The 116,463-nt window shown below is 35.3% G+C and overlaps 3 protein-coding genes across 6 annotated transcripts in view; 1 reads left to right on the top strand and 2 right to left on the bottom strand.

Moving 5' to 3' along the window:
• Positions 1-230: 230 nt before the first annotated feature.
• CCT3 (chaperonin containing TCP1 subunit 3) lies at positions 231-69,248 on the bottom strand. The gene is made up of 10 exons (XM_089100955.1): positions 69,131-69,248; positions 40,627-40,688; positions 35,095-35,271; positions 27,270-27,424; positions 23,407-23,593; positions 18,414-18,563; positions 14,415-14,717; positions 8,893-9,090; positions 6,284-6,553; positions 231-445 (listed from the first exon to the last, which is right to left on the bottom strand). The coding sequence occupies exons 1-10, from the start codon at positions 69,165-69,167 to the stop codon at positions 320-322; spliced, it is 1,665 nt and encodes a 554-aa protein (XP_088957081.1). The 5' UTR covers positions 69,168-69,248; the 3' UTR covers positions 231-319.
• A 19,336-nt stretch (positions 69,249-88,584) lies between these two features.
• Positions 88,585-116,463, bottom strand: part of Fnta (farnesyl transferase alpha) — a 31,966-nt gene continuing 4,087 nt past the window's right edge. For 3 of the 4 annotated variants that reach the window (XM_089101419.1, XM_089101421.1, XM_089101420.1), the window contains exon 2: positions 88,585-92,255. In XM_089101419.1, coding sequence (XP_088957545.1) covers positions 91,158-92,120 — 963 coding nt within the window. In that variant the 5' untranslated portion in view covers positions 92,121-92,255 and the 3' untranslated portion in view covers positions 88,585-91,157. Of the gene's footprint in view, positions 92,256-94,047; positions 94,067-116,463 lie in introns of those variants that run through there. The other variant, XM_089101422.1, reaches the window with a different exon arrangement.
• LOC148943438 (uncharacterized) overlaps positions 115,509-116,463 on the top strand; it is a 12,432-nt gene continuing 11,477 nt past the window's right edge. Inside the window, exon 1 of the mRNA XM_089101136.1 lies at positions 115,509-115,567. Coding sequence (XP_088957262.1) covers positions 115,509-115,567 — 59 coding nt within the window. The remainder of the gene's footprint in view (positions 115,568-116,463) is intronic.

Raw genomic sequence — 116,463 nt, 5'->3', positions numbered from 1 at the left:
GAATATTTTCTAAACACTACTAAAGTACATAAAATAGAGCAGAAGTGATCACTATTTGTGTAAGCTCAAAGACCAGATAGAAACCTAACAACGTATGCAAAAAAAAAAAAAAAAAAAAAAAAAAAAAAAAAAAAAACGCCGCAAAAAGAATAATAATAAAAACCAAGCTATTAATATATATTGCAAACCCCAACCTAACAAAAATGGTAGGTACTAGACCTACATTTAACAAAAGAGATACTTCTTTATTGGAAAGCAAGATGTTTTAATTAGTGTGTGTTGACATAAGAGACAGCAATGTGTATAAAAATTTTCAAAATTACTCTCTCATAGATTCTTCGGTAGGTTCAGCAGGGGCAGACTGGGTTTGGTTCGGTCGGTCAATATCAGACATCTTCTTTGTTCCTGAGACTATATCATCAATCCTTAGAAGAAGAATTGCAGTCTGAAAATAATTACAAAATATTTGATTTATACTTATACATACATGAAGGGGGGGGGGGGGGGTCGGGAATCCCTTCACGCAAAAAGTCAGCCTTTATTATAATTTTTAAAAATGAATCTGGACTGTGGGAATGAACTTTTTTTTGTCATAGCAGTACTATTCTTGTATTATAGCACATATTGTAGCTCTTGGAACATATCATGGCAACTGCTGGCTATTTTGTTATACGAAATAAAGTTGATAGTTCATAGATTTTTGTTCGGGAGGGGGGGGGTTCTTTTTTCTCAACCCCCTCCCCCCAAAAAATCTTCCGAACACATCGAAAATTTTTTTATAAGCATATTTGTGACGTTTTTATGATAACAAAATTTGGGGGGGGGGGGTTAAAACCCAGCAATCTTCCCTTTGATACGACCGTGGTCATCAATACACTTTATTTACTATCATTACTTTTCACCAAGCCTTTTGATTTGGTATTTACATAATAGATATAAAAACAAGATAAAGCTTTCCACTTTTCTTTTAGAACTATCACTCCTTCTTAGTATTTTTTCTGCATCATTGTGAATAATAGCTCTGCTGCCAAAGATGTAGTTTTTGTGAAAAATTGCATCCTAGTTTAATTCCATCATGTTTGACTCTTAAAAAGGCACTAAAATTTTCAATTTCGAACCGAATGAGCCTTCTCCCAAGTTTTTACGATCTGGCCGAGAACCAATTTTCTACATGTAGTACCTAAGCATAATTCTGCGGAAAAGACAGAAAGTATTTGCAGAAAGCTTCAATTCTATTTTACGTAGTAAAGTAACGCTTAGTTAGGTTGCATATGGTTGCTTAAAATGCTTTTGAAATGCTAAGAAAGACTTAAAAAAAAGGCTGTATCTAGTATCTTTTCTCAAGAAGGGAGAGAGAGAGAGAGAAAGAAAGTAAGAGAGAGAGAGAGAGAGAGAGAGAGAGAGAGAGAGAGAAAAGAAAGAAAACTTTTTTACCTTTAGTTTTACGACCAATTTACTAGTTGGAGAAATATTCCCAGTATAGGAGTGGGTTCAAAACCAATAGTTCCACTCATATTCCCCTGCCTATGGCCCTCCTTTTTAACACCGTGCGTGCACTCCATTATAATTATACCAGTCAAGAAGTTTTTTTTAATTAATAAATAAAACGCCCTATGATCCGAAGGCAGTTTTTCAGATAATTCAAGTTTTTCCTTGTCTTCCCCTTTGGACCAAGAATACTTACATCGGTAAGAAATACAAAGCATTTCATGTAACACAGAAAATAAATTCCCTTTTGATAATTTTCAGAACGTAGAGAACGTTTTTTCGAAACGTAGAGAACGTATCGTAGATTTTCTCCTCAACTGCATTCATACTTAAATAGAGCTGGTTTTGTTCAGATATTTTCCCATTTTGTAATATCCATGTAACATTTTGTTTTCATTATATAATCTTTCAGTTTTCCCTTAACTGAATTTTTTTTTAGTTAAGTTCACAAAATTATCAACGTTTTGTCATCACATTTGTAATGTTGTATTTTTGTTCGTGGACTTGTATGCACTTTGTTTTCTTGGCAAGAGGATATGAATAAATACAAAAAAAAGTTTTCCAATGTTAATAGATTGATCTCGCATTATTGAATAGTACCATTGGACCGAGCTTTGCTCGGTGAAAAGAAAGACAGTTGTTGTATTAGATTAACGATATATATCAGAAAGAATTGATCGTTGATCTTACACTTATAACATCAAACCTGATATTTGCTCAGTTTTGAGATAACTGTCATAAAAGCGGGCAGTATAATACGTTTGAATTGAATTAAAAAAAAAATTACCAACAAAGAAGTAAAAAAAAAAAAAAAAAAAAAAAATACCGCTTGGTAGAGAAAAAACAACAACAGAAACAAACATGAAAAATCACGTCTCTATCTGAGGGTAAAATTCGACTTTAAAAAATTTTTCGTGACTTGTTCATAGAAAGAAATTTGAAGATACTTTTTTTTCTTTGGCAAGTGGCAAACAAACAATGATCCAAACAAACACCAACTCCTTGAAAAATGTCTAAGAGGGGAGGAAATTTCCTTATTACCTTCAGAAAGTACCAAGAAAGTACAAAGGTTTGAAAATGGTGTTTTTTTTTCAGAAAACAATAATTTTCTCCAGATTTTACAAATTTATTTAATGCATTTAATTTTTCTTAAATAGTATATGAAAGGTATATAATTTACTAGCGTTGGGCGATAATTTGATTACACGATGTATCGATATATCGATTTCAATATTTCTGATCAATTTTTTGCTCATATTAACTTTAGGTTTTGACAAAATTCGTTGACAAAATTTGTAATTAAAGAGAATTTTGCACAACTTTTTCCCAAATTTTGAATAAATACAAAAAAAAATTCTATTACATGAACAAATATTACAAAAACCAACCATGATTTGGAATTACTTGGGCACAGGGTAAAGAAAAATAAGCTGCTGTCTATTTTGGGTTATTCAAATGAGCATTATGTCAATATTTTCCCCTGAAAATTGGTTCAGGGTTTCAGTGGTTAAATTAAAAATCGTTTTTTTTTTCAACTGAAAGTAACGAGCAACACTAAAACATAAAAGAACAGAAATTGTTCTGTATATAAGGGGAACATCCCATCCTCAATACCTTACTCTTCACGCCAAAGTTTCTTTTTGTATTTTAACAATGCCCTTACTATAATTAGATAGCTCTTGCATGGGCGGATCTAGAGCAAAATCTTGGGGAGGGCCAATGTGACAAAGGTGTCAATAAATGACCAAATTGACAAATTTATTCTAAAAAAGAGTAAAAAAAAAACAGGATACGAGGGCACCAGAAAAAAAACTTCCGAGGGGGGGTCCACCCGCCCCCCCATGGATCCGCCAGTGAGCTCTTGCATTTCAGGATTAGTTCTTAAATATTTCGGACAAAGTTACAATTAGCGTAAACAGCGGGATGTGGAGGAGAGAGATATGCTCTTATATACGGGATAATTTCTGTTCATGTCGTGTTTTAATATTGCTCCTGACTTTTAGTTGAAAAAATGCTTTTTTTTTATTTAATTTTTGATTGTTTCTAAACTAATGCCAGAAAATCCGCCTTTTCGGTCCCTGGGAAATCCACCCCCCCCAAAAAAAAAATTCCTCCTTGGAAAGTTTCTTCCTTGTAAGGTCTCCCATCCCCAGACAATTCCATCCATAATGAAAATTCCCCCAAAAAAACCTTCTTGCGGACAATTTCACCAGGAAAATTATTTTTAAACATACTTTTGTTTAAAAAAAATTGTTTTTCCTTTTAATTTCTAATTGTTTTTCACGCGAAATTCCCCCATGGAGAATCTCTCCCACAGACCCCCCCCCCCCCACCCTCCCCCGAAAAAATCCCCTAGACAATTTCAACTCCTTTGGAAATTTCCCCGCAATATCTCTACGTGTAAAATTGATTTGGAAAGAGAAAGTAAATAAAAAAAAAAGAATTTTGTACAAGAATTCTGCCAAAATACCCCGTTCCCTTGTTTACTGTCCCTTTGAAAGTTCTTCCCCAGAAGCTTCCCTCACCACGGAAAATTACTCCCTTGGAAAATCCCCCTCCCCAGAAAATTCCCCCGCATACAATTCACTCTCCCCCAAAAATGTCTGTTTACTTCCCAATACCAAATACTATATGCAAACACTAGACAAATTTCATAACATACAACCCTTTTCTCCAGGGACTTTCAGGGTCGTGTCATTCCCAGAGTCATGATACTAGATCTTCGAACTATGATGATCAAAATATTTATCTCAAAATTTGATCGGATGACTTTGGGAAAGAAGGAACATGGGAGGGAAGGGGGAATCTAGTTGCCCCTCCAATCGTTTAAGTCACGAAATGGGGAACTAGAACTGTAATTTTCGTTATAACGAGCCCTCTCTCGATCCTATATGACCGTTGGTTCAATACTATCACCCTGGCAAAAAAAAAAAAAAAAAATACCCATCCGTGGTCTTTTTTCTGGCAAAAATTATAAAATTTCACATTTTTGCAGACGGAAACTAGAAAACCTTACGATATGGTTTTCTGATATGCCGAATCTGAAGGCGTGATTTTTATTAAAATGCATTAACTTTTTAGGGGTGTTCCTGCCCTTTCTAAAAAACATCATACAAATTTTTTCAGGCTCGTAGCTTTTGATGATTACATGAAATTTAATGAATTTTATATATCTGGAGTCGGCATAAAACGCCCATTCATTTGATGTATCTATTATTATAAAAATTCTGGGTTATAGAATCTCGGTTGCTATTTGGCCAAGCTAATCCTTAATTATTTTGTTACCACAAACTATTTGATTAACACACAAACAGGCTTGGAATCCACTCTCAGAAAGGTGACAGGCATATATATTAATTTCATGACAACCTCGTATACGTATTTCTTAGACATATATTTACTATTTCTTAGACCTATATTACAACACTTTCATGACTTGAGTGGATCAGTTTTTCTTGGAGCTAAAGACTCTCCACTGAAAATCTAGAGAGCGTGACAAAAACAGCTGCTGATGAAGCTTGCCTGACATTGACTACTGAAACTCCGATTGTGATCCCCACAAACTGGCTTGATTCTGTAGTGGCTGTATCACAGGGACTGTCATGGCACTTGCATCTACTCATAAAGATTTCAGAAGGGCCAATTGCATGTCTCTTGCTATTTTACTCTTAAATTGGAAAAAATCGCCAGGGGTAATATAAAATTTCTAGAAACGCGGATTGAGGTGTGGCAATTTTGACGAGTGTGATCTGAACAAGGCCTATAAGCTAGGAGGTATTTAATCTATCCAAGCCTTTTGGCGGTTCTCAGCAATATTTGAAAGGCCAACCTTACTAAACGTAGTTTGAGAATGGGCTATGCCATCTTGTGGATACAGCTATGCATGCTGTGTATCAGCATTTATGAGTCAGTATATTGAATTGATTATTCTTCTTCTCTGCCATTTGCGAAACAATTTTCTATGTTGGATTTTTTCTGCTGGACGTTCACCGGTATATAGAAGAAAAAGCCGAAATAATATCGTTTTCGATATCAATATTTACGTTTCGGTATTCGATATCGATATTTTGTGCGATACATTGATATTAAATGTCGCCCAACACTATAATTTACTAATATACAAATGGTACATAATTACAGGCAATTTAGTTGCGTTTAAGTCTTATAAATATAACTTGTGACACTCAAACTCAATTTCGGCCCCGATAAAAGAATAAGAAATGTGATATATTTGTCCCTAATTTTTGGAAAAAATTTGAGAAAAATACAACCAAAACATTGGTTGCAAACTGACAATTTGATTATAAATTGATTTTATTAAATTTATATAATCCACAATATTGATTATTCACGATCTAAATAGATAAAAAAAAAGATTATTTTTGCCATGTGAATCTACGCTGCTTTCGTAATAGAAATAAAAAAGGTCTAACATGGCGAAATTGATTTCAATTTTTTTTTTCTTATCCAGTCAGATCTTAAAAATCAATTCCTGTGGATTACATAACTTTAAAACATATTCGTAATCAAATAGTAAATTTATAACCAATATATAACCCTATTGTATAGCTATAAATAAATATAGAAAAATATATATAATCTTACAAGGAGGGCTTAGATTGAAATTCCGAGTAAAGCGATTATTACATTCAGAAAGAACATAAAAAGAAGCATGAAGTGGTGTGTTCACCTAATTCGTAGGTCAGTAATGGAAAGATCTTCACCTTTATCGGCCCAAATCAAAGGATTTGCACTGAAGTAAATTCTTTTTTCGTAAAAGGGATAACAAACTTACTTCAACAGCTGTTTTGAAAACTTGAAGCTTGACAGCAAGAGGATCCCAAATTTTCAACTCATTCATATTAACGATTTCACCCGTATCGCCGTTGATACCCATCGATGTTTCGCCATTGGCATGGCGAGCTCTCAGAGCTGTGAGCACCCGAATTACCTGAGCACCACAATTTTGAGCCAATGTACAAGGAATGATCTCCAAGGCCTGAGCTACAGCACGATAAGGCCATTGCATAACACCTGCTACACTCTTGGACTTTTCTGTCAAAGCCTAAAATAAAACAACGAAAGTAATTAAAGTAACACGGAAACAAAATAGAACTTTTTTTCTTCCTGGGCATACTTTACGTCAATTCACGCCTGAAAACGGTGTCTTTTCAACTTTTCTTTTGATTGTTTCAAAACTAAGAAGTTTTTAGGACAGTAACACATTTCCATCAGTGTTGTCACATTAAGCAGTAAATATAATATAAAATTCTTTTATTTATTCCAAGTAAATTTTACATTCAAATTGAGTAAACTGTCTCTCATTTACATTGAATCAAATAAATGTACATTTGACGCCATATTTCTCGCCAAATTCAAATTAAACATATCACGAGTTAAAATGATATTAAGGAATTTGGCTAAGTATGTTGATGAAGGGCTGATATATCGTGAAAGATGTATTTCTACATAAATATTTTAGTGAAGATTCATATACAAGTACGTTTTTTCTTTTTTATTTTATTTGTTGGTTTTGTTATGTTTATGTTCTGTTTTTTTTTCTATGCCCCGATGGCTTTTTTTTGGAAATACATACATACATACATACACAGAAAACAATTTACAAAAACAATATCAATTTTTAATTGGCTAATTAGGCCAATCACACTGGTATACTCAAGGTGCTAGAATTCAAATTTGACCAAGATAGGTGGATTAGTTTTAGTTGATCAGTCACTGGCCGTTACTATCTTACGTCTATTGCGTTACAGAATGGCATTGTAAAACAGTTTTTAAATATTGCCCAAGATCTAAAACATATACTCACCTTCATCTTTCACCTTGAATATATGCAAAGAAATAAGTTAACAGTTTATGTACAGAATTTAAAATATATTTGGTAACATTTTGCCAAAGGTTTATTTGTCTTTCTACGATCTATCGGAAAGGGCACCAACTAGAGGGGGGGGGGGCAATTGCCCCCAGGTTTTGAAGAAAATCTCCCTAGGTATCTTAATTAAAAATATTGAAAATTTTGAAAAATACGCTTTCGTTTCTTCATAAAGAAAAACAAAGCATCCTTGTCCCTCCTACAGTCGCCCCCCACCCTGTCATTGCAAAATCAAACTGTGTGATCTACAATTTTACGAAAAGTTATAAATACACAAGGCCAGCAAACCTAACTTGTATATTAATCAAAGCCAACCTGAAAGGTTTGTGGACCCAAATTTGACCTGTTTAAAAATAATAATAATACTATCGTTCAAGTGGATCATATTCTAGCTACACTGTGGTCACACATGGCAATGAAAAAGTCAAGATCCTTAGATGTTCTTCGTTTACATCGATGCTCATTTCTAGTAAGCATCATCTTGACAGACATCATTCATCCTGCCAGCAGCATTGTTTGTAGGTGGATCATTTTTGGACAGCCGGCTATGATTGGACAGCCTTTACAGCCTTGCCAGTAGCTCTACAGAAATGAAAAAACTGAAAGAAATATTTATTCCTGAACACTTTTCAATAATACTGTTTTCTTCGTACCTGTTATCACAACAGCAGTAAGAATTAAATAAGGCACATTGCATCAAGGTTTTCATAAGATTTTTAAACATACTTGACATATGTATCGTCACTGCTACTCCGAAGGGTTGTATCTTACCTGTTCACTTTTTCCTTAGTAATTTCCAATAATCATTTGCAAATCTGTTCTCATAGGGTTGAACAGCAGGATAAGGTAGATCGTGAGAACCAAAGTATTATTGAACTTGCGTTGCCCTGCTGATCCTCCCTTACAATACAGCTGGGCAAATGAGCTTTGGGAGTTATTTCAGAAGTTTGAAAATGCCACACACAAATTTTTAGGCGTAACAATGAGAATATGCGAAAAAATAAAAAAAACTCTAGCTTGAAGCCTACCATACATTACTTTGACTAAAAAAACACACATTGAAACCGTATTCTCCAGCTGTATACTATGGGTTTACAAGTTATGTCGATTTTTTTTTTTAATTCTCAAATACCAAATTCTTGCCAAACTTCAATAAAACCAGATTTTCGGTCTTTGGTGAAATCGTGAAAATACGAGAAACCATCTTTCATTTTGAACACGATACAGTCACTTTTGCTTCGGAATCCATAGCAGCACACAATTTGAACCTTTAGTGGCAGAGGTCACATGATTTCTTTTTAACCAGAGACGTTCCAATATTCGAATGAGGTACATGTACACAATTTTTCTTCTTCTTTTTCTTTGGGGAAGGGGAGGAGGGGGGAGGTCTAATAACCAAATATGTTCTGCATTGTTACGACTTAAATTTTGGAAATTTTATTGGGAAAATATTTAAAGCCTTCTCAGATTCCAATCTTTACATTTAAAGCTATTAGAACATGGACACAACTCACCTGCGACAACGCCATCTCTGTTGCTCCTCCTCCAGGGCAAAGTCTTGGCTCCAGTAGAACATTTCTAGCTGAATTCATAGCATCTTGTAGATTCCTTTCAACTTCATTAATCAGATCTTTAGTAGGGCCTCGGAGCAGCACAGTACATGCTTTAGGATCCCTGCATTCAGTAATGTAAGCCCAATACTCATCGCCTATCTGCAAGCAGAAGAAAAGAAGCATAAATATCACATATACCCTTCTAAAGTAAAAAAGACTACTAAAGACGCTAACAAAGAAAATACAGGAAACTTCATATCGACACTGTTAAGCATAAAAATGACACCTGACATTTTCACACCTCAGAAAATTGCCAAAAATGTTTTGCTAAGTTCCGTCGAAAAGACGATTAGTAGGGTAATCCAAATCAGAAGGATCATGACGACCAAGATCTTCTTAACGACCAAGAAATCCACGAGGGGCAGGCCCAAAATAACCAATCTATGTCTATGAAGTATTATTTCCAACCCATAAAGTGTCGGGGGAGGTCTTTTTCAAATTTGAGTTCAATAGTGAGGATTTATAGAATTTGTTGTTGACCATTGGGAATAGTTTGGATTTAGGAGGGAAGGTATTCTTTTGGGGGAAAGTTTAAGTTGGCGGCCAGCCCCTAGTTTTGCCGTATGTGTGGATGTGCGAATGAGAATCTGGTGTGGATGTGCGAGTGTCGGTTAATTGACCGGATGTCAGAGAGGAACGCGTGCGCTACTAAGCAGTTGCATAAGTTTCTTCGTATAGGGATTAAACACAGGGAATTATGTTTGAGGGGATAATTTGTTAAGACTGCTTTAGAAGTTGATTTTTAGAAGTTTAGAAGTTGAAGTTTAGAAGAGCTTCTTTAGAAGTTGGTGCTTATCGCTTAAAAATTTTGACTTCTTTTTTTGGTTTGTACTATTTGTAGTTGTATTTTGTTCTTCAGACTCTGTTTGCAGTTATATCTTGTGTGTTGCTATGGCCCATGGGCTGATGCGACAAAATTTTATCTTATCATACATTGCTCCGGTGATCCTCCCTTTGAGAGGATCCAAAGGGATCCATGACAAACCGTTTTGTATCAGAATTACGAAGAATACCAGATACAACGTATGGCGGTGCCGAAATGATATGATGAAAAATACCCCACTTCAGCATCTCTTGTTGTTTCTGGGTGGAACAAATGAACAAAAAGAGAAGTTGTATCCAGAATATACAAAGTATATACAAAAAAAAATACACTGAAAATATGCATACCCTCAAAATTTTTTTTTCTGGAAAATTTAAATTTTTTAAAGATAAACTGAATGAGAGGTGCCCAGAGATTCGGAAAATTTTGTATTTTGAAATGGTGGAATGCCTTTTTCCGTACGTTCTTCATTAAAGACACTTATGTACCAACTGAAATAGAATCGAAGTAGAATTTATCTATTCACTATAATGGCTTTGAACTAAAATGAACATTAAAAAAAAAAAAAAAAAAAAAAAAAAAAAAAAATTACAAGGAGGTCTAAAAATAACAGAAAAACTAAAATCAAAGGTAGCAGCTACTATTTAAAGGTCAACACAAACAAGCACCAATGAGCTTTACAGCCGAAAAAAGTAAAAAAGACAATTTTTGTTGTAATAAGAATTAAGTTTCTTGTTAAATATAAACACAGTGTTTTCTCAAGGCCAAATTTACTATTGCCAATTTATCATAGCATTCTCAAACCTTTCGTTAACGCCATGAAAACTAAAGAAGGGAAAACTGAACACTTTTGGTGAAGCTAAGAACTAGTGTTGGCCGATAACTTGATTAAACGATGTATTGATATTTTTACTTTGGATAATCGATATGTCGATTTCGATATTTCTGATACAGTTTTTATCGTTTAGGCTTTCCAAAAGTTCAATAAAAATTGTAATAAAAGCTTATTTTGCACAATTTTTGTAAAACTTTGAGTAATATGAAATCAAACAATAAAAACAAACTTCTATTACTTAAACGAATATCATAGAAATCCGGATTTGAAATTACTCGGGCTTAGGATAAAGAAAGATAATCAACTTACTAATTGCGGCTATTCAAAATCAGCAACATGTCAATGTTTTCCCCTGATAATTGGTTCTGTCTTTCAGTAATTAAATAAAAAAAGCTATTTTTCTAATGCAAGTAAGTCAGCATTAAGACTTAAAACGAACAGAAATTATTGCATATATGAGAGAGATGCCCCTCATATATGTTTTTTTTTAGTATTTTAAAAAGCTTCTTATTCTAATTAAACGGCCCTTGTATTTCAGGAGTTGTTCTTAAAGAATCTGTACGAAAAGTCAAACTTTAGCGTAAAGAGCGAGGCATTGAGTAGGGTGTACCCCCTCATATGCGGTTTGATTTGTTTTCGCTTTAAGTTTCAATATTGCTCCCTAGTTTCAGTATATAAAAACTTGTTTTATTATATTTAATTTCTGATCGTTTTCCAATAATGCCGGGAAATCTACCTCTCTCTTCTTTGGAAAGTTCCCCCTCGAAGATTTCCCCAAGGAAAATTCAGCCTGCTTAAAATTTCCAGTCCCCACAATAAATCCATCCCTGCAAAAAATTTGGCCCAGAAATTTTCTTCTGGAAAATTTCGCCAAGAAAATTCTCTTTAGTCTACTTTCATTTGAAAGACTTGTTTTTCATTTTATTTCTAATCTCTTACCGGATCATACCGGAAAAACCCCTCAGTGGGAAATTTTTCTTAGAAATTCCGTCCTCCCAATGGGAAAGTTTCTCTCGCAGAAAATTCTCCCATGAAGAATTTCTCCAACAACGAATTCCCCCATGGAGAATTTCTCCTGCGGAATATCTCTCCCTCTCACGAAAATATCCGCCAGATAGTTTACTTTTCGGAAAATTTCCCTCGGACGATTTGCAAAGAAATATCCCTAGATATACAATTGAATCAGAAAAGACAAAGTAAGATAATTTTCGTCGAGGAGTTCTGGAAAACTTTCCCGGAAACTTTCTGGGAAAAAAAACAACTTTTTTATGCATATATTGTTATCAAAATTCCCTTTTTAGAGTTCGGTTACTATTGGGCTACTAAACCTTACTTACAGGTCATTACCCCCAACTGTTTGATTAACTAACCAGCCTTGGAACTGATCACCTCGTACACATATTTCTGAGACTCATATTACGAGACTTCCACGACATGAATGGATAAGTTTTTCTTGGAACTAAAGCTTCCCTATTGAAAATCTGCAGAACCTTTATAGATTCGGCTGCTGACGTAGCATGCATTGCATTGACTACCGAAACTTCGCCATACACTCCCGAAAAAATAGCTCGATTCTATCGTGGCTGAATCACAGGAACTGTCACGGCACTTCCATCTATTGATACAGATTTAGTAGCCAGAAAGGCCAAATGCATATCTCTCTCTATTGTATTCTCAACTTGGAGAAGATCGTCAGTGGAAATATACATTTTCATGTAACGCAGATCAAGAAATGTGGCAATCATGACGGGTGTTATCTGAGCAAGGCCAATAAGCCTAGAAGGCATTTTATGCAGCCAAGTCCTTTGGAGGTCCTCAGCAATATTCGAAAGTCTACCTTCACTATACGTATATTGAATTTTAGAACAAGCTATGCCAACTTATGGATATACGTATGTATGCTGTGTATCAGCATGTACGAGTCAATAGATTAAATTCATCATTGTTCTTCTTTTCGGCCATTTCCGAAAAAAATTTCTATGTTGGATCTTTTCTGCAGGACGTTCACCGGTAAATAGCAGAGAAAGCTGAAAATAGTCAAGAATTTTTGAATATCGTTTTTGAGATCGATATTCGATATTTGCTCAGATATATCGATTTTTAATATCGTCCAAAACTACTAAACACGACCGTATTAATTCCAAACAATAATATTCTAGGCCAGCTTTTGAACTGGAATTTTTCTAGATCAGCACTCCTTTCGAATATTTTACCCTGACTTATTTCAGCTTGTGAGTTTGACTTAGTAACACCAAATACTTTTTATTATACAATTATTGAAAAATTTACCTTAAAAGTTGAAGAGGTTCTCAGAACTTCCCTAGATATTGGGGTTTTAGTCCTGAGCATAGAAAGTTCAGAATAGTATATACCCTCAAAACTATGTTAGGAACATAAACTATTATTTGTATACTTACTCTTGATGTGGCCTACTAGATTTCCTCCTTCGAGTACCACTTACAGATTTTTTTTAGATATTTCCCTAATTTTTTATTAGGTAATTTAATTTTATTAGGTTCATTAGGTAAACTTAATATTATTATACCTAAATAACTCTACCTTTTCGGTTGACATAGCCATCATGTCCTTGAAACATCTACGCTTTTGAATCACAGGAACAAAAGGAAACCTAAGATGGAGGGTCATCCTTTAAGAAAAAGTTTTTATTTTTCAAGTATTTGATGTATACATCATAGTCATTTCCGAAAAAGTTTTTTTTTCACACAAATAGTAGATTAGGATGGTTTTGCTAAGTTTATAACTAACTAAAAACTAAATTGATTTTGTGAAGTTAAAAGCCAATTTATGTTTGGGAAAGGGATCCAAATCGTGAAAATCTTAGTTGTCTCCGAAAAAACCTTAGCTCTGACCAAAGACAATAATTTCTCTCAAGCAAGACGATCGAGCGAAATTGCCGTCAATTCCGAGCCACCTGCTTGATTGGAAGCAAAATTCTCTAAAGTCTGCCCTAGAAAATTCCTAATAAAAACTTTTGATTTCTATCTATCCAAAATTGTCCACATTTTGTTTCAATTCTGATCCATAACGGAAGCGAAACCGAATATTCATCCAAATGAGCACCATTTTTTCGTCAAACGACGAATGTCTTTTTTTGTCCAATTGCCAGGCGACAAAACTCCGATTCCTGTTAGAGCCACAACTTTATTTCAAGACACACACGCATACAATAGGAAAGATTAATTAAATAAATACGCTTTAGATACCTTAAGATAAAATAAATAAAATTATTTAACAAAAAGATTATTAAATCTTTTAATAAATATAATTTTGTTTTTACCTCCACTTCCCATAAGAATCTCTTCTTATTTTTTTTCACTCAAACATCGTCCATTGCCTCCAAAATTGTTTATGACGTTAGATGACAAAAACATCCTTTTGAAAGCATTAACGAATATTACTTCCGCCAGAAATTTCCTAGAATCAAGTGAGTGATTCCATGTATATTTTCCCTGGCCCACTTCGCATAGAAAGGGTGGTCGTGCAAACTTAGGTGGGGGTTCAATTTATTGGAAACTGAAAGTTCTAGTTCCCACTTAAAGAGTTGAAAGTGATTGGATTAAAGTAAAATGAAGTTTTCAAAAAAAAAAAAAAAAAAAAAAAAAAAAAAAAAAAAAAAAAAAATTTTGGGTCAGTTACCCATATATATGATGTAATTACGTGTATATGAAGTAATCACATCCTGCTAATTCTTCGTAGAAATAGCGATTTACTCTTTGCTAGATTGCAGCTATATAAAGAAATTACCTTTTTGACTTCAAAGAGGCCGCAACCAGTTCCAATATCTGACTCCTTTATTTCATCCGGTCTATTAACAATAGTTGCACCACAAGCCCTAGCTAGACGGTTATTATCCGACTTTTTGACACGTCGCATAGCAGTGATACCAGCCTTGAGGAGGTAATGAGAGGCCAAATCTGAGATACCTTTTTCTGTGATGATAAGATCGGGTTTTATTCTAATTATATCGTCACATATTTTCTTGATATATTCTTCTTCGAGTTCAAGAATACGAGTAAAATCCATATCTTGACTAATTTCAATGTTTGTCTAAAAAAAACCAAAAAAACAAAACAAAAAAACAAACAAAAAACTAACAAACAAGTCATCGAAACAGCACAAAAATAACCATAAATGATTCTTCCTAATATTGTTGTTAGTACTTTCCTATTTACTATTTTCTCAGTGACTGTAGCTAACCTAACAGGTACATAATATGAAAACATAACAAAAATTAAAATTTTTCTATATTTGTTTGGAGGGATCTCCATGACCAAATTGATAGCAACAATCACATAATCTTGCAATCCATTGAATCATTGCAATCTTGCAATTAGCGAAATTTGCATGGAGGGTTTCTCCATGACCAAATTGATAGCAACAATCACAGAATCTTGCAATCCCTGGAGGTGGCAGGACTTGACCCAAATCCACATATGTAATAGTACGTTCATCGCTGAGTTCCAGAATCCCTGTAAATTCTATGCATTTACCAATTTCAACATTTTTTTCACAGTCACACTTAAACGTTGTTTCTAACATTTGTTATAGTTCTTATATTATTGGCAAAAACTATTTGAAAAACTAGAGACAGGGTAAGTAGGACAGTTCGTATTCAGTCACACATTGATACTCCTTATCTACTCATACCATATCTTAGCAGCAGTAAGAAAGACGTCTCTAGGCTTTTCCTTGATGCTCTGAGTACTTCCTGAGGGCCTAACTGTTACGGGAGCACCACCCTACCTAAGACCAACACACTTCTACCCGCTCTTACTACATCCTAATCTATTCAAAGCCTCCTTCGTGATACCCCCTCCCCCTCAAGAAGTTCCAGCTTCCTTTGAATCCTTTCTTGCGACTTCTTGCCACCCCATTCGGGGACAACTTAATTTTCGTTTGGCCCTATATGGATGACCAAAAAGGATAATCTTTGGTAATCTCTCATCCTTCATTTGCAAAACATATCCAAGCAATCTCAACCTTTCTGTCATTAAAGCCCTAGAAAGCGGGATATGGCCACATTTTTCGTAAAGATTACGGTTTGTAATACGGTCAGTCATACGGGTACCCAAAACAATCCATCAACAATTCCTTGTCACCCATGTTACCCTGTCAACTTTTTTTCAACTGTGAAAAACATCTTGAGCCTCAGCTATGCCACTTTTTACAACCTCACTTCATCCTCCATCTTTACTAATAATACTACATAGGTAAGTGAAGCGGCCAACTTCAACAATCTTTTCGTTGCCCTACGTCACCTTTTCACCTTCATGTGTTCCCAGTTTAAGCAACTTGATCTTCTTAACATTTAACAATCTTTTCGTTGCCCAACGTGACCTTTTCATCTTCATTTGTTCACAGTTTAAGGAACATGATCTTATTAATATTAATTTTCAAACACATTTTTGCAACCTTAACACTCAAAACCATCAAAAAGTCATCCACTTTGCAAACGTTTTCATCTAGGTTGCTCAAATCATCATTACAAGATAAGTATAAGGTGATATAAGTATAGGGTGAGTTTTACATCCCCAATTGATTCCATAATCTCCCGTAGCCTTTGCAGTGTTCCTTAGGACAAAGTCCATCAGAGCAATTGATATAAATGGGGATAGAATACAACCCTGCTTAATTTCTGGTTCAATACGAAACCAGCTACTTGAGGGCCTAACCAGCATTTGGACTAACAATACTCATAAACTTTGTAATCAACAAATTCTACCACAATTAACTAATTTTCGTTTAAAACAATTATTATTTTCAGTAAAGCAGAGCAATATAAGATTACTTGACCTTGAATGATTGCTTTATTCCGCCCTAATTTTTACATAAAAGCTTTGATCTAGCAATCTATTATATAACCTTGGATTAAAGCATTTTATAGACCAAAGAACTTAAACACATGTATATATATATATATATATATATATATATATATCGTCATTTCTCAGTTTTTTATTATTTCTATTTTAAATTTTATTTCTATAATTTTTTTGTTTTTATTATATTCCATTATTTCTTATATATTATTTTTAATATTTATATTTTTTACATTGCTTTTTACAGAGTCAATTTTATTATATCTTATATTCTATTTAATTTTTTATTCTTTTTTAAGGCCGGCGCCTTGCTCCTTGGTCACAATGGTGAGATTACGCTTCATATTATTGGTTAGCGAAATAGAGGAATTTCTATAAACATTTCTAGGCAAATTTTGCACAGGTGGGTACCGTTTTCAGACTAGCAAAAGGCGGATATTTGTTCAGCCTAATTAGGCTACCAATCAGTATGTTTTTTTCATGTTTTAACTTAATATAATAGTTTTTAGTAATACAGATTTACCTTTATATGCTGGGCAGAATCACGACTTTTATAGCAGCGAAAAAAAGGACACTTCAGTGCAACCCAGACAAAAAATTGATTTTCCTTGTTGTTTAAGCCAGGGGGCTGTAAGTTTCCTGAAAAGGGTTTTCAGCCATTGTGATTTCAATGGTGTATTTTTTGTTTCCATCCGAGAGACCATTTTTTAGATATTTCAGAATGTTTTTCGAAATCTCTGTTAATTTGTTTTCAAAATAACAAATGGGCAAAAAAAAATGGCAAAATATATTAAATCGGGAATGGTCCATAGAGAGAGATTTATGCAAAGGGGAGGGAGAAGGTGGGTTTAAATAATTTAGTATCGATCATACATGTGTGAGACATTTTGTATAATTACGTGAATTAATTTTGTGGTATTATGTACTTTATTATGTTTGTTTTTGTCCTTCAATCGTTATGTTTTTTTATTGTTAATTGTAATGTACCATGTTTTGTTATGTGTGTTATTATCACATATATTTTTTTATCCTTGGCCCAAAGCGACTTTTAGTTGCAATAAATCTATATCTAAAATACATCTTTCTATGGATCAAGGGTCGCTCTAACACTAGATTGTGGCAATCACTGCAACCATGATTTTCATAGTGTCGGAGGCTTTGAGTTTCAATCTATGTCTAATTCCTACTTTTTAGACTGCTACGAAAAAACTCAAACAATCCAGATGGTAGAAAAAAAATCCGCACTTTTTTAGTGGCTCTAAACCACATATGAAACTAACATCCTGTTACTGGGAGCTTAAGTCACTTAAATTAGTATAGAGAAAGGACGTATAAGTCCCTAAACCCTTTCATTTCAGGACCTGTATGCAGACAAAGACCTCAAAAAAGTCCTCTACTCTTTCACTGTTTTTGGCCAAAGGAGTAAATACCGTATTACTGGAAGCCAGGGTCCTTCAAATCAAGTTATTAATGAAGAGGGAGGGTAGGGAGGAGAAATTTAGCCTATATTCTCCCATCATTTGAATAATATATTTGGACTAAGCATGCAATACGGGTGTTGAGGGGGTGAAGGCTAGTTGTATGTCAAATACTTTGACATACGAGGTTACATTCATGTGTTTGCTTGCAAGGAGGTGTGATGTGTGGGTGTATTCTTTAAGAACAAAATTTATCCCAAGAGCTCACCTGCCAATCAAAGGTCTATAGAGAGAACAAAAAATTAGGATCTGAAAAAAAGATTTTTCTTTTGCCTTAAAAAAAAAAGCCTAGAATGAGTTAAAAACAGACGGATCTTGGTAACCTCCCTGAGTTAAATGTAGTCTATAATACATTTTAATATAAAATTGAATAATAAAACACCTATAACAGAACTGAGATCTATAAAATTTTTAAGTTAAAATCGTAGCTCATAAAAAAGAATTACCTGGCTTTCTCCTTTTTTATATTCAAGATTGCAGTCAAGGAGAAGTATTCTAGGGTTTTCAATTCTTCGTTTCATTTTATGATGGAGGACATCTTTGTTCAGCATAACTCCGCGCAAAACACGGCTCTCTTCTATTGCTCCACCTGGGACCTGAATTCAAAACAAAGCTAAATTTATGTTTTATAATCACAATGAAATAGCTGAAGAGCCGCCGGAAAACAGAAATCAAAAAGAAAAGAAAAAAGGTACTCTCTTTTGGAAGGACCTCTTGTGAAAGTAATTCACCCCTCTCCCGAAAACAAAAAAACAAGTCACCCCCCCCCCCCAACAAAAAACTATCACAAATTCAGCCAGATTCACAAGCCATGAGATAAAACAGGGTACACTTATAAAATTCGTCCCATTTTAATGAGAGGTACTGACTGTGTATAATCTCTTTAAGAATAGGGGTATGCAATACTTCCTTGCCTTCAGGCATGCAGAAAAGAAAAAAAGGAACGTACTCCCACGTATTATTCAAAAAAGAAAAATGGTTCTGATTACAAAAGTGCTCGAGCAAACTTGCGCTTCACGTAATGCCATCATGGGATTCGATAAACAGATAGACAAGGTGCCGTGGTGGCGCAGTGGGTTTGATCTCTGGTTACTCATACAGAACCCCGAGATCGATCTCAGCTGAGCAATTCACCGCAGGACAAAAAATTTGATTCCAGTGATGAAATTATAAGAAAGAGTCTCCATAATAATCCATTGAAGAAGAGGAAGATATATAGATGGATAGATTTATTCAACAATTCAACAACCGATTTTAAAAATAAAAGCAAATACGTCATCGTAGGCTATGAGCAAGGCCGTGCCCAGGATTTTTTTTTCGGAGGAGGTTTTACTCAAAGATATTTTTTCGAGGTGTGGGGGGGGGGGGTTACACAAAAAAAAACTCAAAAAACGCATACAAAATTTGTTTATATCCATTTTTGTTACGTTTTTACGAGTCAAACAAACATTTCGAAGGGGGGGGGGGGGTTCAAACACCCCCAGCCCCCCTTCTGGGTACGGCCTTGGCTATGAGTAGCGGATAGTTACAAATTATAGAATGATGATATTTTATTAAATGTTATACAGCTTGTGAAAGCACACTTGATATAGTGATGCCTGAGAATTCTGTGGAATAAGGTTCTAACCCGGCTTTCAAAAGGCTTTAACTTCTGCAAACAAAATGTATTGTGAGCCAACTGTTATTGAAAAGCAATTACAAATTACTTGAAACCAACAAAATCACAGAACTTATGTTTATGACCTAAGGCTATAAACAGTCATTAGGGGAGGGGGGAGGTCTAGAGCATGGATAGACTGAAAGCTACTCTGAAAATAAAGTGGCCGCGTTGTCTGTATTTAATAAAGTAAAAATTTTAATTTTTTAGCGTTTTGTTCAGAAGAGGGTGTTAATAAGCATTCTCCCCCCCCCCTCCCAGTACTTTCTTTGCCAAATTGTTGCGTTTCTTGTTTCTATACTTTTAAGCATGGTCCTTTCTTTCTTTTTAGTTCTTTAGATTTTAAAATAAAATCGTCAATTATGATTTGGGGGAGAAAGCGATTTATGATTCCCGGATACTTTCCAGTAGTATTTTAAAATATAAATAAACTGTAAGTTTAACAAAAAATTATTTTCTTAAAAGCCCTGCATAAAATCATTCCCTTCCACTGAACTTTTAGTTAGCAAAATTCGTCAGATCATTCAACCAATAATCTTTGTCCCAATTAAAAATCCTACGAAAATCCAACAGCCTATCCAGGATAAAACAAGTCAATGAGGCACCTAATACTATCTGTAGACAATTCCTCTGGAAAGCATTTAACAAATTTTCATCTGCATTTCGATGCAACCATGTTTTCAGAACCGTACTTGACCATTGTCATTACTATATTTTCGACCACTATATTAATGACCATTGTCATTACCATATTTTCGAATATTCCAGTGGTTCACAGACTCATGTTCCTATTCTTCCGAACTTTTTTCATATCATGTCCTGAAAAAAACACCTTGAACCATGGCTATTCTACCCTACACTCCCCCTCTTTACTAATAATACTATTCAGCTAATTCCTGATTAAGTGATTCTTGATGCAGTTGTTGATGGTTTAGACTATTTTTTTTCTTATTTGAAATATTGATTTTCTCATGACTTGTTATTTTGAATAAATTACTAAGAATAAAAATCTGATAATAAAACTCTTACTAAGCATTCCCATATATTTTCATAGTGAAAAAGACTGTTATCAAGTGGGATTCAAACAATGACCCTTATCTTAAGGTGTATTTAAGGTTTTGTTACCGTATAAGCAAATGAAGAGGAAATGAAATGATTCGCACATTTAATTTTCCCGACTATACAGCTAGGAAAAAAATGTAGACCAAAATCAAGTTTTAATTTTTTTTTTCACCCACGAAGAGGATACAAGGCCAATGCATTTTGTCAATCTTCTCATGACCCAACATCACCTCTCAACTTCATTTATTTCTTACCAAAGCGAATTAATTAGCATTAATTTTAAAAGCTATATTCATGGGGCCTAAGCTCTTAAAACCACAAAAATTGTTGTTCATTTTGTCAACATTTTTATTTAGAAAAAGTCAAATCATCTGCCTGATGATTTCATTAGCATACCTGATTCTCTTAAGCCTCACAAACAATGATGAAATATAATACTGAATATGAAAAACCTATGAATAAAAAAATCAATGAAACCTATGAAAATATTCTCCAACGACTTTTAGACTTGATATGGTTATCATTTTGTCGAGTCGGTGATTTCGATTCCGGAGGAGAGAAGGGGGTCTATGCAATCAATAGGAGTCGGGGGTTGATCTTTATGCTTGATGAAAAACTCCGGCGAATTTATTACCGGTAAAATATCTTCTCGTTCTCCTGTCGGACGGGCACTTCTTCCGTCCAACAAGCAATTCTTGGGCCACTAATAGATACAGTCCTAATGCTGCCGTCAGCAGATTCAGTGAAGCACAAATTAATATAGAATATAGACGCCCACCAGGGCCGCCACGTATGGAGGGAGGGGGAAGCCCCCCCCCCCAATTTTTTTGGTCACTCGGTAAAAAGAAATAAGTCAACTCGGTAAAATTGGTCAACTCGGAAATTGGTCACTCGGTAAAAACATGGCGCGAAGCTCCACGATTTTTCCGACGCCGCTAAAATTCTTTGTTCAGTTCAATAAAGACCACGAGAATACTGACATGTCATCTACAAGAAATTTTGAACTTGGTCGGTAAACGCAGCAGTTTTACCAACTCCTGCCATGATTTTACGGATGATGCCACAATTTTCCATTTGGTTAAATAAACAGCATTAAAATAGTGACATGATATGTACCGAAATCTAAATCTCGGTTGGTAAATGTAGCAGTTTTACCGACTTGTCCAGTGATTTTACATATTGTATTTGAAACGGCCATTATGCTAATTATTGGCAAAAAACAGTCGGTAAAAATGACCAGTCACTCGATAAAATCTCTAGCCCCCCCCCCCCCAAACATTTTGGCTAGTAACGACACTGACACCCATGGTGTTTCTTCTTAAAACAGTATATGCATTCTTTTATTTGGGTTATATGCCGTAGTTTGTTATGAATTTCGTTTAATTTGCCATTTCCTGCATTATGCTATTCTCATGATGCGTCATGTATTCTTAATAATGTAAACTTATTAAAATAAGTTTGCTGGATCCTTGACCAGTAAAACCGCTCTGTTTAAGTGATTTCAATGAAATTGTTGGATAGAATAATATTTGAAAATGTTGATAATAATGGAAGAACACATAATAATGTGATTGAATTTGTTATTAAAATTAATTTTCAAAGAGTAGCGTTTTCCCGATAGAAGTAAAGCGCAAAAACGAGCACAGATCATTGAGTTCGTAGTTTATATATCTACAAAACTAGCTCATTTTTTATTCCGTTTTGATTTTTTTTTTCCCCTATATTTATTTATCCTATTTTAAGGATTCTGAAAAACTAGTGTTTTTACTTAAAAGTGAGCTTCCTTTACTTTGTTAAAAAATTTAAATTGTCTAATAAAAGTTTTCAATAATCTTAAGTCTTTTAAATTAAACTAGCCTACATTTTTTCAAGACTAGTTAAGGACTTTCTTACTCCTGGGAGAGCATTCTGTTTTTTGGGTGGTTTTGATGTTTTCAACAAGCTTTATTTCTGGGAATTTTAAAAATAGGAAAATATTTTATCAGATACACTACTTTTTTTTTATCACTCCACTCAAGAAATAACACAAAACTGCGATTTTTGGAGCCATTTTGAACTTTATGGTGGCATCATCAAGATGAATTTATAAAAAGCACATATGTATATATTATATTTTATATATGCTCTTAAAAAAGCTCTCTACAATTTTCTAGGCCCTCCAAAAAAACGGCAAATTTGTCTAGCGAAAGTGACCAACTAATGTTACTTATAAGGCAATTTATAGGGTAATATATAGGACATTTATAGGACAATTTACAGGGTAATTTATAGGTCTTATAAGGCAATTTACAGGGTAATTTATAGGTCTTATAAGGCAATTTAAGCCAATTATTTTATTTAATCCACTTAAAGTAACAAAAGACATTACCCCCAACGGAAAACATGATTGGCAAAGTTGGGTATATTAATAACTGAACATATACCAGTACATCTCGTCATAATAATAATTAACCAGATTAAATAATAATAATAATAATAAAAAAAAAAAAAAAAAAAAAAAAAAAAAATATTGGGCAAGTGGAGCTACCCTATCATGGATGCCCACATAAAAAAAAAAACAAAAAACTATATGATATGCTGAAATATTCCATTATCATAGGTCAATGAATAAAAGAGATATGTTCGAAGGTAACTAGGAAATTTGCTTATTCAAAAGGTAGGTATTTCATTTTGAATACTGAATCAAAAGCGACCTTTTAGAGGATAATATAATTAATTACCTTTTCAATACGAGCATAGCGCTTGAAATCTATCACTTTTTTTCCACCTTCTTCAGTGATAACAGTTCGTACAGCCTCCAACGCAATTTGTGGCAACAAATCTCCGTATTTTTTGGTCATTTTAGTTGCCAAACAGGATCGAAGAATGCTCAACAGCTCATTTTCATTGCTCATGTCAACAGGAATACTGAAAAGAATAGAAATGATTAGCTGATGGAATTCCTATGAGCCAGGGAAAAGGAACGACGAGGATGATTCTCCCCTCTACGGACTGTTTGGGGTCACTCTGGAAAACTTTTTCGGTACTGGTGCGTTATATGGTTACTTTTATCTATTTTACAAGGAAACCAGTCACGAAAAACCCACCAGACGGGTTAATTGCAAGAGACCGCTATAGAGTAATGAAATGCAAAGCGTGGTTTTCATTGCGTTTACGATATTTAAACTGTTGTTTTTGGGGTTTAGGGCATGGGGGGAAGGTACCCCTGTTAGGTTACGCATTTAATATATGCTATGCTTTACCCCCCCCCCCCCCTAATGTCAAATATATAGCCCAAATTTGTTTATAAACTATTATATATTCATCCTATTTTATTTTATTTCATTAACATTAATCAAAGTCGACTTTTTAGAAATGACCATATAATGCACCAGTACCACTTTTCAAAATGAGCATTAAGGATTGTTGAATTAAAGCACTTTCTTTCGTATCAGTCCCATAAAAAACTTTAATCCCTTCCTTTGAATCTGGGCTGAGTGTATCTTTGCCTACCTGGCCATGATAATTAACCCCCATCCTTCAAAAGTAATTGGAAAAATTGAACTCTTCATCTAATAGATGAATTTACGTACCCATACACAAAATGAAGAAATTCCCTTGAATCGGAAAATTTTTATTTAATTGAAGCTTAGATCTTCCTCTTTTCTGAAAAAAAGAAACTTAATTTTTTTTTTCATGCAACCTATATTTTTACATTTAAAGTTGCTGTCTGCTAAACAAAATCTATTCTTGAACGCCTAAGAGGGGGAAGGGGGCAATTCTATTTTGTGTTGTTTTTCTTCAATGAAAATACGAAAGAAATGGTATTTTCAATGAAAAAACAAAAAAAATGGCACATTTCTCAAAACCTAGAAGGGAGAGGCAAACAAATATATGGGAAAAATGCCCCCCCCCCTCCCATTAATACTCCTGGCAGGGAGATTATACAGGAGACCCTTTGTTGTTATCTAAGTAGCTGCCTCCGGTGCAGGAAGACATGGTAAAATGAAATACTACGAAGCTTCGACAGTCAAACTGAACCAAAATCAATTTCCGGTTAAACCGTCAAAAAATCGCACGGTTCGTCCTTTCAGTGCTTTTTGGCAATACAACCAGGCTATGGGTATTGATTGCGCAGTTTACTCGTAACGCCACTTTAGCTAAGCCAAGCAAGCCCAACTGGATTTTATAGCTGAAACCTCTTTACTTTGGATAGTCAACGCCCCTGAAGATCTGCAATTCCTTGTGATCAGTACTTTTACTATCATTAAACTTTGGGGGATTTTCCGGAATTTCCCAAAATGCTAATTAGTTTCCCCAAATCTTATCGGGGATTGAAGTCCGTAATTACACGGTTATCTGAAGTGTAAATCGTTCATTTTAATTTTCAGGTGGTTTCGGAGAACCGTGTTCTCTCTCGGGGGGGGGGGGAGCATTGCATCCCCCAGAGGCATAGTTACAAAACATTTTGATCATTTTGAAGAAAAAAAACGGTTTTTCGAAATTTTGATCTATGATGAGGGAAGGGAGCATCTAAAATGGGCAGGGGGGGGGGGGGTTGCCCTCCAATAGCTCTTCAACATCCTCTGAAATTTTCAAATTAACGCTCTCACCTGTTCTTTAGATATTGGTGATACGTCCTTCTAACAATCAGCACGCGCACAGTGTGTTTTATTGTACTCAGCACCTCTCTCCAAAGCTGCATGGGGGTTATATCATCCCCACAGGCACAGTTACTTGAGATTTCGACTATTTTGAACAAGATTTCTATTCCATTTTTTTTTTTTTTTTTTTTAGAGAGGGCAACTAAAAAGAGAATGAGAGGGAGCTGGCCTTTCAACCACTTCTCAATATCCCCTCAACATGTTCTGAAAGTTTCAACTGAATATCCTCAGCCGTTCTTAGAATATTACAGATCTTCCGTTTTGATAAACTAGATGCAGTATAACCTACCACAATCAGTCCGCCCTTTTGATTCAGTATAACATACCCCTTGACATTTCTAAGAACTTACACTTTGATGCCCTTAGCCTTTTGTATTCACTCAGAACCAAATGTTTCCCCATTTATAATGATAAATCCTGCATGTAAACAATGAGTAAACTGTGTAATGTACAATCCTTGCCATGGATTATGGGGACATGGCATTCCCGGAAGTACAGCTATAAGAAATTTTGAGTAGTTTGACCGAAATGACAATTCCAAAATTTCAGTCCGTGTTGAGCGGAGGGAGCAACTAAAAAGAGCAAGGGAGGTTGATCGTCCTTAAATCTCTCTTCAACATCTCCTCAACATACCATAAGATTTTCAACTTAATACCCTAAGTAGTTCTGTAGATATTGCTGATATTTCCTTCTCACAATCAGCAAACATATAGTGTGTTTTGATTGTATTCAGTATTTCTCTCACCACTTCCTTAAAGCTTCACCTTAATACCCTGAGCCTTTTCGGGACCTAGCATCAAGCATGCCCTCTTTTCCCACAAAAATCCTAATATTTTAACAATGGGCAAAATGCACAACTTGCAGCCCCTGCCTCGGAGGCTGAAGGAGAGGAGGAGGTGGGTCAAACCTGGAGCCATTGTTATTTGAATCATTTGAACTCTTTTGAGCCAAATCGTTAACCAAAAAAATTATATGATTCATTTGGGGGAAATACATCAAACCCCCAAAGCCCCTTGCTCCAGAGGCTCCGATGGTTGCCCTCCGATCACTTTGGTTTTTCAGAGGGAACTAGAAATTTCCATTTCCAATCAAATTGAACCTCCTCAAAAAATCATACGACCACCCCTTCCATAAAAACAATATTTGTAACAATCGGTAAGTTGCATAACTTACAGCCCTTGCTCCCGGGCTGTGGAGTTTTTGTCAACCACAGAGACATAGGTATTTGAACTTTGGAGTATTTTGATCAAAAAGATTATCTGAAAAATTTTGATCGGACACATTTGGCGAAAAAACTGAGTAGGGGGGAGGGGGGGGGGTATGGCAGCTAGTTGTCCTCCGTTCACTTTTGACTCTTAAAAAGGGCACTAGAACTTCCGATTTCCAATCAAATAAAGCTTCTATGATGTTTATACGACCATCCCTTCCATACGAAGTGCCTCTGGGAAAAGCTCTTTACTATAGGCAACGCTATAGCACTGCCTCTGGTTTTCACTGAAACAACTAAACAAAATATTTCAATATTTCAAATCATCACTTTCAATGTAAGTGCATGAGTTTCAATATTGAGAAAATTGGTTGAAAATCTGACAACCAAAGGTATTTCTCTGAAAGTATTTTATGCTCTGTGTTTATATTTAGACTACTACTCAGTTTCTGAGCTAGTTTTAAATATCAGCTTTACTAAACTAGTGTTTTGACTGCGTATTTTAACTACAAATATCGAAAAAGTTAAATTTTTTTATTAATTAATCAGTTGTAATTAATTCACAAATATTTACTAGATTTATTTTACCTTCACTAGGTTTATTTCCTTTATATTGGTACACTTTTTACAATTATACCCAGTTATTATTGATGTGTGCCGCTAGATAACATCTTGTTTTTCCTTTTTTCATTGCATTTATTTGCTTACTATGCATAATCTTTGCTAATAGTACCTGATTTTCTCTTTCAGAATTTCAACTGCATCTTCAAGAGCTTGGCGGTATGCATTAATGATAACAGTTGGATGAATTTTGTCGTCAATAAAACGTTCTGAGCCAACAAGTATTTCTCCCGCTAAAATAATTACAGATGTAGTACCATCTCCAACCTAAAAGAACAGGCAATGGATAAATATGGTAATTGAATATGGTAATATAGCAATAAAAAGTATGGTAAATTTAGAAGATCGGAAACGGGTGCTAATGTCGAATGAAAAATCGCAAATTTATTTGACACAAACTGGGGCATATTTTTCTTTTTAGGCAAATCAAAATAAAACAGGGGAGGGGAGGTCAAGAAATCAGAATTTTGTCCTTACTAGAACTACCATCTAAAAGTTAACCAGCTCACTTTCTGCAGTCTTAAAATTGACAAAGTAATTCACAAAAATAGAAAATGTTGAATTATTATCACTTAAGAAGAAAGTCCGGCCATGATCCTATTGCATTTTAGATTATTCAAATCATATACCCGATTTTCTATATAGAGTCTATATAGAGTTTCTATATAGAGTCTATATATTTTCTTTATAGAGTTTCCATATAAAGTCACCAGACTCTAGTCCATAAATGGGACTAGTTATTTTTTTTAGCTCTTATCGTCCCATACTAAATCCCTGCAGAACCAACGCTTATAAGTTTTATATTCTCTTTAGTGCCTCCCATAGTTGTAGGGGGTACTGTGTAGGTACTGTGTACTCACAAGTAGGGGTACTGTGTCAGTGTCCTAAATAAAACAAAATAAATTGATATTTTTCTACATTGAACAGTCAACTTCGCTCAACAATCGCGAATGGTATGTCCAGTGTACCGTAGAGAATATCTCTATATATATATATATATTTATATCTCTCTACAGTGGTCAAGTGATTGTTGTTGTTTTGTCAAAATTAAGTTGCACAAAAGAATTTCTTTGGTATAAATAAACTTATCAATAGAATTTAAAAGAGTGGGTGGGGGGGGGGGGGGTCATCATCACTTTTTAGGGCAATTAAGTATTATCAGCTATGAGATTTCTGAATATTCCCTATTTAAGCATTCTTTAATAAAGGCGGTAATCATATTTTGAATGCTTCTTCTGCTCATAACATACGCTGTTAAATTGAAACAGGACTGTCGTATTTTACTAAGTGCTGCATTTGAAAATATCTTTTATTCTGCTGCATACATCTCTAATGCTCCTATTCATCTTTAAGGAATCAAAAAACTAAACATAAAAATAATAAAATTTACGGTTTGGCAAAAAAAAGAAAACAAAAATTTAATTTAGGTGGTCTTGTCTTTAATTTTTTTCATTGTGTAAGTCATTCCAGTCATTTAAACTTCAATACACTTGACTTTCCCGGTAGTTGGTTTCATCGGACACGCAACGAGGGAGAGAGGGCTTAGAAACCGTGCTCTTCAAGCATTCTAGGAGATCCTTGCCGAAAACAATTATTTTTGAGTAACCACGAGACAAATTTCTTGGGACAATAAGTTCAAGTTCAAGCTTAGTAACCATAGCACTATTTTAATTTTATAGTGTAGATTATATACAGATGGGCCCCACTTTAAATTACACTATTTAAGTTTCTCGAAAATTACCTTAAAAAGGAAACAGAAAACAACATAATTAGTTTATTTTTAGATTACAATGCAATAACTTGGGTATAGCTACTGTGACTATGCGTACTGGGAAACCTAGTACAGTTATGAATTCAAGGATAAAGTTCTGGTGTCCTGAAAGAAACGTTCCAGATTTCCATGATCCAAAGAAGAAAAACGTTACGACTGCTAAAACACTTAAAGCATTCAATTCAACTATTCAATTTCTTTCTTTTCTTCTACTAAACTTTTTCTTAGAGCAGGCGTATGTGAAGTATTGTTTTAATTAACCTCGATTCCGAAGATCACCTCGATTTTCTTAGCTCATGGTTTATTTTTATGAATCAACTCAATTTTATGAAATAGGCAGCAGTTATGACTTTCTCTTTGATAGCCTTTCAAAACTAAACGTATTTAAGCCAACAGTTACATTACCTTGTATGGCAAATTAGCTTTTGATAACACTTTTTTGTAGTAATCATTTATTGTCGGAAAATATATTGAAAAAATCAGTGTGTAGCACACCAAAAGTGTTGCTTGTGAACGTGCGCAACTAACAACAAATAACAATAAATATTTAAGTAAAATGTGTTTGATAGTGAAAGCGTGTACCAAGGAATACTTATACAAATATTTTAGACACAATAAAACTACATAATATCCGAAGCAAAAATATTCTTAATTCAAATGATAATTACTAACATTTAATGAGTTTCTAATTAGAATTATTATGAAGAGAGGAAAATATTACTGGATGGATATGACTTGTCACATTTCTTATGCGTCGACATTTTCAGATGCAGCGGCATGATAATCTTTTCTTTCTTTATCTTTTTCGACAGTTCTTTTAAATACTACTACTACTAACTCACTTCAAACCCAAGCCACCCAAAACCAACACAGCTGAGCACCTTCCTCCTCCATCCTATAGATATATTCTAAGCTTCACTCTTCAACCCACCCATGAAGCTCCGATTTCCGTTAAATCCGTCCTTAAGACCTATTTCCACCCCATTGAGGGACAACCTACATCAAATGGCTCCTCCATTTCTACAGCTTACTTTTTATTTTCCTATCATTTTCAAATAATTTATTTGTTTGTACTTTTTCAACAAATCTGCCCTCCTCAAATACACATTAATGCACAAGTTCGTGTTTCTATTCATACCAACACATAAGAATTTAAGCATTCCTTAGTTTAATAAATGCATATAATATCTTTTACATGCATATCGTAAGTAGATATGCATTGCTGTAAATGTATTTTAATGTATTATCAAGTATTTTGGGCAATAGGTTGCATCAAGACTGGGCTGGGTAATTGTAGACAGAGAAAAGCCAAGACAGATAGTCCAAGTAATTGAGAGGCAAATGTTTAAATGGCCTAATAAAATTTAAAGCATGGAACGATTCTGAATGCAACATGAATTTTTGCAGCTCTGAATATTAGCTGCTAGAAATGATACGATTGTCAGTCACTCACTGACCAAGAGACTTGGTTCCTCTGAGACCCTCTGTGTACTGTATTCACTCTTCAACAGAGAGGATTCATTGGCGAGCTGAATCTCGTCTTCAGTTTCGTCTTCACTGAGCTTCCGTCCTCCGCCCTCGTCATCATTGTGTAAGATTTGTCCTAAGTACCACTCCCAGAAAATTGGCGGCACACCATAGCCCAGAGGCATCTCTGATGAGCCGTATTTGTCATAGTACCAACTTTGTATAGTGCATCTTCTTTGATTAAATAGATTAACGGAATTCAATATTGCAAACATTTCAGAAGTTTTTTGCCACCTTAGATACCTTTTGCTTTGGAATACCACAAAACAATTCATCACATATTACCGTGGCCAAAATGAAAGGGCATGGTTCCCTGTTTATTACAAGTTTGATACAAGTAAGAAGTAATATAGCTAGATCTGACCATATCATATCTGGCATTCCCGCCTCCTTTGATGTAAATACGCCTTTACAAATGTGGCCAGTCGAATAACTACGCCTAATGAGCACTTCAAATATTTTCATACTTCTATTGCCAAAACCGACTTCCAAAGCTGTTCTGAAAGAGAAGATCAGAAGGGCAATGAATGTTCCATCAAACTCTAACCCCTCCCGGTCCAATCTACACTCTTCTACAAATCTCCCCTTTGAGAAAAGCTATGTAAGTGGTATTTGACAATTACCACAGAAGATCAAAAATGTCAGATAGAACCTTTGGACATGACACAATGACAAGTTTGTGGCATGAAAACACGCTACCATCAAGGGATTCCCCAGATGAGATGTAACCTTCAATGAAAAATATTAGAGACGACCTTTAGGCGTGACGACGTCGAATGATAACATTCACAAGAAAAATATGCCTCCTTCTCTAAAAAGGGGGGGGGGGTAATTTCATTTTGAACATGAAGGCCTATGCTCTTACAAAAATGGAAGAATGTAATGGTTGTTAATTAGGAATATATTGGTTTTAATTTATTCCCATCAATAAATCGTTATAAACCAAAAAAGACGGTGATGTACCAGCTACATCACCTAAAATAAAATTTTGACTTAAAATAAAATCAATTGGACCTTTGTAAAGTACAATAATGAAAATTATTTTATTTCAGTCTCTATTTAAACAGTACTGTCACAAATGTTTAAATACCCCAAAGACAATATTTTCGCTTAACCACCAGCTGAAAACAACTAAAAACTTAAACTGTCAATAAATTATAGAGAAGTGATACTAGTAAACGCCGATAGGGTGGTGCTATTGAAATGATAGCTAGCCAGTAAAAGGTAACTTTACCTCCAATAATTTTGCAAAAAGAAAATCAGAATAGCTATATCATCAGCCCAAATTAGATGTTCTCACTGAATCGCCTACACGCCACCACTAAAAACCCAAAATATTTCCGGTAATTGATGGCAATAAGCACAGATTAATGGTAATACCGGTGAAAAAGAAGCTACCCAGTAATAGCTACCTTACCTCATCTTCCAGAATTTTGTGCCAAAGTCAGATGAGAGTCACATTATTCATTCAGGACCTGCCATTTTTATGGATTTTTCTTATTTATGCGAAAAACTGCTATCATAAAAGTTTTTCTTCAATTTTCCTTTACTGTAAAGCTATAGAGGAAGAATAATAAAAACACGAGAAACGAGGTAAAAACTACCTCGTTTTTGAGGTAATGCTAATAACTTTTTACAAATAGTATTAATGTTAATCTTTTCAGATAATATATAATTCTCCTAGCTAAGAATTGATATACAAATTTGCAACATTTTATGTAGCCAATTCTTAAGCCTATTAAATTCTTCTCCTGTGTAGATTCCAGCAAAAAATTAGAAACTAAGCGCAATGTTATCCTAAGGGTGGATATTCCCCTTCCAGTCAATGAAGAATATGACAGAGTTTTGACTGTCTATATGATTCTGATAGACCACATTCTGATTTAATGCCAACGGTATTACCGATAGGGCATGTAAATGTTACTTTCGTTAAAATTCCGTGGTAATTTGCTCCAACGTTTTAATGAATTTTGATAGGCGCAATTTTATGATTGAATGAATGATATAAAGGTAGTAGTCTTTTATGGGGTTTTATCAAGGGTAAAATTTTATACCATCATCGTCTGCAATTATTTAAATTGAAATAATATTGGACTGGACGCTTGTTTGCCTGCGATTCCAGGCGACTTAACGGTCATGTGTCCATTCTAAAATTTGGTCAACCTGCCTGAGACTCTAGGCGGGTGTGCCCCTCCAAAAGCTAACACACAAGTATTTGTCCAATTTGAGAATCATAGCTACTCCTGCCGTTTACCAAAACACTCGGAAAACTATAGGTCTCCTCATTCACCTCTGAGTCCAGGGGACTTGTAGGCCATGTTGTCAATCCTAAAACACGGTAGTCCACCTGAGACTCTAAGCGGGCAAGTTTATTCAGCTTAGGTCACTTGTTTGCCCGTGAGTCCAAGCAAATTCAGCCCCCCTTTTGCACACAAGTACAGTCGATATTGTCCGCAATGAGTCAAACCAAGAATCTCGATAATCCCTTTGTTCTATGGCTATCTACCTTAGTTCTGCCCTAGGATGGATGAGTGGATGATAGACTATCTATCAGCAAGTGAAAATGACATAATTTTTATACAATCCTGAAAAAGGCTTACGTCAGCTTTGCCTCTCACTCAGACTATCTGTCTTGGCTTTGTCTCACACAGCAAACAACAAATGTGGAATTTTCCTAACTTTGATGTTAAGTACATGAAACTCTTGGCGACCCAAATCAGGGTCCTGGACGAGCTTTGAAAATGGAGCGCCTTTCTGCATTTTCTGGGTAGTCTGGCTGTTTGCTGAACTGGTCCAATTTACTGTTTATCGAAAACCATGCAGGCACACAGTATCCTATTTATCGGGGAGAGGTAAATTCGTGCAAATAATATACAAACAACAAAACCTAAAGGTAATTAGGAGAAAATCGTAAAAACTTAACATTGAAGGGGAAGAACATTAAATCCATTGGATTATAGCAAATATTGGTTCTATTTTAAAGTTATTAGTATTATTTGCCTTATTCACAATACTACCAGAAGATGAAAGATTTTTATTACCATTATTCGCCAATAAAAACTTCTGTAAGAACAACTATTCATTCTATACTATAGCAAATATTCGTTCTATTTTTACGTTATTAGCAGTATTCGCCTTATTCACAATACTACCAGAAGATGAAAGATTTTTATTACCGTTATTCGCCAATAAAAACTTACCTGTAAGAACAACTATTCATTCTATACTATAGCAAATATTCGTTCTATTTTTACGTTATTAGCAGTATTCGCCTTATTCACAATACTACCAGAAGATGAAAGATTTTTATTACCGTTATTCGCCAATAAAAACTTACCTGTAAGAACAACTATTAATTCTATACTATAGCAAATATTCGTTCTATTTTTACGTTATTAGCAGTATTCGCCTTATTCACAATACTAACAGAAGATGAATGATTCTTATTACCGTTAATCGCCAATAAAAAAACAAACTTACCTGTAAGAACAACTATTCATTCTACTTTAACGTTATTGGTATTCTTTGCCTTATTCACTATAATGCCCAAAGATGAAGATGATTGGATAATAGATGATCGAAGAAGACGAGGTCGTCCAAAAATGCCTTACGGCAAACTTATGGAAAAACTTCCCCCACTGCAGCACAGCTTCAGAACGATTGGGAAGGCTTCGTTGACACCCTACGCGCCATCAACGGCTCAGGAGGGTCTAATGTCTAAGGTAAATACCACTTTTGTCACCAAAAATAAAAGGACAATCGTCCTACCAAATAAAGAATCTGCTGCCGATTGGAGGAAGATGTGAAAAGAATGCGGAGATAGTAAGTAGCGACTTTGCCCCTGGAGCGATCGGTTTGAAAATATTTACTTATCTTTCATATGATATAACCAGAAAGAAGGGAAGTAAGACCTTTAGAAGAGATGGTTAGGGCACTTTTTAAAGGTGCTGACAATACTTAGAGAATAGGCGGCAGATAATTTTGTCAGAAATACGAGAAGGCACTGAGCATAATAACAGAGATGTAGCAATGGTGACAGTGCTGTGTAAATATTATCATTGGAAGTAAAAAAGGGTCAGATCTGCAAGGTAATGTTTTAGCAAAAATGTCGATAGTGTAAATTTCGTAAGGTAAATTTATCTTACTGATTTCTGTAAGTAGAAAGGAAGGTCTTCTACAGTATTTTCCCAAAAAAACAATTTTGGGGATCAATCCACAAAATTCCATTTTGAAGTGCAATAATTACTCTGTCTTTTTTTTTTTATCAATATTAACCTTTACATTTAATTTTCTAAGTTACTGGCTAGAACTTTTACTACTTTCTTTTTAGGGAAATCAGTTAAAAATGGCTGTAACGAAACATTATTCATTCACTAGCCATGGCCTCTTACTGCTTAATTTCCCAGGCTAGAAGAAATCTATCTAAAAAATAAAAATCAAACCATATATTTTCTTTAGCAGACACCTTCTGATCTGAGCATATAAGAACCAGCACCCAAAGCTTGATTTGACTCTTTTCAGATTTACCCTTAAAAACATTTTTTTAAAAGTCTTTCTCAAACTGATCTGTTATAGCACTGTCCTGTTATAGCACTGTCCTGTTATATCCATCACCCAATTAAGAAAAAATTAAAGGAACCTCTTCGTCTTGCGTCCTTGACGTCTCGATCATGAGTTTGGCAGAAGGGTGTTCTACAGTAATTTCTCGCAATATTGCATTGCCATCATTTGTCAAAACAATTCCTCCCATGGGGTCCATAAGCATCTTTAACATAGAGCGAGGTCCCAACGTTGTTCTGATTACATCAGCAACTGCCTGCAAAAGAGACTTATTCAAAAGCAGAAACAAACATTATTATACAATAGGCATATACCCATGTTCATGCAAAAATTATCTCCTAAAATATTGGTTTAGAACACCCCGACTCCCAAATGTATTCTTGAAGAAAAAAGATAAATTTTGCAAAGATCAATGTATCTGAAACTGGAAATGAACTTTGAAGGTGCTGAACACCTTCTGTCAGAGTTGCCTCCTGATATCAGTCTAAATGAATATTGATGGCCCAGAAATTCCCTTTGTTGCTGGCTTTACTCTTCCCAGCACAAATCTCACTTATATCAATGCCCTCTTCGCAACAATCAAAGGTTTGGACCTAGATGCACCTATGATGAAAGTGCATCCAATGGTGTTTCATTGCAATTTTCCCAAAAGATTGATATTTTTTTAAATCACATAAATTTTAAACCCAAATAGCTACTACTAGAATTGGCCTAAGTTCATTTACGTGGGCTGAATCAGGTTCTTTCAGCACAAAACATTCTTACCAGTGTACCTAAACAACAGGGAAGACTTTATCTGACCTTATCCAAAGGATCCCTTACAAATTCCAAAATTATATTATCTCTACCTCCCTTATCACAACAAATCTTATCTTGTGATGAGCCTCTTTGTCTCTGAAGTACAGATTTTGCCAGCAACTCAAAATTTGTCGAAAGTAACCAAATCAAGAAAATTGGTGGCCCAGAAATATGCTTTTCCAAGACTTAAATCCCCCCTCCCAACGAAAAAAAAATATCCTCATTGATCAGACAAGTGTACATTTATGAAAACAAGTAGCTGCGTTTTTGATCACCGTTCAGTGAGGGAATGTCCCCCCTCATTTGATGCCAATGGTACACTCTAGATCTAAACCTAAAGTTTCATTCAGCAAACTTAACTATTTTCTAAGATAGTAAAAAGACCATCATCCAGCATTCAAACCAGCCTAGTCTAAATTCCTACCTTAATAATTAAGCTGAAGGCCAGGAGTAATAGTCCAACAAGTTATAGAATCAAGTTTAATCTATATTAGCTCAGAAATGAAAGCCCTAAAACTGATGAGGATAAAGGCAAGTTTAAACTAATGCTTGCAAATTTAATTGATTGCAAAGTTAGTGCATTCTGAATCTTTTATTAGGCTAATTATGCAATGTCCCACTTTCATTTTTGAGCAGAAACTAAAGTCATTTTATGCAACAGGTTAATTTAAAATTAGCCTATAGGCTAATCAACCAGTTAACCATAATTCTCCCTAAAAGTCAAGGGCCAATCCTTTTTTGTCTTGTACCTAACACTTTCCATGCTGAAAAGCATCTTCAAACCTTCACCTTTTACTTGAAAGTAGCTATTTTCATAGAGTTCTTCTCATGCTCATGTTTCTTCCACTTCTAGCTCATGTTTGTCCACTTTATTGCCTAAATTTTATCCAGACTGATTCCAACGTGAACTTCCTACGTCCTTCTAATCAAAGTTCGACGTTCTATTGCTTTTCGTCGTGAACGTTTGACATCACCGGTCGCCGTTTAGAGTTTTACTCGAGCAAAAACGGAAATAAGCACAACGGTGAACTTGCCGGCCATCAAAAATAGGTTTTAAGGAAAACGGCGATCAAAACGGTGATCAAAAGCGCAGCTACTGCAATTAGAAACTAAATCTATAAATAGATTTATAATAAAATGATCACCACGGTTAACTTGCCGGCCATCAAAAAAAGGTTTTAAGGAAAACGGCGATCAAAACGGTGATCAAAAGCGCAGCTAGTGCAATTAGAAACTAAATCTATAAATAGATTTATAATAAAATGAGCACAATGGTGAACTTGCCGGCCATCAAAAATAGATTTTAAGGAAAACAGCGATCAAAACGGTGATCAAAAGCGCAGCTAGTGCAATTAGAAACTAAATCTATAAATAGATTTATAATAAAATGAGCACAATGGTGAACTTGCCGGCCATCAAAAACAGATTTTAAGAAAAACGGCGATTAAAACGGTGATCAAAAGCGCAGCTAGTGCAATTAGAAACTAAATCTATAAATAGATTTATAATAAAATGAACACAACAGTGAACTTGCCGGCCATCAAAAACAGATTTTAAGCAAAACAGTGATCAAAACGGTGATCAAAAGCGCAGCTAGTGCAATTAGAAACTAAATCTATAAATAGATTTATAATAAAATGAGCACAATGGTGAACTTGCCGGCCATCAAAAACAGATTTTAAGGAAAACGGTGATCAAAACGGTGATCAAAAGCGCAGCTAGTGCAATTAGAAACTAAATCTATAAATAGATTTATAATAAAATGACGACAACGGTGAACTTGCCGGCCATCAAAAATAGATTTTAAGGAAAACGGCGATCAAAACGGTGATCAAAAGCGCAGCTACTGCAATTAGAAACTAAATCTATAAATAGATGTATAATAAAATGAGCACAATGGTGAACTTGCCGGCCATCAAAAACAGATTTTAAGGAAAACGGTGATCAAAACGGTGATCAAAAGCGCAGCTAGTGCAATTAGAAACTAAATCTATAAATAGATTTATAATAAAATAAGGACAACGGTGAACGTGCCGGCCATCGAAAACAGGTTTTAAGAAAAACGGTGATCAAAACGGTGATCAAAAGCGCAGCTAGTTCAATTAGAAACTAAATCTATAAATAGATTTATAATAAAATGAACACAATGATGAACTTGCCGGCCATCAAAAATAGATTTTAAGGAAAACGGCGATCAAAACGGTGATCAAAAGCGCAGCTAGTGCAATTATAAACTAAATCTATAAATAGATTTATAATAAAATGAGCACCATGGTTAACTTGCCGGCCATCAAAAAGAGAATTTAAGGAAAACGGCGATCAAAACGGTGATCAAAAGCGCAGCTAGTGCAATTAGAAACTAAATCTATAAATAGATTTATAATAAAATGAGCACAACGGTGAACTTGCCGGCCATCAAAAACAGATTTTAAGGAAAACAGCGATCAAAACGGTGATCAAAAGCGCAGCTAGTGCAATTAGAAACTAAATCTATAAATAGATTTATAATAAAATGAGCACAAGGGTGAACTTGCCGGCCATCAAAAATAGATTTTAAGGAAAACGGCGATCAAAAACGGTGATCAAAAGCGCAGCTACTGCAATTAGAAACTAATCTATAAATGCATTTATAATAAAATGTGCTTAATTTGGTAAAATAGCATAAAGCTATTATAATAATATCACAAACAATTACAGGTAAAAATCATTTAAAGAAAGGTAAAAGCACAGAAGTCTGTATACTAAATAAAAAGTTCAATCTGTAACAAAAGTAATAAGTGAGTAAAACGAGGAATTAAAAAAATTGGGATGAAAGATTATTTTCTAAGTAAAAAATAAAAGACCCACTGAATACTATCTCTCTGCATAATATCAACATTGCTTGCCTTTACTAAGCTTAATCCATAAAACAATCCTTTACTTCCAAGGCCAAAATCAAATCCTTTGAGTACAGTAGCTTATACAAGAAAATATAATATTCCTAATGAAACCATTTTCAGCAGATGTCCACTGAGAGAAAAAAGTGGTGCTGTGGCAATGCTCAATCCACCTAGCAAAGATATCGCGAGGGCTCTTAACAACCCACTCTTAGACAATAGGACACAAAAAGGAGGGATAATCATCACTAAAGCCCACATCCAACACAAAATAGAAACAGCACAAAAAAAAAATCATATGTTACATGGAAAAAGAAGAAGCAGACATGTTTCAGTCATTATTTAAGTACATTTTTTACCTTTTGTTCTATTTATATCTGAAAATCACAGTTTCTAAAGCTTGTTCTTTTGGTATTTTCAAAGCTATGAAGTTTTTAGTGCAGTACAGATTTCCGTCAACGTTGCAACACTGAACAACAAAAATAAATAAGCAAAACTAATTATTCAAATTTCAACTATAAACTATTCAAACATCAACCATATGTTTATTTCCAAAGACAACAATAACTTGAAAGGAAAGCTATAATTTCCTTAAGCTGTTTGACGTCACATATTTTTAACTCATTTTTTCTCATCAATATTTCCATTGATTAGGTTAGAATCTGCTACTACAAAAACTGCAAATGGAAGTCTCTTTCATTCAAAACTATATTTCCCATTTTTCCTAATTTTTAAAGATATTTATGGTTGTGTAAGTTCCTACTTATCAATTCAACATTCAAATTTCACTTCCACTTTTCTTGGTACTTTAAAATGACTATACAATGGTGAACAGGAATAATTTTCCTTACCTCAGTCCACATAGCTGGGTAAGACTAAAGATTGAGTCTCTCTTTGCTTGCTAAGCCTTGCAGAGGGCTGGGTTAAAAGATTAAAAGAATGGGGAACAGGTTGATGAAGATCTTGGGAAAGGGACTTGGAAAGTCCAAACTTTATTTTGTCAGAAGATTTTTCATTTCAAGTGAAATAAAGCTTGACAAAGACTTACAAATAGAGTAAGCAGATTTAATTATAATTATACCAGCTATTTTATTCATATTTAAAAATTTTAAAATGATCTTTGATGAGCCTCAGATGCCACTTCATATTAAAATCTTTCAAGTTGGAAATGATCAGTTTTGAGGTATGAGCTTTCTGCTTGAGAGCATTACCATGCATAAGCAGTAAGTTTAAACATATTTAATTTTCCTGAAACTAAGTTCATCTTGGAAAAGGAGGGGAGCTCAAAAGGAACAAGGACAAAATTACTTTTTTGTATGCCTCAAATAAACATTACCACTTTAATACTGTTTTTCAGATTTTCCATGAATGAATTTATAGTGTAGTCAGGAAATACAGGGACTTGGGAAAGATTAGCCCACGTTTGATAGAAATATGGTACTAAACTTCAAGTAATAGTCAACCTCTAATAAAAACTTTAGTAAACAGGATTACAAAAATCAACAAGCCCTAGTACTCTGGTTGTACCAAAAAAATTATACATCCTTGTTAGAGAGCTAAACATTGGTCATCTCTAGACAGAAACCAAGCAAGTAAACTCATGAAAAAATTTGGGGCAACTAATGTTTTTGCTTCATTTACAACTGCTTAGTCATCTAAATTACGAAATGTTTTACTATAAAACCAGCATGTCAGTAAAAGCAGCTTGTATGCTAGAATTTTTTACCTTTTAAAACTACCCTATATTTAATCTATATACCAGACACTGGGTTGTACTAATGAACTCTTCTAAAATCAAACTAGTTGGGATTTGCTATCAGCAGAAGAAAAATTTAATATGAAACTTTAAAAAATCTTGCATAGTTTAAATATTAGTTTTTTAAATATCTGTTTGTTTTTACAAAAAAAAAACGTAAGTGAGTAAAACAGAAGATTACCTTTGCAGCAGAAATATTGTCCTGCTGGACTTTCCTTCCACTCTCTCGCTTTGTATTCTGATCTAAAAATATCAATTCAATTCAAACTTTTTATTTCCTCCAAATACGAAGAGTAAAATTTAAAATAACCACAAAACAACTGGCCATAAAAATCTTTTAAACCATATAACAACAAGTAGAACAGAATTGAACAGAATCTTGGAAAACGTTCTCAACAGAAGTTGAACTTAAACATGCTTCCAGTTATAAATCTTCTTTCTAAACCTATTCATTTATCAGGTTTATCGGTTTTTAAGTATTTATAAGGACAGTTTCTCAATTTTTCCCTATCCCAGCTCTGCTTTGCTTTTGACAATGATGCAAGGTCAGCTCTTGGCTTCTCCTACTTTCCCCATTGCTCCCATGCCAACTTTTTGGCAGAAAGGTAGGCATTTTGCACATCCTTGGAATAGGAAAAGCACCAACATAAGCTTTCACCCCTCTAAAACTGCTACCATCACCGGTAGAGCGGTTAAAACAAGAGTAAATAAAGGTATTATACTAGCTTTTATCTTGAATTTTACCAAAACTAACATTATGATTAAATTCCGGTCTCAAACACCAATTAAAACCCAAAAAACAAATACATAAAAGGACTAAATAGAATTTTCAACCTTTGTCCATAAAGAGCTTTTTACTTAAAACTGAGAATATTCAATTTTCCCTAAGAAATTAAGAATATTGCACTAAAAAACAATATATCTTGTTTTACCCACCCCCTCCCCCCCCCATACAGGTACAGTAAATGAAATTAAAAATCCTCTTTGCAGCCCCAAGCTTGAAATAGCAAATCTTATTTTTCAGTTTCTTGATTGAGAGGGCCCTTACTGAAACCCAAATTAATATTTTACCAAATCAGAGAGTGGATCTTTTTGATCAGACCACATAGTTTTCTAAGGGAAAAAAAACTACAAAATTGTTGACACATATAACTCTTAACACAAGCATGGGGTATGCAAGAAGGGGGGAGTAGCCTTCCAAGTTTTTACGTACAGCCTACAGCTGTATCAGAACTATTGGAGATGTTGCAAAATCTTTCAATGGCTAATCACTACAGCCTCCAGGGAATAGAGAAACCCAGGCTTAAAAATGCAATTCGGTCACATCTACCAAATCTGAGGCAGTTGAGGATCAGTGGAGACTGGTATAATGGATTATGTAGAAACTCAACTATCTGGCCCTCAATTATACGGATTTGCATTTGAATCTATAAAAAAAACAAACAAACAAAAAACAGGCATGTCTGAGCATTACCTGCCTCTCCCTTACCACCATCTCCACTCTACACATTTTTCCGCTGTATTAGTTGACTTATCAACTGTTATTATACTTGGCAGTTACATGCCACCATACAATTTTGATCCCATATTTTTTATTATTATTTAATACATTATAAGTTCAATATGTCTTATCCCATCTGTATTTGAAAATGTTGAAACATAAAAATGTGGCATTATCACATAAAGATATTAGCTGATAATAAATATAGCATAGGAATATCTACAATAAGCAATATTAAGAAGACATCTAATTCAATTCTAAAGTACACTTGCAAATTAGATAGTAAAAACAGGAGTAAGCATCGCAAATTTATGGAAAATATATCAATAAATAAAGTTTTAGAAGAACCTTTGTATAGTAGCCTACCATATTTAATATTTAAAACTATTTGTTTCATGTTTTGAAATTTATTCAATAACAATAATTTTGTTATAAATTTATTTTGGTTATTTTTAATAATCAGCAAACATAATGAATTATGCTATCACATGTAAAAAAAAAGAAAAAAAGAAGAAAAAAAAAATCCTATACATTTGATTACCTGGATTTTCATCATTCATATGCATGGCAATAACAATTAATTCAAATCATCGAATTTCTACTCTATTCTTAAATTTAAAGCTGTCAAAGTCAGGAGCATCCCGAGCCTCTTTTCACTGGGGTAACTTTGTAAATTTTACCAAATCGCTGCCTGATGTCTGCCAAATTTTCTTCAAAAATCAGGAATTTTGTAAAATTTCTGTTGAATGTTTTGCCTCCATCAAAATTTTTACCAAATACCAGAAAAGTTGGAGGGGGGGAAGGGTTTGGCACAAAAAATGGTAAACCATAGATGACAAACTTTTTAGTAGTTTATCTAAAAAAGTGGTTTGTAATGAAATATTCAGGAATGAATAAACAGCCTAAAGTGCACAAAAAAGGCATTTTTATGTTCTTTTCACTACTCCTTTCTGATTTCTAACAGAATTATTTGAAAAAAACTACGTTTTCTAAAGAGTTAAAGAGGCTGAGTTACAAGGTCGAACCTTAAAACGTACAGGGATTAGGAGACACAGTTGGGGGGCTGCCGCCCCCAAACCCCCGCTTTCGCAGCCTTTAAATAAAAAAAAAGTTTTTTAAACTGAAAGTAAGGAGCGACATTAAATCTTAAAACGAACAGAAATTATTCCGTATATGAAAGAGGCTGTGCCCTCCTCAACGCCTCGCTCTTTACGCTCAAGTTTTTATTGTTTAAAAAAATAGTTGTGAGACACTCAAACTTTAGCGTAAAGAGCGAGGCGTTGAGGAGGGCACAGCCTCTTTCAGATACGGAATAATTTCTGTTCGTTTTAAGTTTTAATGTCGCTCCTTACTTTCAGTTTAAAAAACTTTTTTTTATTTAAAGGCTGCGAAAGCGGGGGTTTGGGGGCGGCAGCCCCCCAACTGTGCCTCCTAATCCCTGTACGTTTTAAGGTTCGACCTTGTAACTCAGCCTCTTTAACTCTTTAGAAAACGTAGTTTTTTTCAAATAATTTCTGCACGTTTTTGTACAGTTTATTACTTATTATTGCTTGACTAACTGTTAGATGATTGTGTATTATTCTTTTCTTTCTCGACAGGGTGTTTTAAGGGTCGACCTTGTAACTCAGCCTCTTTAACTCTTTAGAAAACATAATTTTTTTCAAATAATTTAAAAAAGAAACTGAATTTTTTTTTTAATTTGAATTCAGTATATAAAAATTTGATCTAACGGTGAATCGAACTCTGGTTTTCCGCCTGACAGCCAGAAGTCTCACCGCTACACTAAACAGACGTAATTGATATTGTTTTTTAGTAACGTGATGAATCTTTTTGACGCAAGCAAAACTTGATATTTGGTTTTTGGAAAACAGGGACGGAGTGATCAGATTGAGTTGAAATTTCGAGGATAAGCTCCCAGGCCCCAGGAAAGCTTATCCTCTAAATTTCAGCCCGATCAGACAACGTTAAAGGGGGGTTGTGGTGGGAAAAATTAACATGGGATAATATAGGAAAACAAGGTTTTTCGTAAATGTAAATTCGGGGGATAATTTTTTCGGTCTGAAAATATCAAAAGGCCCTAACAGGTCGAATTCTGCTTCGAATGAGTCCTCATTCAACCGGATCCGGTGCCAACTGTGGCCTGTAGGCGTGGCTAAGGAAAAAAAAGAAATGATGAATTTTAAGTGGCTATATTTGGTTTTTTGAAAACAGGGAAGGAGTGATCGGATTGAGCTGAAATTTCGAGGATAACCTCCCGGGCCCTAGGAAAGCTTAACTTCTAAATTTCAGCCCAATCGGACAACGTTAAAGGGGGCTGTGGTGGGAGGGTCCAAACTTCCGGCCCAGTTTACCCCATGAAGATAAAGTCGGAGGAGGATGAAATTTTGCAAGTTTCTTAGTTTGAGCTTGGGCTACAAAATGCGATTACCGCCGTCTCTCTGCGACCTATAGGACCTGAAATCGCTTAACATTGTGGTGGGTCGCCTCTTTATAGAGGCACAAGTGTGCCTCCTTGAAAGAGACCTATAGTCTACCTATCTTCATTCTGAAAAAAAATTTCTTAATTTTGGCTGAAACATATGAACTGTGACTTGGGGTTTGAAAAATACAATTTCTAATCATTTGGCTAGGATTTAAAGTCACAATAGCCTAGCTTTTCCAATGCAAGACTTTTTTTTCATATTTTAGGACACAAATTGCCCATTCACGACCTTGTATATTATAGTGTGATCCACTCGTTACCAATAGAAAAGGATTTCTCATTTAATTCTCAGTTTGGTTCATCTTCCATCAATCAATGCATCTGTCCCTACAGTAGTTTCATACCCTATAACCAATCTAATATCTGAATTATTGATGAATGAACTAAAGGTTCTTGCTAGTCTTGATAAACTTTGTCAACATGGCTAAAAGACCAGATGGGATACATTCCAGGCTTCTCAGAGAATGCCAAAATGTCCTCAGCTATCTCCTGTGAAACCTCTCAATAGGGACAACTACCTTTAGATTCAAAAGTGTCATACATAAATCTGGTCTAAAAAAAAAGACGCCTACACCAAAACCATTCCACCATATGTGACATAACCATACCATTCCATCAGTAAAATTTTTGCTGTTGTCAAAGTTCTTGAAAAGTTTGTGAATAAGCTTTAATGCAGCACTTTGAGGCCAACAACAACCTTGCTCCTTGCAACCTCGCAACCTTGCAACATGGTTTCAGATCTGACATATCCATTGACACCAACCTTCTACTGACATTATGTCACAACATTGCTTTAGAAAAGTTTTCCTTTAAACAATCCTCCAAGACCCTACAAAACTTTTGATAAAGTTTGCCATAAGTTTCTTATCACAAAGTTGAAAGCTGCAGCTATAGACCTTTCTGTTTTACAATGGATACAGGACATTCTATCACATAGAACTCAAGTCTTCAGGATTTTTAGTTCTGGTGGTATTCCTCAGTCTTCCTCCTTTACAAGTTTTAATTGGTGTTCCTCAGAGTACTATTCTAAGCTCAAACCTCTTCAACTTCTATATAAATGATGCACTAAATCAATGAACCCTCCTCACTCTTTATGAGATGATTCTCTGTTAGTAGGTAAGGCTGCCACAGCTTCTGATTTACAATCTATCCAGATTCATCTTTACAGTCTTGGAAATTATTCTGATACTTGGCTTCTTGCCTTCAATATAGGTAAATACCATGTGATCCTTTTGGCAAACATAATCAACACCAGCACTATTTCCTCCAAGGAATTCTCCTTTCTTCAATTTCTGAAGAAATACATTTAGAGGCATTTATGATGACATATTGAACTTCAGTAGCAATAACAGGACTGTTTCATCATCTGCCTTTCAATTCCTTGCCATTGTATAAGACACTGGTTCAACTGTGACTTGAATTGAGAATGTCTTACCTTAAAACCTTAAATCGCACTTGCCAGTGATAAGGAAAATTCCTGTGAACGCCGGTCACTAATGATGATAATTCAACTCGTTAGGTGCATCCCATATTGTGAGCCAAGGTTTCTTGCACCAGCCTTTGTCAACTGCAGACTTGAAGGCTTCAATACGGGGCATTATAATAGCATTCTGGCTAAGGGAGTCCCATAGGCTGACTATTCAGTTAGAATAGAATTTATTTTGCAGCCTTGTGCTAGCACGTTTTTGATAAAGCTTCAAGGGGTGGCCTTTGGTACTTGGTGAACTGACTATCTGGAACAGCTTGGGGATCACACTCTGGTCACATACTAACTTGTATGTCATTATTACATCTCCTTGCCTATGTCTACATGTGAGAGATGGTAGTTTGAGCTTATGTAATTGGGTAGGATATGTAAGATGTTGAAATCCCTTTATGCATTTAGTTACACATTGCTGCACTGATTCTAGAACTGAGATATCACACTTATTTACTGGATTAGTTTTTGACATCCCAAATTTCAATTTTGGTCTGATTAGCCCCTTTAAGAGCTTGGTGATCACAGATGGAGATCTATTGCAGAATGTTCTTTTTATTAAACCAAGATTTTGGTTGGCACTGGCTACTACAGACTGTGCATGAAAATTAAACTTGAGCTTATCATCAACCAAGACTCGCAGATCTTTTTCACCATGACTACATATGAGTGGCTGCTTTGAACCATTACTGGATTCCAGAAAATACTGGCACAAGGGGTTATTTGCTCCAAGATAAATGACTGCATTTCTCGATATACAATTCAAGCCACAAGGATTTTACCCACTTTGACAATGCATCAAGGTCAACCTAGATGGCTCTGGCACTTTGAGGGTCATGAACAGGACCAATTATTTTGGAATTGTCTGCATACAATAGAATTTTATTCTCTATGATTGAAGCTGTGTTGTTGATAAAGATATTAAATAAAGCTGGACCCAAAACAGTTTCTTGGGGTACTCCACTTTTTACATCTGCTGATTCCAAGAAGAAGGTTGATCTATTATCTCCAAATACCTTTACCACCTGCTTTCTATTGGTAAGAATTTGCATTATCCAGTTGACAATATCATCATGGATGCCGATTGCATAGAGTTTAGGCTCCTGTGGCAAACTTTATCAGATGCTTTGGATGGATCCAGTAGTAACATATCAACAGGAGATCCCTCATAAATTAGTTTTGAGACATGCTTGTATGTATCAGTGAGGTTAGTGTTAACTGATTGATTGGGATAAAATCCACATTGATTAGGTGATAGTAGATTATTACCATTTAAATGGACAATAATGGCTGAATTGACTATAGCTCTGAGTAGTTTCCCAATTTCTGAGGTAAGACTAATGGGTCAGTAATTGTTAGCTTCATTTCTATTGCCCCCTTTGTGTACAGGCGTGATGTAAGCATCCTTCCAATGTTGCAGAATATATTTAGTACTAAGGGACTTTTGGAAAAGTAGAGTGAGAGGATGCAACAGATACATCTCGTGTAGTAGCCGGGGGGGGGGGAGTACTCCATCTGGTCCTGTAGATATATTTGGGATAATCTTCTTCAATTGGGTTTCTACTTCAGATTTGGTTATATTAATGGGCGCCATACCATTTCAAATTTCATACCTTGGGGGATCTGGAATTGGAGTATTATCAAGGACAGTAAATACCCAGATGAACTGCTTATTTAATGCATAGGCAATCTCCTGGGTCACAGATTTTACTGCCATCTAGTAGATGTTGTGTAACAGAATGCCTACCAGGGTTACCAGATTATGTGTACCTCCAGAACGTCATATAGGGGGGAGTTTTTGGTTTCCTTTTCCAATTTACAGAATAGTGATTTTCAATAGCCCCTAGTAATATTCTTTTCTGTTTACCCTGACTCTTCTAAATGCATACATTCAATAAAAGACCAATTACATTGGTCTGTTTTACATGTTTCTTAAATTCTAATCTTTGTGGGTACAGACTAAAGCTGCAACCTATGGCAATGTGATCACTTGCTCTGTATGGTGATAGGGGGTCAATACTCAGTATACATTCTTGGTCCTTTACTAGCAGAAGATCAAGTAATGAGGGGTTTTAACTTTCTCTATATCTAGTCAGGGAGCTAAATACCTTATACAGCGAGTGATTAAACAGACATTACAGAAATGGTTTAATTTTAGTCTTTGCCATTTCTTTTCATTTATAAGGCAAAGAAGTCCTCAAAAAAGTACATCACAGAGTAACTAAGATGACCAGTAGATTGTAGCACCTTTTGCATCACATGACAAAGATATTAAAAAAAAAACTTTCAAAGAAACATTATAACACAAGAGAAAGAAGTCACGGATTATCCCCCATTAATACCCCCATCGAGGAAAGAATATAGCCAAGAAGTGTCAACCCAATCCCCTAATAGGGAAAACCTCCTATCTGATATGTGTCTCCAAATTATGAATAAATACCAACCATCCTGTTCAGCTCGGATAAAAAAACTGGCCACTGACAGGGGGCTGTCTGCCCGACCAACTGTTCCCCTGTGTTCGTCTATTGTTTTTCCCAATAATTTATCAAATTCAATCAACATGTTTTCCAGCTCAAATAATTCAGAACACAACGTAAGTAAGGATAAAGTATTGCCGAGTATTCATAGCAGAGAACCATTGGGTAGTTCCACTTTTGAATCTTGCAAGTTGGAACTTAGCAATATTGGTGATGCCCATATTTAAGATGAAGACGGACTATTTGTGCTTTACAGTAACTTGGATTGCATCACCACAAAAATGGATGAAATAAAAGTTGTAGGGTCAGCAAGGCCTGAAGTGAGTGTGTTTGCCTTCACTGAAGTTAAACCAAAGTATACTTCAGTGCCACTGACTGATGTACAAATCCAGATCACCGGATTCAGAATAATTTCAAACCTGTTGAAAGTGGAAGAAGGAGGAATTGTCCTGTATATCAAATCATCACTGACGGTAGGAGACCTTAATTTTGGTTCTCAGTATGAGCTGTGGGTGGAGCAGGTCTGGATAAAAATTGATCTAAAGGGTCACCCCTTAACTATATGTTGTATTTATAGAAGCCAAAACTCTCCTTGTCAGAAAGATTCCCACCTTGTGATTGTGAATTCTATAAGTTCGGTGATGAGTCGTCATCGCCATAATATAGTTATTGTTGGAGACTTCAACCTGCCTCATATTCAATGCAATAGTGGTTATTCTGCTACAAGAGATACCAATAACCAGATTGGCCCACTTCTTGAATGTCTACAAGAACATTCAGTGAGTTAGACAATCGATTTCCCGACTAGGTACACAGAGGGCCAGAACCCATCTCTCCTGGATCTCCTACTTGTCAAAGATGAGGAGGCAATCCAAAGTATAGAACCACCTTTTGGCGCAAGCAACCATATAGCCATAACTTGTTGACTAAAGATGTATCTGCAGACAAACAATTTTAGAAAGCATGAGTATACAAACTATAACAATGTTAGGCAAGATTTAGCTAACCAAGATTGGTCTTTTGTTGAAAAGAATAATGTAGAGGGAGCTTGGCTTGAGATGAAGGGATCCTCAGTGAGACAACTGCAAAACACACAACAACTACTTGGAAACAAAGGCCAAGAACGCTCCCTTTCATCACGTGAGAAATCAAGCTAGCAGTCCAAAAGAAAAAGAACTTCTGGAGAAGGTACAAGGCCATCCCAACACAAGCAAACCATGACAAAATTCAAACAAATACAAAACAAAAGTTACTAGAAAGTATGAAGAGTCTTTAGCTTCAGCATTGAAAACAAATCTAAAAAAATTTGGAAGCATGCCTCCACTCAAAAGCCCAGAAGACATTCAGTAACCAAACTCTCAGTTAATGGGAATACCATAAGCAACCCTAGAGATATAGCAGAAGCTCTGAACCAGCAGTTCAAGTCCGTTTTTACACCTCCAGAATATATCCCCTTGCCACAGATGCCGGAATATGATATTCAGAAACCAATGCAAATTATTACTGTCAGAACTTTGGATGTAGAATCACGGCTCAAAAGATTGAGCCTAAATAAGTCAGTTAATCCTGATGGGGTTCGCCCTTGGATTTCGAAAGAAGATCATGCGGAACTTGCCCTCCCCCTAGGAAAACTGTTCCACAAATCTCTTGATATCAAACAATTCCCTCAAGACTGGTAAAATGCAAATATTACACCTGTCCACAAGGGTGAAAGCTGGATCTGTACTGCCAATTACCGACCCAGTAGCACCACTTAAAGAGTCAGCAAAATCCTCGAAGAAATTGTGAATACTGCTGTTATGAAACACCTTATTGACAACAAACTACTTACTGATAGCCAACATTGATTCAGATCTGGACGCTTTGTTGAGATAAATCTTATTGATGAATACAAATGTCACAAACTGCTAGACCTGGGAATCCCTGCTGATATGATCCTATTAGACTTTGCAAAGGCTTTAGACAAAGTTTGCAACCACTGTTTGAAGGCAAAACTCTTAGCTACTGGGATACATGTGGAGGTTGTTGAATGGGTGATGCAGTTCCTCTCAGGAAAAAAACAGAGAGTTAAAGTGTATGGGGATAAGGGGGCAAGAATTCCTCTCAGAAGTTGCTGGAGTTGATAGCAGTGTGCCCCAGGGAACAATCTTGGGCCCAACACTTTTCAATATTTTCATTAATGATGCTCCACAGGCTGTAAGAAATAAGATGAGCATTTATGCTGACAATTTAAAGCTTATTGGGCCTGCATAGTCAACAGCAACAAGAGCCACTATACAGGAAGACCTGGATTCACTTTACCTTTGGGCCTGCCAATGGAAGCTTGAGTTTAACATTCAGAAATGCAAGACAGTGCATTCGGGAAAAAGAATGAAAAGTGGCAGTACCACATGAGTGGAGGGGATGGCTCTAGGCAATTGATTGGTTCTATGACAGCTGAAAGAGATTTGGAAATAGTTGTCAATGAAGATTTAAAATTCCACAAACACACAAAAGCAGCAGTTGCCAAAGCATCTCAGATTCTTGGAATAATTAAGCATACAGCACATAGCAGATCATCCAAAGTCATAACATAGCTGTACAAGGGTCTTGTGTAATCATTGCTGGAATTTGGGATGTGTGTTGCCTTGTCCCTGAATAAGGGTGACCAACAGAAAATAGAGTCCGTTCAAAGGTGTGAAAACATAGCTGTTGATGGATGCAAGAACCTTGACTATCCATCTTGCCTGAACAAACTACACCTCTCAACACTTGTCTACAGACAATGGAGGGGTGGTGTCATCATGACTTAAAAGCTACTGCATGCTGATTCCTCTTCTCAGAAGCCTTTCCAACTTGAAAAATCATCCAGGACAAGAGGGCATAGTAAAAAGCTGCTCCAAAAGAGCTCACAGCAGACTCCGCAACCACTATTTCTGCAATAGAGTAGTGACCCCCTGGAACAGTCTTCCCAATGCAGCTGTCACTGCTTCCTCTGTTGATGCATTCAAGGTTGCCGTTGATAAGAATTGGTCCACCAAACCATGGAAAACAGAATGGGATGCCACCAAACCAATTGCTCCCCATTGTCACTAACCAGCAGCCAGCAACTCTACAGGATTTTTTCTTTATTTTGCTGGACAATGGAATTTAAGGTAAGTCACTTCTTAAGCCAAAAAGTTGCAAATTGAAGGATCCAGCTTTCAGAAGACACAGAATCTGCTGAATGAATTCACACATTCAACTACAGAATTGATAGGGTGGCTACACCAAGAGTTCCTCTTCAACTAGGAGGTAGTCAAATCTTTAACCAAGAATTAATAAGCAATTGGACAAGAAAATCATCCCAATGGATGTTATCATGGAGCATTACACGGATTGAAATCCTTAACTTGCTCTAAGCTGCAATTTAAGGTAAGGTTATTTAAAGTAATAACATAGGTGATTCTAATTTTTCAAATACCAGTACTCTTTGGAAGAAGAAGAGGTGGTTATGATACTTCCAAATACCTTTCAGTAAATATATGTATATTCATATGGTTTAGCTGGTGAACACATCACATGATGTGAAAAAAGTGAACAATGCCTTTTTTATGCTCTTTTCAAATTAATCACTTGTGGTGTAAATTCCATTTTTAGCCATTAATGGGCCCCAAAAGGAAACTCATTATCTTGTCTATAGTTTTTAGACTATATTGTAAAGTTAAAATATTAGTTAAAAACCAATTATATTTTGAATAAGATCTAAAAAACCTTTCTATAATGTTTCAATGTCCTGCTAGCAAAAAAGAAAAATAGGATGCTTCAGTGCTACCCCTGCAAAAATTTGATTTTCCTTGTTGCTCAAGGTAGGGGCTGTAGGTTTCCTACTAAAGGTTTTCAACAATGGTGATTTCATTGGAGTAGTTTTGTTTTGCTGTAATGACTTACTTATTGACTTATGTCTCCTGCCAGGCGCTGCTCGGCGTAGAGAGTGACGTCTGCCTCCTCCATCCACTTCGGTCCATGGCAAGCGTTTGCACATTGCTCAACCTGATATTTGCCATCGTCAGGAACTCGGACAGGCTGTCAGACCATCGTTTTTTAGGTCGGCCGCGAGGTCGCTTCCAACCGGCTTTGACAGGGTCGAAGTCATGGATCGTTTTCGCAGGTATGTGTGGAGGCATTCGAAGTAGGTGTCCGAACCATCATAGTGTTCGCTTGGCTGCTTGGGTCGAAAACCGAGACTGCTTGGTGAGCTGCAGCAGCTTCTCATTGCTGACGAAGTCGAGCCATCGTAGACCTTCGATCCTCCTCAGGCTCTTCGACTGAAAGACATCAATTGCCTTGAGGGTTGTGGCTGAAGCTTGCCACATTTCAGCTCCATAGAGGATCACAGAGCCGACGAGGGTGATGAAAATCCGCCGCTTCTTTGTGCGACTGATGTTTGCTTTTCGCCAGAGGTGACGGTTCAGTCTGCCCATGGCAGAAGACGCTTTGGATATTCTCGATTGTAGTTCAGAAAGAAGCGAGCCATCTGAAGAAATTATGGAGCCCAGGTAGGTGAACCTTTGGACAACTTTGATGCTAGTGGTGCTATCCAGGTTAACTGAAGGATTGGCAGCAGGGGAGGATGGGTCTATGGCCATAATTTTGGTTTTAGTCCGGTTTATCTGCAGTCCTACTTTTGCAGCCTCTTCTCGTAGGATTCGAAGCGCTTGTGCCAAGTCATCGGCAAAATCAGCATCTGTAATGACACGATCTCCAAACTTGAGTCCAAAGCTGAGACGTGAAGTAGTCCTTGTCATAACGTAGTCTATGATGACATTGAAGAGCTCTGGGGCCATTGCACATCCTTGGCGCACTCCTGTCGTGATTTCTATGTTTGTTTATTTGTTTTGCTGTAATGCCTTTTTAAAATTCCTGCAAATTTGTTTTGAGAATAGAGGTATGGAAGTATGGAATGGGGCTCTATAGATGGGACTAGTGGTAACCATACTTGGGACATACCTTAATATGTCTTCTTGACACAAAACGCAACTATTTAATAGAGATAATGGGGTAAAAGTATAAAAACAGAAAAAATGAATTACAAATGTGTGACAAAATAATTATGAAAAACCATGTGCATGTGTTTACAGTGTATCAAATTCTGATAGATCAAAAAGGAAATACAAAATGTCCTGCTTGTCTTCTATCCTTTTGAAATGCTAAATTTCTACTTCTTGTTTTTCTGCAAGTTTTGAAATGATTTCACCAACACTATGGCATTTTCCTTTCTTTGTTTCTTTTTCAAGAACCAAAACAAACTTGCCAACATTTAAAGTAGAAAAAGAGGCTGAACAGAAGGTCCTTCCTTTGGATCTGTTTCATTAGATCCTGAAAAATCTTCTAAGACTGAAACCTCTTGTGGGCTGCTGTCACTTTCAATAAAGATTGATTTCTTATAATTTTTGGATTTGAAACAAGGGTTTTTGATAGCCTCTTTCACACTCTTAGCTTTTAGAAGCATAGCCTGCTCCTCAATCTTTTTTTTCTCTGGAGTGCCTGCCAGTATTCTCTAGACTCCTTTTGGTCAACTTCTTTATGTGGCCTTTCTCAGACAAGCTTTTGTATATAGCCTTATCATGACGGGTGAAACTGTCTGGATTGAAGTGCAGGTGAATTGTGCATGTTGAGAGGTTACACCTCACTCTTTATTTGAGGGAATCATGTCTTCATCTCTCAGCTCAGATGCAGGCATGCCCAATGGTAGGCCTGTTACAGCTGATGGCAAAAAGTTGTCACCAAAAAAAAACGTCTTTATTAAATGGACAAATACCTTGCTTGGAAACCCACAGGGATGACTGGGGTGAATGAAAAGAGATAAGCAATGCCAAGAGACTGGAGGATTTTGTACAGAGAAATTGGAAATAGCTTTGTTATAATGGGATTTCAGAGATTAGGAGACCCCAAGATCAACTGGTTGCTGTTTGTGTGATGTATGTGGAGGCAAGATTAACATGATCACATGGTTATCTTTTGCTACCTGGATGGCTTCAACTGATAAGTGAGATTTGTGATTTTCCATAATAAGTAGCCAGGGCTTTTCTTTGCTTGTCTGTACGGTGGAGACAATGTGATGAAGAAACTCAATGAACACTGAAGCTGTAGTCTAGCCACTAATGCAAGGAACAGTACCAGGTGGAGCCCCAAAAGTCATCCTTGCTTACTTACTTACTTAGGTCCTGGCCAATCTCGTGGGACGTTTTGGGGCCACTCCTCTTGCTAGCTCATGTGTAAGGGCTTGGTATGTTGCTCTATCTGGTGTGATACGTGACAACTGGGCTATCTTGACATTGTCAAAGTGGAAGTTCTCCATCCATTGCTTTCGTGGTCTCCCTTGTGGACAAAGGCCATAGAGGGATCCTTCAAGGGCGATTTTTGGGATGTGGCTTGGCTCCATTTGCTTGATGTGGCCAAACCAGCGCAGTTGTTGCTCCTTGATTTTACTTAGAATGGTTTCAGTGGACTGGAGCCTTTGTGTACTTCCACATTTGTGATTCAGTCAGTGTATTTGATTCTAGCAATGTGATGGAGGCATCTCATCTCAAAAGCTAGAAGTTTTCTTTCATCTTTGATTGTCAGAGTCCATGTTTTGCATCTGTAAATAATTATGGGAATTACTAAACTGTTGAATAGGCGCATTTTGAGTTTATTGGCTAGGTGGTTGCTTTTCCAGAGGTTGGCTAGTCTTTGGAAGCTAGAGCTAGCAAGTGCAAGTAGACGTTTCACGTCAGAACTATGGCAATTATCTGAGGAGAGTAGGCTACCAAGGTACAGGATGTGGTCAATCATTTCAACCTGTCTCTCGCCTATGACGATAATGGGCAGGTTGTCTAGTTTATGTCTCATAGTTACCATGACTTTGGTCTTGCTGGCATTGATCTCTGTCTCAAACGGCTTTGTGGTATTGTAGAGTTTATCAGCTTGTGCCTGCAGTTCTTGTGTAGAGTTGGCTAGCTCAACAATATCATGAGCGTAGGCAAGATTGTCTATCAGCAGCCCTCCTATTGTTGCGCCATATTCCGACATCAGTGACAGAACAACATTTAGAAAGAGGTTGAAGAGATGTGGTGATAAGATGCCCTGGAGTAGTCCTGACAAACTTGTGAACTCTTCTGACAGCCCATCAATGGTTATTACTTGGCCTCAGAACTGGTTGTACAGACTCTTGATTACTTGGACTATCTCATAAGGGATCCTGTAGTGAAGGAGGATTTGCCAGAGTCCTTTGCACCATATCAGGTCAAATGCCTGACGGCAATTGATGGCATCCTTGCTGTTGTCTTTTTTTCATTGGGAAGACCAGTATTGATGGAATTGAGTTTCCAGATGCTGAAACACAGGCAAGAATTGTTACAGTCTGTCCTCTATCTTCAAAAGTCTCTCTTCCAGCTTCACAGTGACAAAAAGTGGCAGAAGTTGCTCTTCCAACAGCAGTGACAAAACAGCAATAATGATAATAATATACCCTGGTGTGGTATTCAATGCAAATATTCAAAGTAAATACTCAATGAGAATACTGAATAGCCCCTAGTTAACATAAATGTGGCATAATTTTGATGCAGATATCATTGTCTTGAAGCAGGTAAAACACCAAAAATTCCCTTTCTTATAACATTTTGTTTGGGATGTTACTTTGAAATTTTGTTCCATAATAAAATTGAAACAGCAACCCTAATTACATATTGCTTTTATGCAACAAAATTAACTGAAATTTTTAAGAAAGAAGATAATATTTTTAATCTTGTTCTGTGGGGTTGAAACATTTCAATAGGAGAATTTAAATTGCATCATCTAACAATGTACACAGTACTCCTAATCATTAGTAATTTGGCTCACTGAACACAAGCAACAACCCATCATAAAATACCACAGATAATATGTATTCAGATGTGACACTAGCCACATGTTTAGGTACCTTAAGGGAGACCAAATATTTTACAAAAGACAAGTCAACAAGTTAAACTGTTGTATTCTTATGCCATGATTCCACAGGACAAGTTTCCAGTAACAACTGTCAAGAATATTAAAGAGGGAGGGGGGCTGGGAACCTTCACCCATACATGAGGCCTCTGTCCATGTGAACTAATAGTAAGCTGAAAGGGTTATTGATGGGTCAAAAAGGGAATATTTGTTATCCACTCATTGTCTTGCAAGTGTTTTAATAATTCAAAACTCTCAGAAAACATAAAACTATGCCATTAACTTTAAACAGACAACAGTGTTATAAGATTGCAAAACAAAACATCAAGCCATAGTGAATAATGAATGCTACTACTGCTACTAACCACTGCAGAAGCAAGCTAACTGAGGCCAACACAGTTACAGCCCACTCCTCTTTCCTAATTAATCCAAAGACTCTCCCTTTACACCCTCCCAAGAAGTTCCCATATCCCTTAAATCTTTCTTTATCACATCCTCCTAACCCATTTTGGGATGACCTGCTTTTTGTTTGGCCCTAGACAGTTGGCAAACAAGGACTATCTTTGATAATATGTCATTCATCATCCGCAGAATATGTCCTAGTCAATGAATACAGTTTTAGAAAAGATAAAAATAAACATTATTAGACAAAGAAATGCATAAAAAGAACTTTAAACTTAGTTTTGATCATCAAAGTTACAAATTCCAATCATTGTCATCCATATTTTTAGAAAAAAAAATTATTCAGTCACCTGTTGTAATTTTCCCATTCCAGAAGATGCAAGGTTATAATGTAATCTTCTATTAAAGTTTCAGATCAACATCTTTATTGTACTTATGCATCAGAATGGTTGGCATAACAACCAAAAACAGGAAATAAAATTACAAAAAAAAATTGTGTTATGCAGAAAATATTCCATTAAAATTTATCAATGCTATATTAACTTGATACCAGTGTTTCATTAAATGTGTTAATAATTTCAATACAGGTTATACCCTGCCATGATAAACAAATTTTTATGGTTAACATGGAGTAGTTCATATAATTGACCTACAAATAAAGTAAACATACCATTTGATGCCATTTTTTATGCTCTTTCTGAATATGTATAATTGCTTTTCTTGCAAATTAAATTTTATACCATTTTAGGACCCTTGAAAATAATAATTTCTTTCTATATTTTTGGGTATAAAGGGATTCCCGCCATTGGTTTCAAACTCACTCTTTCATTATAAAATCCATTTTTGAAGATAAATAATCCATAAGCATTGATTTGTCACAATTAGTTTGAAAAAAAAAAATCAAAACAATTTTGCCATTTTTATCTGCCATATTTCTTCTGTCAGCTTTGATATTTTTTTACATATAGGAAAAATGGCAGTTTTTAAGCATCCTAACAGTGGTGAGACACTAACAATGGTGAGATTGTTTTGAATTTTTTTCACAAAACAAATCAACTTCACAAATCAATGTTTCTGAATTATACAACTTTTACAAAATGGATTTATAATGAAATAGTAAGCTTGAATTAATGTTTTATCCCATTTATATATAAAAAAAATTATAGAAAGAAATTATTATTTTCAAGGGTCCTAAGAGGGCTTAAAATTGCAGTTGCATGAAAAGTAAATATTATATTCAGAAAGAGCATAAAAAATGGCACTGAAAAGGGTTGTGAACTTGCAAACTTTTTATGTGAAATACATTCTTTTTTTTACCTCAGAGGGGATCTAGAAGAGTGAAAATCATTCTTTTTGGGTGTAAGTTTTCATTTGCTTGAAACATCAATAGTTGGCAACTTTGTTGGAAGTGCAATTATCCCAACGAACAGGGTTGCCAAATTACACACTTTTCATTTGAAATACACTCTTTTTTACCTCAGGGGGGATGTAAATTTTTGACTTGCACTCATTTGAGCAGTTGATATAATTCAGCGCTTCCATTTCTACTATATTTTCAGTGTCTCCATTTCTACTATATTTTAGACTAGACTACTTCATTTTGAAAATTTCTCCTCTAATATTTTTAGACCTACTTTAATACTTTATTTCTACTTTAAATTTGGATTTTCTACTTTTTTTTTCCTTGCCAAACCTATGGATTTTCATTACAGAAATAAGAAATTTGGGTAAAACAGCAAGATTTTGGCAATAATGATTGACAAAATTCTTGTTTTTGTCAGACTTGGATAGACATGCAAATTAAAACAAAAATAACCAATGTGGAAGAATTGATGTGATAGAAAAATATAAATACAAGCACCTATGCACATTTACAGCCAAATAGACTGAACAATATACAGTAAGAAATAATTTATTTTTATTAGGGCTTCCTTCTCTGCATCTTTACTAAACCAGTATAGCTGATTATGTCATGTATCATGTCTTTTCAATAGACACACAGCCTACAAGTTTGGCTATAGTATATCTGCAAGTTGAGTTAATTTGAATTCTTGGATTTTGTGTAGATTGTCTCATAACTTAGCCGACTCATATCAGAGGCATGAATTCAAAAAAACTTTGAATTAATGATTAATTGGTGTTTTTTCTTTTATTTGCATATTTTAGCAAGCAAATCAACTTAAAAGATATTGTTATATAATGAAACAGCCAATTGGTTTTGAGTTTTAGCCTTAGGCATATCTTATTTCTTTATTTTTATACTTTTTTGGGGTGGGGGAAGTTTGGCAAAAATATGTCATACTTGAAATCTCAAAAACTGGAGGTTATTTTTGCCACTTGCATTGTTGAACAAAAGACACATTGCAAACCTCATTCAAAGCAGTCAGTTAATATCAAATATTGTAAAAACAAACAAAAATCATATAAGACATCCATTTAAAATGACTAAGTGTTAAAGCACAAAGGCATAAAAATATGCAAACAGTAAAATATTTGCAATTTAATATAAACTGACAAATAATCAGAATTAATACACACATATAATAATCATTAATATTAAACCATCCTTCATACCAATATTAATGTCAATCCTTGATACCAATTCAAATAAAAAGAAGCGTGTTGCAAAAATGGTAACAGAGAAGGAAAAAATAATGGCAAAGAAAAACCAATAAATAAAATATATTCATATGGCCCGAATCTGAACTCTGGCACTGGAATCTATAAATCAAAACCAAACTTAACTAGTCAGTAAATACAAAGCATCATTTTAAACATCCAAAGAAGATTTTGACATGTAAAAGGTCTTGAGTTGCAAAATAAGTCATTTTGAACAAATGCTGTGTAACTTGGAAAGAAGTCAGAAGATATGGAAACTTTTTGGGATTTTGGGGTACTGTTCTATTAGCTACAAGATGCATGAGAGGTGAAGTTTGGTTAATGCTAATGAAATAAAACAAAATATGATGTGCATATGATAGTTGAGAAACAAATTTTGGCTATATATTTGCACATTAGGGGGGGAGGGGAGGAGGGGAAGGGGTAAAGCATAGCATATATTAAATATGCAACCTAACCTAACCTAGGTACCTTTTCCCCCCCTAAACCTCAAAAAGTGGGTTAAATATTATAAATGTAGCAAGATACCACCGTTTGCAATCCATTCTCTGCTGAAAGAACCTGTTTGACTAGTTTCTTTTATCATCTATCTTGCGTGTCTAGTAGCTAATAGAACAGTACCAATTTTGGCATAGAAAATAGGGATTTTCCACTAGCCTTTTAGGGATTTGAAAACAACTGGAGTGGAAACACTGGTAATATAGAATCATTTTTTTACATTCCTATTCAAATAGTAAGCACAATAACATACTTACTTCCAGATTCAGTCCTACTATAATTTTCCTTCTTTTTTTTGCACTTGAATACTTTATTCCCAAATTAGTAGAATGGAAGCACTGATTTTCACTTCATAATTAGGGCTAATTGCATTAGTGTGCAAACATGTCAGTTTTTAAGACAAAAAAAGCCAGCAAATTTTACTGAATGACTAGACTATCAGTAACATTATGGTAATTCATGCCACTATTTCAAGGGCCTAACTTTCTCTACTGACTGAACAAACCAACTAGGAGATTTCTACATAGCCTATACATCATCCCTCTGGAGATAACTTTATGATCCTGTATCCAAAAATTGGGTGGTAAAATCCTAGGTGGCGCAATAATCTAGCTAGGATGAAAGTGAAAGCATCATTTGATGCCTTTTTTATGCTCTTTCATAATTCAATAATCACCTTTAGGGCTAATTGCATCTTGAGCCCTTAAATGGGCCCCAAAGTTTTTTATATGAATTATGAAAGAGCATAAACAAAGCATCAAATGATGTTTTAACTTTCATTCTAGCTAAATTATATGGCCCACTGCAAATTTACCATGAACTCCTCCACCCATCCCCCTAATGTGCAAATATATACCCTGAATTGTTGGTGGCAAAGTTTCAAATCACAAAATTCAGCACTATTTTTATTGACAGCATTTGAAACATTGAAACAGTTGGGAAATGGTTTGAATTGAAAATCAAGTACTTTGGGTAAATTTTTAGGTGGCACTATCTAGCTAGGATGAAAGTGAAAACGTCATTTGATGTCTTTTTTATGCTCTTTCATAATACAATAATTGCTTCTGTTGCAAATTGCATCTTGAGCCCTTAAAGGGGCCCTGAAGGTATTTTATATGAATTGTGAAAGAGCATAAGAAAGCATCAAATGATGTTTTCACTTTCATCCTAGCTAAATAATATGGCCTACTGTAAATTTACTATGGAATTTATCCTCTCCCCACCCTCCTAATGTGCAAATATATACCCTGAATTGTCGACAGCAAAGTTTTGAATTGCAAAATCCAGTGCTATTTTTGTCAACAGCATTTGAAAAATTTAAAATGATAGGAAAAGGGTCTGAATTGAAAATCAAGTATTTCATAGGTTAGGTTATAACTTTTTGTGTGGTTACAAAAACGAAATACCTTTGGGGCCCCTTTAAGTGCTCAAGATGCAATTTGCAACAGAAGTGATTACTGTATTATGAAAGAGCATAAAAAAGGCATCAAATGAAAGGCATGTTCTTTTGCACTAAGATCTCACATCTTTCTGCAAAGATTTCCATTCTTTTAACTCATCTTTGTTCTATGATCTTAAAGCTCACTTATGTTAGCAAAAACTGTGAAGGATGCCCTTTTTCTGCCATATAGAACAACAATGAAAGAACTTTGATGATATACTCATCATTGTTCTTAGACCACTGATCAGAGGAGAATGATGAGACATTAGCAAAAGAATGCTATAAGATGTAAGATCTTAGTGCTAGGATTTCACTTTTAAGTGTTCTTTGTCAAAAGATGTAAGATCTTAGCACAAAGAAGAGTAAAAGAACAGCCCTGATGTTTTCACTTTCATCCAAGCTAAATTACAGTGCCACCTAAAAATTTACCATATTTTCCAGGTTAGGTTATAACTTCTTTGTGTGGTTACAAAAATAAAAAACCTTTGAGGCCCCTTTAAGGGCTCAAGAAGCAATTAGCCCCAGAAGCAATTATTGAATTATTAAAGAGCATTAAAAAGGCATCAAATGATAGGCCTATTCTTTTGCACTCAGATCTCACATCTTTCTGCAAAGATTTCTGTTCTTCTAACTCATCTTTGTTCTAAGATCTTGTAGCTCACTGATGCTAGCAAAAAGTGGAAAAGATGTCATCTTTCTACCATATAAAACAATAATGAGAGAACTTTGATGATATACTTATCATTGCTCTTAGACAGCTGACCAGAGCAGAATGATGAAAGACACTTGCAAAAGAATGCTATAAGATGTAGGCTAAGATCTTAGAGCTAAGATTTCATGGTAAATATATACCAAATCATATTATTGAGTTAGGAATAAAGTAAATACACCATTTGATGCCTTTTTTATGCTGATTACAAATATAATAATGATTTCTATCATAAATTAATTTTAGCCCCCCCTATATATGCCAATTCAGGGTAGGCCTATATATTTCTACATTAGGGGGTGGGGGTAAAGTTTAAACTTACCTCCCATTTACATCAGAAACAAAATTTGCCCCCCCCCCAATGTAGAAATATATACCCTGAATTGGCATATATAGGGGGGATGGAATTCATTTCCGATAGAAATGATTATTATATTCGTAATCAGCATAAAAAAAGGCATCGAATGGTGTATTCGCTTTATTCCTAACTCAATAATATGCTTTGGTATATATTTACCGATTTCACTTTTAAGCATATTTTGTCAAAAGATGTCAGATCTTAGCACAAAGATGAGTAAAAGAAAAGCTCTAATGTTTTCACTTTCATCCTAGCTAGGCCTAAATTTCTGTACCACCTAGAAATTTCAGTATTTTTGCTAAATTTTCTGATTAACTAGCCTACATATTGAGATAGAAAAGAGTCTCAATATAACATTTATGTACATTACAAATGAACTTTAGTCCCTACCTCAGAAACGTTATGGTCAAATATAGAGCCTGAATTGTACAACCTATAGCATATGCACTGATTTTTCTTTTGTTCTGATGAATTATTAAATTAACCAAAAGAGACAAATGACAGAGGGAAAATTTAGTGGTTAATCAGAAATTTACTGTATTTTTGGTAAATATTTACCAAATCATATTAACCTATTGAGTTACAACTAAAGTGAATATACCACTCAATGCCCTTGTTTATGCTCTTTATAAATATAATAATCATTTTTGTCAGATATGAATTTTAGCCCCCACCTCTACATATACCAATTCAGGTTATATATTTGCACATTAGGGGGGTGGGGGTAATTTTATTTCTGATGTAAATGAGAGGTAAGTTTAAACTTCCCCACCACCCTAATGTGCAAATATATACCCTGAATTGATATATAATATATATATATATATATATATATATATATATATATATATATATATATATATATATATATATATATATATATATATATATATATATATATATATATATATATATATATAAATATGGTAAAGTTCTATGAAATCATATAATTGAGTTAGGACTAAAGTGAATACACCATTTGATGCCTTTTTTTATGCTGATTATGAATATAATAAGCATTTCTATCGATAATGAAGGTAAAATTCTACTTTAGTTACTTTTGGCTATCTTGGAAAGGAGTTGGGTTAGGAAAATGAAACTTTCAGGGATGGATGTACATGCTAAGGTTTGTCCCGGGAAGGTACTTTGAAGTACCTACCTCCACTCATCCCCCCTCTATATAATGGTAAATTACTGCACATTACTAGTTGTTTTTAACTCATATTTCATCCTATATTACTATCATAAATATAAATCACTGCTTACCTTACACAACTTCTGCTTTTAACCTTGTTCATTAAAATATATTCCAAAATCCTATTTAAATCCTAAGCCATTTAATTTTCAACCCATGCGGACTTTCTTTATGGTATATGAAACCCGGTTAGTTGTGATGTCACACTTGCCTTATCAGACACCCTTACCCTTAAGGGTAGCAGGCACATGCCAAACGACTCTGTTGATAAGACCATTTAAACTGTATTATTTAGGGAAAGGATTTCACAAGAGAGATCAGTAAAAATAACCTAATCCTTTTTAGAGGACAAATTATGTCATAGGAAGATGTTTAGGAAGCATTAATAGATAGAGTGCTAAAAACATCAGAATCGACTTCAGAGGACACGTTATATCACGGAAAGAGGTTTTTAAAATCCCCCTTCCCCCCAAACTCAAAATTTACAAAATTTTAATTTAGAATATTTTATATATTTATTAAGCACTAATAGATAGAGCTCTACAACTTTCAGAATAGACTTCAGAGGACACGTTATATCACGGGAAGAGGTTTTTAAAATCCCCCGTCCCCCCTAACTCAAAATTTTCCAAAATTTTATTTTAGAAGCTTTTTAAATATTTCTAAAGCACTAATAGATAGAGTGCTAAAAACATCAGAATTGACTTCAGAGGACACGTTATATCAAGGGAAGTGGTTTTGAAAATCCCCCTTCCTCCCAAACTCAAAATTTTCCAAAATTTTACTTTAGAATCTTTTTAAATATTTATAAAGAGCTAAGACATCAAGTGCTAAAAACATCAGACTCAACGTCAGAGGACACGTTATATAAAGTGAATTTGTATTGAAAATCCCCCTTCATCCCTAACTCAAAATTTTCACAAATTGTACTTTATAAGTTTTTTTTAATATTTATAAAGAACTAATATATATAGCACTACAAATTTCAGAATAGACTTCAGAGGACACGTTCTATCACAGGAAGAGGCTTTTAAAATCCCCCTTCACCCCAAACTCAAAATTTTACAAAATTATACTTTAGAAGCTTTTTAAATATTTCTAAAGCGCTAAGACATAGAGTACTAAAAACATCAGAATCAACTTCAGAGGACACGTTATATCACGGGAAGAGGTTTTTAAACCCCCCTTCTCCCTAAACTCAAAATTTTCTAAAATTCTACTTTAGGAGCTTTTTAAATATTTCTAAAGCTCTAAAACATAGAGTGCTACGGGAAGAGGTTTTGAAAATCCTCCTTCAAGGAGGATTTTCAAAGCACTCTACGGGAAGAGGTTTTGAAAATCCTCCTTCCCCCCAAACTCAAAATTTTCCAAAATTATAATTTAGAAGGTTTTTTAAATATTTCTAAAGCGCTAAGACATAGAGCGCTAGAAATATCGGAATAGACTTCAGAGGAAAAATTATGTTATGGGAAGATGTTTTTGAAATCCCCCTTCCCCCAAACTCAAAATTTTCCAAAACTTTACTTTCGAAGCTTTTTTAAATAGTTCTAAAGAGCTAAGACATAGAGTGATAAAAACATCAGAATCGACTTCAGAGGACACTTTATATCACGGGAAGTGGTTTTGAAAATCCCCCTTCCACCAAAACTCAAAATTTTCAAAAATTATACTTTAGAAGCTTTTTAAATATTTCTAAAGCTCTAAGACATAGAGTGCTAAAAACATCAGAATCGACTTCAGAGGACACGTTATATCACGGGAAGAGGTTTTTAAAATCACCCTTCCCCCCAATCTCAAAATTTTCTAAAATTCTGCTTTAGGAGCTTTTTAAATATTTCTAAAGCACTAAGACATAGAGTGCTAAAAACATAAGAATAGACGTAAGATTACACTTTATCTCTCTGTAAGAGTATATTTAAATCCCCCATCCACCAAAAATCAAAATTTTCAAAAATTATAATTTAGAATCTTTTTTAAATATTTCTAAAGCACTAATAGATAGAGCGCTACAAGTTTCAGAATCGACTTCAGAGGACACGTTATATCACGGGAAGAGGGTTTTAAAATCCCCCTTCCCCCAAACTCAAAATTTTCCAAAATTCTACTTTAGAAGCTTTTTTAAATATTTCTAAAGCGCTAAGACATAGAGTACTAAAAACATCAGAATCCACTTCAGAGGACACGTTATATCACGGGAAGAGGTTTTTAAAACCCCCCTTCTTCCCAAACTCAAAATTTTCTAAAATTCTACTTTAGGAGCTTTTTAAATATTTCTAAAGCGCTAAGACATAGAGCGCTACAAACATCAGAATCAACTTTAAAGGACAATTTATGTTACGGGAAGATGTTTTTTATGTCATTGGAAGATGTTTTTGAAATACCCATTACCCATTGAAATTTTGACAAAACAACATTTTACCTTAATTTTCAGTTATCAGTTTCTTTTTCTCTGGCTATAGTTCTGAAAATGCAATTTCAGTTATTTGAGTAGAATCTTAAGCCATATCAATGTTTTATTTCCAAAATTTAGGAAATGTATTTGCATATATTTAAAACCTTATAAGTTGGGATTGAGAAAAATTTTGAAGCTGAAAACAATTTTGTTGTACTTCATTTAAACAGAAGATCTATTTTGCAAGGTTCCGTTGCTATAACTCACAAATTTTTAAAGGTTACACACAGTTTTAGAAATCCCCCTTACCATTCATCCCATTCCCCCTTCATACTCTAAAATCTGGTTGATAATTTGAAATTTGAAAAGCCTTATTTTCCACGGGGGTATTTTTTTGGGGGGAGGGGGGATTTCAAAACCCTCTTCCCGTGATATAACGTGTCCTCTGAAGTCGATTCTGAAACTTGTAGCGCTCTATCTATTAGTGCTTTAGAAATACTTAAAAAAGCTTCTAAAGTAAAATTTAAGAAATTTTTGAGTTTGGGGGGAAGGGGGATTTTAAAAACCTCTTCCCGTGATATAACATGTCCTCTGAAGTCGATTCTGATGTTTTTAGCACTCAATGTCTTAGTGCTTTAGAAATATTTAAAAAGCTCCTAAAGCAGAATTTTAGAAAATTTTGAGTTTGGGAGGAAGGGGGATTTTCAAAACCACTTCCCGTGATATAACGTGTCCTCTGAAGTCGATTCTGATGTTTTTAGCACTCTATCTATTAGTGCTTTAGAAATATTTAAAAAGCTTTTTAAAATAAAATTTTGGAAAATTTTGAGTTAGGGGGAAGGGGGATTTTAAAACCCTCTTCCCGTGATATAACGTGTCCTCTGAAGTCAATTCTGAAACTTATAGCGCTCTATCTATTAGTTCTTTAGAAATATTTAAAAGCTTATAAATTAAAATTTTGTAAATTTTGAGTTTGGGGGGACGGGGGATTTTAAAAACCTCTTTCCGTGATATAACGTGTCCTCTGAAGTCGATTCTGATGTTTTTAGCACTCTATCTATTAATGCTTCCTAAACATCTTCCTATGACATAATTTGTCCTCTAAAAAGGATTAGGTTATTTTTACTGATCTCTCTTGTGAAATCCTTTCCCTAATTAATACAGTTTAAATGGTCTTATCAACAGAGTTGTTTGGCATGTGCCTGCTACCCTTAAGGGTAAGGGTGTCTGATAAGGCGAGTGTGACATCACAACTAACCTGGTTTCATATACCATAAAGAAAGTCAGCATGGGTTGAAAATTAAATGGCTTAGGATTTAAATAGGATTTTGGAATATATTTTAATGAACAAGGTTAAAAGCAGAAGTTGTGTAAGGTAAGCAGTGATTTATATTTATGATAGTAATATAGGATGAAATATGAGTTAAAAACAACTAGTAATGTGCAGTAATTTACCATTATATAGAGGGGGGGGGATGAGTGGAGGTAGGTACTTCAAAGTACCTTCCCGGGACAAACCTTAGCATGTACATCCATCCCTGAAAGTTTCATTTTCCTAACCCAACTGCTTTCCAAGATAGCCAAAAGTAACTAAATTAGAATTTTACCAAAATGAGTTTCAACCCCCCCCCTATATAGGCTATACCTAACCTGGTAAAGTTCTATGAAATCATATTATTGAGTTAGGACTAAAGTGAATACACCATTTGATGCCTTTTTTTAGGATGATTACGAATATAATAACTATTTATATTGTAATTTAATTTCAGCCCCCCTCCCCCTATAAATGTCAATTCCGGGTTAGGTATAGCCTATATAGGGGGGGGGGGCTGAAATTCATTTACGATAAAAATGCTTATTATATTTGTAATCAGCTTAAAAAAGGCATAGATTGGTGTATTCACTTTAGTCCTAACTCAATAATATGATTTTGTAGAACTTTGCCCCTAACCCAACCTAACCCTGAATTGGCATATATAGGGGGGGCTGAAATTCATTTCCAATAGAAATGCTTATTATATTCGTAATCAGCATAAAAAAAGGCATCAAATGGTTTTCACTTTAGTCCTAAAATCAATAATATGATTTTGTAGAACTTTACCCTAGAACTTTACCCTTTAGCCTATATATATATATAAATATATATATGGTAAAATTCTACTTTAGTTACTTTTACCTATATTGGAAAGGGGTGAGGTTAGGAAACTGAAACTTTCAGGGATGGGTCTACAGGCTAAAATACGTCCTGGGAAGGTATTTTGAAGTACTTATCTCCTCCCTTTCTCCCTCTAGAGGATCCTGAAATTTGCCTACATGACAGGTCTATACCTATTGAAATTTTGACAAAACCAAATTTTACCTTAATTTTCTGTTATAAGACTCTTTTTCTCTGGCTTTAGTTCTGAAAATGCAATTCCTGTTATTTGAGTAGTAGTTTAAGCCATATCAATGTTAATTTTAAAAATTTAGGAAATGTATTTGCATATCTTTAAAACTTTATAAATCAGGATTGAGCAAAGTTGTGAAGCTGAAAACAATTTTATTGGACTTCATTTTAAGCAGAAGATCTATTTTACAAGGTTTCACTTTTATAACACACAGATTGTTAAAGATCATCAAAGGTCAGGACCCTCTAGAGGGAGAAGGAGTGGAGGTAGGTACTTCAAAACACCTTCCTGGGACATACTTTAGCCTGTAGATCTATCCCTGAAAATTTCATTTTCCTAACCAAACTCCTTTCCAAGATAGCCAGAAGTAGCTAAAGTAGAATTTTACCATATATATATATATATATATATATATATATATATATATATATATATATATATATATATATATATATATATATATATATATATATATATATATAGGGGAGGCTAAAATTCATTTCTGACAAAAATGATTATTATATTTGTAAAGAGCATGAAAAAGGCAACAAGTGGTAGCCTATGGGCCTATTCACTTTAGTTGTAACTCAACAATATGATTTGGTAAATATTTACCAGCAATTAGCATTATATATGTATAAAATATTAAAGCTAGTCACATACTTAGACCTGTTAAGAATTTTAGAGTAATCAAATGGTGAAACAGTCTAAATTCTAGGTGGTAGGCTATATTAGCCTCGAGATTCAACATAGGCTTAATTGGTATATAACAAAGCCCTTGATGTGCAAAACAGAAATTATAACAGCGGAACCGAACTAACTCAGAACAAGAACAGGCTGACCACCGGGACGCATCATTATTTTATCTTTTTTAAAATTTCCAATTAATCTAGAAATTAGAACTGGGTGCCGGCTTTTTGCTGATGGTGACGTTGTAAATTTGAGTTGCTGGTGTGACAATGTCTAAAGAAAAGCATTTTCTCATTTCGCTTCTGTCGTAAGCCTTTACACAAATTCTCGAATTCCTTTGAAACTTGAAAAGGCATAATTGGCTATGGTGTAACTTAATTCAAGATAAGCCTATCTTAATCAATATTGTGACTGCTATTATTCCAAGAATTAAGTCCAATATCAGTAGAAATTTTAAGTATTTTGCCAGCTCAGTTTTACTGTAATTTATTTGTATAAAAATCAGTGTCAATTTAATATTTTTGTAAATGTCTATGAGGACAAGAGCTATAAAAAAAAATCCATGGCAAGTATATTGCCAAAGCAACCCTAAATATGCTACTCTCGACGCTTGGCGTCAGTCATTTTGCTACCTTTCGGCGAATAAGTTTTCTTTACGTAAAAACACACGTATTTCTGATGCTGTAAATTTTTTTTTCTCCAAACAGATGCAAGATTTTGCATGCGGCAGGATACCGGGTGCATGGAACTTTTCTAAGCATCAGGCGTCCTCTTTTTTTACGAACTCAGATTCCACCAGGTAATATGACTTTTGAAAATCGAAACGCACCCATTATTTCGGAACCGCATCTGTGTGAACCAAGAGTAGCTACTGGACCATAAAAAACAGTTCGCCTTGTGACAGCAAGCGTCGTAACTGACATCCCTAGTCAAAATTGAGTTAAAACCCAAACCAGAGTTATTTTTCACGAGCTTTCCATGGTGTAGTTCGTTTGTTTGTATGATGCCTCTTGGCTGAGTAAATCAACAATTCAACTTTATCGTAAATGCATGTTTTTCACTTCTCTGAAAGCGTAAATTGTCATAACTGACCAGAGGATCAACCTGGGGTATTTTGTCTTAACTGTATATTCTTAGACATCCGAGAAGAAGAAGAATTATTGGAACGCAACTAAGGATAATAGGAAGAATAGGTTAAGAAAAAGGATGGTATTTGTTGAAGCACTAAGCTGTTTCGACTCTTTAAAGTTAGTACAATATGATGAACCAGAAGGGGGTACTAATTCTGCTGCAGAGATGAAAAAATTAGCATAACAAATGAACTCTGGACTGAAACTTACATAGAAAAGAAAAAGAAAGTGTAAAAGCAAAAACAGACCCATCACAGTGGGTTCGCAACAAAAGGTAAAAGGCTATAAGCAACGGAAAGACATTTGTTGATCCATAACCAAAAAAAGTTTTTGGTAGAGAAAGGAAAGTTCGTATAGCAGCTACAGGAAGTTCTTATGTAAATTCTTGATCAGACATAATGTGAAGAAAGAAATTATAGAGGACTTCTGGAAACTCAATGGACAAGAGAAAAAAGGTTCTTCTTGAAAACTGTGAAGTTTGATAAAAAGAAAGGGAACGCAAAGGTATAAACTCGAAAAAAAGTTTCGGGGAGATACTATTTCACAGGAAAGGGTATTACAAGAAGAGTTTGGAAAAGACAATTCTGACAACTCTGATATTTCCAAAAAACGCCTACACGAAATTTAGTTAAGACTCCCTGCAGCAAAACAAAGAAAGAAGACGCTAACACAGTGAAAAGGCATATATAATCCTTTCCAAAAATGGCGTCTCACTATTACAGTAAAGACTCAATTAAAAATTATTTATATACAGCTTCGAATGTTTCCAAAATGTATGAACTTTATTTAGAAGTCTGTAGTGATAAAGGAAATACTCCAATATCTTCTAGAATGTACAGGAATATTTTCAACCAAAATTACAATCTGGGTTTTTATAAGCCTAAAAAGGAATCATGTGACATACGCGAAGAGAAACGTGTTACAGAAAAAACATGGAATTGAGCTGCCAGAACCCAAAAAGAAGAATTTTGCACGATATATCATTAGCATATCTGATACTAAAGAGGAGAGAGAAAAGGATAGGGCTAATGGTTCCTCACCTGTCCTATGCTTTGACCTTGAAATTGTATTTGCGCTTCCTCGTGGTAATGCTTCATCAATTTTCTACAAACGAAAAACTACAATATATAATTTGACGAATGTACTCTCATATCAACAGACTTCTGGAAACGCATAGAAGAAGTGTACTGTGGCCTGAAACAGTTGCAGGTCATGGAAAAAACGAAATAGCAAGTGGTATTGTCCTAATAGTGGAAATAATTCTATCTAGTAGCTATGGTGATGTTTCTGAGATTATCACTCGGTTGGATTTATGTGTGCCACAGAGCCAAAATTTAGTCATGAGTTGCGCTATGCAAGATGTACTTCGCCAGTACCCCAGAATGTTGAAGGCACAAATGAAATACAGTGAACCTGGTCACTTGAGCATACAGGAAGTAGATACAGTCCATAGTTGTACTGAAAGAAGTCTGAAGTATAAAGAAGTATATTCAACACTTGACTTGGTCGAGCAGCGCAAAAATGTATACAGAAAGCACCCGTACATCATTACTCAAATGAACAAAGTACTGCATTTTCAGCAACCCTCCAAGATTTATAAGTACGCTAATGTTCCGTTTTCCAAAGTTAAACAATTTTAATTTATAGAAAGCTGATACGGAAAGAGTCGGTTACAAATTGTCCTTTTCTGATGGATCAGTCCCTGAAATTAACATTGCTTCAGAGGGTGAACTTAAGGCAAGGAAAGACACTTCTTTCACATAAGTGGTCGAGTTTCTTGTGGTCCCAAAGCTGTTGGATTTCAAACCTGTTGTTCCTATGGAAAAAAATCAAAGATGTGCAAAGTCAGTCTACAGGTTCATGACTCCTCCAAATGTGGAGTACTACAAGTGCGTTTTTGCAAGCATGGATTGAGACAACAACCACCCACCCACTCCAGTACAGACAACATGCCCAGAATGAAAAGCTGTAGCTCCCTTCCCCCCCATGGAAAAAACATACAAAAAGGAAAGTTAATTAGTAAATACCTGATCAGTTACCTTTATTTTTTTATTATTTTATCCAAGTAAGTGAAATTCCTGAAGTTATGTTATAATTACTTTGTATTAAATTCAATTTACATTGTCAAAGTAGCACATAAAGATAGAACGCCACGTCTGAACTTTAAGATAAGCCCTGGCTATTCCTGAGAGAATCTTGATGAAAAATCGTCGTAACAAAGTGGAAGAAGAACTCAAGCGCTGTCCTGCACTTTTGTCTTAACTACCTTAAAAGATATAAGCAGGGGCAAAAATGTCGTAAACGTTTTTCGTTTAACCTTTTAACCTATTAAACTTCATCCAACAGAACGAAAATTCTACCAATAGAACTGGTATTTAAATTGGTGTTTCATTATCGCCTTTAAATTGGTGTTTCAATCGTTTTTATACCCAGAATAGGAAACCCTCTCGAAATTCCTCGAAGCGGTATAAAACGCTTTTGAGCCCGATTTATCTAAGAGATTTTAAGCTGAACTAAGAACAGCAAATTCTCTATAGTCTTCAAACAACAAACAACAGAACAACCTAAACGATGAAAACAAACGCAGCTAGTATTTGAATTTCAAGAAACATCTAAAATGGTTTTATATGAACTTCAAATAACAATAGACAAAATAACAATAGCAGTGACTAGCTACACACAGAAAGGCTTAAAGCTAAAAAGAATGAAACTTAAGATTCACCCTCACCTAATCAAAATAGTATTTTGTTTTGCGCCCCTTTATGTCCACTTGCGGCACCTGGCACGCCTAGTGAGCGAATCAGACAACACACTTTTATTCCCTTGTTGTTGCAGCCAAAGTGACCAACTTTCATTACAATAAAGTAATCGACCCAGGATCCGCAATAAAATTATACAGGTCGGTTACATGCCTAATCAAAGTAGGATTTTTTTTTGCGCCCCTTTATGTCCACTTCCGGCACCTGGCACGCCTAATGAGCGAATCAGACAACACACTTTTATTCCCTTGTTGTTGCAGCCAAAGTGACAAACTTTCATTACAATCCGTTTCATTACAAACGTACCGAGTCCGTTGATTTTGAATTAAAGTTATCAAGTATTTTGCAGTAGGTTTCATAGGCTGCATCAAGACATGGCTAATTGTAGACAGAGAAAAGCCAAAACAGATAGTCCAAGTAATTGAGAGGCAAATGTTTAAATGGCTGGGGAATGGGTAAATGGCAGGAGTATGCATGACTCTTATTGGACATAATATATATATATATATATATATATATATATATATATATATATATATATATATATATATATATATATATATATATATATATATATATATATATATATATATATATATATATCATGTACTCTATATGTCTTTACGAATATTTTTGAATCTGTTCTGAATCTTTCGTGAGTCGCATGTGACTCATGTCTTCTCTGTATCTGGACTTTGTAAATAAAACGCCATTTTGTACAACGACAGAATTTTTACGTTCCTTGAGCTTTTTCTTTTTTGCCTCCAGTTAACACGTTAAATTTGAAATTTGATTTCATTCAAAATGGTTATTCAAGAATGGTTATTTCATGAATTTTGTTTCTTGAATTGTCTTAAAATTTAGCTTCTTGAATTTTGAGAAAAATCAAATGGTGAATTTTAGACCAATCTTTTTTTTATGATTTCAGGAAAGATAATAAAAACATATTATATAAAAGGACAATTCAGAGAATCGATATAAAGCGAAGTCCAAATCTCACGCACCAAAGAGTATAACAAAATTAAACTACGAAACAAGGACTAGATTTGTTAAAAAAGACAGTTGAAAAGAAATTGCACCAACAATCAAAAGACCAAATATTTTAATTTCAGAATCGAAAGGCTTTATCAACGGGGGGAGGGGGACTTAGCTTGAACCAGCTTATAACAGAATGTGAGAAAAACGTGAAAAAAACAAAAACAAATGAGAGCTATAAAAAACAACCTGAGCATTTAAAGAAAACTCAAGATCTATTAATTGGTGTCAATTCAAGGAAATCTAAGATGGGGGGGGGGCAAATTATACTGTTTAGCATCCAGAACGGGGCTGCAGCTTTGTTATTTTTTCAAGTTGTCTGTAAAAATACCAAGCCCGTGTTTTACAGGTGTAAAACCGCCACTTTACAGGTGTGCAGGCCCGTATTAAAGCAAATGCACTGCAGGCAATTTACGTTCACTGCCATCAGGGGCGTAGCTTTAGCATTTTGTTGGGGGAGGGGGGAAAGAAGGGTTCACATACGGAGGGTCAAGGGGCATGAACTGTGTAACATTTTTCTATAAATTACTGGGGGGGGCAACTTCCCCCCTCAAACGATGCCACCGACTGCAATGCTCATTGACTCTACCTTGTGTAGGATGATAGCCTTCAGTACTTGAGACAAAGGACATCTTTGTTCTCAATTCTTCAAGAGCTGTACTGTATTATCGCAAATAGCAATACACGCTACCAACTGTTTGTTAATGCCCAGAAGGCCGCTGATATAACTGTTCTTCAGCTGGAGAAATCATCAATTACTAGATGTGCACACTGGTATAGATCGGTCAACAACTTACTGAATATATACAACTGTATTTAGGCCGTTTTATAAATTACCAAACTATCTACTGACATAGAATTGGCAGTTGACGCCCAAGGGCTCGTAACCAGACTTCAGACATTTAAATTTATGTTTATACTCCATCTAGCGGAACAAAATATTTTGCCACGAACTTTCTGTCTGAGCAACTGCAGGCGGTATACCTAGTTTTCTCTAGAGCTACTGATCTTATTACACCTACGCGAGATAAAATAAAAGACATACAAACTGATGAAGCTTTTGATGAAACCTTTCATAAAGAAAAAGAATTTTCTCGTGAGTTTGGCCTCACTGAAGACCTTTTGCAACATTTTCAGAATTCTGATTCTTCACGTAAAAGACCAAAGCATGTACTGGAAGTAGCTTCCCGCTTACGTGATTTTGTAACCATTTTGACTTTGGGAAAAAGCAATCTTGCTGAAGTGAAAGAATCTAATAAAGATGGTTTCAGAAGGGATTATTTTCTTGTGATGGAAAGATTATGCTCCGAGTTTGAAAGTCACTTCATGAATGCTCTTCTACTGTTAGAGTCAATCTCTGGGTTAGATGTTAATTCGCCACACTTATGAAACTCAGAGAGGAGAGAAACTAACAAAATGAAAAATAAAATAAAAAAGGGTGAAAAAACGAGGATTTTGTCAGCCAGTGGCGAACCATGAAGATGACAAAATATAAGCAAATGTTTCGACAAGGACCTCCGCCTCCACCAAGATTTTCGTTTTTTTTTTCTCTCTTTGTCTTCTTTTTTGTTTAGCACTGAGGACGACTTGGCGGAGGTCCTTGTCGAAATATTTGCTTATATTTTGTCATCTTCATGGTTCGCCACTGGCTGACAAAATCCTCGTTTTTTCACCCTTTTTGATTTTATTTTTCATTTTGTTAGTTTTCATTTTGTCATTTTGTGACTGTCGTGAACAGGAAATGTAAGTGATTGGTTTAAGAGGTTTCTAAGCGGGGTAGTTTCACCGTGGAGTATGGGAGTGATTTTCTAAGAGAGTTTCTACGTGTTTCTTCAGTTCTTCTCTTGCCATGTCTGAGTGAAGTCCTTGTCTACTACTCGTTTAACTGCATCTATCTTAAACTACTGTACATAAACTTAGTACAATAAAACACATAGTTTATAGTGAAAGAGACTCTTCTGCCTCCTCCATGAGAATCCATAACTCTGAATGATTCGGCTATGCTTATCAAAGTAAACACTTTATCAGCAGAAAGCAAGGTTTAAATCTTAATCAAACTATGAGTAAAAAGCGACAACAAACTTTGGATTTTTTTTCGGTGAAAATGTGGAAGAAAAATGAAGAAACTTTAGTGCAAGAAACTGGCAATAGTGTCAGCGCCCAAAGTCTCGGGTTAGTTGAGATAAATTCCCCCGCCTGTGACAGAATTTAGGAAACAAGCGGAACAATAAATGGCTCAGGTCAGCATGAAAGTTTGGTCTGCATCGTTGAAACCCTTGCGGGTTCCAGTAGCAGTCAATAAACTCTCAGATACCTCTAGGACTTGTCACGACAAACCAGATCAAGTTATTTTTGAGAGATATCCGACTTCCATTTCTAACGGAAGGAAACTCAGTGCACATTACTATAAGACTTATGAATGGATTGAATACTAAAAAAACTTGAATTCCGTGTTTTGTTTTGCTTGCCGCCATTTTTCTATGGGGACTCTAAGCGCTTGAGAAACTTCTGGAAAAAGGGCTTTCATTAAGTCAGGATTTTGCAAGTGGAAAGACAGTTCTGCTCTATTAAAGCAACATGATGGTTCTGAAAGACATAGGCATTGTATGTCAGCATGGACGGAATTTAAGATAATGAGTACTGGTACTTCGAAATCTATAGCGAATGCCTTAATTCAGTACAGATCTCAAGAGGTTCAGGAAAATAGAGATCATGTGAAGTACATTTTTCGCACTATTTGCTTTCTTGGCCGCCAGGGTTTTGCCTTGAGGGGTCATGACGAATCAGAAACATCTGCGAACCGGGATAACTTGGTTGAATTGATGGAGGAAATGTCTAAAGGCAACGAAAATCTGAAGGCCCAGTTACAGCGCCGATATGGTAACTATTGCAGTCATCAGAACCAAAATGATGCAGTCACGCTGATAGGAAATGCTTTGCGCCAAGACATTATTTCAGAAGTAAAATCAGCTAATTACTTTGCTATTCTTGATGATGAGACAAAAGACGTTTCTAGAAAAGAACAATTAGCGATCCTACTCAGGTACATATCAAATGGAAAAGTAGTGGAGCGACCAATCAGCTGCTATCACATGCACAAATTAGACGCCGAGAGCTTATCCAACTCGATTTGTGAAACTATAGAAAAGCTTGGTGTAGATTCGATGCTGTGTATTGCCCAATGTTATGATGGCGCATCCGTTATGAGTGGGGACTTTAACGGAGTTCAAGCAAAGTTTAGGGAGAAGGTGCCACATGCAGTTTATGTACACTGTCACGCCCACAGATTAAACTTGGTTTTGACTGACTGCCTAAAAAATACCAGCGAACTTTCTGAATTTTTCTCTGTGGTGCAAAGACTTTACGCATTTATATCATGCAGCAATACTCGACACGAGCTATTTGTGGAATCCCAGTGTATTAGCAGGCAAACAGTCTTGGAGCTTGAGAGGACCGTCCAGACTCGCTGGTTTTACGCAGTCCGCTCTATTTTGAAGGTGAAGGCAAGAGTTTATTGTATTGTTACTATGCTTGCCGCAGTCTCTGATAGTTTCAACGGCGAGGCAGCGTGTGAAGCAAAAGGACTACAGGACAAAATCAACTCTGCCTCTTTTGTTTCAACTTTACACATAATGGAAAAAGTATTAGTCATTGTAAATTATTTGTCAGAGCAACTTCAATCCGAAAGTTTGTTTATTTATAAGGTGCTTTCACTGATTTCTCGTACATATGAGACATTCCAAAAACTAAGAAATGATAATTGATAGAAAAGCTTAAGCAAAAACACATCCGAGTAATTGGCTTTAAATGATATTCAGGAATCAAAATCTCCACAGTCTAAAACCAGAGCTCAAAGCAAGAGAATTCAAGCCATTTCCATTCGTTTCAAGGACTTTCTTTCGAACTCAACAACCGGTAAACGCAATATCAGTCAGCCAGTTGAATCAGACTGCGGTAAACTTCTGTACTTTGAGGTAATAGATCGTTTCACGAGTGAGATCGACCAACGTTTCATGCAGAATATGCCTCTGCTCGACGCTTTATCTGCCTTCGACCCCTCAAGTTCCAATTTTCTCGAACTTTGGAAAGTGGAAAGAGTTATGTGTCATTATCAAGAGACTCTCGGTGTCGATGACCATGCCATAGAATCCCAGCTTTCTCTTGCAAAGCTGCATCTGTCAAAAAGTGATATTTCAAAAATGGATCTTCTTCGAGCTATCGAAATCTTATCCGACCTCCCAGTTTCCTATTCTGCAGTGCTAAAACTGATGAAGCTAGTTACTACTTTGCCTGTGACCACTGCCAGTAATGAACGATTCTTCTCGGCATTAGGGCGAGTGAAAGACTATCTGCGATCGACGATGGGAAACGACAGACTCAGTGATCTCATGATAATGGCCGTTGAAAAAGAGGAGGTAAAGAAACTGGATTTGGATAGATTAGTCGACGATTTTGCCAAGCAGCGACCTCGCCGCTACACCCTGTTTTAGGTATGTTTGCTAAATGTTGTTCTTTTTTTTGCATCTCAATTAAAAAAAAATCGAAAAAAAAATCCTTTCCCCCCCCCTACATTTTCGTGAATTGGCGCCACTATGTGTAGGGCTCATAACCCCTATGCCTTTCCAAGGCCAGAACATAATTTGCACTTTACTGAAAAAAATACAAATGAATATGCATAGTCAGTTTAATATACATATACTGATATTTAGTAATCAAAACGCTAATATTATTTGATTTATTGAAGTTATAAAAGTAAAAACATTTATATTTTTTCAGTAAAGTGTCAATATTATTTGATTTATTAAAGTTATAAAAGTAAAAACATTTATATTTTTTCAGTATATTTTTCTGTCTATCCCTGATGGACACAGAGACTAGTGGTTGTCGTGTCATTTCACAGATAAACCGGTTTGTCGTCTTCTGTAACCACTGCATGTTCAGCATTCTCTAGAAGTACGAATATCAGAGAAAACACTATAGAGTTGTCTAAGTAAAAAGTAACGCAACTTCAATGTGTTATTCCCTCCTCTCCCCTCCCTTCAGCCATATCGTATGGAAGGGGTGGTCGTAGAAACTCGCGAGGAGTCATTCAACTGGATATTGTAAGTTCCAATGTAATTCCCTTTTTAAGGGCCAAAATTTATTGGAGGGTGACAATCCCCTCCTTGCCCTCTTCTGATTCCCTACCCCCCGTAATACTCAGTGTTATCCAATTAAAGATTTGAGATAGTCATTTTGTTCAAAAGCTTTGAAAGGTCTAATAAGAACGCACCTAGGGTCAACATCACTCCAAAAGTGACAGGAGCAATGGCCAAAATTACGTAAATCACCAATTGTTCAAAGATAGGTCTTATTAGAAAAGGAGGTCATGTTTTGTATTGGTTGTTTATCAATTAGGCACTTTTAGTGATCATTCGCTAGGTCAAGATTCCCAGTTCCCCAAGGGTATCTATTGAAAGGAGATGCGTGTCTGAGTAGATTTATGGAATAGAAACCTTCAGGTACTGATGGGAGAAGGAAGAGGAGTAGACAGGGAGACTCCAAACTTTGTGCTAAGGGAGGGAGGAGGGGTTGGAGGAGGTCATATTTGCCTCTGATCTGCTAAAATCTTCGATATAAGCTAATACGGGATTTATAATCTATGCACGGATAGGGTGCGAGGTAAATGAAAAGACGCCGGGTTATCAAAATACCTTACCTGCAATATCTCAGAAACGCCTTGGGTTATCAGGTTGAATTTCTCAGGAAGTATCACGGGAGAGGGAAGTTGACCTTGAGTTATGACTTGGGATGAGAACTAAATCGAAATACCAACTGGGAATCCAGGTTACAAAGTAGCATTTCTGCAATACCTCGTGAATACCGCAGGCGATGAAGTTGAAACTTTCAGATTGTTTTGGGGAAGGAAGGGGACCGTTCTTCATATTTTTAGATTCACATATTTAATATACCATTAAATTTAAAACAATTTTTGCTCGAGGGTCTGATTTCTATCACAGATGTATTTTCACTTTACTAGAGATGTCCTTCATATCAATTCTATGAAATACTTTTGCCGACCACTTCTCACGTATGCACTGGTATGATTCACTCACCTAGTTTGGAAACAGTAGTTAGTCTATGCTAGAATATATGTCAACGGTATGAAATTCACAAAGACTTACAAAATAGCAGCAGGGAGCTGAGAATGTAAACTGGGGTATTTCTAAGAAAGTGTCACAGGGCATGGTTGACCTTGTAAAACGTTCTATGAAGTATAATATAGTGTTGTGAAATCGAGGCTTAAAAGACAATCTATTATCACCTTTCAGTACCGAATTGGTATGCAACATACTACACAGATATTGACGAAGCAATAATCTTTACTAAGATTCCAATGACTTAGTCACGAGACTGGGCTGAAAGACCTCTATCCCTCTCATAAAAAAAATAGCTTACAAATTCACTCATTTTTAATCCCCTTGTCAAGTCTAAGTTTGTATGGCTATTATATATTCAGGAGTAACTATTTGATACAGTTTTCAATATTTTAAGACGGGGGATAGACCTATGACCCTGCCAACCCCCTGATGGGAGAAACAAATCTTATAAATTAGACTGCAGATCTAATATCAATATTAGAATTACCCGATCAAGACTATGAGATACTTTTTTGGGCTATTAAAAACCCGCGGTTTAGTCATTTAAGAAAAGGTTAACCAAGCATTCTCAAATAAAAATGCAATTTATTGAAACAATTGCAGAAACCAGATGGCGTTAATATCATGTGTGAACATAATTGAAATTCAAATTTCTCATTGAAGCAATTGATATATGTTGCCTATTACAGAAACTCTGTTCAACACGAGCGAAGGGGCAGAAAATACGAATAGAAAAGCACTAGCAGTGACAAAACAGAGATATTAATAGCAATTTACCCAAGCATAATCCTACTTCATATTTATAAGAAATCAAATGTTCAATTAGCATCCTGATTAACACTTGGCTAATAGAATAGAATAGAATATGATTTATTGGCTAAAATAGCACAAAAGCTAGCATAAGCACGTCAAAATTACCATAACAAAACAAATGTTATGTGATAAACATAAAACAAAAAATTGAATCAATAATAAAACAGATGTCAGGGGAAAAGTTATATCAATTATTAAAATAGGAAACAAAATAGGGGACAAAAGAGTTTTTGTATCTCATGGTCAACATTTGAGGATAGAGGTCCAGTTGGGTATTTGGAGCTCTAAGAGCATTGCGCCTTGTATTAGGAAGGGTTGGGGGATTTTCTTTAAAGGGAGGGAGAAAACGTCGATGATAGTCAGAATTAAGGCACTTGAGACCAAAAGTTCATGGTAAGGATGTGACGTCGTGATTCCAATGTAATAAGTTCAAGTCTAGCCAAACCTTCATTGTATGTAGTATAGGCCGTCCCCAGAATAATTTTTACTGCTCTTTTTTGAATACTTTCAATTTTAGAACATTGGTCTTTGGTCAACCCAGGGTGCCAGACAGGGCAAGCATATTCAAGACAGGGTCTTATATAAGAACAATAAATTATTTTAAGGTTTTGGATTGATATGGAGAAACGTTTGAGAAGAGAGAAAGATTTAAGGAGAAAACAACCTTACTTAAATAAGTGGGAAATGTGGTAATTCCATTTAAGGTCGTTGTCCAACTGCACACCAAGCAGTTTAACAGTATTTAAATTTGGTATGCAAAGGTAATTATTGGTAGGGGGTATATTTTTTAAAAAAGAAAATAACATGAAACTGCTTTTGGGTATGCTTAAGTTGAGTTTAACATTGTCAAGATCATTCTTTAAATTGTTAATTAGTGAATCGAGTCTAACATTCAAAGTATTAGATGTTTGACAAAGGTTCAGTAATGTCAAACCATCCGCAAATTTAAAAGAGTTGTCAAAACATGGTAAAACATTATTAAAAACTATTAAAAAAGCTAAAGGACCTAACTTAGTCCCTTGAGGTGCTCCACAGGAAATCGAGAAAAAACCTGATGAATCCCCGTTAGGGAGGCCTACACATTGCTCACGGCCAGACAAAAAGCTAGCTAACATACATAAAACAAAATCTCTTGCACCTAAAGCCCTTGCATTATCTATAACTGTCTCATGACCCAAGTTGTCGAAGGCTTTTCTAATATCAGCAAAAACAGCCTCAACGTAGGAACTATTTAACTCAAGATGTTTGAAAACAGTGTCAAGTATATAAATTAAGAATTGCGCGGTGCTATGATTCGGCCTAAGGCCAAACTGAGTTGGGTTGATTTTATCTTGTATATCGTCCAAAAGGAAATGGTAAATAAAACTTTCAAATATTTTAGAGAAAATGTGGGTTTTTTATATTGATCTTAAGTCAGAGGGAACTTTTGGGGTCTAAGTTTCAGTATATGAGATATAATAGCTCGTCTAAAACACACTGGAAAAATACCATCTACCAAACGTTGGTTAAAAATAGCAGTTAGAAGTACACTTAAATGCTGGGCACATTCCACAATCAATTTGGTAGGGATATCACCTGGGTATACTGACTTATTTGTATCAAGAGTTTCGAGTTTAAGTTGAGTCTGATGAATTTCAATCACAGGAATGTCACTCACTGCACTGTTGACCGGCATATGCTGCAGTGGCGGGTGAATTTTACAAATGGAAGCAAAATGATCTTTTATGACATCCTCACCCACTGGGTCACGATTACTGTCCAGTAAGAAAAATTTTGAAGAAACCTTTCCCATGAGATCTTGGGCACTTTTGTGGAATTTCTTAGGGTCCGAATACAATAACTTATTGAGCACGTGCACACCATGCTTCTTTCTTGCTTTACGGATTTCGCTAACAACGATGTTTCTAAGCTTTCGAGATTCTTGGAAAAATCCTTCCTTAAAGAGTTTATCTCGTTCATTTATTAGGTACAAAATTTTTTTATTTATCCACGGTTTGCAGTTAGATTTGCGAGTAACATTTTTCACTGGAAAGGTGTCAAAATATAACTGGAAAAGTTCCGCTGAAAACTTAGAAGCCATTTCATTACCCTTGGTAAGACATAGGATATTGGCCCAAGATTTGGAACTAAGTTTTAATTTGAAATGGGCGACCTTCTCGTCAGTAATGGGTCTATAAGAGTAACTGATAAATTGCTTAGGGGGAAGGAAGATAAGGGGGTCCAAAAGATGCATAGATGGTCACTTGCTCCTAATGGAGGGGCCACTTTGGGGACACAGTAGTTATCTTCAATGTTGTTAAAAATTAAGTCTAGGGTTTTATCACCGCGAGTAGGCGACTTGACCACTTGATCAAGGCTAAGAGCAGAGCTAAGCCACTTTTGGTCTAGCTCATTAAAATCACCACACAATGTAATTGCAGCATAAGGTTACTTTCAGTTAATTCTGTCAGTATAAAGTTGCAGATATGCCGTCAGCTCCTTCTTAAATCCACTACGAGGAGGGTAATAAATATTACAAAAAATCATGCAAGATACTTCTTTTGGGAGGTTTTTGGGCCAGGTCCATAGCCATAGAACTTCGGTTTTGGAGTTGTTCACTATTTCGGAAAATGAAAGAACCCGATTAGGAAGGGTAGACCGACAAAAAAAGCTACTCCTCCACCATGAGATAGAGGGATACCATCTTTGTCTATCCTGGGCTTAAAATGGGAAACATAATTTGGAATGGAACAAAAGTCTTCAGTTGCAGACCATGTTTCGGTAAGGCAAGCAATATCTATCTGGTTTTTATCAAGATTAATTTGAAATTCATCCATTTTATTTACCAGTGACCTTACATTCACTAGAAGGATTCTGGGAAATGTGTAGGAGGAGCAATGTATCAAACCAGGGTGTCTTTATTTGCTATTGTAGACTTGTTGTAAGCTCTTAGTGACATTTGATGTCAATAATTGAAATGAGGAGATGGACTGACTTGGCAATTTAAATCGGAGGGAGCTGAAACTTAACATGGAGATTTCCTGAATGGGTTTGTTCGGTGCTTTTGATAATTAGGATTTCTGTCGCTTTTGAGGGCTGGTGGGAACAGTGGGCTGGTGTGGCGAACTTTGTTTTTTGGCTGCTCAATATTCATAGTGATAATACACGGGAGAAAGTTCGAAAGTTGATGATAACTCTTTTAGTTATTATTAAAAATTTTTTTGAATTCACCATAGCCATGATTCAAATGAATCTGGTCACAACCAAAACAACGACCACTTCAAAACTTAAAACAAACTTTCTGGTGTAATAGTTGGCAGTCAGAGATTTTACACTCTCCCCCAAAATTAAAACTCTTGCAAACATGTAGATATTTACATTTTTTGCCTTTTTTGCAAATATCATTCCAGGCGAATTTGCATACACCCTTATGTGTAGTCAGTTCATGACCGCTAATCTTGATTGACTTGACCTTTATTTCGCATTCATTAATATTCAACTTCATGTTTTCAAGGTCAGATGAACTCTTAATTATGTTATCCCCAAGGTAACTGAACTTTTGAAAAATACAACACCAAAAAAGAAGTTGTTTCATCACTTCTTTGTTACAGGAAACAATTGCATATTTATCCGGGTGGGATTTGTTAATGATAATTTCCTGATTTTGCTCCTCATTAACATCAGACGACTCTGGAGGGATTTCATTTAGACGGGACCTAAGGTCCATGATTGCAGATATTTCCTTGCTTATTAATTCTAATTTATCTCTCATTGCTATAAGGGAAAGAAGTGATAAGTCCGATAGAGGATTAGAACAACAATTGTCACAAATCGTAGTTTCCGTCTGGCAGGAGGCATTAGATTTGTTGGCTTCGAGGTGGTCATTATTACTTGAAAGGTTTGGAGCTAGAGGGGGCGATCGAATTTCCATCACAATGTTTGCCAGGTCATTGCCCGATAGAAGATGAGGAGGAGTAATCGGGAGAGGCTGGGGTTGACTGGAATAAGTATCAGCAAAAGTAATTACCTTTTTTGGACTATACTTGTTTAAACTATTCTTTTTCGCAGAACAATCTAGGCATAGCCAACTTTTAAACCATTGGAAACGTTCAATTCCAGCATATTGTTCGTGGAAATATGATCCACAGTCGTTGCATATCAAACAGTTTAAAGTTGCCCTGCAGCGGCATACGGGGCATACTTTCCTAGTCATTTTTGGGGTTTAGGATAAAATGAAGTTTAGTCTTTAAATAAGTTCAAATACAATCCTTTTAATTAAAAGTTGTTCAAAAACTGGGATTTAATCCTTTAAAAGAATAAATATGTCTTAACAAGCCCGATACTGAAGTGCGACTAATACGGATGTGACATGCTTTTGATGCGGATATTGTTGCCCTGAGGCCATAAAACGCAAAAAAATCCTTTTTTTTATAACATATTGTTTGCCGAGATATAAATGCCTCCAGGGTTGGCACAACCCCCCGGAGCCATGGGGCAAGGGCTGTAAGTTATGCCCTGGGGTATACAAGGTTTTTTATAGAATGGGTGGTCGTATTAAATTCAGATGGGTTTTAATGATTTGAAATTGAAAGTTATAGTGCCCTTTTTAGGAATAAGTGATTTGAGAGACCCCCCCCCCGACACCCATCATTTCCCATAACAAAAATCCAAACAAAGTTTAGATACATAATTTTTTTCAGCATAACTGAAAAGTTCAGTAATTATGCGTTTGGGGATGTCACCACTGAGGCCTCAGGACAAGGGTTGCAAGTTATGCAATTTGTTCATTGTTTACATATGGTATATGTTATTGAGAAAAGGTATGCATGTTTGACTTCTACTTTCCCAAAATAAGAAGGGCATTCAGATGAGTCTTTCAGGGAATGTTGAACTAAATCAAAAGATGTTATGTGTATATGGGCTGTCAAAAGGGTGTAATTCAGGAATGACTGAGTATATTAATTTGGAATTTTCAGGAAATGATGACTGATATGATCAATTGACCAAAAGGGCAATATTCTACTGCTACCACAAGTGCTGTTACTACTACCATTGCTATCACTAAAACTACTTCTGTAGCGAGTACTAAAAAGGCTGAGGATATTGAAAAAATATCTGAGGAAACGTTGGGGGGAAAGTTGAACTAAATCAAAATATACTATGTGCATACAGATTGTTGATATGGGCGTGTCAGCAATATTTTTGAAACGGCTTATCATATCAAGAGGAAACTTTAGGGACATCATGAGTGGGATGTTCAGTTGACCAAAAAGCAAAATGTACCTGTTACTACTGGTATTAATACTGCTGCTACTACCCATAATTATACGCTATTACTGCTACTACTACCACTGCTACTATGATACTAGTACAATTAAGCCTACACGCATGAAGGTGAAAATTTGACAAAATTTTGAGGGGGAATTTGAACTAAATCAAAACACACTATACGCATGCAGATTGTCAAAAGGGCGTATCTCAAGAATTGAGTATTAAGCTGAAACTTTTGGAGAATACTTAAAGGGGGAAGATCAATTGACAAAAAGGTAATATGTGCACGTCACTACTAACACTAATACAACTGCTACTTTTCCTTATGCAACTAAACTACTCCAGCTACTACTTGAATTGCAACAACTTGTAAGGTTTAGAGTATTAAGGTGAAAAGGGCATCAAAAGGGTGTCAAAAACGCACATCAACAATATTTTTTGAACGGCTTAACGCGTCAAGCTGAAACTTCCAGGGCATCATGAAACCGATGTTCAACTGACCAAAAGGCAATATGCATATGCTACCACTGCTATTAATACTGCTGCTACTATTACTACTAATACAACATTAACACTGCAACTACTTTTACTACCACTGAAATTACTGTGATAATAGTACTTTAAAGGCTAAGTCTGTGAAGGTAAAATTTGAGAGAATATTAATCGCAAATTCGAACTAACAAAAGACACTATGTGCATTTAGATTGTCATAATAGCGTATCCTAAGGATTGATTTGTGTATTAAGTTGGAGCTCTCAGAGAATACTTAAAGGGGAAGATCAGTTGCTCAAAAGGCAAAATGTGCAAACCACTACTAATACTACTGCTACTGCAACATTTACTAGTTCTACTACTACTATTACTATTGCACCAACTACTACTTCTATAGCAACTACTTGTTTGGTTAAGAGCATTAAGATGAAAATTTCAAGAAGTATATGAATATACAGGTTATCAAAAGAGCATATCTACAATGTCATAGCAACGGCTAATTGTATTAATTTGGGCAATATTGTAACTGTATTGAAATAAATCGAAACATAATTTGCCCATATAGGTTTTCAAGAGGACGTATCAGCAATGCTTCAGGACCGTTTGATGATATTAAGTTAAAAATTTCATCGTGTGTAGAAGGCAATGTTGTAAAAATGGTGCTATATGCATACTGCTACTAATGCGACTACTACTACTACAACTATTGCTACTACAAATCCTACGGGTATTAAGGTGAATGTTTCAAGGAATATTTAGGCGGATGCTGAACTAAATCAAAACGAACTATGATCATATAGATTGTCAATAGAGTGACAAAGCAATATCACAATAACAGCTTACATTATCAAGTTAGACATTTCAGGGTAAGTTGTGACAGATTTTGACCTAGCCAGAACAAACTATGTGTATACTTTGATACAACTTTTAAGGTTACTGCAACTATCGACCCTAAGGGCATTCAGTTGAAACGTTTAGGAGGAGTTTTAACTAAACGAAAAACTATACGCATGCATGTATTAAAATGGCATATAAGCAATATCATAGGTAGTGTTGCTCTATCATAGCAAGTAATATCATTGATATTTTAAAAAGCTAATTTGATTGGAAATTCAAAGTTCTAATACCCTTTTTAAGAGTCAAAAGTGATTGGAGGGCAATCAGCGCTCCTCTTTAGCTCATAATTTTACAAAAACTTCCAATCAAAATTTAAGATAGCCATTTTGTTCTGCATAGCTGTATTTCTTGTAACTATATCTCTAGGGCTATTGCATAGGGCAACCCCCCACCGTTATGCAATTTTCCCATTATGCTTAAAAACTAAATGTTGCCTTGAGATTAAATAAAAAAGCACTGTGTGTGTGCTGATTGCCAATAAGACGTCTCAGCAGTATCCCAAGAACAACTGGTGCTACGTTCAACCTTTCGGGGCTACTTCTGCTCTTAAAATTTAACTAAATCAAAAGAGTGTAAGTGTATCCAAGCTGTCATAGAGTATAGACAGATTTTTTTGGCGAATGGTACAGGTCAACTAGAGGATGTATATGACTAAATCAAACACTACTATTTGCGTCCAGATTTTTAAAAGGGTGTATGTTGTTAAAAATTGCTGAAAAATTTTCTCCAGCATACAAATAGCAGGCCAAACAATAAATCCTTAAAGAAAAACCGAAAGGATTTAAACTATTATTTTCTTTTTCCCTGAAAACACTATGTCAATATCAAACGAACAGAAATTAATTAAAAAAGTTTTTCCAAAAAATAAGTTTTTCAAAGAAAAGTAAAGAACTCCATTAAACCAAAAAAGAGCAAAAATAAAATGAAATAGTTAAATATTTGATTTTGTTTTTGTTCATTTTTGGTTTAAAAAAAGGAAATATTTCCTTTTTTTATTTTCATCAAGGCCCAAAAAGTTCAAAACTCATGGCTGAATAATTTAAAACACGTATATACAATAGAAAATTATTAATAGAGGATTTAATGCTACAGAACATTTTGTACAAGATAGATAACAGATTGAATACAAATTTGAATCAAGATAACACGAAACATACACACTACAAAATATTCACAATGCAAATAAAAAAATAAGACAACTCAAAGGATCGCCGGCATGGACGCAAGGAAGGTCCATGGAGAGGTCTATACTTTTCTGCTTTTAAATCTACCATAACTTGATAGGAACTTCAAAAATAGATCATTTTGAAATATACATCTTTACATATTCGATAAACATGTGATCCCAAAATACACAGAGTTAATCATGAACGGCAATATATTAAGGTAACAGAACATCATACAAGTAAGAAATTTCTTAAATTTTTTGTTTTCCCTCTCTCTTTTAACTTTTCGAATTTACAAATTTTTGGAAAAAAAACAGACAGGTCCAAATACGATTTCTGAAGGAAACATTTGAAACCTGAGTTTTTAATAATTTGATAAGCACGTTACAACTGAGGAATTAAGATTGTGTGACAAAAAATAAGGCTGAATCTTGAAAAAATTCAACAGCAGAAGCACAAAAAACTCCCTAATTTGAATCTATCTAGAATAAAGAATTACCCAAAAATTACAAAAGTCCTTGCCTCAAAACTTTTTGAAGCAAATAGAGACCTTTTCGATTGAAAAACCGGATTTCTGAAAGAAGCTTCAGGATCAATAAGTTCTGTTTTTCCGACACAGAATTTAAGCGTGATTTAAGCAGGTTCAATATAAATCGTTTTCATGTTCTCTTTTTACAAATTAGAATGCCCCAAAATAGCATGGTTGAAAAATGGGTTCTGAAAGACCTAAACACGATTATTCAAAGTGATATTCTACACAACCCGCGTCCAACTCCATTTATGTATGGAATGGCCTGAAAACAATGTTTTAGTGAAACAATAATATTTATAAAAACCGATTGATAAAATGTTACTTTCTAATTACGAACTGTAGAACAGTAAAACTTACTAACCCAGAATCCCAAAAATATAATCTTGGTTTCTAGCAAGCTCATTGAATTCACAATAAGTAATATATGATAATCTTAACTCAAAATCAGTAAGCTTTTAATCTCATAATTTGCACAATTTTCAGTGGTGAAGCATTTTCATAATTCAGATTGCCAGTTGAGTGGCATATTTTTAAATTATATTACGAATTTACAATCTACTTTGTCAGAAAGAAAAGCCTTAAATAGTTGAATTCAGTTTTTAAGTTTTGCACAAGAATAAACATAAAAAACAATTGAATAAAAAGGAGAGTCATTTTGCTTCATTTAACGCATTCTACTTGATATTTCTTGTAAATTTATTAGCAAATACAATTTTTCAAAAAAAATTGAAATTTGGTTTTTACTATTTTGATACGAATAATGCAAATGGGGAATTATGTGTCGTGACGTCGTGTGGAATTAGATGGCTAAATCTACGTGATGTTAAAAAAAACAACAAAAGAAAAATGACATTTAAAAAAAATACCACTAATACATTTATCTGAGTATTTTATCATTAACTTCAAGATTTTTCTGCGCTCTTTCTTCACTCACAGACAAATATTAAGCTTTCTAACTTATCAGTTACTAAGGCCTTTGGCTGGAACTTTAAAAATTTCAGAAGTAGAGTTAAGAGGCTTGGCTACAACAAGGCTCAATAAACAAACTAATAACCAGACTATTCAGATGAGACTACAAAGTTTCAAAATGTCCAGGCCAGCCTATTCTAAAACCAGACCGAAGAAATTAGGCACTGGATTAAATTTACTTGGCATTGACAGTAGGAAACAAAATAAGCCAAAAACTTGGACAAAAGACTGTTGTTCTAGAATTCTTTCAGGCAGATTTTAGGTAAACAAAGCTAACCAGAAACCCGAGAGGAACCAGGAAATTTTTCAGAATCAGGGCGGGAGGAATTTAAAGCTTAAAGACACTGTCATTTTATATCCAGATTTTCATACATATCCATGTTCTTGTTACTTTAAAGAATCAGCCAGTGAAGTCTTTGGTTTACTTTTAAACATTATACTTTTGCTATCCCGTTTCTGCAGGAAGGAGGAGGGATAGAGTTGATCTGTAAACAGTTTTCCCACTAGATCTTTAGATTATTTTGAAAGAAATTAAGATTTGAAAAAAACTTAGACACTTTATTTTGTTATTGCTGTTAGGACGAAGGATTATCATTTACAAACAACTAACTACATTTACCCTTATTCCAAAACTGCACACACAATGTGTTCCCTACCGATATTGTTCTGCACCCCCTTCCTCAGATAATTTAAAACTATGATTTAAAAAGGATACCCCCTCCGTCATACTTACTACTCCTCCGAAGGCGATGTTGTGTGCATCTATGCCTCCAGAGGGATAGAAGAGGGAGAAGAGATATGAGAAAAATACCCATCCTCTTTGTATTATCTGATGAATTCGTCTAGAAGAATCTTTTTAAATGCAAAAATATGTTGAAATTTGATAATATGGGTTAAAGAGTATGCCATAGGATATACCAAATTCCTGGTCCCTACACATAAGTAAGCGGTATCTATCTCTAACTGCCTGTAAAATTAGTTTGACCCATATTCATTAGTTACGGATAAAGCTACAAAATTCCAATAGCTCCGCCGAATAACATCACTATTTTCCGCTAAATCCTTACACATGCCAACAATGTCCTGTACGAAAAATGACCTATTTTCAACTCCCTCCTTGTCTAGCTTATGCTGTTTCATTGCAATTAGGAAATCGAGCAGAAACCGGTTTCTATCCCCATCTTCATACTGTTTTTCACAATACTGTATAACATCCTCATTCCCACAAAGGCCTTCTTCACTTTCATTAAGTATGCCCCGAAGATAATTCCAAGAACTTTCATTCATTGACATTTTAGAAATTGACTTAAGAGTATACTTTATTTCATTGGAACATATACCCGGCGTGAAACCTAAGTGATTTTTAATCACAAAGAATCGATGATTCCAAGCTGAATTGTTGAATAAATCATCATCAAGTAGACGCTCAACAAATTCAATTTCGTCATCAAAGAGCTTGTACTTAGCAAGAACCCATTGTCGATGAGTCCAGGCATGGTAGTTCTTTGGGTCATTTGAAAGTATAATTTCGGTGAATCTCAGCTCCTTTGAAGGATCTTTTAATTTGGAAACAACGTATTGTCTGTGATGCCACACTTGATAATTTTTTGGATTATTCTCTATTGTATCCCGGCAAAACTCCAATTCATCAGCTAGTGGCTTATTTAAATCTTCTAGCAAAAGTCGTCGATATTGCCAGGCTGTATAATTAGCTGGATTCAACTGAACAGCATCTGTTGTCAGTTCAAAAGCTCGTTCAGATCTTTCATTGGCAACAACTATAGCCCGAAAATATCCATACACATCTTTGAATGTATCAGAATAAGCAATGGAAACAATTGGATTGGGGCCTTCATCTAAATGAATTGGTGTGATATCATTCCAATCAGGACGATCACAATACAAGACAAAATCTACATCTTCAGTATCATTAGCCATTGTGCACCTTCTTTCGATGATTCCTTGTTAAGGTCAATAGGACTTTCTGGATGCCCAAAATTGTCCAAGTCTAGAAGTACCTTTTAAAGAAGGGTCCGTTTCAACTGATTGTGCCAGACCCGACCACCTCTTGATCTATAAAAGAGAAAATGATCAAATAAATCAATAATCAGATGAACTACAGCCCTTGGACTAAACAGATCTCAAGATATTTTTCATGACTACACAGTAATCAAGATATTTCCCAAGGGTTGAGGTCAAAAGAAATGTACAGGTTTATTAATAGGCTACTTATTCTTTCACGGTTTGAACCTAAAGAGAATGCGAGAGGGGAGGGTCAAAATTGTTATATAAATTATTAGGCCTTTTTGAAGGGGATCCTTGGATCAATATCTAGGGAACACTTACCTATCCTTTGCATGCAGGCATGTACGCACATTCACACAAAATATAATATATAGCACCCATTCTGTGTGGTATTACTACCTGCGTCCATTTGAATACTGGACCCGTCTGCATCTGTCTCCGCCCCTCCCCCCAAGAAAAATGTATCTTTTGCTCCCAGTGACCCTATTTCCTTGGAAAGTCCTTTGATATTCTCCCCGGAATATTATGTTTAAGAGGTAATTACTTGGCAAAAAAAAAAAAAAAAAAAAAAAAAAAAAAAAAAAAAAAAAACTGTCGTCCTAATCCAGCAATTGAGACAAATATGCACTTGAACAAGGCTTTCACCTTACCCATCTATCCAACTACCTTGGACCAAACAGTATAACCAAACCATCAACCAAATAGAATTGTCCAAATCCATGCAAAGTCGCCATCAATAAATGTAAGTCGTTGTAAATTTACCTGCAAAAGCACCTTAAATTTAGCAAAATATTTCCAAGTAGAACCTTCCGTTTAGGGCTCAACAGAAGAAATACCACCTGCCTTAACGGGTTTCGAGGCTTTACATTCTTTACCCGGCACGGTGGAGCCTCTACCATAAGATCTATATGGTAACCCTATGTCAGGTAAACTTGTGAAATACATGCATACTAGTCAAGCTATTAAAAATTACATACAAAAAGTGTTTCAATGTTTCCTTAATAAAATCCCAGAGGTCACTGACAGAGACCATTCTGGAACAAATGAAGACATATCCAGATGTATCTTTTATTGGTATCTGGAACCAATTACCAATTTAAAGATCCTCAAGCTTGTTTGAAAACCACTACAAACTCAAACTTCCAAAAAAGAAAAGCGCAAGAGAAATTATATTAAAATATCATTCAGTATTTCTTTATAATTTTTTGTATATTTACTTAAAAGTTCATGATACATAAAACTAAATTTTTTGAATTGCCAACTAATTTTTTTGGCAGAAAAACCTCTTAAGATCAGTTTTTCGCTCAGCTTTTTACATCTATTTTTGAAATCTGTGTAATTACTGCATATTTTTGCATACCTAAATAATTGGGAATAATAAGCCGAATAAGTAATATTTGAATGTATATTACTTTCAATGAATGGAAAATTAATTACTTCAAAATTAAAATCATCCGTTTTATTATATAATTTAAAAACTAATTTATTATTATTTGAAATATTAATATTCTAATCTAAGAAATGATCGGAGTGTCCCATCCCATAGCTAGGCTCAAGAATTAACTCTTGTGGATAAATATTTTTTGAAATCTCAATAAACTCTGCACAATTTATTACTAAGAGATCGTCCAGATATCTTTTATTATTTGAAAGGTTATATTTTACAATTGCTTGGGCTATTTTTATTTATCATATATTCATATTCTAATTGACTTAAAACCAGGTCTGCTATGAATGGACTCGCATTCCCACCCATAGGAATACCTACAGTTTGTTTATATAAATTCCCATTGAATCTTATAAATGTATTAAATAGAACAAATTCCAATAAATCGCATACCATATCCAAGCTACAACATCTTGAATTAATAGTAATTCTAAAGAAATTCGTCCATCGGGCTTTTTTATTAAAAGTATCAATTTTCAAAAATCCGATATTAGACAAAAGAAAAGATTTCTTATCACCATTTTCAATTTTTCGAATACTAAATTTAGTGACAATTTTGTTTAAGAAAAAGATAGAGCAAAACCGGAGTTATAAACCCACCATCACCAGATGTGACCAATGTTTACCGGCTAATTATAACCCTAAGCTTAAAAAAATATAATAAAAACAACTTATTCAAACCAATCCTTATCATTCCTGATAGTTGATTTGTAAATTCATTTATGAGACCCAAAAAATTAAATTTAGTTTGGTAAAGTAATTTTTAAAACTTAATAAGATACGATTTCAAACCAGCAATATTGGATTCCAATTAGTACTTAAAAAGGATGTAGAAATATTTTTGCTCACAATTGACTCATTTCAATATAAATTAAAACTTTCTGGTTTCAACAGAGTTTCAGATTTCTATCAAGGGCAACTGAATGTATTATGAACACCAAGGATATGTGCGGTATATCATATATCCTTATTTTGGACATTGAGACAGTTTGGGTGACTTGCAAAAGATTGTTCATCCTAGAAAAATGGCAAGAGAAACAAATTTGTCATAAGTAGAAGGGGGGGTGTTACTCCGAACAGGGCTCCTTATATGGGCATAGAATACTGACAGGGCACCAAATATGGACATAGAGTCATTAGGGAGAACACGTGGTTAATGGCGTCAATGACATAAATTTATTGCGTAATCAAAGTGTGTCAACAACAACAACATCGACCTTGACATTCGCTGAGAGCGTGCACTTACAACAACAACAACATCGACCTTGGAACACCTGTGCTGTCGACCTCAATTCACCTATCGTGAATCAATAATTCCCCTTAGAAACAACAAATTAATTCCCCTTTCTTGACAGATCAATCAACCAATGACATTATCTCTCAGACTTTAAAAATTTCCGCCTAGAAACGATTCTCCAGGAATAGATCCAATTCATTAATGTCTTTGCCTCGGAAACAACTCTTTTGGTCGAACTCCAAAGGATATTAATAGCCAAAGGCCATGGAAACAATTCTCCAAGAAACATCTTAGCGATGAATTGTTTTAGCGCGGGAATCAGGTTTCTTATTAATTTGAAATGCATTAGCGCAGAGATGCCAAAAACAAAAGGAACACGCTGAATTACGTTTAGGGATTATTTGGGCGAAAGTGTTTTAGACAGGTTATGGAACTATTTCGGCGAAACAGTTAGAGACATTTTAAAAGAAGATTTTTGAAGAGATTTTAGAAGAGAATTTAATGGTGAAACTCTGTGGTCGTTATAATACACAAGTTTCATTTGAACAGTGTTGTGAGGTCCTCTACCCCAACCCCAAAGGGTTCCAATCCTCCTACCCCAACCCCGAAGGAAGCCCCCGGTCCGCAAAGGCCCCCCAAGCTCCCAAAGGGCCACCGACGCCCCCAAAAGCCCCCCCCCACCGCCCCACGCCATCCCCCCGCCCCCCAAACGCCCATCGACCACCCCAAGGACCAACGGGGTCCCAAAGGCCCTCCACCGGTCCCCAACTGCCCCCCCGACCCCCAAAGGCCCGCCCTGTGTCCCAAAGGCCTACCCCCAGCCCCCAAAGGTCCCCCGGACCAGAGAAGCGCTGCCGGGATGCGCCGTGGGCCAGGAAAGCGCCGCAGGATGTGCCGCAGGGATGCAAGAGATTGCTGTATATTAAGCGTGTAGTTTCATAACCTTGTATTTGTCAGAGAGCCGGTGAAAGAGATTATTTTCAAATTAAGTTTAACAATATATTTAGAACATTATGTGAAAGGGGGGAGGGGGCAATACATTGCTTCTAACAGCTTCGTTGTAAGTAAATTAGGTAAAGAGGGATGGCATTGCCTTCAATTCTACCGCCATCAGTGTAAAATGAAAACAAACAGTGCAGGGCTAGAAAAGTCTTTGGGAGTTGCATGAAGCTAATATTATGTATAAATTGAATAGCATTTTAACCTATGTTTGCAAAATATAGGCCTACAGGACGATGGGTTAACGATCTAATTAAAAGCCTATAGACCGGAAAATTTAATATTTTTCTAAATGGTAAAAATAGAAACAATGATTCCTATCATATGGCTATAGACTACTGATTGTCTAATAAAAACGTTTGATTTCTAAGCCTAATATATTTCTCGCGAAATTTTTACTTTTTGCTTTACTGAAAAGAGATAAATGTTTCTTACTTCAGTGTCTAACCATTTCTATTCGAAATTTAGCGATTTTAGCTATAACAATTTTCCTAAATTTAGGGGAGGGGGCGTGAATCCATGATTTTTGTTGGGGGGGGGGGGTAGCACTGTTAAGAGTGACAAAATAGAAATGAAAAGATAAGTGTTTCTTACTTCAGTGTACAACCAGGTCTCTTCGAAATTTAGCGATTTTAGATATAACAAGTTTCCTCACTTTAGGGGGGGGGGCGTGAATCCGAGATTTTTGGTGGGGAGGGGGTTAGCACTGTTAATAGTTACAAAATAGAAATGAAATTTAATTTAAACAATTTTTTTTTCAGATATAATAATGTTTGGTGTGATTGACACAGAATATATTGGTCTGAAATATTCCACAACTGGCATTATATTCGAAGCAGCTTTCTTACTCCTAGACAATCAACGACGTGAAATTCATTGCTATAAATGGAATATCAGATACAATATGTATAAGTACAAGAAAAACAGATGGAGTCCAACACTAAATTTTATAAATCGAAATGGCTTCTACGCTAAAACCATACGACCACATAATGAAAATGGCTATGAAATAAAACATGTACAAGAGGAAATTCAGGAAATATGCAGTTTTTTCGGTGTGCAAGCTGTTTATGTTAGGGAAACGTGCCAACTGATAAACTCATACTAGAAAAATGTGATAAAAACATAGCATTATTCAATTTAGAAGACTTCAAATGTAAGAAATACCTGCATTCAGTCCATGACCCAGAAGATGAAGTTAGATATTTCACTAAATGGATACCGGAAAAGATACCTGACATGGAAAAATGCATCAGATATCCAAAGTCCTAAACTTTCTCCTCCTTATATCAAATGGATTAAGCTTCTTTTTTTTTTAAATATGTAATTATTTTTTTTAAAATGTTTTAAATATGTTTAAGCAATAAATATCTTAAGCTTCAACCGTTTTTATTCTTTAGAATAGTCCATCGCCATGAAAATTATAATTTCAGATTCAACATGTCACGGAACACACTTTCAAGTTCAGCATGTTGGAGAACCCTAAATAGTCACCCTAAAAGGTAAGTTAACCCTAAAAGGTTAAAGAATTTTTCTGAAATTATCTTAAGCCTGAGACGTTTTTTATTCTTTTGAATAGTCCATCGCCACGAAAATTAGACTTTCAGATCCAACATGTCAGGGAACACACTTTCAGGTTCAGCATGTAGGAGAACCCTAAATGCTCATCCATAAAAAGGTAAGTTAACCCTAAATGGTTAAAGAATTTTTCTGAAATTATCTTAAGCCTGAGACGTTTTTATTCTATAGAATAGTCCATCGCCACGAAAATTAGACTTTCAACATGCCAGGGAACACACTTTCAAGTTCAACATGTTGGAGAACCCTAAATAGTCATCCATAAAAAGGTAAGTTAACCCTAAAAGGTTAAAGAATTTTTCTGAAATTACCCTTTCAGATCCAGTATGTCAGGGAACACACTTTCAGGTTCAGCATGTAGGAGAACCCTAAATGCTAATCCCTAAAAAAGGCAAGTTAACCCTAAATGGTTAAAGAATTTCTCTATTTATGCAGAGTTTCAACTAGCTATGGCTAAGTTTGCTAAAGACATGCTATTTTCTTGTGAAAACACACAAAATCAGAAAAAATGGTCAGTGTTCCTTTAGTACCTACGCAATTAGACTAAAATTGAAGATATTTATGCACAGTTTCAACTAGCTATGGCTAAGTTTGCTAAAGACAAGCTATTTTCTTGTGAAAACACACAAAATCAGAAAAAATGGTCAATGTTCCTTTAGTACCTACGCAATTAGGCTAAAAATGAAGATATTTATGCAGAGTTTCAGATAGCTATGGCTAAGTTTGCTAAATACAAGCTATTTTCTTTCGAAAACACAAAAAATCAGAAAAATGTTCTATGATCATTTAGTACCAACACAATTAGTATAAAATTGAATATATTTAATATGATATTCAAATATCTGTGTCTAAGTTAGACAAAGAAAAGATATTTTCTTGCGAAAACACAAACAAAATCAGAAAAAATGTTCAATGCTCCTTTAGTACCTACACAATTAGACTAAAAATGAAGATATTTATTCACAGTTTCAACTAGCTATGGCTAAGATTGCTAAAGACAAGCTATTTTCTTGAAAAAACACAAACAAAATCACAGAAAATGGTCAATGATACTTTAGTACATACGCAATTAGACTAAATAAGAAGATTTTTATACAGAGTTTCAAATAGCTATGGCTAAGTTTGCTAAAGACAAGCTATTTTCTTGTGAAAACACAAACAAAATCATAAAAAATTTTCAATGTTCCATTAGTACCGACGCAATTAGACTAAAAATGAAGATATTTATGCAGAGTTTCAACTAGCTATGGCTAAGTTTGCTAAAGACAAGCTATTTTCTTGCGAAAACACACAAAATCAGAAAAAATGGTCAATGTTCCTTTAGTACCTACGCAATTAGACTAAAAGTGAAGATATTTATGCACAGTTTCAACTAGCTATGGCTAAGTTTGCTAAAGACATGCTATTTTCTTGCGAAAACACACACAAAATCAGAAAAAATGTTCAATGTTCCTTTAGTACCTACGCAATTAGACTAAAAATGAAGATATTTATGCAGAGTTTCAACTAGCTATGGCTAAGTTTGCTAAAGACAAGCTATTTTCTTGCGAAAACACACAAACTCAGAAAAAATGTTCAATGTTCCCTTAGTACCTACGCAATTAGACTAAAAATGAAGATATTTATGCAGAGTTTCAACTAGCTATGGCTAAGTTTGCTAAAGACAAGCTATTTTCTTGCGAAAACACAAACAAAATCAGAAAAAATGGTCAATGCTCCTTTAGAACCTACTCAATTAGACTAAAAATGAAGATATTTATGCAGAGTTTCAACTAGCTATGGCTAAGTTTTCTAAAGACAAGCTATTTTCTTGCGAAAACACAAACAAAATCAGAAAAAATGGTCAGTGTTCCTTTAGTACCTACGCAATTAGACTAAAAGTGAAGATATTTATACAGAGTTTCAACTAGCTATGGCTAAGTTTGCTAAAGACAAGCTATTTTCTTTTTGAAAACACACAAAATCAGAAAAAATGGTCAATGTTCCTTTAGTACCTACACAATTTGACTAAAAATGAAGATATTTATGCAGAGTTTCAACTAACTATGGCTAAGTTTGCTAAGGACCAGCTATTTTCTTGCGAAAACATATAAAATAATAAGTAAAATGTTCAGTGTTCCTTTATTACCTATTCACTTAGGCTAAAAATGAAGATATTTATGCAGAGTTTCAACTAGCTATGGCTAAGTTTGCTAAAGACAAGCTATTTTCTTGCGAAAACACAAACAAAATCAGAAAAAATGGTCAATGATCCTTTAGTACCTACACAATTAGACTAAAAATGAAGATATTTATGCAGAGTTTCAACTAGCTATGGCTAAGTTTGCTAAAGACAAGCTATTTTCTTGCGAAAACACAAACAAAATCAGAAAAAATGGTCAATGTTCCTTTAGTACCTACGCAAATAGGCTAAAATTGAAGATATTTATGCAGAGTTTCAACTAGCTATGGCTAAGTTTGCTAAAGACATGCTATTTTCTTGCGAAAACACACAAAATCAGAAAAAATGGTCAATGTTCCTTTAGTACCTACGCAATTAGACTAAAAATGAAGATATTTATGCAGAGTTTCAACTAGCTATGGCTAAGTTTGCTAAAGACAAGCTATTTTCTTGCGAAAACACAAACAAAATCAGAAAAAATGTTCAATGTTCCTTTAGTACCTACGCAATTAGACTAAAAACGAAGATGGAAAAACACACTGAAAAGCCATACTAAGAGCTATATTTGTGAGGTTAGGTTAGGTTAGGTCTAGGAATAACAGGTTAGGTTGGGTTAGGTTACCCTAGCTCTTGAAATCCCCCACCCTCTCCACCAAACTCAAATTTTCCAGAGGATTTTAAAATCTCCCCGCCCCCCCCAAACTCAAAAATTTCTAGGAACTTATTTCCATCTTATTTAAATATTTTCATAGTAAAACCTGCTTGCCGAAAATATAAAAAAAAACGGAACTTTAGTAGCTAGTACATATTTACATCGTATTTTAAATATTTTCATTGGAAAACACACTGAAAAGCCATACTAAGAGCTATATTTGTGAGGTTAGGTTAGGTTAGGTCTAGGAATAACAAGTTAGGTTAGGTTACCCTCGCTATTGAAATCCCCCCACCCCCTCCCCCCAAACTCAAATTTGCCAGAGGATTTTAAAATCCTCCACTGAAAAGCCATATTAAGAGCTATATTTGTGAGGTTAGGTTAGATTAGGTTAGGTTAGGTCTAGGAATAGCAGGTTAGGGTAGGTTAGATTAGGGTAAGTGGCCGGCCACTTAACCTAATCTAACCTACCCTAACCTGCTATTCCTAGACCTAACCTAATCTAACCTAACCTAACCTCACAAATATAGCTCTTAATATGGCTTTTCAGTGGAGGATTTTAAAATCCTCTGGAAACTTTGAGTTTGGGGGAGGGGGTGGGGGGATTTCAAGAGCGAGGGTAACCTAACCTAGCCTAACCTGTTATTCCTAGACCTAACCTAACCTAACCTAACCTCACAAATATAGCTCTTAATATGGCTTTTCAGTGTGTTTTCCAACGAAAATATTTAAAATACGATGTAAATATGTACTAGCTGCTAAAGTTCCGTTTTTTTTTTATAGTTTCGGCAAGCAGGTTTTCCTATGAAAATATTTAAATACGATGGAAATACGTTCCTAGAAATTTTTGAGTTTGGGGGGGGGAGGGAGATTTTAAAATCCTCTGGAAAATTTGAGTTTGGTGGAGAGGGTGGGGGATTTCAATAGCGAGGGTAACCTAACCTAACATAACCTGTTATTCCTAGACCTAACCTAACCTAACCTAACCTCACAAATATAACGCTTAGTATGGCTTTTCAGTGTGTTTTCCATCTTCATTTTTAGTCTAATTGCATAGGTACTAAAGGAACATTGAACATTTTTTCTGATTTTGTTTGTGTTTTCACAAGAAAATAGCTTGTCTTTATCAAACTTAGCCATAGCTAGTTGAAACTCTGCATAAATATCTTCATTTTTAGTCTAATTGCGTAGGTACTAAAGGAAAAATGACAATTTTTTCTGATTTTGTGTGTTTTCTCTAGAAAATATAAAGTCTTTAGCAAACTTAGCCATAGCTAGTTGAAACTCTGCATAAATATCTTCAATTTTAGTCTCTTTGCGTAGTTACTAAATGAACACTGACCATTTTTTCTGATTTTGTTTGTGTTTTCGCAAGAAAATAGCTTGTCTTTAGCAAACTTAGCCATAGCTAGTTGAAACTCTGCATAAATATCTTCATTTTTAGTCTAATTGCGTAGGTACTAAAGGAGCATTGAACATTTTTTCTGATTTTGTTTGTGTTTTCGCAAGAAAATAGCTTGTCTTTAGCAAACTTAGCCATAGCTAGTTGAAACTCTGCATAAATATCTTCATTTTTATCTCAAGTGCGTAGGTACGAAAGGAAAATTGAATATTTTTTGTGATTTTGTGTGTTTTCGCAAGAAAATAGCTTGTCTTTAGCAAACTTAGCCATAGCTAGTTGAAACTCTGCATAAATATCTTCATTTTTAGTCTAATTACGTAGGTACTAAAGGATCATTGACCATTTTTTCTGATTTTTGTGTGTTTTCACAAGAAAATAGCTTGTCTTTAGCAAACTTAGCCATAGCTAGTTGAAACTCTGTATAAAAATCTTCACTTTTAGTCTAATTGAGTAGGTACTAAAGGAAAATTGAACATTTTCTCTGATTTTGTTTGTGTTTTCGCAAGAAAATAGCATGTCTTTAGCAAACTTAGCCATAGCTAGTTGAAACTCTGCATAAATATCTTCATTTTTAGTCAATTGCGTAGGTACTAAAGGAACATTGACCATTTTTTCTGTTTTTGTTTGTGTTTTCGCAAGAATAGATCTTGTCATTAGCAAACGTATAAATATTTAGTTTAAAAGCTGCTTAGATATTTTTAGTTATAGCCTAATTATGTAAGCACTAGAAGACAAATGAACCTTTTTTCTCAGTGTCAATGTTTTTGCCTGAAAATAGTATGTATTTGGTAAACTTATACATAGATAGATGAAAATGTGCATAGATATCTTCATTTTTAGTCTAATTGTGTAGGTACTAAAGGAACATTGAACATTTTTTTCTGATTTTGTTTGTGTTTTCGCAAGAAAATAGCATGTCTTTAGCAAACTTAGCCATAGCTAGTTGAAACTGTGCATAAATATCTTCATTTTTAGTCTAATTGCGTAGGTACTAAAGGAACACTGACCATTTTTTTCTGATTTTGTGTGTTTTCGCAAGAAAATAGCTTGTCTTTAGCAAACTTAGCCATAGATAGTTGAAACTCTGCATAAATATCTACATTTTTAGTCTAGTTGCGCAGGTACTAAAAGAACATTGAACATTTTTTCTGGTTTTGTGTGTTTTCTCAAGAAAATAGCTTGTCTTTAGCAAACTTAGCCATAGCTAGTTGAAACTCTGCATAAATATCTTCATTTTTAGCCTAAGTGCGTAGGTACTAAAGGAGCATTGACCTTTTTTTCTGATTTTGTGTGTTTTCACAAGAAAATAGCTTGTCTTTAGCAAACTTAGCCATAGCTAGTTGAAACTCTGCATAAATATCTTCACTTTTAGTCTAATTGCGTAGGTACTAAAGGAACATTGACCATTTTTTCTGATTTTGTGTGTTTTCACAAGAAAATAGCATGTCTTTAGCAAACTTAGCCATAGCTAGTTGAAACTCTGCATAAATAGAGAAATTCTTTAACCATTTAGGGTTAACTTGCCTTTTTTAGGGATTAGCATTTAGGGTTCTCCTACATGCTGAACCTGAAAGTGTGTTTCCTGACATATTGGATCTGAAAGGGTAATTTCAGAAAAATTCTTTAACCTTTTAGGGTTAACTTATCTTTTTATGGATGTCTATTTAGGGTTCTTCAACATGCTGAACTAGAAAGTGTGTTCCCTGGCATGTTGAAAGTCTAATTTTCGTGGCGATGGACTATTCTATAGAATAAAAACGTCTCAGGCTTAAGATAATTTCAGAAAAATTCTTTAACCTTTTAGGGTTAACTTACCATTTTAGGGATGAGGATTTAGGGTTCTCCTACATGCTGAACCTGAATGTGTGTTCCGTGTCATTTTGGATCTGAAAGTCTAATTTTCGTGGCGAATTACTATTCTAAAGAATAAAAACGTCTCAGGCTTAAGATAATTTCAGAAAAATTCTTTAACCTTTTAGGGTTAACTTACCTTTTTAGGGTGACTATTTAGGGTTCTCCAACATGCTGAACTTGAAAGTGTGTTCCCTGACATGTTGAATCTGAAAGTATAATTTTCATGGCGATGGACTATTCTAAAGAATAAAAACGGTTGAGGCTTAAGATATTTATTGCTTAAAAATATTTAAAACATTTGAAAAAAATAATAACGTATTTAAAAAAAAAAGAAGCTTAATCAATTTTATATGAGGAGGAGCAAGTTTAGGACTTTGAATATCTGATGCATTTTTCCATGTCAGGTATCTTTTCCGGTATCCATTTAGTGAAATATCTAACTTCATCTTCTGGGTCATGGACTGAATGCAGGTATTTCTCACATTTGAAGTCTTCTAAATTGAATAATGCTATGTTTTTATCACATTTTTCTAGTATGAGTTTATCAGTTGGCACGTTTCCCTAACATAAACAGCTTGCACACCGAAAAAACTGCATATTTCCTGAATTTCCTCTTGTACATGTTTTATTTCATAGCCATTTTCATTATGTGGTCGTATGGTTTTAGCGTAAAAGCCATTTCGATTTTTAAAATTTAGTGTTGGACTCCATCTGTTTTTCTCGTACTTATAAATATTGTATCTGACGTTCCATTTATAGCAATGAATTTCACGTCGTTGATTGTCTAGGAGTAAGAAAGATGCTTCGAATATAATGCCAGTTGCGGAATATTTCAGACCAATATATTCTGTGTCAATCACACCAAAAATTATTATATCTGAAAAAAAAAGTGTTTAAATTAAATTTCATTTTTATTTTGTCACTATTAAAAGTGCTAACCCCCTCCCCAACAAAAATCATCGATTCACGTCCCCGCCCCTAACTGTAGGAAAATTGTTATAGCTAAAATCGCTAAATTTCGAAGAGAAATGGTTAGACACTGAAGTAAGAGACACTTATCTTTTCATTTCTATTTTGTCACTATTAAAAGTGCTACCCCCCCCCAACAAAAATCATGGATTCACGCCCCCTCCCCTAAATTTAGGAAAATTGTTATAGCTAAAATCGCTAAATTTCGAATAGAAATGGTTAGACACTGAAGTAAGAAACATTTATCTCTTTTCAGTAAAGCAAAAAGTAAAAATTTCGTGAGAAATATATTAGGCTTAGAAATCAAACGTTTTTATTAGACAATCAGTAGTCTATAGCCATATGATAGGAATCATTGTTTCTATTTTTACCATTTAGAAAAATATTAAATTTTCCGGTCTATAGGCTTTTAATTAGATCGTTAACCCATCGTCCTGTAGGCCTATATTTTGCAAACATAGGTTAAAATGCTATTCAATTTATACATAATATTAGCTTCATGCAACTCCCAAAGACTTTTCTAGCCCTGCACTGTTTGTTTTCATTTTACACTGATGGCGGTAGAATTGAAGGCAATGCCATCCCTCTTTACATAATTTACTTACAACGAAGCTGTTAGAAGCAATGTATTGCCCCCTCCTCCCTTTCACATAATGTTCTAAATATATTGTTAAACTTAATTTGAAAATAATCTCTTTCACCGGCTCTCTGACAAATACAAGGTTACGAAACTACAAGCTTAATATACAGCAATCTCTTGCATCCCTGCGGCACATCCTGCGGCGCTTTCCTGGCCCACGGCGCATCCCGGCAGCGCTTCTCTGGTCCGGGGAATCTGTGGGGGCCGGGGGAGGGCCTTTGGGGCAACTTGAGGACCTTGGGAGCAACGGTCGGACCTTTGGGGGTCCGGGGGGGCATGTGGGGCCCGGGGGCGGGTCTTTGGGACCCCGTTGATCGTTTGGGAGCCCGGTGGGCCTGTGGGGGGTCCGGGGATGGCCTTTGGGGGTCTGGGTGGGGCCTTTGGTGGCGCCGGTGGCCCTTTGGGAGCTTGGGAGACCGTTGAGGACCGGGGGCTTCCTTCGGGGTTGGGGTAGGAGGATTGCAACCCTTTGGGGTTGGGTTAGAGGACCTCACAATACTGTTCAAATGAAACTTGTGTATTATAACGACCACAGAGTTTCACCATTAAATTCTCTTCTAAAATCTCTTCAAAAATCTTCTTTCAGAATGTCTCTAACTGTTTCGCCGAAATAGTTCCATAACCTGTCTAAAACACTTTCGCCCAAATAATCCCTAAACGTAATTCAGCGTGTTCCTTTTGTTTTTGGCATCTCTGCGCTAATGCATTTCAAATTAATAAGAAACCTGATTCCCGCGCTAAAACAATTCATCGCTAAGATGTTTCTTGGAGAATTGTTTCCATGGCCTTTGGCTATTAATATCCTTTGGAGTTCGACCAAAAGAGTTGTTTCCGAGGCAAAGACATTAATGACTTGGATCTATTCCTGGAGAATCGTTTCTAGGCGGAAATTTTTAAAGTCTGAGAGATGATGTCATTGGTTGATTGATCTGTCAAGAAAGGGGAATTAATTTGTTGTTTCTAAGGGGAATTATTGATTCACGATAGGTGAATTGAGGTCGACAGCACAGGTGTTCCAAGGTCGATGTTGTTGTTGTTGTAAGTGCACGCTCTCAGCGAATGTCAAGGTCGATGTTGTTGTTGTTGACACACTTTGATTACGCAATAAATTTATGTCATTGACCCCATTAACCACGTGTTCTCCCTAATGACTCTATGTCCATATTTGGTGCCCTGTCAGTATTCTATGCCCATATAAGGAGCCCTGTTCGGAGTAACACCCCCCCTTGTACTGTCATAAATTACACAAATGCAGTCAAATAAATGAAGTCTATGCTGGTATAATTGTCAAAGGAAAAATAAGTGTAAATAAAAATTTATTGACCCTCCTGTCAAAGTGTCCATAATGTCCCGTGTTATGCTGGTAAAATCTTTAAATGAGATACAGCATTGCTAAAAATGCGTTGAATCTCTTGTCAAAAAGTATCCATATTATCCGCTCTCCCTGCATAAAAAAGCAACAAGATAAGTATGAAAAAAAAATTTTTAATGCTGACACACAGACACACTAAAGTGAATATTACAACTCAAAACATGTCATATCAATAAAAGAAATCAACAAAAAATCATCTACTGAATCACATCAAACTCTAAATCTAACTGCTAAGGCGTCCTTCTTATCACAATTTTAAAGACTCCATAAGGTTTTGATGTAACAGAAATGGCAGTAAGACAAACCTTGATCGTTGATTTTGGAGGCTAACAACAAGCAAAAACATCAACTTTAGTTTTTGAGGAAACAACTGATGATACAATATCAAGAAAACCAACACCAAACAAAGCAACCAAGCGTTTGCAGCACTGCAAATCATCAGACAAAATATAATGTCATCCACGCATGAGACTGACAGCTCAATGAGCCAAGAGTCTAATTTTTGACAGAGATAAATTTGAGTTTGAATGAACAACAATGTGGTACAAACTATGAAGTTAGATCTATCAGACTAGAATTTCAAAAAGATGAAGAAGTGAATTTGAACCACCTCTTCTGAAGGAGTTTTACTCTCAAGAAATTCTCTGTTGGTAGATTTAGCACTTCCAAAAATAGGACTGAATTTACAATGGTCACAATTACCCGACATTTGAAACCAGAGCTTGTGATAGCTATTTAGTGAAAATTAAGGTAACAATCCATGTCAAGACAATTGCCTTTAATCGTTATAGAAAACAGGTGGAAAAGAATTTTATTTTTGGACAGTCCAGAATTCAACACATTTTGATACAAAGGTAGATTGATAGTATCAAAAATACCTTCCACAACGAATTCCAGCTTTTGCTAATCAGAGGCAGCGTAGTAGAGCTGCTAAGTAAAGGACCAAATGTCTTCAATGCATGATTATTTTTTCCTTAACCATTCTGATTGGAACAAAAATTGTGGTTTTAGAAATTTTGGATGGTGCTTGTTCAATCGGAAGTTCTAGTACTCTTTTTTTCGAGTCAAAAATGATTGGAGGGCGACCAGATTGCCCCCTAAGTCCTTTTTTGCAACCTGTCCCTTCCAACCCTCAAAGACATCCGACCAAAACTTTAAAACAGCCCATTTGTTTAAAATAGTCGAAAGGTCCAATAAATAGGTCTCCAGGAATGATATTACCCCAAATAGATCCTTGGACAAGGGCCACAAATAATACAAATTACTGATTGTTTAAACATAGGTATTATTATAAAAAGAGGGGCATGTTTTATGTTGGGTGTGTGATTACCTTGAGGCTTCCAAAAAATCGTTCTCAGGATCAAAAGGATCAAATATTTCGCTGTTTGGGAGGAGGGAGGGTAAGAGCATAAAAATCTAGAACCAGGCCGAAAATATTCTTATTTCAGTTTGAAACTTGGAGATGCAAGTTCCATGGCCAAGAGAAACGTCATTAACAAATAAATCTGAGACGTAACCTTCCCCTCAAAAGAAACAGGTCCCAAGAAGGGTCAATTTTTTTCCTGAACAGCATGAAACTTAGACAACTAAGTGCTTGGGCTATGGGGATGCAAATGCTGAAGATATATACGAAAACAGTGAGTCATCCAAGACGAGCTGAGAAAAGGCAAAACATATATATATTTCGAAACGGTTCACTTTTTATTAAAGGGTAATCATGAAAAATCAGAAGGGGTTTTAATCAACTGAAAATAAAAAGTTCTAATGATTTTTAACAAACAAAAGTAATTTAATAAGAACCACTATTTCTCCTGTACTGTTTGTCCAAATTTTTCATATTGCTGAGGTGGCAACTTCCACACCAGGACTTTCAATGGAATACTTAACGGTGACAATTTCAACGGCATATTTGACATAGTATTTGAAAGATTCCGGGATTTTTTTTTTGGGGGGGGGGGATACTGAATCCAAATTTTTCTATAGACAATTTGTTAAACCTTTTTTGGAGAGGGGCGGTGAGAATAAACAATTTTCACCACAAGATACTATGAGATTTATTATTTATGCACATATATGTTATGAGGTAAATCAAAAGACACTATTCTGTTATCCAGTTTATTATAATGGCATATATGCAATAGCTCAGGAACACCTTGGGGTATCAAATTGAAACTTCAGTGAGTGTTAAGGAGGGCTCCCACGGCGTCAATAAAGTTAATAAAACTGTCCATAAAGTTAATAAACTGTTTTCCTCTTATAAATTTATTGACTTTATTGTTGTTGGAAAAAAGTTAAACTTTATTTAACTTTTTCAATAAGGTCCAGAAAGTTTAGCCAATAGGAGAAGACTTTAGGAAAATTTCAATTCAGCTAAAAGAGACTAGGCCTAATTAGATAGCCAGTCTTGAACTTTTTTCTCTAATCTGTGGAACATTGAAGCAGAAGACTTGCTTATTTCACTAGTGATACAGTTCCTCACAAAGGGAACATAAGGACAGAATTTGTGTTGAAAACGCATTCAAGGAAATAAGTGAAGCAATGTGTCAAGAATTGGGTCCTCATTTTTATCTGTGAGCCTTCTTTAGGAAATTTTAAAATAAAAACAACATCTAACTTAAGACTAACTTATTAAACTGAAAAAGTTATCAAAAGATAATGTCAGATATATTCAAGAATGAACGTGTGAATAATTCAAATTAATTGCTTCAAAAAATTTCCAAAAAGTCAGGAAGGTAAAAATCATGTGTGAGCGCGACGAACTTTACGGTGTGTAACTTTGCGGAATAATTTATTAACTTTATTGACGCCGTGGAAGCCCCGCTTTAAGGCAATTGGACATTGAACTATTAATTAGGTGGGAGGGATAATATAAATCAGAACAGACTATCTGCATCCAGGTTTTCAAATGAAGTATGAAGAATAGCTTAGGAATTGCTTGGAGGATATTTTTGAAACCTTCCAATAGTGTCGGAGAAGGAAGCAGAAGGAAAAAGAAAATTTCAAATTTTCTGCTGGGGAATTAGCTAAATACGTTTGTCTCTGTTCCTATATCTTATATCTAACAACCTCTATAAGAAGGAAGAGAAAGGCTATACATATTTTGCCGCAAATCCACCAAAAAGTTAAAAATAGTATATCTACAACATCCTGGGCAGCTTGAGAGACCAAGTTGAAACTTTCCAGAAATTTTCCTTTGTGTATCCACAGGAATCAAGGGAATATATGTATTTTAAAGGAGTATAGGACTTAAAATATATTAACAATTCAGTAGCAAGGTAAATCAAGAGACACTCTGTGTTACCAGGTCATCAAGATAACATTATATGAACTACCTTACAAACAGATTGGGCAACCAAGTTGAAATTTTCAGCAATTTCTTTTTGTGAGGGCGGGAGGGGGCATTCAGACCGCCAATTTTTAGCTCGAGGAAGGGGACAGAGAAGAGATTTGAAACATTCAGGAGGTGTTGTGAGGTCAAATAGACCTCAAGATCTACCATGGGGGAGGGGAAGAAGCATATCTCAGGCTAATATACATATTCAGGATACCAGACTATTACATCTGAAATATTTCAGGAGTGTCTTGATGAAGACAGTACAAACGTTCAAGGAGGGGGAAGGATAAGCAAGTGTACTTCACTTTTTACGATTGGTAGATGGGTATAATTGTCGTATTAAAACCGTCTTAACATTTTCACAAAAGAATCATGTGAATTGTGAATTTGAAAAATGTGAATCGTGAATTTGGATCATATAAAATGTTTTCGCACCAAAGGGATAACGTAAGTCATTGATACTACATGATATATGAGGTTATCAAAATAGCACCTCTGCAGCATCTCTGGAATGCCTCCAGGTGTCAATTTGAAACTGTTGGGAAGTGCTAGGGGCCTCAATTTTGACTCGAAGGGAAGGGACAGAGGGATGAGAGGCCACTCGATCCCTTTTCTCTGATTCACCTAGAGGTTCTTGCACCATCATTCCCTATGACACCTATAATCTATTCGTGTTTAAGTGGGAATTCATACAAAGAAAAAACCATGTGTATCCTATTGAGGTTATTAAAATAGAGTTCTTACATTACCTGAGTTATAGCTTGTGGTAGTATGTTTAAATTATCAGGAGGAGGGGGGGCAAGTTCAAAACAAACTTTAACGGGGGGGAGGGGTACAGGTAAATTTAAAGAACCTATGCATATAGGTAATAACAATAACATATCTGATACGCCTTGAGAACATCATTGAGTTGAAACTTTCCTGGTATTGGTGGAGGGGGGTCTTCATGTTTTTTTTTGCGTGGAGTGAGGAGACAGAGGACAAATAATGTATGTCTCCAATCCACTTAAACGTTTTAGTACAGTTAATGTAAGTCGAGCTTCGCATCTATTCATGGTGAAGTTATGAGGTAAATAAGAATGCTGTCTCCCCAAGGTTTACCCAATATTTCCACCCCTTTTAAAATACAGATTTTTGTGCCTGAGTATGTACGTTTTCCTTTTGTAACATGAAATTCCATAACTAGTCCGAAGCCGTACCTCAAAACTTGTCTAGGGAGCTGGTAAATATACTAAGGTATGCTATCTGGATATCTTGACGCAATAATAATGAATTTTTCTGAATGTCAAACCCCTCAAAGGTCTGACACATCTTTCCCAGCTCTCTATAAAATCATGTCATCAGCAGAGCTTGGATAGGAAATTATTACTAAACTCAAAGCTCACTTAAAACAAGTAAGGAAAGAAGAAGATTGAATTTGGAGCCCTGTGTGAGACCAGTTGTCAATGCAGTACCTCTAGATAGTTCTTTTTGCTCCCATATTTCATAGCCTCTATAAGAGAATTTATTGAACAGGAAATTAATTGCTTCGTCAAGAGACAAGGTCAACTAGCCCCTTAACCTCCAATGATAAAAATAAATCCACATTTGAATCAAAACACGACTTACCTAAATGACATAATTTAAAATTACTTACAGCAAAAAATACAAGTAAAGGTACAGGTACGTAAAAGTAATTTGGGTACAGAAAAAATGGGTAAAAATCTGAGTGAAACACAATTGAGTTTCCTCTGGGTCTATCCCATGATCAAGTGAAGAGCAAATGTTGATGCCAACTGAATATAAAACTTGGAAATATGGCTCAAGGAGCAATGTTTGGAGGGACTAAGTGTCAATTCCAATACAGGGTCAGAACAGGGACTGGGGCAAATGAGTAAAGGTTTGGACGGAACAGGTAGTGACTGGTAATAGGAAACTATCTTCTGAGAAGCCTAGTTTAGAAGGCTAAGACTCAGTAAGGGGATCACAACCCCACATGTGCATTAAGGGAACCATTTATAATTCGTGGCTTATCGAGGGTCCTCCCCTTCAAAAGATACCTCTTGATGATGATAGGTTAGATCCCACATTCCGACCCATGCTTTATCAATCCAGCCCAAAGTTTCCAAAACTCATTACAGTCAATTCAATTCTCCAGGTTGATCATCTCTGACTTTCCCACACAGGTCCATAGCCTATTTGGCACCACCCAGCTCTATTTTCCTCCGGTTTGCGTCTTTTTTTATATTTGGTTAACTCCTTTTTGTCAGATAAATTACTTTGTAAATAATTATGATTGCTAGAAATCAATACCCATTTCTGCCAACTGTCCCTTTAATGTACCATTTATCTGTACAACTCGTCATATGCATACTTTTGTCCATTAGTATAGGCCAGATCCAGGCTGTAGTTTTATCAGTTTTCTGTTCAGATTTATTGGGTCGATTTCTTGCTCAATTGGGCATTAGTACTAAAAATGTAACAGTTTAACTCTCCTTACTTCTTCTGAAATTTACTTTTTTATTGTGTATAAAATCATTAACATTGACTTTTTTTTCCTGGTTCTGTTCTCATTGAATATGATATATATTTTATAATTTTGACATGACTGTCTGATAATTTTTCCCATTTATTAAATTGGGTCAAGTTTTTTTTTCTTTTAGGTATATTATTTGCCGCAGGGATGTGTTTCAGGTGTCAGTGTAATTAGGATAATCCCTCAAAGCAAATTTAAACTGCAAATATGATTAACTTATAATTATACACATATTTAGGAGAAAAGGGACATTTACCTGATAATAATGGACAGGTGAAACATTAAACATTATATTCTTGAGAGAGCACTGATTAGGAAAGTGAAATGTATTACTCTGTTGTGATTATAGTGTTTCCTCTAGCAGAACCCACAGGCAACACTGATGTCCGTATGTCCCATTCAGACAGTTTGGCCTGGTTTTTATTCAATTCAAAACACATTTTGATCTAGCCAATTTGAATTAGAATAAAAGTTTGGACGTATTTCATGATTAGTAAAAATCCTTTTAAGTATTTTTATAATGATAAAAAAAAAATAAAAAGAAGGAGATATAAAGGTATAGCATAGCTAAAGAGACCTGACTGACAACAGACCCGATCGTTGAAACTCATTTAAAGCACACATTAGTACGAATACATTAGCATTTCATATTTAGGCGTCCCTGATCTACACTATACTGAAAGAGAGATTTAAACTAGAATAGGCCATGTTAAATTACTTGAAATTAATGGAAGTAAACTTGTAGTGCATGACCATTTCTAACGGCAACGTGGTATTATAATAAATTAGTTGGTCTGCAATCAAATTCCATTTTTGTACACCTTTTAACTTTCATAGTTGCTGTCCTGAAAATGCATCCTAACTCCCTAACGGCTGCCAATATAGCCCTATGATCTATAGTGAAAATGCTAAAAAAATAGATTTCTTACTTCATAATATGGAACATGTTACTATTAGTCAAATTATTTTATTTTCTTCTATTGTTATTCAAATTTCTAAACAATATTTTTATCCAATAAACTAAAATGCAATAACTTAGGCCAACTATTTTTCATAGGTCAAGAATTCAGGAAACCTGTTGACAAAGAAGACATGACAACATGAGATGAAAACCATAAATAAAGATCTTATGTGGTAGCATATCTATGACCTTCAGGAGGTGTACTGGAGTGAATTGTCAGAAGTGTGACCATAAAACTTTTGGAGATCATAAAATAATGAATCTAATGACACTACTTTTATTTTATTAATATATTTCTTTGAGCAGAGGTCATGCATTTGAGGTTTACCAAAATTAATCCTAGAATTAGACTGTATTATATTTAATAATATTGAAATTAACCATTAGTAGGTGTCTAATTTTGTCCACTTGTTCTAGAACAAGTATAAATTAAAAAAAATTTAATTAATTTAATACTGTCATATTATATTTTTGTATATTCAATGATAAAATTGTGGCATTCACACTCTAAAAAAAGAAAGACTAAAAAAGTAATACAGCTCATTTTAAACTGTATCATATACTTACTTATCTAATTAATTTATGAAAAAACATAAAATAACCCCCCCTCCAGAAGGGCGCAAAATATAACAAACATTATAGAGCCAGTACCTTTAATCACCAAAAAGTCCAAAATGCAGGCATCTCAGAATAGCTCTCCAATGATGTTGGCCTATCAGTGATGACTTCAAAACGGGGTAGAGTACTCGTCAGCATCACAGTGTAGACACAAGCCCATCTACTCCCAGTCTGTGCCATGCTTAAATGACTCAAGGGCTAGAGAGTTGATTGCTTCAAGAGTTCCAAAGTGGGACAACATGGTTGTGACAAAACGTGTCTAATTCTCGTCAGTGGGTCGGTTGTTAAGTCGTGTTCTGAGATTGTCCCTGGGTTCTCTGATCAGGGTTGATGGAAAGCAGGCTTGATGTCGGATTGTCTTGAAGATAATTTAATACTGAGACAGGATCATAACTTTTCCTTCAGCAGGCAAGGGTTAAGATTTTCAATGCAAAAAGTCTCTTAGGGCAAGAGAGAGTTCTAAAGTTGTATTGCAGTTTGGTAGCACACTTTTGAGGAGTTGTTTACCTCCCTTGAATTGAAGGGAAGCCAGTGTTGTACCAAACTCCAGCACTGGGCATACCCTAAAGGTGTACATCTCTTCAATAGCTTGCAGGTTGTGGCTGAAAAAGTTCTTTTAACGGTGCCAAGATATCTCCCCTGCATTTGCAATAGGTGATGGGACATGCTCATGGCACTTCTCAACCTAGCTGGTGCTAGATTAGAGTGGCTGCTGAGTCCAGGATTGTTCAATGAGTAATATTGCCTATCACTACTGAGTACTAGGTAGAGCACCTTGCACATTTCAGCATTGTACTGTAGCAGCCACTTTTTTGACTAGTAGGCTAAGATGTTCAAGTCAATCTGCAGGGAGGCTCGTGCTTCATCAGCATCTGCTGCCCCTGCAAGCTTGGAGTCATCAGTATATAAGGTTATTTTATTTTTTGGCAGACAGGGGCATTGATGATCTAAATTTTTAATAACATTGCATCAAGCCAACTGTCCTGAGGTACTCTGCTCTTCACTACTTGTGGGTTGGAGTAAACTAGAGAGTGTTCACAAGTATAGACTATAACAACCTGTGTTCTTTCTGTCATTAGCATCATAGCCCAGTCAATGGCTTCTTCATTTTATTACAGGCATTCTAGTTTAAGCTTCAGTCAACAATAAGGGACCTTCCCAGATGCCTTAACCTGGCCAATGAGAAAAAAAAATCAACTGAAACCTATTTATCAATGAGGTGAGTAATGTAATTGTATGTATTGAGCAGGTTTATGTCTATCCACCTGCCTTTCCTTAAACTGTGTTGGCAGTTGGGTAAAAGGTTATTGGCTGTCAAGTCTTGTATGATGGCATCATTTACCATACCTTCCATAATTTTAGAGGGGATAGAAATCAGACTGAGAGGTCTACAGGTAGCATATTATGATTCCTCTAATCTTTTGGGACTATATTGGTATTTACAAATGTCTGAAAGATCTTAGCTGATGGGAGGGATATCTGGCTGACCATATCTTTCAAAAACTATGGATATATTCCATTTGGAACCCTTGCTTTAGTTATATTGAAATTGATAGCCATATATGGGCACCTATTGTAGTGAATGCAATGCTGGGTATAGCAGCAGTGATACACTTATGCAGTATGCTTGAAAGTTGCCCATTGGGGGTCTTCTTTACAAACGTTTGCTAAGAGAGATTTTTTAAGTTTATTTGCCCCACTTGGTATGAGGTATCTGACTGGTTTGCCCAAGCACAAATATCTCTAGAACATTTTGGGCTTTCTTTGCTACAATTTGCAAATTTCTCTTTATACTCAGTGAGCTTGGTGCAATGTTGGTGATCTTACCAACATTGTCACTCAATTTTTGGCTGGTTTACACTTGGTGAAATCCTCTCCTGTTTGAGTTTTCTAATATTTAGCCTATTTGTTTTCTTTTTCCTCTTTCATCGGATGTATAGCAAAATATTTAGTATCTTTATGAAAAAATCCAGGAGTGTTCTTTTCTAGCTCAATCAATAGTTTTTTGAAACATAATAAAGATATATTCCTATGTAATGTGTTGGTCTAGACAACCATTTCAAGTTACTCCCTTAAATTTTTTTAATTAATAGCCTATATATTATTTTTGTGTGTTTTCTCTTCCTGCAATTAAACAGTAAAGCTGAGACTACATATACATGGTTGCTGAAATCCAGGTTTCTGAGAAGCTAATTTCTTAACATTTTTTTTTTAAAATATTCCATGATGGCTAAATCTAGAAGACTGAGTATTTGATTAAGAATGCTCCATGTTAAAATATCAACAGACTGGAGATGGAAATTCAATTCAGGAATAAAGAAAATAGGAAGCTAAGTAGAAAATCTGCTACCCTTAACCCAAATGATTTTCAGCATGTTAAAACTTATGGTACTTGTCTGTTATATAAAACACACTCGAGAAGTGAAGTTTAGTGAATGCTAATGAAATAAAATAAAATTATGATGAAAATACAATTGTTTAGAAACAAATTTGGGCTATATATTTGCTCACTAGGGT

Source organism: Artemia sp. Qi Xiang Cuo, chromosome 15 (assembly GCF_049724085.1).
Source record: "Artemia sp. Qi Xiang Cuo chromosome 15, ASM4972408v1, whole genome shotgun sequence".
NCBI classification, from domain to species: Eukaryota; Metazoa; Arthropoda; class Branchiopoda; order Anostraca; family Artemiidae; genus Artemia; species Artemia sp. Qi Xiang Cuo.
Note: the sequence above shows the minus strand (reverse complement) of the source record. Positions and strands in the feature narration are given on the sequence as shown.

Excerpts from the sequence above, each read along its gene's own strand:
- CCT3 (XM_089100955.1), bottom strand. The coding sequence starts at position 69,167 with ATGATGCGTCCCGGTGGTCAGCCTGTTCTTGTTCTGA. Across the intron at positions 40,689-69,130 it reads TCAGCCTGTTCTTGTTCTGA|ATCAGAATACAAAGCGAGAG; the intron begins GTTAGTTCGGTT and ends TGATATTTTTAG. Across the intron at positions 446-6,283 it reads TTTTCAAAACAGCTGTTGAA|ACTGCAATTCTTCTTCTAAG; the intron begins GTAAGTTTGTTA and ends AATTATTTTCAG.